Below are 132038 nucleotides of genomic sequence, written 5' to 3'. Positions count from 1 at the left end.
AAAGATCTCCTGCCTTTTTTTATGTCATTCAGTGTCTTTGCTGCACTCTTTTTCAAAGTCCTTTCTTCAAGGCACACCACTGTATTAACCCTTTCTTCCACTGAAAATCCTTTAATATCTGAATTACCTTTTCTCATCCTTAGCCTTTAGCAAAGTGAAAGTGGACTAACTTATCCACATTAATTTCTATCAACATACTTACCAAGGGTGAATAAACCCTATGGAAGTCCAAAAATAACATGAAATTATGCAAAGATACTACATTTTCTTCTTATCCATTGGGGCCAAACACACCTGCAGAGAGAAGGACTAACTGGGAGTCAGCTACAAGTTTCTGTCCTGTAGCTCAGCTCTCAGGTGAAGCATTAGCTTTTTATTTATAACTCTTCATACAGTGTTACCTATAGTTATATTTCAGGAGGACTATAGTCAATGAAACCTGAATGTATTCTCAATCAGGTTATGAATTCTTAGTGAGGTTTCAAAAAATTTGATAAATACAGCAGTATTTCTTCTATGTGACATTTTACAGATTATTTGCATTGTTCCTTATTTTCCAGCCCATGGTTAAAACTGTATGCTAACTGTAAAATACAAATTATTTTTCTAAAGGAGATTACTAAAGTTTTAAAGTAGCAATCAGATAGGTATCTGTGGCTCTGATGCTGGAAATGCTGAATATTTACCACAGAAAATATTTTGTTTTCTGTATCTATGTTTAAGAGCTTGTAACTTACTATACCATCACTGCAGAAATAAACCACTTGTTAGCAAAAGAAACAGCATGAAATATGTAAAGTTTCTCTTCGATTTTGTCTTCTTTTAAGTAAATGATTCATAACATCTTCATTTTCAATCCTTTACTCTTCATAACACATATTCTAATTGTGTTTCTCATCCATACTTCAGATCTACTAACCCTATGGAATGACTAATAATTCAGTATTCTGGTACCTACATTCTCTACTGCTGTGAAAGGTACACTGTTGCATTTTTGTTGTCAATTTCTAATAAATTAGAAGCTTTGATTTGTAAGTTATCAAAGAGAAAACCATACAGAGAACATCTAATGAACCAAATACTCACTTGCTCTCTGTGTTTAGGATGCATAGTAAGTGTCATTATAACGTGCTTTTCTAAATTTTAACACCAAAGTCAGATAGTCTTAATCCTTTGTCCAAGGAATGAGGGAGGAAGGCATTGTACCCTCCTCCTTGCATACGTGCCTGAAGACCAAGGATGCAGCAACTCTGATAGCATTACTTTGACAGTTCATTTCAAGATCTAAACAAAGGAGGTGTTCTATTGCCTTTTTAAAAGTAGACTCTAATTATAAATATTAGTGGAATGTTTTGAAGAGAGATAGCCTTCCCTCACCGCTTCACTCCCTCACCTGGATTTTTTCTCTGACATAGCTGGCAGATATGAAGAGGCTGAGGAGCAGATGAGGTAAAGCAGGAAACTGGAATTCTCTCTAAGTATTAGAGCAATTTGCTACAGCAGTACATTTGTAAGGGTCACCCTTTCATAACAAGTAGGAATGACACAAAAGATATGCAGCATGAAGCTGAGATTAGGCTATATATTCTGTACCTGTACCAGAGGCTCCTGAGTACAGCAGTGGGACAAGTTGTGCTCCATCTGTTTCCATAAGTAAACAACCTTGCAGGTGATACAGGTTTGAGCAACCAGAATGGAATAAATTGTGGCCAAGTGCCAGCTTTGTTAATGCAGTTTTTATTTCACAGAAATTTCTTGCTATACATTTAAATCAAAAGCATTCTGCTATGCAGCACATTTTTTACAGTCCATTTGTGTGGTGGAACTACAACATTGTTACAAATCAGCCTGAGAGAGTTGCACAGGAAATGGCAAATGGTAATGCTTTTTCAAAATGCAACCAAAGAATATCCTATATATGAATTTAGAAAACCTGTATAAAGTTGTCAAATTTCTGTCTTATAGCAGTTCATCCTACTATAATCTCTAAGAACCAAAAAATTCTGCCATACTCATAAAATGTTTCTTTTCCTATAATCTTGAAAAGAGAAACTCTCAGCTTTATGAGTGTCTGTGAGATATCTGAAACACTGGAAGAAAAGACACACTTAAATGCTAGCAGGATTAGACACAGTGGATGTAGTCTTCAATGACTTGTACAACTTGGACTTTCCATGTTTACTCTGTCAAAACAGAAAATCATCATCTTCATCACAGAATGATGGAATGGTTTATGTTTGAAAAGATTTTAAAGCTAGTGCTGCCCCCTGCCATGGCAGGGGTTGTGGCCCAGGCTCACTCCTCCAGACCCTTTTTTGCTGAGAACCCCAGAGGTGGATCCCCTCCATCACCCTGCTACCCACACTGCTGTGGATGCAGCACAGGACACTTCTTGCTTTCTGGGCTGAAGTGCAAATTGTTGAGTCATGTCAAACTTCTCAGCCACCAACACCTCCAGGTTGTTCTCCTCAGGGCTGCTCTCAATTCGTTCTCTGCCCTGCCTGTGTTTGTCTTTGGGACTGCCCCGACTCAGGTGCAGCACTTGGCCTTGTTCACCTTCATGAGGTTTGCATAAGCCCAACTCTCAAACCTGTCAAGGTCCTTCTGGAAGGCATCCCCCTACTCCAGCATGCTGGCTGCACCACACAGCTTGGTGTCATTGGCAAACTTGCTGAGAGTGCTGTGGTTCCCACTCTGTGGCACCAACAAGGAGGTTCAAATACCACTGGTCCCAACACCAATCCCTGAGAAATACTATGCAATCTTTAAATAAGAAATAGTTCTGTATGATTTTTCCCTACAGATTTCATGGATTTAGTCTATTAAAAACAAGAGGGAAGCAAAAACACTTATCAGTATATCTTGCTTAAAAGTTTCTCTTGGCTTCAGCCAATATATGCTGAATGAATGTAACAAGGTTTTACCAAAAATAATACACATCTTACATATACACCACTGCTTTATCAAAGTCATACTCTTTAGCTCTTGAATGTATGACTTGTCTTCTGGCTTCAAATTAATAATAATTAAGTCTCCCACTAGTTGTTTTTTTTTTAATAGTGGAAGGCTTTCCTTTATCTACTGATTAGTAAGAAAAAAGGAAGAGACTTTGATGTTCTCTCCTTGGAATTGTTGCAATATTTTCAGCTTAAGCCTCCTGACTTGATTCATAAGTGTTCAAGTAAAGAACTATTAAACTTTTCTCATAACTTAAAAACAGTTCTCTACTGCTTGGTCCTTCTGAGATTCTTCTCTTATCTTCAAGGTCAGGTAAAAACATCAAGGGTTTACAAATATGCTCTATCTGTGAGATAGGTCAAGATGACCTTGTGTTATCCCCCTTTAAAAAACCGTTCATGTATTTCTTCTTAATTTAGCCTCAGGCTGAGCAGAAAACAGGACAAAATGCCTCCAGCAGCTTTAAAACTGATGGATGTTACTTAATTTTCAAGCTGTTTCAAACATCTTTCATTTTTTTCTTGAATGAGTTTTAATAATTAATGGTTTTGCAGGATGCGATTGCTTCAGACTGATGTTCTCTGCCTTACAGATTTTTTTGTTTAGAATTTCATGCCTATTGGCAAGACCTGCTTTCTGCTTTACTTAAGCAATTGAGAAGGATCTCTTGTGCAGATTAATTCTCTGCTGCTGCATTGTCCTCATAATGCTAGCTGCTAAGGGAACATTTCCTTGTTGCAGCAGTACACACAGGGAAGTTAAGATTTTGGGGTATCTTCTATGTGTCTTGGACTGGCATCCCTAAACTGTGAACTGTGCACTTTGTTTCTCCTCGCTGCCTTTTTTTTTTTGTTTTCCTTTTTTTTTTTTTTTTTTTTTTTTTTTTTTTTTTTTTTTTTTTTTTGTTTTTTGTTTTTTTGTTTTTGTTACTTTATTCAAGTTCCTGTTGTAGGTAAAAATCCCCTAGTTCTGACATGGTGCGTTTTTAAGTGACTGCTTTTCAAGCACGAAGTTATTGTGTCCGTGCTGTCTAGAGACATATAGGCAATATGGTGATTATTTTCACTGACTGCTAGGTGAAATCAGCGGAAACTCCTGCACAGAGGGGTTTTACCTGCGAGCCTTTTGCTTCCCGAAATACTCCGGCGACCGCCTCATCCTTACTGCTCACATGCACCCCCATGTGGTCAGATTCCGTGTCGTTCCCTCCTGCTCCCGGTTTCCTAAAGTACGTACATCAGCGAGGACAGAATCGTCTGGCTAGTCATCGTGCCCTTCTCGGGGATCTCCACAGAGTCATAGGATATTCTGAGTTGGAAAGGATCCACAAGGATCATCGAGTCCAGCTCTTAAATGAATGGGCCGCGGCCGACCGAGCACACAACTTCAGCGTTACTGGCCCCACGCTCTAACAGACCGAGCCAATGCTTCCAGCCCTCCCCCGGCTTCCACATATCTTCCAGAGCAGCAGCTCCCTCCTCAAAGCCAACTGCAAAGACCCTGGGGGGGAAAAAAAAAAAGTTAAACAGCAACCATCGCTCACCACATGTGCTTCATTTTTTCAGGCTGGCAGTGAGACTCACAGGTTTTATAAACTTCATTGACTTGCACAGTATGACCTTATTAGAGAGAAGAATATGAAAAAGGAGGGCTTGCCTGTAAGCACTAAAGTCATACTTTAAACAGAAAACCCAGATAAGTAGACTTTAAAGAGACACTGATCTAAAAATTCCTTAGAAAAGACAGAAAATCCTCATCAAAGGTGAATTACTAACACACAGTCTTACTTGGCAAGGGAAGCTATTTCATGTAAAGGTAGTCTCGTGTACTTTATTTGAGAGCACAATGGTCACACCATACTGCGCCATACCACGCTGTGCCACGCTGTGCCACGCCACGCCACGCCACATATTCTGCATTCATGTCGTTAAGAGGAAAATGGCTTGAATGATAGTAAAAGCTCTAAAGAAGTTGATCATAGATTTCATTTTACAGTTCTTTACCCTTCTATCAGTTCTGAAGCTTTCATACATTGCTATTGAATTTCATGTCTCTCAATCATCATTCCTTTCAACCAACCTAGAGTTCATACTACAGAATGTTCAGAAAGATGTTTCCATTGCAGCAAGATCACAGAAATACTTTTTTAAGGATTCAAAAATTGTTTAGAATTTATAATGAAATACCTTGTAGTGGAAAATGTGTCTCCTAACTAGGTAATGAATTCTGATAGAATTCTGTCTTTTAGCTGTCCTCATCCTAACTCAGGATATTTGCTATTCCACATTTTTGTTTGCACAGTAATAATCAGAGGACACGTGCAATTAAGCCAGATGCTTCTGAGGAAAAAATAACTGAGCTTGACAGTCATCATCCCAGTGTGACATAGTATCTGAGTCAGCTGCATGGTTAAGTGAGGCACCATGGGCATTGCTGTAGGTTAGGGGTCTTTGGGAGAAACACACCCAACTGAACATCAGAGGAAATTCTCAAGGGTGGCAGGTGGCAAGGAAATGCTTCAAGAAGGACAGAGGACATCCTACACACGGAAATGCTTTACCCAAATAGTTTGATTTGTCCATTTGAGTAAAATCTTACATGGCTAGTTGTAAAGACCTCGCCAGCTTCAGATAAATCAGAACTGCAGACTGAAGAAATAACTTAAAATAATGTAGCAGTGGTAGTTGAAGTAGTGAAGTGGTGTTGAAGGCATATATATTCATAGTATACTTTCTGTTCTGCACAAAGACCCATCTTTGCCCAGCTTTACGTATCCAACTTCCATTATTTATTTCCTACTGTTATGGAACAAAATGTAATTGTCTTTATTGTTTTGGTTTTGCTATTTTGTTTAGATTTTGCTGTGTTTTATGGGTTTGTGGGTTTGGTTGCGGTTTTTTGTTTGTGGTTTGACTTTTTGTTGTTTTATTTCAGTTTTGTTCTTGGGTTTGGTTTTTGTTTGTTTTTTGTTTTTTGTTTTTTCCTAAATTTTAACAAAGTTGCAGAATTCATATGGGTTAACTTGAAGAAAAAGGACATAATCTCTCTGGCTGCATTTCCCATTCTAGTTCATAGCAGGCCACACAGTTTTATACCAGTACAGCTGAGCTACAAGTATCCTTGTGGGTTGGAAAACACAGGAAGAGACTAGGAATGCTTCAGCTGGCAGTGGAGGGTTTTGTTTATTTTTTTTTACAGTTTGCCTATCACCTTAAACATGAAAGAGTAGGGATTTTAAATGGAAAAATCATGGAGTAGAAATCTCGCACATGAGAACATCAACCCTATCTCTAAGTGCCCATCTTTTGTTTCATTTGCTTTGTATAGATCAGAAGATCCCAGATCATGATCTCCTGGATAATCTTCACAACTCCACAGGTGACTTTCTCTGAGCCCACAAATACACTTTCCATCATGGAAAGGTCCTCATAATGCCCTGAGTTGTGCCCAGGGACACCTGGTAGTTGTGCTTTGTGCTGCCTTCTCTAAGCCTCCTCATATATTTGCCTCTGCCCAATGTGATGTGCCACCCAGGGCTGCAAAATACGCATTCATCTGTGTGTGAAGCAGGTTACTCCCCTTTGTGTGAGCCATGTTGTGGTTGCACATGCAGAGCACTGGTGGTCACAGACAGTGAGGAGTGGCTGATAATGGTACAAACCTGGACTAATTTGGCTAGACTTTGATGTGATTCACCAGATCATGCATAACCAGATCAAAGTTAATCTCCTATCAGATAGCTTACAAAAGACTTGAGCTGGCAGTTTTTTACTTCTTCCTCTAATCTGAACACTGACATAAGTTAAGGATAATCAAATACTGGACTAGGAAAATTCCAGGAAAGCTTGGAGTATGGTTACAGGCAAAAGAGGGGAAAAAGAGTCTTAGAGAATATGCAGTGCTAATGCTGGTGCAAAATGTGACACCAATATAAGGCCATAAGCAAGGGAATAGAGATGAGTTATTTGAGTAATAAGTAAAGCTAGATTTCAAACATTCATTTTTATTAAATAAATGGAATTATGACTAAATAGGACTGTAGTTTTGGGAGTTTCTGTAAAGTTGGAACAGATGCAAATATTTGATATGGTAACTAGTGTCCCACCTGTGATTATATCACTGCTAAAAAGAAGTATTAACATGAATCCTGGTAAATTAAATGGAAAGTTACTGTAACTTTTTCATGAAAATGCCTTGTTTTTCCCATTTTGATAACAGATATAAAACTTTACAATATGCAGTACAAGTCATTAATATTTTCATCCTTGTGGGCTAAAAATGTCATCTTGCTGTGTTAAACAGTCTGTTTGTGAGGTAGTGATAGCAAATAATGCTGTCTGTAGAAATAGCTGCTCCCCAGAAGATGCATTGAAGGTAGATGCTTGGCTGATTAAAACATTGGTAGAAGAAATGTATTGCCATTTGCAAATTCCAGTTGTAAAAAACCATTCAATCTTCTATAATTCAGTTCAAAGTCCTGATACTGAACAAACAAGTGTTGTGCCAGGCACTTGATATCTTAATTTCCTGCCACTGAATGATCTCTGCCACAATTATTGTAGAGGGGCTAACATGAGTCGCTAAAAGCACTTGTACCATCCCTGGAGTGGCTCTTGTAGTGGTAGTGGAATTGAATAGACTTCCACTGTCTCCAGAGTACCTGGAAACCTGTACCATATATTCACTGTGGCTGGTATAATGTCTCTTAAATTAGTAGAAATGTTTCTAATTAAATGAGCTTATGTAAGTTTATACCATAAACAAAAAAGTCTCTCAGATGGAAAAAATAAATTAAGTAACTGAAGTTTTACTTCCTTCATGAAAATAGTACACTCCAGAGACAGTTCATTCAATGGCAAGATGAGAGGAAGATTCAGCCAAAACCTAGTATTCCCTAAAGACATATTCCTAACAGTGTGAGACAGGTAGTGAAGATTTGTCCCATGAGAGTTAATGGAACGGAGTCGGAGGGAGCACGTAAACATATACATTACACTCTACTCAAAAGACAGGGCAAAGACACCTGGAAGTGGAGGACACACATGACGGCGTTTTCAGAGCCGATTGCGGGCCTGAAAGCTCATCTCGCTGTCGCCAGGACAGTCAGGGCCCAGCTGACAGTGCTCACCAGCACCTTGCTCGCCACTCCCTCCGCACGGCCGCCTTTCCTGCTGCCCTGCGCAGCTGCAGCCCACTCGGCGGGCCGGGTTGGCGGGAGGCGCAGCCGGCGGAGGGAGGCGCGGGCGGAGCGCGGGCCCAGCGGGGCGGCCGGCGCTGCAGCGCGGCCTGGAGCGAGTCACGGGCCGATGGGCGAAATACCAACATTAGAGCAGTAGCTCCTGAAAGAGAGGGCGCTCCACGTTCTCCGGCGAGTAGCTGCGGGGTCGGGAGCCAGCTCCGGGTCAATGCTGCACCATCGGAGGGAAGGGCATTTGGGAGAGCACAGGGCTGTCCTCCGCCTGTTCCCCAGGACCGTGGGGTTTCTGCAGGGTAGAGAGCAGAGCACTAGACTTCTTTACAGCAGCCAGCAGTATGTCTGCATAATCACTATCACTTGAGGTGTTTGGTCTCCAGAGGACTCTGGTTTCCATTGCTGGATCTTGTTTTCCTTCCATCCCATGTTCAGCCTTTCCTTCCATGTCCTGGTGCATGCCAGCACTTCTGCTGTCCTTCGCTGTCAGATCTGAGCAGACTGACAGTAATGTGGGTTCAGCATTTCAGCAGTGACCAACTCAGACACCACAATGGGGATCAGACACAGACACTGCCCAGTGGAGCCTGAAGCTTTTGGGCACAACCCCTGGGACTGGTGGCACTGGGAGGGAATTAGGGCACACACATGGAGCTTTAGGGTGAGCACAGCCACTGAGCGCAGTCCAGTGTGTGGGCTGGACTGGGAGCAGCTACATTACAGCCCACTGCTGCTGCCCCCTGGCTAGAGCCACCCTTCGCTGTGCTACCATAATGCCCAACATGGGATAAGTCACCTCCTCCCCCTCTCCCTCCTTCAGCACCCCGAGCCCCTTGTGCCTGGTGAGAAAGGAACCTATCTCACTATTTTTCAAGATTCCAGAGACTGCAGTGCAGAGGTAAATTAGTTTTACAACAGAATTCAACTGCCTTACCTCATTAATATCTGCAAGTATCTGAAAGGAGGGTGCCAAGAGTATGGATCCAGGCTCTTCTCAGTGATACCAAGCAATAGGTCAAGAGGCAATGGGCAAAACTGATGAACAGGAATTCCCACTCAAATATAAGGAAGAACTTTTTTACTGTGGGATTGACTGCACACTGGAACAGGCTGCCCAAAGAGGTTGCGGAGACTCCCTCACTGGAGATATTCAAGAACCATCTGGACTTAATTCTGTGCAATGTACTTTAGGACAATGCTGCTTGAGCAGGGAGGTTGGACCAGATGACCCAATGTCGTCTCTTCCTAACTGACCCATTCTGTGATTCTGTGAACTGTGATGAAAGCAATACAGATGTGACCTTCTCAATGCAGGTCAAGCAATTTTAAACAAGCACAGGCTCTAAAAAGTTGTAAACTTTTGCGTTTCTAAGTTAATTAAGAAATAAATCCTAAGTCTTTCAACCTTCTCAGCTTCCTCAGAAGAGTGAATGATCCAGATTCTGGACAGTTTTTTTGGCTGCCATGAACAAACATTTTAAGAGGTTGGTCCTCTTTGCAGATGCAATGACTTTGCAGATGCTGTCACATGCAGTGGCAGCCCATGTGTCCACTTGAGCACTTAGAAAATGGAGACATGCATCATTTTACCAGTGAGCTTAAATCTTTACCAGCCAAATGGAAGGAAGGGGAAATGACTGGCTGCAGGGATGTACCGGGGTAGGAGAAAAGAGAGAGCACATGACCATGCATGTGTGTGAGTATACTTTGCATAAGAAGAAAATCTGCTTATCACTCAATATGGCTGTGCAGCCTCAGTGCAATACAGAGGTATGAGAATACATGTAAGAAACTCATAAAAGGAAAGAAAAATTTGAGATAATAATTTACCAGGTGTAACTAAAGTTCTGTTAAAGTGACTACATTACTTCTACTCCTAAGCCAGCTTAGTAAATTCAGCATAGCACTTCTAGCACTGATCTGCAGGGCGACATTTCTCTACCCACCTTTTCCATGGAATATGTGCACAATCAACTACATGTGAAAAATCTCACTTCAGATGTCCTACGTTTATCCAGAGGAGCAGAAATAAAGAAAACACCTGGAACCTAAGTGCATTCTTGAGACGGAATTAGTTTAATTATGGACATCTTCTATAAAAATCTCACATTTTATCATTATTTCTTACACTGCATCAGAAAAACAGGGACTAAAAATTTAAAACAGCATTGCAGTTATATATGAAAGGCCACTGTTGTGCTAGTATGGGTTTCGCCTCACAGTTTAGAATTAAGCTGTGAAAGCATCTTCTCAAGCTTTATTGCTAGTGCCATGTTTCCTTTAATCTTTAATCTTCCAGTCATGAAGGCCAGAGTTGGCTTTAATTTACCTAAAAAAGAAGAAACAGAATCATCAAAATATCAAAGAAAATGGAAAAAGCCTTTGCACAGGAAAACATAATTCCACGACAGTGAAACCTTAGCATCTATATTGCTACCAAGATGGTGGGGCTGCAGCAGAGTCTGTCTTAGCCTTGGCTGCATCTGCTCCTTCCTGCTGGGATCTGCTTAATTTCTTCTGCTCTTGGGCAGCACCTATGAGAAAGATTACTTTTCTATTTCAAATGCAAACCATTTTAAAAATGAATGTAGAACCATAGGCAGAAAACTTCATTTGAAAAGATTTAAGCTTCAAAGTAAGGAAAGTGATTATTTTACCATTAACACTGATAAAGGATGCTTTCTCCACCAGGAATGTGAATCACTAAATTAGCTAAACGTAATTCTGCAATAAATTTTGATTCCTGACAGATCAAAGGAAAAGCGAAAATAGAACCACAGCAAAATTCTAATTCTGTTTACAGTTCATTACAGGTGCTCACACAACAGTTTTCTAATGTAATCCATACACTACTCCTGACAACATTAAAAATAAAAAGTCAGTGTCTTTAATAGCCATTGCTTTCATCTCAAAAGACTTCTGTCTTGTCTATCTTGTGAAGAACATGCATATTTTCCTAAATTCTTCTGTAATGGCTTCTAAGGTGGAAATAAATTTACTGCTTGTATCAGTGGCTTACTTCACCCCAATGAACATGCACATTTAACATTACAGGAAAGCTTTTGCAATTTACAAAGCCAATCAAGTGGAACAGCCCCTTAAAATGCTGTTGAAAGTCCTTAGTATGCTTAGGTGTCTTCACTATCAAAAAATACTTAGGTTCTGTTCTGTGAATCCCTACAAAATAACCCGCACTGGGAGCCCAAGGAACTAACACCGTCCCTGGCACAACGGTCCTAGTGTGACTGCTCAAGGAGTACTTTCACCAGAAAGGAACACTTCCAAGTTTGCCTCCTCTGCCCTGGCCTTATCCCTATTCTGACACTCCTATAAAAGCAGTTCAGCATTCTTAGTTGCCCTTCAACTTGACATAAAACAATTCTGAAAAAGAAAAAGCAATGCTTTTCTTAAAAAAAAAAATAAAAATTCTACATTTCACCCAAAATTTATTTTAAATGTGCAAATTGTGCACATTTCATGTAAGAAGACATGGAGGCTTTATCTCATATTCTTTTGTATAAATGAGCAAGGCAAAGGAGATATACCTACAAAATATGCTGTTTGCAGTCTAATTTCTTTTTCCAGCAATACTTACCTGTGACCTCCTACCACCACAATTCAGATGATAAAAAAAGAATTCTTCAAAATAATACACTGACTTTACACCATGGAAGTCCTGCAAGAGGTATGATTTTTTCCCCAAGTTTTAACTACATAGTCACTTCCATAGATCTTACTCTTCAAATGAGAAAAGGGTTTTTGCTAAAAAAAGCTTGAGTGGAGTCCAAATTCAGAGGGGAAAAAATACAAACCCAGAGAGCATTCATTATTGTGAAATGAAATAATTATGCAAATTATGGACTTGTACACACAATGCTTTCCCTACCATATCCTTCTTGCTTCATAGCTGTAGTGTCAATTTCAACATCTAAGAAGAAGTCAGGCATCAGAGGGTGACCTGAGAGGGAGGAGAAATGTAGTAATAAATCCAAGTAAATCAGATGTGCACAGCAAGAATCCATTTCATCTGAAACTACAGTCAAGTAGTACTGTATCTCAGTTTAAATTTGAAGGGAAAACGTAGCATGAAGTAACATGTTTAGAATTTTGTTCATTTAAAATCTGACCTAGAAGGCTTCTAAGGCTGCAGTGAAGAACACTGGAGAAGAAAAACATAAAAATCTATCTCACTAGCTGTTAAATAGTAATATATACATCTACAATGCAGGTAGGTAATTTAATTTAATAGACATTTAATTATTAAACTCTCAGTGGATCCATATGGGCTTTCTACTAAGGCATGTTCTCAAAGCTGAGGCACAGCAACGTTTTTTTATAAACTAATTTAAGAACCCTGGGAAACAAAACTGTATTCTCCATATATTCTTCCCTCCTTCTTGTACTTACTTCTCACCTTTAAAAGATCTCTTTTACCTGGTGCAATTGCATAAACATCAAAATCCTTAACTCCTTCTTCTCTCAGCAGAACTTCATCAATAATGAAGTTCCCAGTGAAAGTTTTTGGTTTTGTCAAAATGCAATATGCAGCATCTGCCAGGATGTCTGTCTTCCTGCACTGTTTTTCTATTCCAGCTCCTCCCAGCATATCCATAGCAGCTGTATGTATGGCTAGAAAGTTTGGAGGGTAAGAAAACAAAGGTTTAACACTGATGACATGGAATTCTCATTTCTTTCACAGGTAAACAAACTTTATTTTCCTTTCGGGCAAAAGGAAACTCTAGAAGACAGAAGCTGAGAAATACTACCAACCAACAAACAATTCTTTACAAACAACAGTAAAAGTCCATTAAATTATCACAGGAATCAAAAATGCCAGAATATTTTCCAACATTCACATCCCTCTATGTATTTATCAGCCCACCAGTTTTCCACCAGTTATTCAGGACATGAAAAACTAACAGGACAACAGTTTTCCTCAAAGTGAATGTATGACACATCAGTAATAAAGAGGAATTAGGTTTGGTGATTATCACACTGAAAGTCATGATGCTTAATTTTAGTCTTTTGGTAGCATGAGCTATTAAAGTGTTTCTCCTAAGTTAACGAGAAACCAAATAACAAAACCTCACATTACTTGTCTGGTATTTCACAGAAAGGCTGTGTTAGACCTAAGAATAAAATCCACATCTCCTAGGCTTCTGATTTTTCTATTAAGCAATTATGTTATTTCTGTGCCATTCTACTAGTCTTCTTTATGTTTCTCTCATGGGATCTACTGAAACTGTGGCATGTTGCTGTCTAAGTATGTGATTTGCTCTTCCAGGCTGAGGTATCCATGCCATTTTTTTTTCATCCTATTCCATGGAAAGGCTGTCTGGTTGCAGCTTTTGACACTTGCCATCTTATGTTTTTCCCTCGTATGTTCTGCTTCATTAGTTTTTCCCATCTGCTATTTAAAACTCAACACTCTGTCCCCACGTTTTGAGGCAGATTCACAAATCCTTTCCTACATATCAGACCAGAACATCAGGGAAGCAGAAGGATAAACCTTGAAGGATATATTTTTGTCTTCCTTTTAGTGCTTCCATTCCACACAAAGTAACAGCAATTTTGGTACAGAAATTATCCCAACATTCCTTTAATAGCAGAAAAAATAGGCACCGGGCAGGACACATGTATCTGAGCTGGGTCATTCATTCACCTTTCAAATTACATACTGGGAAAAAGGACCAAAGTCTTAAGCACTGGACTGAGAGCTCCAGTCCAAGTGTTTCCTAGGAGAGTGCAGAAATGTGTACATGTCCCTGCTGACTTCACTACATTAGTTTTCTATGAAGAGAATTAGCTTCTAGGTTTCATTTACCATTAAGCAACCTTAGCTTTTCTTTTTTTTCAAATCAATTGAACTGCTACAAACACACGTCTAAATAAAAAGTGACAAATAGATACACTGTACATACATGTAGGTCTACCTAGGTCTCCTTCTCATCTTTAAGGAAGTCAATAAATTTGACTTTTTGTCATCTTCTGAAGTGATATATACCCAGCAAGATGTTTTCTTTAATAGCTACCAACAGTGCAGAGAATATTTTTGTCAAATACTATGATGAAATTTATCAAGTTCTCTTAACTTAAATATATTTATTCTGAGGATTCATTAAGCTGCTCACTTTCCCTGTCCCATAGGTCTGTCACTCCTGTTACTGTTAACTATTATTCTTCTGAGCACAGTCACCCTATCTGCATAGACTGAAGCAAAGAGGTTTCAAACAGTACTGCCTCGTAGTCTGGCTGCACATCATTACATTCATTTCATATAAAGCGACGCGGGTTTGCCTCTAGCACACATCAACAGACTTTCAGTTCTGTCCCAGGACACCTGTATTATTCCTCTGCTCTCTTTGTGATGGGATTGCCCCTTTCCCTTTTGAAAGATGTCCTCTTTCACTTTTAGATAAATGGAGAACTCTGGCATCTCAGTACCAACATACCATCATGTGTTTAAAGAATCAGATTAATGAACCGATCCTGGCATCCATACTAACACTGAGGGTAAACACATCTGTATGAGATGATAGTGGGCTCTTAAATTAGGAACTTTGCAACTGTATTTCAGATACCTTGGAAGTCTGTAACACTGCCTCTCTCTGGTTGTTCACAGTAAGAAGTTAACTTTCTCACTTTTGTAAGATAAACCTTTCAAAAGCACATTTTTTTGTACTGGAGAATTCACACATTATGATCTTTTATACTTTATGTCACATCAGTTTTCATGGCACCACTGAATGAGCAGGCATGATTTCTGCAAATGAAAAGCTCTGCTGTATACCTTTGATTTTATAAAAAGCTTAATTACTTTTTTATTTCTTTGCAGCATCTCATATAGATAAATCTTTCTTTTAAAAAGCATTTATTAGAATATATACTGTTTTCATCTGTAAATTGAATCTTCCTGCACTTCCAAACCTCATGTTCTGCAGGATCCTGTGAGGAACAAGTATCAGCTGCACTCTGTAACCAGTAGCAACTCCCAGAGTGTTCTCTTCTTACTTTAGCAGGTATGGGTATGTTACCAAGGACACAGTGGAAATGTAATGGTGAAGAGAAAGATACAACTGTATATGGTTTGGGTTTCCCACTTCCCCACATTAAGAATGTCAGATTTTATAGAAGCTTTATTAATAGCACCACAGACATTCTTTAATACCAGACCACATCTGAGATACTACTACTGATTCTTGGAGTGCTGCAGCATAAGACAAAACTATAAAGAAATAATGTATTCAACTGTGTGATGTAAGACTTAATATAAAGTAAGTGATGTAAGACTGCTTATAAAGTCAGCTGCCCCTCTGAAAAAATTTCCATTGTGGACGGGGTGGAGAAATTCTCACAGGTTCATTTCTCCCTTGCCATTATTTTTCAGGTCAAATTATTCAGGTGGACGTGGGAAACAGCCATGTTGCAAAATAAATACCTATTATAACCAGCTGGTCTCTGCAGAAAAAAATTCATTAGCTTTTAATAGGACCCATAAAGCCATTGACTCATTTCCACAATAGTAGTGCATGTTTTTTCCAGCACATCCAGAATAAGAAAGCTGTGGACGACCCACATAATGTGTCCATACAGCATATGAATGTGTACACTTACAAAAGATACAGGTAATCTTGTAACACCCTTCTCATGAAAAAATAAGTTAAATTGGTTGTCTGCAGTTTCATACCATGTCTCTCTATCTGAATGAGATAATCTGAATTAATTCCTTTATAATCCCTAACTTTCATAGGCAATATACATTGTTAAATCAGTCAATGACCAAAAACCACACAATGGTAGGTAGAAGGTCACCTTTGTTAATGAGAAACCAAGTTACTCCCACCTACTGGATGCTGAGGAGACATAAAACCCATTAAACAGTGTCATTTTAAAGACAAGACAGAAGGGATGGGTGGGATGTAGAGAGCTAAAGACCAAGAATCAGGTTTCATGGTTTTATTCCAAAAGACATAGATACTGGGAAATCTCCACTGAAAAATTTTTGAGGTTTTACTGGGGCACTCAAGAAGCAAGTATGTGGAAACAAGTGCACATTTCTTTTAGCTGCCTCAGAAATAAAAAAATACAACACACACTTGAAACCTGAAAGGTGAACTTTGACTCCACCACAAAGCAATCCATATTCTTAAGTTATGCATGTAGTTGCCTCCAGTACATCACAGATGAAGACTTTATTGTCTTCAAGATAGTACAGGCTTTGTGATAATATAATGATCATGAACAATATAATTATAGTTTTTAAAAGTCAATCCCAAATCTAAAATATTTCTGTGGGTAGAACTCACAGAGTGAGCAGAACTATGAGACATCCATTTACTGGAAGCATTTAACATGCAAGCGTCCAGACCAATGAAAAAGGACCAAGTCTGTCAGACACAACAACCCAACTATTCAACTGATGATCACCTACCACATTCAAGTGGATAAATTTGGCTGATTTTGTCTGAAATAGTTAAGTTTTCCTCACATTTCTCACCTTAGAGAAAGTAGATCAGAGAGTTCCAGTTCCCACTAAAGCTTAAAAAGGGCCTACAATTCCTAACAGCAAAACACTGAAAAGTGTCTGTGTACAAACACTTCTTAAACTGGAGCACCATCCTCAGAAGAGGATCTTAGCTCATATTTTTATCTCCTCTTCCTTCTTCCTTCCTTGCACTTGTTAAGGAAATAAACACTGTTGTAATGTTTTCAAACACAATGACAGGGCTTACACCACTAAGGGGCAGGATTACACTCTGTCTGGTATTGATTTAACACTCAGTATAATTTCTGCCCGTAAATATATTTGAGGAAAAGAGACTGGCCTCCTTGGCAAACAGCTAGCCAAACCTCAAACAGCAGTCCTTATCCTCATTGACCCACACAAAGCAACTTGAAGCTAATACAGCATGGGAACATTGAGCTATTTTTCTTCCAGAGAGCTCTTTAATTTCTTGTCATTTGCAATCAGATGTTTCTGTGAACAGCTCTTCACAGAAATGTACTGCGCCTAAACTTCCAGGAATAGGCCTTTTAAAAATTATTTCTGCATGTACAGAGGTATCTATCTTATCAGTAAGCTCCGCAATTTAACTAGCAAGGAATTCTAAATAGTACTACATACACAGATGTTCAATACCCACTCATTAAAGCATACAATTATTTTTGTGATTCTGTCCAAACCAAAACACTGGGTGCATCAGAAAAAGCACAGGCAAGCCAAACACTACACATACACTTCAACTGTGTGGTTTTAAACTAGATGAAGATGAGTTTAGATCAAAGTGACAACAGTCTAGTGGGAACTAGCAATGCAAACCAGAACTCATGCTGGATTAAGAAATAACATATAAAAGAACTTCTCAGTCACTTGAATCTATTCCAGAAGTCTGAAGTATATTCAGTGTCAAATAAAACAAGTTTTAGCAGACAAAATACAGAAAGTCAATATTTCAGTAATAAAATAAAAAAATTTACCTGTTTTAGGCCATAAAGCATTGACAGCAACTTCTCCTCTAAATTCTTCTGCCATTCCCAAGACACACATGGACATCCCATATTTAGAAATGGTATAAGCTAAGACAAGAAGTGAAAAAATAAAAAAGTTTAGACTCTAAGTAAAATCTAATTTTAATTATGAGTGGAAGACAAAACAGATAATTGGTTCACATGGAAAATTCAGGGTTTTCAGAAAAAACAGTACTTTCCTAGAGTCAAAATCTGTCCCTTCTACCTGCCATCTCCATCAGCTACAAACTGTAGTCTGTCATCTTTTCACTGAAAACAAAATGAAAACTACACATGTTCTGCCAAAAAGAAAGCTGAAGCCTAGCTGCATGGTGGATTTTGTCATACTTTTTATACAGGCTACACTGACAGAGTGATCAATTTTTGTTAAGATGCCTAAGGCATAGTAGCTGTTAAGGACCAAACTAGAATCCTATAAACAAAAAAAGTAGGGAACAGGAGCTCTATATCCTTGTCACCTATCTACTTTGAGAATGGAAACTTTCTTGAGAAAAGAACTGGAACTTGCTGGAATTTAACATGACAAGTTAAACTTCCGAAGTGGAAAGGTTTTGCTACAGTTTTAAAATGAGCAACACTAATTTCAAGATAACATGGAGTTCTTTTTCCACCTCAAAATAATTTGCATATTAAAAGAGAACACTAAGCTTTATCCATATTTAAAAAAACAGGAAGATGGATCAGTAAGAAAACAAATTTGGGGTTTCAGTCACTATTTGGAGCAGAAAATATGTAATCCTAACAATTCCCATAGAAAATCAGACTTACCCTGAAAACAAAAAGGATGGATGATGCCTTGAAACCTGCTCTACATTTTCCCACAAAACAATTTCTTGTAGGTCAGGTAAAAAATGCTTTGAGGAACCATTAGTGCCAGTCTGTATGCAGTGCTAAAGATACAAGATCTGGCATTCTGCACTGGCACTACTGCACACTTCACCAGGTACTTAAATGTTTCTCACAAAATAGCAACAAAGTCTCTGAAAGCTACTCACCACAATGATTTTTGAACCACATGGGGTTCAGATTCATCGGTGGACTAAGGTTCAGGATATGGGGGTTCTTACTCTTCCTCAAGTGGGGAAGACATGCTTTAGACCTGAAAGATAAGATTCAGACAAATGAGTTGCCTCTTATTTTACGGAACACCTATAATTACATTAAAAACAATAGTAGCAGACCAGTATTTTCACAACAGAGCAAGACAAAGCCTCTTCTCACATCAAGTATTTAAATGATGGAAAGAATAACAAAAAAAATATCTGTCGCAGATCACTTATCTCGGGCCTAATATTCATTCCTGCAAATTGGACCACATTCTCCAACCAGCGAATCAGTTTTGACTAAAGCTAATTTTCCAGATACTCAGAAGCCATAATCTCCTTGTAATAGTTCTGGTAGTGGCAACAAAACACTCTAAGGCAACAATCAAAATTAAAAATGTAGAGCATCATATAGTCATAAAATTTTCTCTTCTATTCCATACCTATTTCTTCTTTAAAACCATATTGAAATAATACTGCATAGCAGAATGCTATTAAAATATTCCAAAGAAAACTGAAACCCTATTCTCTTCTAAGAGAATTCTACTTTGAATTTACACATCTCTTTAAAATGGAACTTTTGCTTTACAGAAACTCTCTTTTGACTTCACTTCTAGCACTAGAGCACATGTTTATATTTTATCTCTGCTTGAGAATTTTTAATCAAGCTTCACAGGGTCAAACCATCACCACATTAGTGACCAACTGTTCAAATATTCCAATAGGACCCACACATACTCTCAACCACAAAGGGAACAACTTCAACACCTTCAACAGCAAAATCATCATAGTAGTAAAGTAAGTGATTTACCACCTCCTTAACTGTCCTGGGGTCTCAGCTCTTTTCAGTGGCAGGTTCACTAACAGATGCCCCAATTTCTTAATGCATAGGAACCAAGAAACTTAGCCACCACTATTGAAACTTGGTGGGATAAATCCCATGACTCAACTGCAGCCATTGATGGCTACAGCCTGATCAGAAGGGACAAGGGAGAAAGGAAAGATGGAGGGGCTGCCCTCTACACCAAGAAGTGCATTGAGTGTGATGAGCCACCTCTGAATAAGAGCCTGTGAACTGAAGAACAACAATGAGCAGGTAAAAGCCTGTGAGTAAGAAACAGACTGAGGCAACAAAGGGAATCTTGTGGTTGGTGTCACTACAGGTCCCTGACCAACAGTAGCCTATTGATGAGACCTTCTTGCTCCAGCTACAGGAAGGATCACACTCACAGGCTCTTGTCCTACTGGGAGACTTCAGACACCCCAGCATCTGAAGGAAAAGTGGCAAAGCAAACTGTAAGCAATCCAAGAGATTCCTGGAATGCATGGAGCATAACTCCTTAACCCAGGCAATAACCCTACCAGAAGGGATGTCATTCTGGACCTGATGGTCACAAACTTAATTGAGCTAATCAGGGACAACATGATGGGAGACAGCCTGGGCTGCAGAGATCACGCACTGGTGGAGTTCACTGTTTGGAGGGAAATGGCAAAGAGCAAAGTCAGGGCCCTGAGCTTCAGAAGAGCAAAATTCCACTTCTTCAATCAGTTAGTCAGTAGGAACCCTTGTAACACTGCCTTCAGAAACAAGGAAGCAGAACAGAACTGGCACATCTTTAAGGACACCTTCCATAGAGCACAAGAGCTAGTGATCCAATGGCACAAGAAATTGGCAAGGAAGACAGGAGACTGGAATGGAAGAGTACAAGAACTGCTGGTCAAACAAAAGGACAAGAAACAAATGCATAGCCAGTAGAGACAGAGGAAAAGTATCCTATGAAGAATATAGGGGCACAGCCTTGTTGTACACATTTGGGGTGAGGAAAGCCACAGTGAAGCTGGAACTGAACTTTACAAGGGATGCAAAGAATAACAAAAGGGGCTTCTACAGATTTGCCAGTCAGAAAATGAAAACAAAGACAGTGTACACACCTACACCCTGGGATAAGCAAGGCTGGAACACTGCTAGCAACCAATGACAAGAAGGCTGAGGGGCTCAGCAACTTTTTTTGCCTCAGTCTTCAATGGCAACTTCTCTTCCCACACCTGTAGTAGATGGACAGCAGGATGCGGATTGGGGGAGCAAAGCACTTCCCACTTTAAGTGAAGATGAGGATTCTGACCATGAGGAGCCTGAACATACACAAGTCCATGGGGCCTGATGACAAGCACCTCACAGTCCTGAGAGAATAAGTTGCCAAGCCACTCTCCATATTTGAAAAATTGTGGAGTCAGGCGAAGACCCAGTGTCTGGAAAAAGGGAAATGTACCAATGTTTAAAAAGGGTGGACACGAGAACCCCAGGAACGACCAACCTGTCAGCCTCCCCTCCATGCCTGGGAAGATCATGGAACAGATCCTCCTAGAATCAGAAGGTGATCTAGGACAGGGAGGTGATTTGGGACAGTCAGAGGGTCTTCACCAGGGGCAACTCCTCCCTGATCAACCAAAAGGCTTTCTACGACAGAAGGACTACAGAGAGGTCAAGGGTAGCACTACAGGTGTCATTTAGACTGTATAGCTTTAGAGAAGGTTCCTCATAACATCCTTCTATATAACTTGGGGAGAGAAGATTTGATGGACAGACTGTTCAGTGGATAAGAAACTGGTTGGACAGCAGCATCCAGAGGTTAGTGGCCAATGGCTCAGAGTCCTGATGGACATCAGTGACAAGAGGTGTCTCTCGCGGGTGAGACCAGTGTTAGTCCAGGTCTTCATCAATGACACAGATGAAGGGATCAAGTGCACTCTCAGCAAATTTGCAGATTATCCCAAACTGAGTGGTGCTATAGACACCACTGAAGGTCAGGATGCCATGCAGAGGAACCTGGACAAGTTTGGGAAGTGAGCACATGGGAATCTCATGATGTTTAACAAGACCAGGAACAAGGTGCTGCACCTGGGTCAGGACACTCCCAGTACCAGCACAGGCTGGGGGATGAATGGATGGAGAGCAGCCCTATGAGAAGGACTGGGGGGTGCTGCTGGGTAAGAGGCTGGACATGACCTGGCCATCAGCACTCACAGCCCAGAAAGCCAAACATGTCCCGGGCTGCATCCAAAGCAGCGTGGGCAGCAGGGGCGGGAGGGGATTCTGCTCCACCTGGAACCCTGCATCCAGCTCTGGGGTCCCAGCAAGGAAAGCCATTGGACTTTTAAGGGAACTCCAGAGGAGGCCACCAAATTGATCATAGGGATGGAATAGCTCTCCTGCAAGGACAGGCTCAGAATTATTCTGCCTGGAGAAGAGGAAGCTCTGGAGTCACCTTACTGCCACCTTCCAGTACCTAAAGAGGCTACAAGAAGGTGGGAGAGGGACTTTCCACAAGGACATGGAGTAAGAGAACAAGGGGGTGTGGCTTTAAATTGAAAGAGGGTGAGTTGAGATCAGGTATTAGGAAGAAATTCTTTAGTCTGAGGGTGGTAAGGTATTGGAATATGTTGCGTAAGAAACCGCAGATTCCCCACCCACTGAAGTGTTCAAGGCCAGGCTGGATGGGCTCTGAGCAAGCTGGTCTATGGGAGATATCTCTACTTATGGTGGGGACTTGGAAGCAGGCAATGTTTTAAGGTCTCTTCGAGCCCTTGGAAGTAGACAATGTTTTAAGCTTTCTTTCAGCCCAATCCATTCCACGATTTAACAATTCCAAGATCCTCTGTCAACAGGTATACTCTTTAAGCTGGGGAATCTTTCCTAGTACCACCTCTACACAGGCAAAAAACCCACACCTTTTTTTTTTGAGCTATTGAAATTTTCTGAACATTAAACTGAAAGAAGGTCTCTACAAATTACAATCAGATTTAATATACAAAGCAAGGAGAAAAAAGGGCAAAAATGCTTCACTAGGTTTTCTCAATTGAGAATTACAAAAACAATGACAAAGACCATTCCCTCGAGAGGCATTGATTTTTCTTATGCTTTTCTCCTTCCAGCACACAGAACCTGATTTTTAATCTTTTCAACGCAGAACAGGACCAAAAATACACTTTAAGAATTCCCCATTTATTTGGAATAGCTAGATGTAACATCAAAAAAATCACTGCTGCTATAGGGTGGGGAGGAGAAGATGGATCTTGCCACAGCAATACAGCTGAACCCATGAGCAATTTACGAAGTGCTGGCAACCAAACTAATCTGCACAAAGGAGAATGACAATCAGTCTGTTCTAGATGGGAGGACTGGACTAGATGACCTTTAAAGGTGCATTCTAACTCAAACTATTCTGTAATTCTGTGGTGATACTTTGAAACAAAACTTTCTGATCACACCAAGCAACATCTGAATTTAGAGAATCTCCATCATCTTATGGGCTTTTTTATAAACTCTGCGAAAATCAAAGTCTTTATTTTAAGGCAGTGATTTAAATGACATCCTGTAAATGTAACGATGATTCAACCTGCTAAATCCACCTCCTAACATGTGCAAAATAAGGAACCTAGGAATTGTGAAATCAAATCTTAATATGTTCATTTAAATAAATAATAGAATTGATAAGCTGAAAGTAGGTGGAGAACACTTTGGATCATGAAGATACAAGTTTAACATTTCAATTTTAAGTATGGTGAGTTATACAACATTTCTCAAGACGAGAAAGAAGCTTATGAGAAGAAAACTGAGAAGTAAGATATTGACTTGATATATGCAAAAATTTAGTCATTTTGCTTGAAATGAAAGAGCATCAGCATTAGTTCCAAGCTGGAACTTCATTTGAAACAAATGACTTTTTTCTTCCTACATGCATGGAGGGGCTTGTGAACATTTAATGACTTCAGTAATAAGGTTTCGGTTTACTCCAACCAGCAAATAATTCTTGGAAATATTAATTCAAATCAGTTGACCAATAACTGAGCAATTTCCTGTGAGCACATGCAGAATATCTGCATTCAAATTCTAGGGCAGCAAGACAGCCACAGAATTTCTCAGAAAAACTGCAATAACATCATACATTCTGTTACAATTGCTTTGCTTCCTTCTCTCAGCACTTACGTAAGATAGGTTCCTCGTACGTTGACATCCATCATAAGATTGACTTTCTTCGTTGCTGTTTCCAAAGTGCCCGTCAAAGAGATGGCGCTTGCATTATTCACCAAAATATCAATCCCTGGTTTTAAAGTAAGTCATTTCACATTAGCATTTAAAGAAAAAAAACATGAGTAAGGCAGGCAGTTATTTTTTTCTCTTTGTTTGAACAATCTGCCTGTTAATGCCTGCCTTCCCCATACCTTAACTTACCTCCAAAAGTCTTCACAGCTTTCTCCACGGCATTAATGATTTGCTGTTCTTCTCTCACATTAACAATGCATGGCAAAGCCTTTCCTCCAGCTGCTTCAACTGTACAATTAAAAAATTAAATATTTAAAAATTTGCTCTCAGATGAGACAACTAACATGAACCTTCTGAGAACCGCTCATGCAAATGGCACTGAAAATCACAATCTCAAACGGTGACCTTTTAACTCGTCATATGAGGAAGAGGGAAGCCAAAACAATATCTTAATACTGCAAATGTTTATTTCATACTTCTCAAGTAGCCTAGCATTTTTACATTTATATACACACATCCATCTTCATTACCCTAGCATTACAGCATTCCTGGGAAGCAAGAGAAGCACTAAGCATATTTTAGTAAAGGTGAACTCAAAATAAGAGTCTATGCATTTTTCCACTCAGGTATGGTAATTAAGCAAGGGTATACACCCAGACGAGAACCTTCATTTGTTACAACTTACTTTCTTCTGCAGCAGTGTAGATAGTTCCTGGAAGAGTAGGATGGGGCTCAGCTGTCTTGGCAGCTATCACAATGTTGGCACCATCCTTGGCAGCTTTCAAAGCAATGGCCTTGCCGATGCCCCGGCTCGCACCTGTGATGAAGAGAGTGCATCCTGCCAGTTTCCTAAAGGTGAAGGGGGAAGTGGACAGTAAAGAAGAGAAGAATAAAGCAGAAGATGTTAATCATTTGACTTTTATCAGACTCTAAGGGCAAATGTAATTAGCACAGTCTCCCAGCCAGAAAAATGCCTTCATCCTTTTACTCAGAAAACAGCCCGATGAACACAAAAGGGATGGCTACAGCTACAGGGAAGTACTACTGATTTAAGACCACATCCCAAGTTTGCAAACACTATAAAGAAGGTTACCCAGTTACATTTCTCCTTTTTTGTAAAAAGATCCAACACACTGTTTTACAACAGAGCTGCTATGTTCTGCAACAATGGAAAAGGAGTAATTTGTAAAAACAAAATGCCAGTTTCCAACAGGACAACACACCTACACAGATCTCTGAATTATATTAATCACAGTGCTCTAAACACAAAAAAATGATGTCTCAATGCAGCATAAAATACCAAGTCTGGAACCACAGCACCATACGCAAATACCATAAGCTTTATTTTCAGAAATGGCAATTTTTCTCTTAAATCTTCTATACTCAACAGCTTCCCAGTAACTGTGTGTAGTCCTTCCATAAACAGGTCCAATCAACTTAGAGAAACTAACAAGTTTTAAAGCTTAAGAAGGACATCTGGCTAACAGAGTACCACTGAATTTTTGGAAAGAGAAATATCAATTCCACAAACATATTCAATGATAAAGCCTTTCAAACAACAGGTTTGCACACGAATGAATGTGTGTTTCAGTGCTCCACATAAGGGTCATGTTTCTTTATGTAACACTGTAGCAAAACCCAGAGGTTCAGGATTTTAACTTCAGTTGAAGAATTCATATAAACTATGTACAACAGTGACTTCACTTTTTGCTTGCATCACAAAAGTCACATCACAAATGTTACAAAAGCTTACACTATGAGCTTCCATTAGTTTTCCTTTCAGACTGCGTCAAACTTAGTATAGTTTCTCCCCCTCTGGTTTCAGATGTATTTTTTCCCCCCTAATCTGAGCACATCCATCTCTTAAATGCTCTCTAGGAGGATGTTTGCTTTCAAAAGGCAGAAAACTGGAATGGGGCAGAAAGGGGGAGATGCCTCTTCCCCTGAAGAGGCAAGACAAGGCACCTACGGAATCTCAAAAAGTCAACCATGTCCAGAAGATGCCATTTCAAACAACTTCTATCTGCAAAATCTTAAAGAGTCTTAGAAAGGCACAGGAAGAAAAATATCTAAACAGAAGAGTGAACCACAAAAGACTACTGATGTGAATTCAGTCACACACACAGTGAGGAGAGTTCAACTGTGGAATACAGTCAAAGTGTAAAAGTCAGTGAAGTAACGCCAGATTCTAGTTTCTACCTTCAACCAACCGGTATGAAGTCAGCACAATTCACCTTAATCATGGAAGAGGTAAATGGGGTCCAGCAGGAGGCAGGTCTGGAGGAGAAAAGAGCAGAGAAAAGCTGATGGGGCTTTAAGCCTGCCTGGGGCTGGAGTGATCTACTCAGGAAGACAAGAAGGTGTATCAGGAGACTAGCAGGGCTATGCAGGGAACTTGTGACTTAGCTCCCAAGAATAGTGTCACACAGGGAGCGGGTGCAACGACAGGCCACAAAGAAGCAATCAGAAACATTACCAGGGCACACTGGGGTGGTGTCCGGAAAATCAAAGTTCACCTGCACCAGAAGCTTGCAAAGGGCATCAAAAGCTCAGAGACTTCTGTTACACTGGTAGGAAAAGCAGGCCCTTTGCTTAAGGGAATGGGTGAATGCAAGTCTTTCAACACTGTCATAATACTTTTGCTTCATATTTAAGACATGATGCTATGACCTGGATGTGTGTGCAACCTGACAGGTAAAAAACTAGTTGGTTGGTCAGGGTCAGAGGATGGTGGTTAGGTTAGTCATATTCGCAAGACTAAGTATTTATTTCTTAATTCACTTAGCAGCCCAGTAGTTTAAAGTTCATAAAGCATATCTGCCTAGCTAAAATTTCTTATGACCTGTATTATGAAGGTCACACCTGCATCACTTCCATTAGAGTTGAATTCTGCTATTAAGACAGAAAACATCAAATCCACATCTGTGCCCTACAATCTTGAAAAACAAGATTGGTTCCTTTCCCACCACAGATGACTGCCAATAAAGACTTTCAGGTCACATTAGAAACACTCCTTATGGCTTACACGGATGTTAGGAATTTAATAATCCTCTTTATATCACACAGGAACAAATAACTTATCTTCCCACCTGTTATCTGAAAAGTCAAAAGGCAGAAAACACCTCTAAATTAAGACCCTATACAGGAAAAAAATCTGGCTGCCAGGTAAGACAGTAGTAGAAGACTATAATACTATACAACAATAACAACACTGATAACAAAAATAGCAACAACAACAATAGTAGTAGTAATAAGTAATTATACTTTAATTAAAATGTTCCGTAAGAAATTCCTGATACACTGCCCAATTTACATTAAACTCCTCCAGTAACTGTTTCCCTTGCAAAAGGCACCGTTCAAGTCCCCGATACGACCCGAACTGCTCGTCCCAGGGCTGCGGTGCTGCCCGGGGCCCCTCGGCCGGCCTGCCCCGCAGGACGGCCGGGATACGCGTGTCCCCTGCTACACCTCCTCGCCCTTGACCGGCTGCGAGTCCCGCACGCCCCGCAGGGCGACAGCGCTCAGGGGTGTCCAGCGAGCCCCCGCCGGCCGCCGCCCGCCCCCCCGATGGCCCCCGGCGGCGGCGCAGCCCCTCCCGGCGCGGCGGGGACACCTTACCCGGTGTTGGGCAGCATGGCGGCGCAGGGCGGCCGGGCCGGGGCAGCGACGGGACCACTCCGCTGCGCAGCCGTTGCGGCCGCTCGGGGCGGGGCCCGGGCCGCTCTCCCCCGGGGCTGTGGGCACAGCGAGGGTGACGGGCTCGGGGATGCGAGTTAACCTGAGACCGAAGAAAGGCCTACGCGGCACGAAGGGTGGAACTGGAAGGCTTTCCCTATCCTTTCGTTCTCCACCGTGTGTGTGAAATTTTGCTTTGGTCTCCTGCCAGCTTCACTCAAATCACTGGAGCTTTGCCTCCATCTCATCTTCTGGAGTGCTGTGTCCAGGTCGGGGTTCCTCAGGACAAGAGAGGCAGGGAGCTTGCTGGAGTCAGTCAAGTGGAGGAGCACAAAGGTGATCTGGGGCCTGGAGCACTTCTCTTCTGAGGACAGGCTGCTGGAGCTGGGCCTGTGCAGTCCAGAGATGCCCGAGAGGGGATCTCCTTAATGCATATGAATATCTCTAAGTGGATGGCAAGTTTGTGGTGCCAGACTCTTTTCATTGGAGCCCAGAGACAGAATGAGGAGCAGTGGCCATAAACTAAACCACAAGAATTCCATTTAAACGTGACAAAGAGCTTTGTGTTGAGGGTGGCAGAACACTGGAACAGGCTGCCCATGGAGGCTGTGTCATCTGCTCTAGATCACCGTGCCTTGACAGCGTGGTTGGAATAGAAAATCTTCAAAGGTCCCTTGCAACACTAATGATTCTGTGACTCCCTGTTTATTAGAAAGCCTGCAGTAGGATCCTGTGTCTTTTTTCTCCCAGCCACACCTATCCTATCCTTCATCCTCTCCCCTAGTACCTCTCTTATTTTCACAATAACTTTGAGGTCAGCCCTTGCCTCCGTGCCATGCACATGTAACTTTTCCTCATCCTCCCTCTGCTGCCCAGTGAAGACTTTGACTTCCTCCTGTCCTTGCCATGCTGACTACCTGTTACTGTGGTTAGCAAATCTTCCACCAGGTTCCACCTTTGGCTTGTCTTTCCCCCTTCAACTGTCACAGAGATTCTGTGCAGCAACCCTGAGAGGGCTTCAGGATTCACCGAGATCTGATGGCAGAAGGGAAAATCAGCTGGTAGGTCTGAACGTGCTGAAAGACTTGAAACAGATGGTTTTACTGACTTCAACAGAAGTCAAAGTGAGCCGTGAGCAGATGAACTAGTCTGTGTATTAATATAATGATGGTTGTTGGTTCCTTTCACTGCAGTTCAGTGTTGCAGGGCTGCAGACTCCTGCGTGACTGAGCGGGCTAAAGGGGCCAAGGGCTGCTGCCCCGCTGGGCCCGCGCTCCGCCCGCGCCTCCCTCCGCCGGCTGCGCCTCCCGCCAACCCGGCCCGCCGAGTGGGCTGCAAGCCGCGCAGGGCAGCAGGAAAGGCGGCCGTGCGGAGGGAGTGGCGAGCAAGGTGCTGGTGAGCACTGTCAGCTGGGCCCTGACTGTCCTGGCGACTGTCCGGGCCTGAAAGCTCATCTCAGCGAGATGAGCTTTCAGGCCCGCAATCGGCTCTGAAAACGCCGTCATGTCTGCAGAAATGTTTTGGGGTTTTTTTTAGAAAAGGGTTGTTTTGCTTTTTCAGAATTGTTTTATGTCAAGTTGAAGGGCAACTAAGAATGCTGAACTGCTTTTATAGGAGTGTCAGAATAGGGATAAGGCCAGGGCAGAGGAGGCAAACTTGGAAGTGTTCCTTTCTGGTGAAAGTACTCCTTGAGCAGTCACACTAGGACCGTTGTGCCAGGGACGGTGTTAGTTCCTTGGGCTCCCAGTGCGGGTTATTTTGTAGGGATTCACAGAACAGATGTAAGTAATTTTGATACTGAAGACACCTAAGAGACTTTCAACAGCATTTTAAGGGGCTATTCCACTTGATTGGCTTTGTAAATTGCAAAAGCTTTCCTTTATTGCAAAAGCTTTCCTTTATTGGAAAAGCTTTTCTGTACTGTTAAATGTGCATGATCACTGTGGTAAAGTAAAATGGTGATCAAGTTGATGTGTTTAAACAGAATTCTCTGTATTTTAAGTAGAATTCTGTATATCTTTAAGCTCTGAGTCTTGAAGCAGAATTCGCTGTCCCTGACCCTGCCTTTGATCTCTGATCCAAATGGAAGTTGATGGTATCATTCTCTCCTTTAACCCCTCTTTTAAATGTAAAAAGATGCTATCAGGTGGGTTAAACAGATGTTGCTCAATGTTTATGGAAAGCTTTTGTATTTTATGACCTGCCTGGCAATTGTCAGAGAAGATGACATCTTCTTTGACACTCAATCTGAAGTTCTGTACGTCCTGAACTGAACTTTGCTTGAAACTGAGTAGAGGACATCTCCCCAAATGACCAGCAGGGACCACTAGAGATCCCCGAAGAGACAGTGACACATACTGCATAAGGTTGCACAAGTTCAACGATTATGCAGTAGGCAGGGGTAACTATGTATTAGATAGGCAGGTTTATGTAGATTTCAGTGTGTGAATTATCTCACATTTTAATGCTTGGTCGCCTTGATTTGTGGAAAATCTCTGCTTTGCATCTCGGGCAGAATAAACAGTGTCTCCTTCCTAAACACTTTGTCCGTGTTTAGAGAGTTCTGAAAGTTGGCAACAAAAGCAGTAAATTGATTTAAAGTTTAGAAGCCTTTGCAGAAGAATTAATTTATTGGAGGTGCTGCCCTCACATTCAAAGAGGAGAAGAAATTAAGCAGATCCCAGCAGGAAGGAGCAGATGCAGCCAAGGCTAAGACAGACTCTGCTGCAGCCCCACCATCGGGTCCTGTTGCAGAGACGTTCCGAGTTATTCAGGGGGCAGTGACTGAAGAGTACGTGAGAAGCACTCAGGGTGTCTTTCAGTTTGAGCTCTCTGGTAAGCCCATGGCTTGTGCGGCCTTGCCTGGCAAAAGGCTCTGGGTGTTTTCAGACACAAACACTTTGGAGGCTGGTCCCGAAGCAGACCAGCTCCTCTTCGTTGTGTGTGACGCTCCTGCCCCGTGCCCACTCGAGCAGGCCCCAGGAGCTGCTGTCCCTCGTGCCGCGCGCGGAGCCTCTGTCCCGGCGCCGCCGCCTCGCGCGGGGCTGCTGTGGCCACGGACAGGGCGCTCTCGGGGCCGTGGCAGAAGCGCCGGCTGCCACCAGCTCCGTGAGCAAAGCGCGGCCTCTGGGCTCTCCTGCCCGTGGCCCCAGCCCGTGGTGCTCGGGGCGTCACGGGGGACAAGAGGTGACTCCTTGCAGAGCCCCTGCCAGCGTGCGGCTGCCGCGGAACCGCTGCAAAGGCGCACGGCCGCGGCCGTCTGGCGGGGACGAGAGAGAGGGAGGGCACAGCAGTCCTTGCTGCCTTCTCACCTCGCTTCACTCTCTGTCCAGGCGATGGTGGAGGCACTTGGTATATTGACCTGAAGACCAAGGGTGGGAACGCTGGCTTCGGAAAGCCTCCTGTGACAGCTGATGTGGTTATGAGCATGTCGAGCGCCGACTTTGTGAAGATGTTCACAGGTGAGGGACAAAGGCCTTTGTCAAGGGACGCGGGTACCGGGAAAGCCAGAAGAGCTGTCCCAGAAAAGCCTCTGCTGACAGGGGAGTAGAGTGGCTTCTGGCTTTGTGATCTGGGATTGGAGGAGCTTTTGGCTTTTTGTGGCTCAGGGGAGAGTGCAGGCAAGAACTGCTTGGATTTTTCCGCACTCCTGCGTCCTGCGAACAGGAAGAGTGCAAAAGGTTACACTGCTTTAATAGCCTGGTACCGACATTTTAGCAGCCAGTGTATCTTCAGAAGGAATCCAGTCAATGTGTTGGACTTGTGCTCTGTGCAGGTCTGAGCAGCATCTCCTAAATGTGCACTGCTTGTACCAGGAGGACATGGTAGGAAAATAACCTGATTTGTTTCATCTCCCCTGAGAGATTGGAGCCATATGGTCTTTTCTTAGGTAAATCAATCATAATCTAATAATTTCATTAAGTAACAGGATACAACATCTGATGTAATTTTCTACTCTTACAGAGTGTTTTCTCATTCCAGAAAATGTATTTACTGATTAAGCAGTAGTGGACAGGAGGCAATGTCAGAACTTTCATAATGTTAAATTGCTACTCTTCATTCTAAGTGTGATTTCCACAAGCATCACTATTCAAAACAGCTCCAAACCTTTTCTAACACACTTCAAAATGGAGTCAGAAGAGAACAGATTAATAATGCAAAAAAAAAGTTATCCATTAAGTTAATCATTGTAATCAAGTCCTCAGAAATGTTTTTTACAGATGGACTGGAAAAGTAAATTATATTTCAATTAATCTGCCTCCTCCTTTATAGCAAAGTGCTTCAATATTGTCAAATATAGATGGACACAGATATATGGAAATTCTTTGTTAGATTCAGATAATGGAAATGTATGAGATTTAATCACAGATTCCAATTTAGCATTGTTCACGTGGATACAACTCTGAAGTATATTCCAAAACAGAATTTCTAAAGCACTCAAAAATCTTACTCTAGAGATATTACTCTTTCCTATGCACAATCTAGATAATTTTAATTTTCTGATGATTCTGTTTCTTCATTTTAGATAAGCTAAAGCTATTCATGGCTTTCATGCCAGAAAATTCTAGTATTAAAGGTGATATGATGAGTCTGGAAAAGATGCTGCTATAGTTAAATTTTGAACACTAGCAGAATACTGGTCTTTCTTATGTAACTACAATGCTATTTGAAAACACCAGTCCTCATTTTTTGCTGCTGCAGTATAAGATCAATAGATTTTGTAATTGCTACAGAAATCACAACTCAGGGTGATTATAATACCCAACAGCAAATATGGCTTTTTAAAATAACTTCCTGTAAAGCTTAAAAAAAATTATGTCCCAAAATTCTGGTGTTTCAAGAACAGCTTTTTTAATTTTCACTTTCTTTTTTTTTTCTGACTGCAATCTGTCCTGTGTCACTGTGAGATGCAAACCCAAGAGAACTTTATTTCTTATCATGTTTTCTCATCTTTAAATTACCTGATGTCTGAGGAAATACGAGTTCTTATCCCATGATTAGGGGATGCATAGCATGTTTCCAGTGTACTGTAAGAGGTGAAGTCAGCACTAACTTGTTTTTCTGTCCTGTACTGGTTTCACAAAGCTTGCATGAATTGACCATCCCTATCACATGTTATTTTAAAAGGCTGACAATCTTGAACTACTGAAAAAGTCCGCTGTGCACTGTTAGGACAAGACCTACAACGGATGCTATAGTAGAGGAATTGTTGCAGATATTTGCTTTCTGCAAAGGATTTTTACATGAGGTCAAAAGTGTGTTTGTTTTTATTCTATTGCTTACTTCACAGATTTTGAGGCACATAAAAATGAAGTGACTAAAAAACCTGACTGTTTTGCTGCTGTGAATAACTGGAGAGAAAGGTACGGGGGTTTTGGGTGGTGATGAATGAAGAGAACGGCTCCAAGATGTGCATAAGAGAGACGCGATCTGCAGGCCGCTGACATTCGTGAGCAGGACAGATGGCTCGTCGTACTGCGAAGGAAATGGCAGTCTTCCTTTCCGCCGGTTCAGCAGCTGCAGGTCCTGGCCGGAGCCTGGAGCCGGCGATGCCAGCAGAGGGAGCAGGCAGCAGGCCGCAGCGGCGCTGCCAAGCCTGCCCTGCTGCCCGGCCTGCGGCATGCTTGCTTAGGGGCTAGACTCGCCAAAGTGCTCCAAGACCCTTTTCTGCTTAAAGCACGGGGCAAATATGGGATAGGGTGAGATAAGCGGATTTGCAGCAATTAAAAATCTGTCTGTGCCTTGCAGCCTCTTACCTCCCTTCCCTCATTCCTGGTCTAAAGTCCCTGCTCCAGAGCAGGAATGAGGTAGGGTGTGTACTTCTACATGACAGAGCAACAGGACTTGTCATATTTATTTAAACCACTGAAATTATCAGTGAGAGTAATATTTTGGAGAGAGACTTAGTTTGGAAGAGTGTTAGCCTGAATGCTTAAAATTTGACAAAAATCAAATCCAATGAATCTTTATATAATGTCCATATAATGTCCATGTAATCCATATAGTCTATATAATGGTGTCTTGCTTAATCTTAGTTCTATGCATCATTCTGTCCTAGAATAACATGGTGCTTTGTGTAGCAAAGTTAAGCTCTAATTAACTAAATATAACTAGCTCAAGCAATAATACTTAGAGTCAGTATCTTTTACTAGGGTGGCCTGTACCTCTGCTTCCCACCATTTCTACTAGGGGCTGAAAATAAGACTTTGCCAGCTGTCTGAGGACAGAATAATCACACCTCTTGAGACAGGTTTACCTGTGCAGAATTTTATCAGTGGGGTCCACACTTCAGCTTGAAGTTACTGTAGGGGAAAAAGAATGGAAAGAAAAGGAAGTGCCTGACAAGTATCCAGCCAAGTAATGAAGCAATGTGGCACCCAGAAGAGTGTCCTTTCCAGAGTCAGCAAGCAGTGAAGATGAGGAAGGTGACTATAATTATTGTTGTCAGGCTTTCTCCTCTGTCAATTCTGCCCTTGGCATTAGGAGCTAGCCCAGCTACCTCTTGGTTGTTCCTGTATATGATGCTGTCAGTGCTGACAGGATTACATTTAAGCAGTCACAGTGGTTTGTGTCAGTCACTCCACTTTGTGCATATTTATGGTTGGTAATGCTTACGGGTCTTTTACATTATTATTATCTACCTTTCCATTTTCTAACTCTTGCATGTCCCCTTAATACAAACTAAAGTTAAAACAGATAGGAAACACAAGGGGAAGAAAGATGAGATTCTCAGACTATGAATAATTGCTGTCTATGAGAATCTACTGAGATTTGCAAGTGGAAGGCCAAGGCAACAGCATAGGAAGGAGAAGGGAGAAAGACTGATACAGCAGCTTGGGTCGAAGGCTGCAGGGCTGCAAGTGATAGCTGAGCCCTGAACGGGCACAGAAGGCACTTGGCATTGCAAAGGTGACACCACTTGTGCATGTCTGTGTGCAGCAGTTTACATGTCTGCCATTTGCTACTCAGTGCTAAAAGACAGCAATGAAATTGTGAACACAAGGTTGGACTGGGAAGCCTGCACATTAGAACTTAACAATCAAGGAGGCAGAAAAATGTGCACACTCTTTTGACATGGCACAGTTAAACTCACGCTTCATGGTTACCTCACAAGAAAGTGAAGCAAGAAAGGAAAAGCGGGTTCTATCAAATTTCTTAAATGTGAGAAGTAATTTTGAGCTTGTTTACTTGTTCTCACTTTCTCCCACTCATAGGAGCCACATGTCATGAGCAACAACTCTAAAAGCAGACCTTTTCATCAGTGGTTAAAGTTCTAGTAGAGTGGGGGGATAAGTACAATACTTCAATCATGATCTTTGTCACAACTTTGATTGTGAGTTTGTGCGAGATGTAGTATTGGGTGAACAAATAACACAAAATCAGTGTGATGGATTTTTTTCACCAAGAAACAAGTTTCACATTATTCATAGTATTTTCTCCAGAAGGATGTTGTCAGCTATTTCTTTATACATATATTTATACATACCTTACTATTTCTACTAAACAACTGAATGTGATAGATGGGAATTTTGAGATCCAGACTTTACTGTAAAAGCAGTGTCTAGGTCACATCTATTCACTGAAACAGGTGTGTCAAACTTTTAAATTTACCAGGCCAAAAAGGGAGGGAAGAAAATAATACCTTGTCTCAACCCAAGAAACCTTGGGAGGAAACAGTGGCTCAGTTGGTTATTTTTTTTTTCCAGAGGAATAAATGCTTCAGTGACAGTCAGATATCTTAAATAAATAATGCCCCATATTCACATTTACAAACTTCTCTGCTGTTATTCTCTTTGAAGAAAAGGAGAGCCTCCCAAAGACACAACATATGAGACTTTGTTGTCAGCCTGCTACAGGTGGGCAACTGCATGAAAGGCTGGAAATAACCCCAGGATTTCTGTGGTAAAACCACGTCTCAGCTCCCGCATTATTCGAGTTCTGTCATTGCAAAGATTTCCACACCTTCCATCTTATTGTGTTTGCACTGTGAGCTCCTTTAGGCACCCTGTAAAATAGGAGTTCTGCCTTCACAGCCCAGCGTTGAGGGGACCAGAAATGGATGCACTGCGGGTCTGCTGCAGCCTTTATATCCCATTTGCAGAGAGCCACCCCCTTTTGTGAGCCCAGGAACTCACAGCTAGCAGTGTGGGTGGGTGAAGAGCATGATCCAGTAATGTTTTAAATCCACTCTCTCTGTTTTAAAGGTAAATATTAGGTAATCCTTGAAGCCACAGGCTGGAGACCATGCATCATGGTTTCTTAGACAGAAAAAGCCCAATGTGCTTATCCTATATAAAGAAATTACACACTGTATGTTCAGACAAATGTCCCTGATATAACTAGCACACATTTGTAGTGCTAAGTCTCCTGCTTGCTTTCAAGTGGCTTTCTGGTTGAGCTGTTATTGCACACTTTTTCCATACTAATTATCCAGGCTTTTGTTTAAATTGCTCTTCTTTACCTGTGTATTTCATCCAAGAGCTGACATTCACCTGCTGTTGCCACAGATATGTCCTATTCCACCAAAACCCACAGGAATTTAATACAAAACAGAGTTATATGGTCACAACTCTGAATACACAGACTGGATTCTCAAGGGTGTTTCAAGCCTCTCATGAAACAGTACAGAATTTCCAAAGGCACCTTGTGGACTGATCTTCATATACTTTTTCTGTGTTAACATTAATTGTTAATTGCAGCCTAGTAACAACACTAACAAAGGAATGACCAGCAGAAAGTTAGTTCTGCTCTGATATGCTTGGGTGTAAATGTCAAGTATCCTTGTGAAGTCTGCACTGCTTTCTTCAGCATCATGCGCATGTGAAGGAAAGGTGGCTGCCTAACATGACAATCTGAGGTTCTCAGTGAAAAAAAACTAACAGGTTTTCTTCTGTCAGTTTGTTAGCTGCCCCAGACAGGGTATGAAAAATTTAGAAGTGACCTAAAAGCTGTGTGTTTTTACTGGGCATTACTATGTCTCTAAGCTGTTATCTGCTTTGCATTTAATCAATCACGCTCTAACTCACTTTGATTGTAGCCCTGACCTGAAGTAAGGCACTTTGTTGTGCTGGTCTTTTTTTTTTTTTTTTTAGAGTTGATGAATAACTGCAGTCATAACAAATCCAGTGATTGTGAGTTGTGTGGTCCTTAGTACTGGTACTTACTCCCCCACGTTCCTTCAGGATCTCCAAAGGAAAATGAGCATGCCCTCATATGTGCTATAGGCTGGGTGTTGAACCTCCAAAGAGAGTTTGAGAAGCGTAGGAATTTTCTGGTAATCAGTGATTGCTGGAAAAAGACAAAACCTTTACAGTGCACTGTGATAGTTGAATCCCTAGTCCTCAAGTTGTCTCACACAACCTTCTACTTCAGAAACAAGCTCAGGACACTCCTTGGTGTGTCACCCCTTTAAATTCAGCCTGGTGTTACCTACGTGACCAGAAAAATGCCTGCTCCTGCACCTTTGTAAGTCTGCCCTGCCCTGGTCAGGCAGAGTAGTATTTGCAACATGTATCCTAGCAATCCAGTAGAGGGATTGCCAGCAATCCAGGTGGCTGGAGCAGAAGACCACTCTCCTCAAGCTTTCCTGTTTGAATCAGATTCCTTGAGGGCTTGTGTCCTCTTAGTGTTCCAAAATGAAGAATGCCTTCCTCTCTTGTGGATCTTTGTAGAGCCCTTGTTTCTGACCTATGGAGCAGGGATGTCAGGTCAGTGTTAAAAGCAGGATTACAAGTGTTGAAATACTGCTGAGCAGGGTGCAACTACATGCTGTGGTGGATGACCAACAGAGCTGAAGGACCATGGTTTACTAAAAGTGAGTTTGTTCTGAAATCTTCTCCAAAAGTGATGAAATCATGGGCATCATGATTAGGGTATCATGTAGTGCCCCCACAAGTAATTTTTGGATGGCAGATAAGTGAAGGGCAAATTAACCAGCAGTGCTTTTCTTTGAAATATTGTGTGTATTTAATTACAAATGTTCCAGGAATGCAGATATGATACTTCACAGATTCTGCTTTAAAAACCTTTCCTTCCCTAAAGAGAAGCTGTGGCATTTGAGGAAGTAGTTGCCTGCTTGATCTTCCTCTTTAGGGACCACTCTTAGAAAATGGATCATGTTTTGATACTGCTTTGCCTTGCCTTAGTAAATGAATTTGCTTTTCAAACATTACAGTTCCAGTGTTTTGTACAGGAAACCTAAAAACCCCAAAAACAACAATCCCACAGACAAGCAACTTATTCACTTCCATATTTATTTGCAATTTCCAAGGAACTTCCCAATAGCAGCATACCAGTTTAGTGCCAGAAAGCTGGTGTCTGAAGAGGTGCTTGATGGCTTTCATTCTGACCCTGCCTACACCAGTGCAGCTCTGCTACATTGCTAGTGAAAACACAGGGCTACAAAGCCCTTTGCACAGTCATGAGAGAAGGATTCCTTATTACTAACCACCAGTGTCTCAGGTGTGTGTTGTAATACCCCAACTCCACTCGTCACACCAGTTGTCTGCAAGTCAGACCATTTGTCTTCCTGCAGTCATGGAGGAAACTGCCACCCCCTTCTGTCATTGACCTTGAGTCCTCACAGCTGGGTGTTTGTAAGCTGCACTGCCCCACAGACCCACCTGTTGCTCTGCCCTTCAAGAGCACCGATGTCCCACGAGGGAACCAGCCCGTTAACACTGACTTGCAGACACCTGTTTCTCACCAAGCCCTTTCACCCGGAGAAGTGTGTCAGTCAGGTGGGTCTAGCTTATGCATGCTTCTCTGAGAGGGGACTGCAGTATTCCAGACTGACACACAGTCTTTTGGGGTGAGAAGCTGGCTCTCCAGAGTTTTGGTGCTCGTTCCTTTGCAACAGATGTTGAGGTAGAGGAAGCCTCAGTGAAGAGCCAGCTGCCTGCCTGCATGTTGGAAGGCTGCCTGAAACAGGCTTCCCTCACAAGGTTACAGAGGAGGAAGAGGCACTGTGGTACACCACAAGGTTTGGCTAGGCACTGAGCTCTTCTAGGACTTTCTGGGACATTACAGATACTACTCTCTCCATGTTCCAGCTGACTGATGGAGTAATGTCTTGCTTGGGTCATGAGAAATGAAGTCTAGAAAGGAAGATGAATCTTTTAACTCATACTGCTTTTTCAAGGGGCTGCCTTTTTCAGGAAGATATTGGTTGAGCCAGGAATTTTTTCTGACTCAAAAGTGGTTCCAGCTTAATTTTTTGTACAGCAGGAGCTAGTTTGGTTGGGCACAGGTTCCTCTGAGAAACACAACTGTAAAAACTAATTCATGATCTGCATTCAGCTGGTTCCAGCCATGATGAGCAGCCCTTGGAGCAGACATGCTAATAGCAGTCTGTGGGGACCTGCTGCTGCAAAAAAAGCCTGTTGTGGCAATGGCCTGATCCTGCCCTTCTTCCTGTGACACAATCAGTTCTGATTTCAAACCTACAGCTGGTAAAACAGACCATTCTTGGCCTTTCTCATTTTTCATTCTCATCCCAGCTACTCCAGCGGTAAGTCCTTAGTGTATGGCCAGCTTTCTGTTAAAATCAGAAGTATTTTCTGATTGCATCTGTCTTCCTCCCAGGCCAGTTCTCCTCCTGTGAGGGCTGAGGGGTTTCACATGGAGTGGTGTTTCACCTCTGTGTTTCAGCTGGCAAAGCTTCTGGCACCAGCTCAGGCTCATGACTGGTGGTGGGGGCTGAGGGACAGTCTGTGTGGGTGCTGGCACACCCCGCTCAGCTGGAAGGAGAGAGCAAGTATGGCCAGGGCACATACTGCAGGGGTGTGACTCAGCTTGCTTACTGCCTGAGTCAAAAGAAGGGCAGAGCTGGGCAGCAGAAATAAACCACTCGGCACAGAATCCAGCACACGTCAGTCCGGAACAAAAGGGGAACCAGCCCAGACCATGTTGGTGCACATCTTATCTCATGGAGAACATCCCTGGGAAAACCCAAGATTTGCTCTGTTTCTGCTTGACTAATATGGTGCTGGAGGGATGCTGGGGAAGCTGAACAGCACAACAAAGCCATGTGGTCACTTGGTGCCTGCAAGTTTTCTGTAAGGTGCTATAATCTCTGCTCTAATGTCACTGTCACTTACCAGGAGCTTTGGGCCTCTCTTCAAGCACAGTCAGGTGTTCCCAAACAGGAGGATGGTGATTCCTCTCTCTCCTGTTTGGCAGCTTGTACACCCTATTTCACAGCCAGTGTTTCTCTGCAGAAGGATCAGTTCTTGTGGGATCTGGGATGCTTTTGCCCATTGTTTTTGGTCTGCTAGTGGCATGAGTGTTAGTGAGATGGCAGGCTGCCTGGGAGTACTGGAGGGGAGAGCATGTGCTTCCACTGAGCACCATGAGCCCTAGCTTTCCTGGCACTGACATCTGGAGTGAGACAATTCACCCTTGTCACACAGCCTCCTGTGGCTGATGAAGGGTCACAGCACATGGGTTAGTGAATTGTCAGAGGTCACAGAATAAAATCCATGCTAGTTCTGGGATGAGGATGTGATACACCTTCTTTCTCAGCCCACTGCATTAATGACAGAGCCCTGCTGCCTTACCTGGACATGTGGACCACCTATGAAGAGGGGCTCAGCACCTCCAGCAGGTGTCCACACCAACCAAGGCAGATGTCTGCCTGGTTTTGTTTTATTCCAAGTGATGAATAGGAGGAGAAATGGCCAGCAATAACCCCTCACCACAGCAGTCTCTTGGCTTTGCAGAGGCAGGACAGTCTCTCTGTCTGTCCACCCTGCAGCAGCCAATACAGTCCTGTTGGGTCAATAGCAGCAGCTTTCCTTCTCGGAGAAAACCTTTTTTGCTTGCTTGGGAACATCAGTGCACACAATTGCTGCCCTCACAGTGCAATCATTAACATAGGCAGTGAGCTAAAACAAACTCATCCAGAACTGCAATTCTGTGCTGAGGTGCTGGTGACACTGTTCTAGGCTTAGCTGAGCTCTTTGAGCATATGATGTGACCTGTGGCTGCTCCTAACAATGAAGAAGTGAAGAAGGAGAAGAAAGAGGTCGGGGGAGAAGGTGGGAGGCTTTGTCCTGTGGCCACTGAAGAGCATGAGAGAAGTGGAGAAGAACAGAGAAAAAGAATGCAAAGGAGTATCAAGACTGAAGACCAACAGTGAAGAGCAAGTCCCTTTTGTTTCCTGACTGCAGATGATGTGCTTGATTATAGGACTCCCAGAGATGAGGAGTGTTTGTTTGGAAGTCATTCCTCTTCAGGAATTCCTAATTGTTGTTTGTGAAAGTGTAACTATTTGGTCTTGAAAAGACAGCTGAGCAGCCTCATCGTAGAGGCAAACAGGGCACTGGTTTTAACCAATACAACCCATGCAGCCTCTGACCCACGAGGAGTGTTTGATGGTCTGTACGGTACTGTGGGAGTATATTCCTGAAAATCAGACCATTCCTGTCCCTGTAAGGATTTTTTGGGCACAGCAGAGTCCAGCAATGTTGTGGTCTTTTTCTTAATGTTGCCAGTGCTTTGACTACAGGTCCCTGCTTTAAAATCAAGATGTGAAAGCAGGGTGTCATGTATTTGAGCATGATGGATGGAGGCAGATTCTCCCTCCTCTCCCTGGAATAATTACTCCTTTTGTTATGGTTCTTCATCTTTAAGAGTCTACTACTGAAATCTCAATTATTTAAGTATTATAGATTTCTGCTGATTGCAGCACCATGACCATGACACCCTCCTGAAAATAACAATAGCAGAAGGGATGGCAGTCTTCCCATTAGGCAAGGCTAATGCTGCTACCAAACTCCCCTCCCCCTCACAGGCAAATCTGGAAAGAGCATTACTTTTGGCATGAATACACTTCCAGATTGCCTCCATTATACTCTTGTGTAAGCATTGTTGCCATCGTAGCTAGTAAGCATGTGTTAGCCCATTCAAGTTTTGCAAATGTTAGTATAAGGAAGATGAGGAAAGAAAACCTCTGGGCCATGATGTAGACAGCTCAGAAGGCTGATAGCCAGGCCTGTCTCCTTCTGGAGTGATGCAGGGTAAAAAAAAGCCCAACTGAGGAGATGAGCAAAGTTTGCTTTGGCATGTGCCTTGCTTACTGTGGGAGAACCAACACCCAGAGAAAATGCTGCAAGCACACAGTGAGCCTTCCTGTGATTAATTGCAAAAAAATCCCAATAAGAGCAATGTTGCTGAGAGGGTCTCTAGTTGCAAAAAAATTAAGAAAGTTTTCACAACACACAAATTGCACTTTTTATTGTCTTACACACAGGCACAGCATGTGTGCAGATGTGTGCATGTGTATGTATACAGTCCACATAAAATTAACAGGTCATGGCAGATACCTATTAAAAAAAAAAAAAAAGTAACAGTAAATTGCATGTTTCTGTATCTGCACAAAACAACAGAGTAGCAGCTGTTTGGACACACTCTCTTTGAGTAGGTGAGACCACTGCAAGTCAGGAGACCTCCACCAGAATAAGAATTACATTCTTTTATGTCATCTGAGAATGTGTTCCTTAGCGTGACAACCCCCTTTACATGCATGCATTTCTCCTTGTTTTCACTCCTGCCCACGGCAACGCAGGAAACGCAGCTCCTGTTGCCTGTTTCCCTGCAGAGGGACACGGCAACTCCCTCTCCACCCCCCTCAATTCCCCCGCGAGGGGCAGGTGTCCCTTGGGTGTCCCTCAAGGTCCTAGACTGTGCCCAACCTTGGGCTGCACCGCCGTATGCGGTGCATGTGCAGAGTGTGTGTGTGCCATGCACACAGCCTGTGGTGCTGTGTGTGTGTGTGTGTGTGTGTGTGCTCTGTGTGTGTGTGTGCCATGGCACACAGCCTGCGGTGCGCTGCCAGTCCGGGCCGGTGTGCGGGTGTGCCATTGCACACTTCCTGCGGTGCGGGGGACCGGGCGCCGGTTTCCGGTGGCTGACAGGAGCTGGAGCCCGCCGCTGCCTCCTCCGGCGCGGAGTGCCACACACCCACACACACCGCGGGGAGGAGGAGAAAGAGGGCGGAGGGAGCAGAGCAGCCCCCCCCGCCCCAGCGCCCGAGCGATATCGCCCTCATCCCCCCATGCAATACGGGCGATATAGCACGGCTCCCCGCCCCGCGCTCCCGCGGACAGACACCTGCAGGTACGTGACCCGCCCGGCCGCACCGTGCGTGTGGATGCGTGTGCGGGGCTGCGTGTGTGTGCATCCAGCGCTGGCCGCCGCGGGGGCGGGCGGTACTCCCGTGCCTGGCTCGCTCTCTCTTTGTGCGTGGCCAAGGGGTCTCTTGGAAGCTTCCCCGGGCACAGGCACGGGTCCCCCGGCCTTGTTGCGGAGCGCGGTGCAGTGGCAGGGCTCGGTGTGCCTCCCCGGGCTGCACGGGGCGTGCCGGTGAAGGACAGGGGGAGGCAGCGGTGCTTGAGGGGTCGTGGTTTGTCACAACATACCGAGTGGAGTGGAGCCCCTCGCCCCGCCTGGCATCCTCTTGCAGAAAGAAAAGCGACCCTTACAGCCCCCGCCCCCCTCCCACCCCCAGCTCCCGGCCGAAACAGAGGCGGATAGGCGCAGGGCGCTGTGGTTTGGGGCCCCAGGGGTCTGCAACGAGAACGGGGCCGGGGGCCAAGTGCCTGGCGGTCTGGTTTGGTTCCACGTGAGGTTCGAGCCCCCGGCACGTCCCGGTCCGAGGGGTCTCTCTGATCCCCAGCCCAAGCAGGCAGTGGGGTGAGCACTGGGAAAGGCAGCTCCACACTAACTTGGCTTGCTACCGAGACGAGGCAGGAGCAATAAGGCAAGCCAGAAAACAGAAGCAAGCTTGGAAGGGATGGTTACATGCAAAGGAAAAGAGTGAAAACGATGGAGAGATATACTGAGCTTTCTTCAATTCAATTCCAGCTGTCAGACAGAGAGCTGCTCTCCAGCCAGAGGAGTAACTATGATACATTAAAACTCACCTTCCATCTGCAGCATTAATGGTTATAAATATCTCCTGAACACAGCTGGCAGTTCAGTAGTACTAGATGTAGAGTACAGCTATTTCCATTCAAATGAGTGAAGATCTGTCGTCGGAACAAAACAATACACTCAGTAAAAATGACATTCTTGTATGTGGCTGGCTTTCAACATTTGAGTTGTTAATTGGTGAAGTTTGCTTTTGACTGCTTTCTTTGCCATTCCCCCACTTATCGTTTTCAGAAATACAACCTCTGCCAGTGGTGTTGTGATGCTAGAGCTGTGATAGATGCTAAAGCTTGGCTGTGAACTGGCACAAACAGTAATGTTTTTCATTTTTCTGTTGATTTGAAGAGAAATGGAACTAAGCACTTAGCGTGCTTGATAGCAGCAGTGAGAATTTGCATTAAACAAATGATGACAACCCTTTGCTGTGTTCTGGATGGCAACTTTTCAGCTCAGGAACTAGGCTTGTTTTCCTTAGCTTTTTTTTTCTTTAAACAGAATAACCCCAAAAGGTCTTTTCAGGTCGGGAATGACCCAGTTCCTGTTTCTCTTATGGCTTTTTCAGCTCTCCTCCATATAATTCAGAGCTCAGACCAACAGGGCTGTACTCACGTGGTTGTGCAATTCACCTAATAACCTCAGCCAGCACCACACTGGGGACGCACGCCTGCCCCACAGCACCATGTGCATAGTTTCAGACCTTTTCTGACTGACTGGCTTTACCAGAAGCCGGGAAAAATTGCCCTGGGGGTCAAATCTGTCAGTTGTCTCAGGCTGATTATTCAAATGTCATTTCAGGTTTGGCCAAACCTGTTTTTGCTCACTTCTAAAGCAGCACAAAAATTGGAAATCACATGGTTCTTTTAAACACCTACTGTCCTATGCTGAGCCTGGTGCTCTACCTGGCTAAATCATGCCCAGTGCCCATCCTTCCCTTTTGCCTGGGGCTTCAAGCAAAAAGCAATTTTTTAACGTTTTGGTCAAGTTTTTCAGCTCTTTGAAATCCTTCATAGGTAAGCTAACAAACAAACCAGGTAGTTTAAAAACCTTGCACCCAGAAAAGTAATGGATAAAAGAATTGGCAAAAAGATACCGTGTGGTTTAGTATTAACACAAAGTGTTGAGGGCATGATAGGTGGTCTTACATGCAGCGTAAAACTGTTGTGAGAGAGATACATCATGGAGTTACTATTTTTGCTGTTGTCACTAGCTCATCTCAAGAATGTAGCAGAGGTTTTCTTTGTATTCCACTAAAATAGTTAGATGTTCAGAGAGTAACTTAAAACTTGTGGGGAAACCATAACAGCTCAAGTACTTCTCTAGCCATTGTTAGCAAGCTGGGGTTTTTTGTAACCAAATATGTATTGATATTGCTCCTGTACTGATGCATCTATGCACTGGTAGTTGGTATTACACCAAGAAGTTTTCTATATTTTAACTTACTGAAAGTTTCAAAAGCACAGTATAATTCTGTTTCATTCATGCAGTGATAATGAATTTATAGTCACGAGTTCCTAGAGCAGCAGCAGTTTACTGTCTTAGCTGTTCACACCTGGCAGTCACCAGCTGCACCTGCCTTAAGAGGGCACTGAACCTCACCCTGGTGCCAGTTTGACTTGGCTGTCCATGTGTACACCCACTGCAGCTCCATGGAAACTTGGAGTTTCAGCAGTGACATCCTTTGGTATTTCCAGGCTCCCATCCTTATGCCTCTCTACCTGCCTTCCCTGTTAGTCTTAAAATGCAGACAGAAGAGGTCTGAATGTTTTAAGTGTAATCCCAACCTTGGCACTCATCTCCACAGTGCCACTGTTTTTCCACATCTGCGCTCTGGGAGTGATAACCAATCCACGCAGGGCTCACAGAGGTGGTGTGAAAATTAACTGCTGTTTGTAAGGCACTTTCGCAGAAATGTGTGTGGCAATTGCTCCTCTTGAGGATTGTTGCACATCTGGTAATTCAAGTGTAACTGGCTGAGCATTGGCTTTGCTTCCAAAGGTTATTGCTGCACACCTTTTTTTCAAAGTAAAACAGGGTGAGATTAAGGTTAGTGACTTAAAAGTAAAGCTAATTTTTATTGGCTTTTCTAGTCCCTTTTGTAAAAAATATTTTAAAATTAGTGTTAGTTTGTATCAAATATTTCCCTTACGGATTTGCATAAAAAGTTAAAGGAACTCAAAAGATAAATACCTTACTATAAATACTGAAGTGAACAAATGGAGCCCAGCTGCTTCATCCTCATTTACTTGACCTTGGTTCTGATTTGTTGATTTATGAACTTTATTTACTAGTGAGGTTGGTGAATTCTCTTGCAAGACAGAAATTACGGGGTGTCAGTCCTCTCTTGTTTCTGTGGTAACAAGTACCCCTCACAGATTCCCTAATGACACTCCTGGCTGGCCACTGATCATCTGTGTTTTTTCCTGAAGTAAATAAAAGGTCTTGGTCATATGACTGTCCAAACTTAAGCATTCAAAAAGGAAACAAAATAGTAAGTGCCTTCAGCATGGTGAGAATATATTGTAGTGTAGCTGCAGTCATACATACACAATTAGGATGTGTTTTCTTCTGAGAATCATATGATGAGAAGTACCTGTCTCAGATCCTGGGTTTAGTCTGATCTTTATAGAGCCTCTGCTTTGCCTGACTGTGTGCTAAGAAATTACTCTGTGTGATCGAGGGGCTATCCTCAATTACAGGTATTTTCGACATTTTCTGCACAGTAAGTTTTGATCATGGTCCTTGTATTGCTGAAGAGTTATTTCACATTTCATTCCCTTTTCTTAATTTTTGTTTAGCAACAGGCAGGATCTGAAACTTTTGTTCACTTGACTGATGTTAGCTCAGAGACATCATGAGTTTTGTTGGACTCGGGCATCTTAGGATTTTAGTCCTATGAAAAGTTTCAGGAACAAAATTTTTCCTCTAAGTGCAGAATCACAGGGTTAGCTTAATGGTATTCATTGAGTGAGTACTGTGACCTTCTGCAAGTTTTTTTTTCCTATTGTTCAAGGCAATTATTTTCTAAAAGCAGTCGTCATACCTTAAATATTTTACATGTCTGTTTAACAGACAGAACCCAAGACAACTGGAAGAGATAAAGGGAGGAAAAAGGGAGGAAAGAGATTCCTGTCCCATTTTCTCTCCAGCTTTGTTTATTTCTTCTTTTTTTTTTTTTTTTTTTTTTTTTTTTTTTTTTGTATGGTCTGCCCTATTGCTTTCCTCTGTGATCTTCAGTAAAGTGTCTTTGATCAGTGTGGACAATCAGGCATTTAAAAAAAAATCTTAGCACTTTTGAAAACAGGAATATAGCCATATAGCAGTGATGAAACATCCAAATGTACACGAGACTTTGCTTCTCATCCAGTCCAGTGGAAGCTTTCTTGCATCACCAGTGCTGTACTTTGAAAGCTTGATTGTTCAGTTCCTTGACCTAAGAACAGCTGCATCTCCAAGAAAGAAATAGGCAAGAAAGGTCTCCCAAGATACAATTATTTTCTACAGCAGTTTGTTTTCAAAATATATTTAAAGTTGACAGCAACTGGTTTTAGTAATTTCGAATTTCACTGTCTATCCTCATGGGCTTAAGGCTGGAGAAAAGCAAAACCACTGATGATCTAGTAGGTTAGAGATTTCAAATGAAATGAAGTGAAATTAAATGAAGCAACTAGAGCCACACGATGAGACACTCCATGAGATGAGTGGATGGTGTGCCTGAGCAGTCGGAAGATCCTTATTGCTGCAATTAACCAGATTAGAGTGATGTTAAAGTGACTACGGTCCTGTTCCGCCCTTGTGCTAGACCCAGAGTCTTTGTAATCCCTTTGTTACTCCCGATACTCCTCATTTACATGTAAATTGGCTGCCACCCCTCGCCCTGTTTAAGTGTGGAGTGGGGGCTGCCCGAAGCAACCAACGTGAAAAAGGACTGCGAGCTGCACTGTGAGGGACTCAGGACATCAGAGGCCCCCGTTGGCTGGATCCAGCACCACTGAGCTCTCTCACTCTCTCTTTCTGTCTTTTCCTTTTTCTTTCTCTTCCCCATCCTCTTTCTTCCTCTTTCTCATACACTGCAAAGTTTATGAATGCAGCCATTTGCTAACGGTGTCCCTTCATGCTAGTAACCATTTGTAAGTTCGCCCTCAAATAAAATTGTAACTTATTAAAGGACTACCGGTGTTGTTTTAATGCATCTCTAGCCAAAGGTATTTTCGAATCTGAGTCACTTTCCTACCCCTCTTGTCAGTTGGGCAGCCGTAAAGGATACCCAATGAGTGGGCAGGGAGAGCAGGGCAATAACCTCTTAGCTGTAAGCCAAGATAGGTTTGAGCAGTGCCAAGACAGCAGCTGCCCGGGAAAGGCCAGACCTTGACTGCTACCCTGCTTGAAGTCATTATCTCCTCCTTCCCTGTCTCCAATTAAAAAAACAGATTTTACAGTATGGCTGTCCTGAACCCAGACATTTATTTTGCAGGTGTAAATTTCCACATGGTCGAGGACTGTGGTTTACAAACTGTAAATGACACTTAATAGGTTCTTCAGTGGTGACCCAAAATAGCTGCTGTTACATTTTATTAATATGTATAGGTGTGTCATATATAAATATTAATAGTATACAAATATAAAATTATGCTTATTTTAAAATACAGATACATATGTAAGATCAATAATACATATAAGTAATATAATTATATTTTGAAATTATGTTCTGTATTCTGTAATATTAAATATAATGTAGTCTATTAGCATGGTATATACACTTAATCATTATGCATTTTTATTTTTATTGTTACTATTAAACATGTATGGGACAGAATGTACATGACATTCCATTGTCAGATGAGAGAGAAAAGAGAGGACTTGCACAGAAGGTGTCTGACTTATAGCATGAGTGAGCTGTGGTTCTGCTGGCATCTGCACTATCCAGTATTTTCCTGAATGATACAGTATAAGAAATAACAGAGTTCTCTCTGTATTGCATTTGTGCAGAGCATGAGGCCAGAAAGAGACACAAAGATATGGGAGCACAGAATCAAATTTCAAAATCATCTCAACAGATTGGAGATCTGGGCTGGAGATGACTGGATGTGAGGTGTAAAATGTAGGGCTCTGCTCTGTGCTAGGTGAGGAAAATGCTGATATTACAAGCAGGGTAGCAATTTGTTTTTTCTTTTTTTTGTAAACAAAAAATGCCGTGCAAAGGGAAGAAGGTAACTTTGCTCTATGGCCGATGTGGATGGGGCAGGGAACAATTTTCGTAGGAGGTGTAGGAGAGAAGGTCGGGGCTAGGCATCAAAACAAGCTCATTAGCCAGTGTGATATGGGAATAGGTGTGCAGAGGGATGTATGTCAGCGGCATAAAGAGGAAAACATTGTGGTGAAATGAAAACACTTCTCAATTGGCATATCTTCAGCTTTGTCTTTGTCACAGTGCTGATGTCTGATATGCTGGTGCAGAAAAGCACTGGAACAGTGAGAAGCTTCCTCTGTTTTGTTGAACCACACACTGGCATGGTATTTGCACTTTACCTGGGCCACAGCAGGTGCTTCTGTGCAGTTGTGCATAGCAAGTTTCTAGAATCAGAGAGCTAATCTTTTCCCAAAATTAGGAAAATATTAGCCTTTGGTATGCACTTGGTGTTGCAGTGTAACTTTTCTGTTTGTCTCCTCTCCTTAAACCTGAAGTCACAGACTGTAATTTCTATACTGCTGGTATCTTTGCAGTCTAAGTACAGAGGGGAGAGGGTGTATTTATGTTACAAATGTTCTCCCAAAGCTGTAGAGAAAACCCTCATCGCCCTGTGATAGTTTGCAAAATCTGCTGCAACACACCATAAGGAGCCAGCATATTTTAGCTGGTAACACTCCAAATGTCATAGCTTGGAATTTGCAAAATATTGCAGGATGGAAAAAAAAATTAATGAACTGTCTCAAAATGTAGAAGCTGGCACTTTTTTTCTTTCTTTCTTTTTTTTTTTTTTTTTTTTTTTTTTTTTAAATCTGTGAGATTTTGATCCTTGCTGTTGAGCTGGTTTTGTGCAGAAGATGCCCAACTACATGCAGTGGAATGTTTTCTGTTTTCCATCATGTGGATTGTCCCCTATGGCAGTCCACAGTCATACCAGGTCATGCCACTCTTCACTCTGAGGTTAAATATTTGCTCAGATTTTGTTGTAACTGAAAGCTTTTTATAGAGTCTCCCTTTTTTCATGTTTAATGAGGAAAGTGAGTATTTCCTGTTCAAAATTTAGATTTCATACTGTCTTTTTTTAGCTCTGTCAGGAGGAAGAATGATGTCTTTTCTTTTTAAACTTTCTGATCTGTAACTATAAAAACAAGAGTGTGCTTTTAAAAACTGAGCTCTTACAGTGCCAGCGTTAATTTTTTTAAACCCAGGAGGCAAACATTTATTGTGTAACCAGTAAATTGCAATTGAAACTGTTCTGTAAAGTGGTTGGCACGGTCTCTGCCAGATATGCATATCCTAGCAATTTTACCAGACTTGATGAGTGCTGATGACTTAATTTCAAACCATTCAAGTTTAACATTTCCATCTCTGACTTCCAAAAGGGCTGTTACTATACCTATTGTGGAAAAAAGCAAGTCAACAAGAAGTGTTGTGTTTTGTGTTTATAATGATTTATTATTAACTATTCACTGTCAGATGGATATTTTCCAAATCTTCTAGATTTCAAGTCGTATTTCAATGTAGGTTCTCTTTACAAGATTAAAATTAGTGCCTCCAAGCCAAGACATGCAAAAAACCCTCATGCAGATAATTTGTGTCCACAACATCTTTCAATTAAATTCCATTTTCTGCACACAGCTTCGCTTCATAGCAGTGTACAGCTAAGAACAAACTTTCTCTGAACTCAGTATTATAAATTAAACAGGCAATGTAGTATTCCACCCATTTTGTCTGACCTGGTGTTTGGCATCAGCCTAAAAATCAGGCACAGTGCCAAGTGTTTGCTGAACAGGCAGTGTGATTTGATTGAAATATTAGTGACAAAGATTTTTTGCCTGGGCAGACCTGGGTCAGATATTCTGCTTTCACAAATTTGTGTTGATTTGAGGAACAGAAGTTAATTATTGTAAGGGTGAGTGAAGAAGGCCAGAAAATTACAAATGCAATATGCATAAACACACAGAAGGTAGATTTTTTTTTCCCTTTGTCTCACCATAAATAGTCAAAAGGCTCATTCCTGTAATATATTAGAGATCATGGTACTATACAGCAAAATGCAGGTGAGTTAACCTCTCAGATACAGAAGCAGTGGTCAATTAATGTTTGTAAGTTTTACTAGATAATTAAGTTCTAAGCATTTTTTCCCTGTTGGTGGTTTGTTTCCCCCCTACCCCCCCACTTTGAATTATCTGTTCTTCAGTTAGCTTTATTCCTCTGGTTCAATAATCTATTCGGAAATAATGAGACTGATTTCAATATAGCAATGTATAGGAGCCTTTCTTAGCAAGGCATTCACATGTATGGAAGTAAAAAAGGTGGCCTGGTAGAGGAAGAAAAAATTGTAAATTTGGATTACCATTTGTTTTTGACCGCAAGAGAATACATTGTACTGAGCATTGCAAATAAGTCATGTTTTGCAACAGCTCCACGATATAGTGAAGCATTACTGAAATATAGCAGAAGGTAGTTTATATGGAGGTTGGATATTCACCGGCCTCTTATTTGCAAGTAGCAATCTGCACTTAAATTGAGCTCTCTTCAATATGCTGCAACTGCTTTAACATGCTGTGTTTGCTGTATGCATTTGAACAGTCTCATAAAGATGGCCAAAATTTGTTTTGGTCTAGCCAGGAGTAAAAGAAAAATAGCAGCTCAGATCCACATATCAAAGATATGCATGAATAACCACTGCATTTTGTGCTTGTGTGTGTTAACATTCACAAACATTGTGAATGTTAGCATTGTTTACATTGTGTTTGTGTGTGTTAACAGTGCTTTCCTGTTGGATAGTTAACTCTGTAAAGCTAAGTGACCTCTTTCCAGTCAAGCATTTCTAAAACTGTGTCACCTCTGCTGACCTCCTAAATACTGATTAAACAGTTTGGCTGTGTTTGATTAGCTTAGTTTACACACCATTTAACTGGTGCAGGAGTATTTACATGGGATAATACTGTAAAGATGGGGGAGGTAAAAACCTGGAACCACTTCAGCAGGCTTTATGAAACAAAGAGGTATAAATCCATCATGTATGTGTGCATTTTAAAGTCTCAGGACTGGTCCTGTGAGATCAATGATTTTTTTTTTTTTTTCCCTGTGGAGAGGAAGTGGAACACTGAAGGAGTTGCTCCTTCAGTGGAAGTCTTTGGTTTCCCTTATTGCAGCAGTTCTCCTTGTGGCTCTGCCCTGATGTTGGGGCCCTGTCTGCAGCTATGAGATCCACATGGGGCATGAGGAACATGCCTTTCAACAAGGTGAGAGCAAAGAAGATCACTCTCTGTTTTACTTCATTACTGTTGATGCACTACCACTGTCCCAGTACAATGAAAAAGCAGAAAGTCTGAGTGAGCACATGTAGACATCAGCTGGTCAGTCTCTTTCCTTGTCTATCCCTATCTGTGAATTTCACTACTTGTCTACATTGTGCTGTGTTGGAAGATAAGTTCTCTTGTTCCCTCCAGCACAGCTGGGGTAAATTTGTACTATTAGGTTATGTCTGTCCTTTTCATCAAATGCCCTTTATTCCACAACCAATGGCCATTGGGCAGTATCTTCATTAATGTGTTCCAAGGGAGTTGCCAGTCTTTTTTTTTCTCACTTGAGCTGGGGTTTGTTTGTGTGTTGTTTGTTTGTTTACTTTTTGGAGACTGTAGGTCTTCAGAAAAAATCAGGGTGACCAGTGTACCCATCACTCTTCAGAAGGGACTTCTCAGAAACACGGAGGAGCATCTGCATGTGGCTCTTGACACTCCTGTGGGGAGGAACTGGAGTCTTTGTTTAAATGAAACTCTGCCCTGGCCCCTGCAGGTGTCATTATCAAGGTTTGGAGATTGGCTTGGCAAGTCAGTAGGAAGGCTTTCAGGGCACACCTTTGATGGTACCACGCAAATCTTTTAATATAATTAGGGCAGCCTTTGGTAGCCTTAATAGAGGGTGGGGGGTAAGAGCTGGGAACATCCTGGCTGTGCAGAGGGACTAGGGATTTTGTGTGGAGGAGCCTAACATTATCCGGGGGTTTTGTGTATTGTCAGATTTATGCACTGCAGTTTGTAGGTGCAATGAGTTTCCTGTGGTCTTGCACTTTTCGTCCAGGACGGGTATCCCAGTTTCCACACCACAGTTTCTGGTACTGGTTGAGCAGAGGTCTGCAGTACTGGCTGCTGTAAAATCTTCCTCACAGCCAACCAGCAACTGGGAGGGTTGGACCCAGGCCCTTGTCATGATTTCACCCCAGCCAGCAGCCAACCTTCACATAGCCACTAGCTCACTCCCCCACCAGCGGGACTGGGGGGAAAATCAGAAGTATAGAAGCTGGAAAACTCTGGAGTTGAGATAAAGGTGGTTTAATAGGGAAAACAAAAGCCATGCACACAAGGAAAACAAAACAAGGAATTATTTCAGTGGTTCTCACAGGCAGGCAGGTGTTCAGCTATCTCCAGGAGAGCAGGGCCCCATCCTTTGTAACGCCTACTTGGGAAAGCAAATGCCATCACTCCAAATGGTCCTCCCTTTCTCCTTCTTCCCTCCACCTCTGTGTACTGAGTATGATGTCACATGGTCTGGAAATCCCTTTGGTCACTTTGGGTCACCTGTCCTGGCTGTGTCTCCTCCCAGCCTCTCATGCACCCCCAGCTTCCTCACCAGTGAGGAAGTACAAACAGCAGAAAAGGCCTTGGCTCTGTGTAAGCCGTGCTCAGCAATACATTTTGCCAGTGGGCAGGGTCAGTACAACAGACACATACACCAACTTCAAGGAAGAAGTGTAATTTACTGTAGTTCAACACAGCAGAGGATTACAAAAGGATAAGCTAAGCAATACACTTAATCATTACTACAAAAGATTGCCTATAGTGATTAAGAAAGATACATCACTGGTTACCCTAGTACTTTACCAACATCCAGATCCACACATCAGCGGGGGAGCCCTGGTCACAGTGAAAGACTGGAGAGCCACTCCTGGTAATTGGGAAGTCCTACACAGTGTGTCCACTTGTAAGTGAGGTTTCCATCTTTGCTGTGAGAAGGGCTGGCTTTTATCTTGTGGAATAAACAATCTTACTTACCTTCTAGGGTGGAAATGTAAGGTTTCCTCCTCTTGGGTTCTACCCAAAACCTGCCAGGGCTCAAGGAGGAACCAAGGAAGTTGACTTTGACCATATACCTCCAGATGAGGCCAGATGTCTGATTTCATGGCCTTGTCTGGCCTCTAAACACAAAAGATAAATTCATTCTTATCACACTACATATTCCGCTAATGAGGGGATACAAATATCATACTGCTAATGATCATGCATATTTTGCTAATGAGCGGATACAAATATCATATAACAGTTGGTTGCGAGGTTCATCTAGAGGTCAGCTTTGGCTCAGGACCTGTTGTTCAAGGACTCAGTACTTCACAATAACAAAACCATCTCTATGTTATCAACCCTGTGTTCAGCACAGATGCAGAAGACAGCCCCTTACCAGCCACTGTGACGAAAATTAACTCTACCTGGCCCAAATCCAGCACAGGCCCCATGACTTATGCCAGAGCCCTCTGACAGGAAGGTCCTGCTCATGCATCGGGAATGTCCACTGTTCCCGTTGCATAATGCTTTTGTGAGAATTAATTCTCTCCAAGGCATGAGGCATATTGTTGGAGTTTTATTGAATGTCAAGTAAATTAAGTTAAATAGGTCATTTTCATCTGCTTGATTCACCTTTTGTCTCTACTTAATGACCACTTTGAAAGACTCTTATAGCCATCAGTGGTCCAGCAGTTTTCTCTTGTGACTGTTGCTCACATGTGATCCTTTCTGGTTTTATTTGTGTTAAATGCTGCACTACTTTTAATTATACTTTACTTATTTTCTCAAAAACAATAGAAGTGTATCACTTTCACTGAATGTATAATTATACTATAAGGAACTGAGAATTCAGAAGGATGTCAAAGTAAAATTTCTGCTAATGTGACACGGTATTTGAGAAACAATGCCTTGGTTTTGTTGTATGGGATGTATTTTTTTCCTTGTTTCTGTCAGAGGACTGACAAAAGAAAGAGACATTACCATTTTTCACGTGGTTTGACCCATTAGATTATTTGGTAGAAAGTATTTGAGTAGGCTCCAAATTGAATTACTTTTAAATTTCCAAGATGCTTAAGATAGAAAATAGAAAAGGCAGCACTAGGTATACATGCTGCATATATAATAATATTACTGCCAAGGAAATTTAATTCAGTCTCCAGTGATGGGTTTGGGCAGATGTTTTGCATTCAGCTAGAGATAAGGTAATGCATGCAGTAAGTAGGAACAGAATGAAACTGATATTCTGCATTAGTTGTGTATTATTTATTGTATCTGATAGAAGTGTAGAGCAGACACCTAATACACAATCTGCCTGGTATCAGAAGAGCAGGGAGGTGCTGTCTGGACTTTCTGTATAGGAGTTGCCTGTGAAAAGCTTTTCTTTTGTAAACCACTCCTTTGCTTGTGTTTTTCTGGATAATTTGCTTTCTCTGCTAAGGCTATATTTCTGGCATTAAAAAGCATGGTTTGCATTTAGTACTTGGCTGCAGTGTGTAATGGTCCCAGTATTTTATGTCAAGACAGTGAAAGGCAGCAGTTATGATCAGTTGCTGTAAGAAACTAGTGTTTCTGTGCTCTGAGGGCAGGCAACTGCAGGAAAATAGGTTTCACAGACTGACAGAATCAGAATATGTCAGTTGGAAGGGACCCACAAGGATATTTAAGCCCAAATCCTAGCCCTGTGCAAGATGTCCCAAGAGTCATACCATATGCCTGAGAGCATTGTCCAAACGCTTCTTGAACTGTCAGGTTTGGTGCTGTGACTACTTCCCTGGGGAGCCTCTTCCAGTGCCCAACCTCCCTCTGGGTGAAGAACCTTTTTTCTAACATCAAACCTAAAGCTCCCCTGACTCAGCTTCCCGTTTTCCCTCGAGTCCTGTCACTTGTCACCACAGAGAAGAAATCAATACTTGCCCCTCTGCTTCCTCTCATGAGGAAATTTTTAGTGCAATGGGGCTCCCTTCAGTGTCCTTCAGGCTGGATCAGACCAAGTAACTTCCACCATTCCTCATATGGCTTTCCCTCCAAAATCTTCACCATCCTCATGGCCCTTCTTTGGATGCTGTATATTACCTTTGTGTCTTATTCTGTTGTGTCACCAGAACTGCCCCAGCACTGGAGGTGAGGCTGCCCCAGTGCAGAGCAGAGCAGGACAAATCCCCTCCCTTGCCTGGCTCTGATGCTGTGCCTCATGCCCCCCGGGCACGGGGCCCTCCTGGCTGCCAGGGCACTGCTGGCTCAAGTTTTGGTAGTTCATTGTCAGAATATACAGTGGAGTGAAAAAAGCCTCATGTTTTGAAAATCTACTTTGCTTGAGAACTCTGAAGAATAGGTGTGAGGAATATCCTCAGAAAAAGAATGAGAGAATGATGAAAGCAGCTCAAAAAATACAAAGACATTTCTAGTCCCTCAAGTTAGAGATAATCTGATGGAAGAAACTATCCAGTGCACCAGATAATCAGGTGATTACATGCCATGGTGTTGTTAAGATCCGAGGATTAGATGGAACTTTAAAACTGAGTTTTCCTCAGGACTGGTGCTTCCTGAAGGACCTTACTGTATTTTGGTATAAATCTCTCAAGAAAAAAACAAATTTTGAATCAGATTCTCTGGACAGGAGACTACAGTTTCTTCTGGAATGGTGCAGTTTGCAATAGTCTGTCTTGATTCTGTTCACTGTTCATGCAGCTACCCCTGTGGTGGAAATGAGACACAAAAACCCTTCCCCACAGACAGGGTTAAAACAATATTATCTTCCTAGTAAGAGGAGAGAGCAATATTCAACAGTGACTTTTTGAGGCTGGTGTCTTACTGATATCTTCAGGAGAAAGGGGCTATAGCTAAACAGCAAAAATTAAAAATGGGCAATGCAAAATTAAAAATGTGCAATACCTGGTGCTGCCTGATGCTCATCATGAAATTCAGCTTGATGTCTGTAGTACATGTAAACCTTATGCACTCTACTGCACTTGCAGCCTGCAAGCCACTGGGTTTGTCCATGCAAAACCTGCATTTTGCTGGCAGAAAGTTATTTTGCTCTTTCTTATGGAATGCATTTGCTTGTTATGCTAGAGGAGTACAGAGTAACTGGGTGGACAGTTCTAGCAAGACAGTATTTGTTCTGACAAAATCCTGTTTTATTCTGTTTTGTTTTGTGTTCATAAAGGTTGCTGATGTGCGTGCTGGGGATTGCGTGGGCTGTGAGTGGGAAGTCTGAGACTGCTGGAGAGAACAGTTTTTCAGGAACTGCTGCTGTAAATAAAACCCTTGGCCTGTCTGGTTGCCAACTTATGTTTCACAGTTAACAGAGTATGTTTTCTAGAAACTGCCATAAAGGGCAGTCTTGATTTTTCTGTCATTAGGGTGATTTGGAATGCTTTAAAAGGATTGTGAATTTAATTTTGCAGGCATCTATGTATGCCAGGTTCACCAAGACAGCTCCCAACTCTCCCTCTATGATGCATAGCAAGGAGAACACATGCTGCTCCAGCTCTTGCACCTGACCAAAATCCCCTCTGCTTTCAAAACTCTGCAAACTATCACACTAGCGATTTACATCTTGTTTGTTAACCTTAGTGCAAAGGAATTTAGTGTGCCATTACTGGGAAGGTACAAGGAAGATCAAGTGAGTGCCCTCGCTGTGTGTCACTCAGGATCTGGTATATGACAGTCAACTGGGAATGCTACTTAGCAGTGACATGCATGGCAGCAGCATGTGCAGGGGCTGAAGGAAGCTGATGAAATTGAACCATGCTGGAAACCTTCACAATACCTTCTACCAGTCCCTCTGGATGGATCTAGATGGCTCACACATTTCTGCATGCTTTTATGCCGAACGGTAAAACTACTACAAATGTTGGCTACAAATCATAGCAGTCAGATGCTATGAGGAAGAATTAAGAAAGTTACAGGCACATGTGACCTTTGCTGAAACTGGCAGTAAGTATTTGATTTAAACATCTGGGTTAAGAGTGTATTTCTTAATATAAATTTTTTAAGTTAGTCTTTAACTTTCTGTGGAAGCACTTGTTAAAGCAGAGGCAGGTGACAGCACTGCTCTGTTTCACTGAGAAGCTGAGTGCAGTGGTTTAGACATTGCCACTTGTTTTTTTTATGGACATTCATTTAAATATATATCTGTGTTTTGGGGATTTTGGTAGTCTTTTGCTTACATTCATTTCTTAAATCAGTCTTTTCCTAATGTTAACTGCTGGTGCCATAGACATTGCACGTTACTGGCTTCACAAATACTCCATAAGTAAAGGAAGTGAGCTGCTTGCTTGTAAAGCATGAAGCTAATAAATACAGCCCAATCATTGGGTGCTGCTCGGTGGTGGCTGTGGTTCAGATTTGCTCCATGTTTGAGTGATAAGCATTTGCAGCCACTCAGGTGAGTAGGTCAGTCTCACCAAGCACCATCTGCCTAGTGGCAAGGTATTTTCCTGTGCTCTCACCTGTTGCCATTGGCCTGAGAGATCTGCACTGGAGAGCAATGTCAGAGTGGGTTTCTTCTGCATGTGTTGTATCTTCACGTGGTTGGCTCAAGTATCACTTCTAGTTACTGGCACAGAACCAATCCTGCCTGCCACACAGTCGATTTGTCCCAGAGGCTGCTGTCCTTCCCCTTGCTCCGTACTGTCCATCTTGCCTAATCTGTAGGACTGGACTCTGAATGAGAACAACCAGAAGCTTTACATTAAAAAAACCAAACAAAAAAAAAAAAAACCAAAAAACCCAAAAAAACCAAAAACAAAAACAAAAAAACCCCAAAAAAACCAAAAACCAAAAAAACCCCCAAAACCACCCAACCACCCAAACCAACAAAAAAAAAAAAAACAAACAAAAAAAAAGGGTAGTTACCAAATACAGTGCTCTTAGCTATGAAATGTTTAACTTGCACAGCTGTGCTGCAGAGAGAGACATCTTTTGACTGCCTTTTCCCTATCATCTTCCAAAACTGTACAGCCAAGAGATTTTAATTTCATCCCTTTTTGTCTTTGGCAGATTTATCTCTGTATTTCACAGCTACTCTAAACACAGGCTTTTTTAAATGCTGTGAGAGGCTTTATTTTTATTTGCATCTCTTTTAGGAGTATTCCTAAGTCTGGTTGTTCCAGTCTGGCAGACAGCAAGTAGCCTAAAGTTCTCTTCACGTCCCTCAGCATTTTGCTTGCTTTAGCAACCACGGGAATAGACTCCTCTGTAGTGTGCTATGGTGCAGCTTGAAATGAAACCTGGTTTTAACAAAGGTGGACACACTTCCATCTCCAAGGGCCAAACGGGAGGACCAACTTCATGTTTTTAACTGGTCTAAAAGCAGTTTCATAAAAGACATTTAAAGGGGGAACATAGTAGTTCAGTTTGGTCTCATGCTGCTGCTGGGCTTTACAAAACTGTGGAGCTTGCCCTCTGCAAATGTAATTTTGGTTGCTCAGACTTCTCAGATGTCCTGTGTTTTGTAAAGCCTTTGAGTGCTTTGTTTCTGTGCCATTTTTTCTGTGGACCTGGGCAGTTACATGACTAAAAAGCAGAACAGTTACAGAAGTGCTAGCATTCATGCTTCATCAGAAGCAACATTTCAGTACTTGCATTTCTGCTCTAATGAAACAGTTAAATTTTAAAAGGCAGTTGTAGAAAAATCATCTTGTCCACAGTGTAAATGACCCAAGGAGCAACATGTTTGTCTATCCTACAAGACTTAACTGTGTTCACCTCTTGTGTGTGGCAGAATTTCTTTTTCTATTGCTGCAGAAAATCGTGGGTCAGAAATTATGCCCAACCTTCTGTCTAGACAGGACAGTGGCATGTTGAGCCTCCCAGGACAGTCAGTGAACTATGCCCTTCCATTTGGCACAGCAGCAAAGTCCCCTCATAGGGGGCTGCTTTGCGAAGGGCTGGTTCATAGCATTGTCTTTGGCTTTGTACACATCATGGGACTGTGGCTGGTGATGCCAGTTTGCTCTGACCCTTCAGTGCAATCTCATACAATGGCTATTGAAACCATAGACTGCACTGACGGCATCAGAAGGATTTGGAGGTTAAACATAACAGGGACATTCTTCAGTGGTAATACTCAGTCAGCACTTGCATTTTTCTTTTTAGTGCCAACATGTACCTTTTACTTGCAGTTGGGCAGGTGGAAGTGTGTGTGAACAAATAAGTGGAACTGCACTCAGATCTGGAGGATTCTGTTTTCTCCTGCCTTATATGTACCACAGTGACTGCTGAGATGCTTGCAGGTAAAGGTGAAATACTGTCAGTGCAAAACAAGGTGAAACTCAGCTCCAGACCCAGATATGGTGCAAGGGAAGGGGTAATTGTCCCTCTGACTTCTTTCTGAGGTTGCTCTAGTACTGACAGTTTGCAGAAGGGTTAGAGGATATCTTGCCTTGGCAAATCCAGAAGTGCTGCTATCCAGAGAGATGTGACAACATCATCACTGCTGAGTTTGGTGGCATTTTCACTGCTGCCCCACAGCTATATCTCAATGGTAACACTTCACAACTAGAAAGTGTTGTCATCTTACTGCAAAAGTTCCATACTGTTGTCTCCTTATCACAAAAGTGTCATACCTTCTTGGCATTTTCTCATGGGCAGCTCTTCAGAACACTAACTCTTTCTTCTTCACAAAGTAGCCAACTGACTCCAGGTCCTTCTCAACCAGCCAACCCACTCTTGTATAGCACTTCTCATTGGTCACAGCTGTGGCCTGTTAAAGTCAGAACTAATCTTTGGTAATTGGCCCAGCTGCAACTCCGTGGGGGTGAGATTACTTTCTGCACTATCTTTATTTTCTTATATTCTATCCTCCCACAATAAGGAACCAGCCCTCTTTTCAGACACCAGCCCTCTTTTCAGACACTATTGCGAAGCGTCAATACAAGAATTCACAGTACAGATTTTTCTGGTTGGGACTCAACATACTAGTAAGTAATCAGGAGTTTTGACTGAAGCAAGTCTTTCTGAGAGGAGATGAAACTATCTAAGTGCATTGCCAGTGAAACCCAATTGGAAAAATATCAGCAGAAATTTAAGAAAATTGGTCAGGGCAGTTCAGTACACTTACATCCTGTATGAATGTCAGTATGTTCTTTTTCACCTTTTTTTCCTTTTTATTTTGAGTTCTAATTTCTAAATAAGACCCTGTGTCATTCCTCACTATAATTCTAAAATAGCTCTTCTAGGTTCTGTTTTATTTCTTCAAACAAGAAATGTCCAGATGTCTGTGTAAGAGATCTGACTGGTTTTAAATGCAAATATACTCCATGACACAGTTGAATGAATGAGTATCAAATCTGTGCAAGTCCTTGTAGAAAATGTTTTCAAAGATTAGATTAATAATTAGTATGTTAGAAAGCTCTGTGTTTCCCACAGTGTGATCCTTAGTTATTCTTGGCATGTTTTTCAGTGTTTGGCATTAATTATAGGTTATTCATATCTAGAGAGAGTTAGAAGAAGTTAGATATTGATATCAACATCACTGGAATGCCTATACAGTATGACACTTCAGATTGTATTTGTGGGATAAAGGTGTGTTGGGTTTTTTTTTTTTTTTTGGTTTTTTTTTTTTTTGTTTGTTTGTTGTTGTTTTGTTTTGTTTTAATGAGGAAAGCCTGTATATTTTCTACTAATTCTAGCCAAAGGCTGGACTAAATGAAACCACAAGAAAGAATTAGTTAGAAACATGGTCAGGTTGGTATAGTAAAACACCTGCTGTTTTCTTTGAAACGTACTGTATTTTAAGAAATATTTTGGTTGATTATCTGTTATTTAATTGGGAAGGGGAGGGAAGGGGAAGATCACACATGGAAAAGTTTATATTTTTGATTTTTTTAAAAAATCATCTTTCTGGAGACTAAGAAGTTTGTTAGGATGCACTTCTTGAAAGTTAAAGGTTTGCTTTGCAGGTGTGAACTTTACAATAAATTCCTATCCTACTTGTAATTGGTTTTATTTAGCTGTTTATACTAGCATGCATTTTGTCTAGGGCCATTTTTCACTCTAATGAAATAAACCAGTATGAACAGAAATGGGTAATTTTGGAAAGAATTTCCTCATCTATTTTTGTGCAATAAGTCCAGTACTAATAAAGCATAACAGACTTTAATGAATCACAGAATCATAGAATGGTTTGAGTCGGAAGGGACTTAATGATCTAGTTCCAGCCCCCTCTGCTATGGACAGGAATGCCACTCACTAGATCAGGCTCCTCAGAGCCCCATCCCACCTGGCCTTGAACACTTCCAGGAATAGGGCATCCACAGGTTAATGAAGATTTGTGATGCAAATATGTAACAATACATCCAACCATATACGAACATTTTTTTCTTACACACCTGCTTCCACTTTACCAGTCCTGTGATTTATTCAGTCTTGTTTTCACTTACTTTGCCAAACATTCAGCAGTGTATGTAGCATGTTGTTTTGAACTTCAGTTATCCAAAGGCTACAGTTCGGGTTTTGAATCTCTAAGAGGATATAAATGATAGTTTGTGAGACTTGAGAGTCCTCTGTAATAGGTAGAGCCCTTCTTCCAAAGTCTTTTGCATGCCAGGGAGTTCTCTTTCTTTCTTAATCATGCACCTTCCCTAAATCTACATGTTGTGCGTGCCAAATCCTGCACTGATGTTAACAAAAACTGTGCATGCTTGAGAATATGCATTTAGTTCTTTTGGGCAGAGCTCCAGTACTTGCCTAGTTAGAACTTTGTTAGGTTTTCAGATCCTCAGGGCCAGATTTTATAGATGTTTAGTTTACATAGACCTCTGAACATGCCATTCAGTGCTTTTGATTACATAAATGCTTGTAAGAACTGAGGCCTTTGTTGACTGAGCCAACCAATGTCAAAGTGCTGTTCATGTACAGCTGTTGAAGCCCCCATAGCTCCAGCCCCACTGAACTCAGACCTGCAAGTTTTTGTGGTGGCATGCAGAGTGGCCTGGGTGGGCTCTTAAATCTCTGGATGTCCCATTCCTCATCTTCTTGAATAGTAGGTCAGGTTGCTTGTTCTGTAGGATTGCCACCAACCCCTCATCTGTATGTGGGTATGCATTGTGAGGCATTGATCTCTGCATACTTTCCGGGATCTCATCTCAGTAATCTTAAAATATAATCTGTTTTAAACCTTAGTTTAATTTTCACTTTCATCTCAGTTGATGAGTGATATTATGTTATCTAGGCACACAGGTAGATATGTTTCTAGGGATAAATGGAAACTTGGTACATAGTTGAGTGAAGCATTTCTACTCTTTTTGTCCTCTGTCAGTTACAGGATGCTACCCTGTATTTTTGTCTGGCTTACATTTGAATGCAAATCCTTGCTGGCTCTTTTCTGGCGCAGCTTTTATATCGCTGTTTTTTTCTATATAATGTCAAAGTCAGGTCTAGGAACTTTTATTAGGGACTCAGTTGCATATGATCTGTTATGCACAGTTGGATATGGAATAAGCTGCTATCTTTAAGTTTCTTGGTTTTTTTTTCAAAATTGTTGAGCAAGAGCAACTCTTTTCTCTGAGACTGGGGTATATTTTAAAAGATTTTTAAAAGCAGCTGCAGGACAGGACCTCAGAGTGATGCCAGTAGTTCAATTAAAACAACAGTTGTTGATACTTCAAAAAGCACACTGTAAAGACAGTTCAGAATGTTTTTCTTGCTGAGAAGTAAGTCCTTGGAGAATCATTTAACATCAAAAACCACCTCTGTGCTAAAAAAAAGGAAAAACCTAAACCTCTCAATTATAGTAAAGGAAGTGAAGTTTCATCCTTACACAGAAGTGCTGAATTTCTGCAATTTTTCTAATTTCTTTGGGAATCAACCACCATTTTTTACAGGTGGTTAATAGTGTCATTTCACTGGCACTTTTTATCCAAGTAATGCATGTTTTCAGTATTGCTATAGTAGCACCATTCTGATTTTCAACTGGTTTAGAAAAGCTCTGAAATGAAAAAAATCCTACAAATAAAAAATTACAAATAAAATCTGGCACAGTAAAGCCTTTAATCCACAGAAGCTGCTCACGTTTGCAAGTGAGGAATAGCATGGAATAGTTAAATTGTTTGGGTTGGAACTTAAGGCATTGGTTTCCCTCTAAGAAGATGGGGATGTTTCATCTTCATAATTTTTCTGCAAGTCAGTGTTAATATTTCTGTTTTCTTTTCAGTAAATCATGTGCAGACTTTCTCTTAATACAATTTCTAGGAAAACAAAGAGCCAAGGAAAACATCTTGCCTTCAGGCTGTGTGTGCTTGATTCTTCCAGCTGTAATTCTAAAGTTAGAGAGGGTACATATGCTTTGTGGTAAACTCAGGAAAGGCTATACCTTAAACATTTTCAAAACATGGGGTGTGATTTCTCCATTAAATAACGATTCTGAACTGCAAGCTGAGACATATAAGCTGAGTCTTAGATATAATCCAGTTTTAGTCTCAGGTTATCATGAAAAATGGTGTGAAGGCAGATGCAATTTTGGAAAAAAATTTAATAAACAACACAAAATAACCAATCCATGATAGATAAGCTCCCTGGTAATATCAGTAAAATACAGATTATTTTTTTTCAAGTGCTCAGGACCTTAAAATATTACGGTTGATATATACTTTTCAGAAATGCTTTCCCAGAAGATGAATTCTTTCTTTAAAAATGTCTTTGCTGAATATGTAGATAATAAAATATGAGAGATAGGCAAGATTTACCTGAAGCTACAGTAAAACTCCCTGCTATGTTTTACTAATCCTGATGCACAGGCATCTTCTCAAGTACTCCTTTGTGTTATAGTGCTGGTTGCATGGTGTAGAAATGTACATTGTTGTCACCATCACATTTATGCTGATGTTGCCTTTGACACTCATATTGACAAAGTTCGTGGAGGCATACTGAATATCAGATTTTCACCCTGGCACTGCTGCAGCAGAGCTGTTTAACTATTAAGGTGTTGACTGGATGCACTGTGATTTTTGTTTGCTTTCAGAGCAGGTTTTACCCCAGAGACTCTGCACTGAGTACTGGTGTACCTGAAAATCCCTGCTTGGTTATTGCAAGACCCACTTGTAGCAAAAGCAAAACCAGGGCCATTTTCTTTCCTCTGGAAAATTGTATTGCTGTTGTCACCTCAGCACCCTGCTCAACTTGCTCTGAGCGATGATGCCAGCTCTGTGTAAAACACAGGCTGGAGTCATTAATAAAAGTGGAGGCTAGAATTTCTAACACTTATAAGAGATACCGGGTTGAGAAAAATGGAGCAAGAGGTCTTTTTTTTTGATTTTTATGTTTTGGTAGACAAAATGTGAACTCAAAGCAAGAGAATCTGGACTACTAAAGGGATTAATTACTGGTGACTGAGGTAAAAAAATCTTATTAAGAACAATGATGAAAGAATTATATGAGTGTAGCAGCATCTTTTCATCAGTTTGGGCTTTTCAAAAAACAGAAATCAAAATTAGAGAATCACACAATCAGTTAGGTGGAAAAATATCTCTGATACCATCAAGTATAATAGTTGTGGCACTAAGTGCCACATCCAATCTTTTCTGAAACACCTCCAGGGATGGTGACTCCATCACATCCCAGGGCAGCCCATTCCAATGTTTAGTTTCCCTTTCTGTGAAGAAAATCTTAATGTCCAACCTCAGCCGGTTGAGGCTATGTCCTCTTATTTTTTTGCTAGTTGTCTGGAAGAACACACCAAACACACCTGGCTACACCCTCCCTTCAGAGTTGCAGAATTGTAGTGGTGTGGTCTCCCCTGAGCCTCTCTTTCTCCAAGTTAGACAGCCCCAGCTCCCTCAGCTGCTTCTCATCAGACCTGTACTCCAGACCCTTTCTCAGCTCCTTTGCCCTTCTTTGGGCACACTCCAGCACCTCAGTATCTTTCTTGTAGTGAGGGACCCAGAACTGAGCACAGCACTTGAGGCACAGCCTCACCAGTGCCCAGTACAGAGGGACTGCTCTGGTCCTGCTGGCCACACAATTGCTGATACTGGCCAGGGTGCCATTGTCCTTCTTGGCCACCTGGGCATATTCTGCCTTATATTCAGCCACTGTTGACCAACATCCTTGGATCCTTTTCCACTGGGCAGATTTCCAGACACTCTGCCCCCAGCCTGTAGCACTATATGGGTTGTTGTCGCCAAAGTGCGGGACTTGGCACTTGGTCTAGCTGAACCTCATACAATTGGCCTCAGCCCATCTTTCTAGCCTATCCAAAATTCATCCATCAAGGGAAGTGGCTGCAGAGACATTATTCATTAGGCAAGTCCAGCCTCACAGATAAGACATTTTGGACCTGGTTCAATGGCCACTTAGAGGAGTCTTCATTTAAGTGGACATTAAGCTCTTCTAAGCAAATTTGAGGGTGGATAGCTTGGTTGCACCACAAAAGCTCTTTCTTTCTGTGCAACAGTGGTCCTACCTGATTTCAAGGTGTAAGGAACTGTACAATAGTAAAAATGTTAGAAATGGAAACATGCATTTTGCATTTGCTGTTAAAAGATACTTTATGAAAAGGATGTGTTTTGTTTGAAGATGTGGAAAAATTCAGTGTCAGACCCATTACAACCTCAGTGGAAGATAGAGCCAAATTCACACAAATCACAGTTACACAGTTTTCCAAGTGCTTGGAAATCCAGGATGGAATTTGCACTGATCATCATTGTTGCTACATCACCTGCTAGTGGAGGTGAAGAAAGACATGAGTACAACTGAAAATGTTTGCTCTCGCCACTTTTCTCTGCTCACTAACCCAGGGGTACATAATCGTCACTGGACAGTACATCTAGTAGTGTGTAAGTCTGAAGAACTGCTAGTCCTAAAACTTGTTTTCATTTGTCAGTCTGAAGGAACATAGTTTTTTTTAAGTTAGGCCACAGAGTCTATGTTGTCTCTCAGGTCTTGGTTGCAGTCACAGTGAGAAGTATCTTTGTTCACAAAATGAGGTATGTGTCATTTGAGAGAAAGTTTCAGGGGTGCACTTGCTAAACACTGAATTGAGCAAGCAGGATTTGGTGCTTTCAAAATTCTAAAATCTTTTCTGGGTTCAGAAGTACACTGCTCAGTTGTAAGTAGCGCGGAGTGTTGATATTTTACAGGACTACATTACTGCTACAGAGCTTCTGTGAAGAGCATGGCAGAACATGTCCTTTATAGAATGTGTAAGGAAGACACAGGGTAAAAATGGTGAAGCATAGCACAGCCAAGTCCTTTGACTTCTCTGGAGCTGGAGGTACTCAGCAACTTAGCAGATACATTCAAGAACTGTAGAAAGGTCACTTCTCTTTCAGACATGGTCCTTGGAAGGAAGAAGCTTCCTCAGCAAGAAGAAGCAGTCCTGTGCATTTCTGTACCCTTCTCTGGTGATTCTACACTCTGCAAATGAGAACAACCAAATCAGGCCTATATTTCTGAGGAACAAAATTCATGACAGGAAGCACCAGCACAGGGGGTGGGTTGGTCAGGGATTCATGATAAAGCTTTAACATGTCTGAGGAATTATCAAAAGAATCACAATGAGCGGGGGGAAAAAAGAGTGAAAATAGGTCAGTCTCAGGAAGCTTAATTGAGACTTTGGCATGTAGGTAATAGGAGAGGTTCTTACGTATAAGACCTTGCTCAGATTGATCAGGTTTCCTGCACCATCTGTTCTGCTCCCTTTTCACCTGCTTCTCCTGGTGCTCTTTTGGTCTCTCTGTGACCCTTCAGCTGCACTGTGCAAGAGCAGGGCTTACATAGATCCATTTAGTAGGTGCTGGGGGAAAAGATTACAAAAATATAAGCAGTGGTGCCTGTAGCATTACACTCAGATTAAGGATTGAGCCCCCGTACTGTTCCTTAGTCAATTCTGCTGTCAATCATTTTACTTTGTGAATGAGGCAGGCCCTTGGGAGGTTCTTAATCCTGTGATAGTCTTCCACATGAAAAGGTGAGGAAACCCTCAAATGCTGTCCCAGCCAGCTGAAGGAGTTTCTCCAGCAAACAGGTTTTGCTGCTTTGCTCTGGCTTGCGGTGATGACAGCTGCAGCTGAAGGCGTGCCACACTTGGCAAGGAAAGCATACTGAACTCTTACTATCAGCTTAGAAGGAGCTGCAGCCTTGTGGAGTAAATGTGACAGACAACCACAACATTTTCTGAATGGAGTACAGCATTACTTGCCCAGAAACAAATTTATTATATTTTCTTCCTACTACCCTCTGAGCCCCTCTCTCAGGAAATCATTCTTGGTCCTGCTTGTCATTGATAGGAATTGTAATTGTGATTCATTGAGAGTAAAGCCTGCTTATTCAGCAGCAGAGCTCCTACTGATTTCAGAAATCCAAAATATAAGCACAAAATTTCTGAGACCCACAAAAGGGAAGGCACTTGCTACACATAAATGGCTGACTTTATGTAAAATTTGGGATCCTAGAATTGTGGAGGTGGAAAATTAGCATGAAGGTTTTGTTTGGTTCCTACCGTGTATCCCTATTTATTTCTAAATTATTTCTTACAGAACTAAAATTACAGACAAACAACATAAGCTTACATAAGTTGAAAATAGTGATTTTGTTGAGGTGAGAGGTTCTTTTACCTTGAAGACACCATCCAGAGAATGTGTTAAGCGAGAAATTAGCATAGTTGGAAAATTACTCACTAGCTTAAGAATACATGACATTGCCACACTATCTCACAGGCTTGCAGAACTTGTCAGGATTTGTGAGCCTTTCCTCTGTAATGTATGCCCTTCTTTTTCCTGAAGAGTCACTCAATTAAAACATGCCTTCCTAAACAAATGGAGCCATATACAGTTGGTATCAGAGGTGGAAGTCAACCCCTTCTCCGCATAGTGAACTGGGTAAAACTACTTGATTCATACCTTGCCTATAAGATGCCATTGTTTTCTATGTGCTTTCTTTCTCTCTTTCTGCTGCTTCTTGCTTCATAGCCTTTATTTCAAGCAGAAAGTAAATTAAAATATTTGAGTTGATATGGAAGTTTTGTACTCCAGAAACCAAAAATCAGAGAATATGCACTCACCTATTCCCATTCCCTCCAGTTTGCTGCTCTGTTTTGATTGTCTGTCCTGGTCCTTTGTCATCTTGATGACCTCCTTAGCAGTATCAGTGAAGAAATCAAAACACTGGGTCAAAAAGGCTGAGCTTTAACTCCACTGTCAGCAGGAGTCCTCTCACAGGAGACAGCAGAGAAGGTGATTACCAGTGGTGTGATTTTGGGTGCTCTGTTGCATGGCTGGGGTCCCCAGCATTTTCAGGTGCTATCTGGGAAAGGCTGCAGTTCCTGCTGAGTTTACTTCAGCAACTTACTTTGCAGAAGAGAAATATACAGGTGATCCTGGATTGATGGCTAGCAGGGCCTGTGGGGCTGCAGCAAGCCTTTGTGAGGGCTTCAGTACTACTCTGCCTTTGTGGATGAATTTACACTGGGATTTCTGTTATTGATCTCTATCATTTATCAAGGCTAAACATTTGGCTTAAGACATTCTAGTAATAAGAGAAGCCCCAATATTGTCCATTAGCTAAAATTTTGAATTAGATTGATACTTACACTATGGTGGCCAAACCTTAAATACACAGTGCTTTTAATATGGAAAGGTGGGTCTTTCAAAAAATGAAGCAATGCTTCCCCTCAGATGGTGATGGAGTAATAGCCTAGTAAGTTTGTACAGAGTGGACAGACTGAAAACAGAGAGGATTTAAAATATTCTGAGCTTCTTCTGCAAGTATGAGAAAGCAGTGCCCAACTGCTTCCTAGGTTTTTTTGTTTGTTTGTTTGTTTGGTTTTTTTTTTTTTGGTTTTTTTTTTTTAATGTAGAAGATGACCAAACATTGCTTCTCCTTAAAAACACTTAAAAGTCAGGTTTCAGCTGCTATGAGATTAGTTTGAAATCCATGCTATGGATTTCAAACTAATCTCATAGCAGCTGAAATGAGTACTAAATGTACTAAAATGAGTACATGCAGGTATTTTTACATCTGTCTTTTAATGTTTTAGGATTCCGGTTTTAGTTTTTATACAGCTGTCTGATTAGAACATTTTTTTTTTAATTAACAGAAATAAATTTTGCATTGCATTCTTATTTGAGAATCTTGAATTTTTAGAAAAATTTCCATAGTATCAGCCTTAGCATCATGTCTCAAGAGGACTGCTAATATAGTCCTGGCTGTATTGCTCCCTTGAAAAAAATCAGTATGAAAGTACTAATAATCAGTAATGGTAATAGAATTTCAAGCATAGATATGTGTGATGCAAGTTAGTGTTAATCAGCTTATCTAAGATTACCCTGGGAAGGCAATCCATTGCTAACTACCTGGGGTTCTGTGGGAGGACAGAATCCCAACATGATTTTTTTCCTTCTTTACAACAAAATGTACCATCACCCTCTCTGAGCTGTCGGTCCACCAAATCCATATTCCACTGTATAGGCACTGCTGGAGGACACCCATTCCACACCTCTGCATCATCCTATTTTTCTGTGTTCAGTTCCTACACTGCATCCTCACCTCTTTTGGCCTCCTTTCTGAGGGAGTCATATCACAGAATTAGTTTTTAGTCTGAGGAATCTTCCAAAGGGTCCTAACCAAAACTCCACTCTGTGACTTTCATGTGCAAGGAGCCAAAAGGGAAAATGTAGTTGAGGTAGCCAGATCTCTGCTCCACAATAATGTTCATTCTTTTCACGGGATAAAAGAAAGGGCTCCTGTAGGGCAGCTGCCAACAGCTATTTCTCCTGGGACTTGCCTGGTGCAAGGGCCTCTCATAACAAAGGGGCTCTTGCTACTGCTCTGTGCAAAATCAGGAAGAATTTTGTCTGCACTAAAGCAGCTAAGCCAAGTCCCATCTTAGAACTTGAAGGAGGGCTGCTCTTCAAATGTTGCTATATTTCATTGCCCTTTTGTCATCAAATGGATCTACTATGGCAAAACTCTGGTTCTGGATATAGAAAATATTGCCTTTCCTAAATCTAATAGTGTTCCCTTAATGCATTAACAGATCTCAAGGCATGGTTTTGTAATAATACCACTTTCTTGCACAGCACACATTCTGTCCACATTAGTCATTATAGTGGTACATTGTAAATGAGGTTGTAAAATCTAAAAAAAGCCTTAAAATTTGACTCTTCCTTGAGGGTCCAGATAGCTGCAGTGAATTTCCAGCATCCAGACATGCTTCACTCTGATTTAGATATTTGTAGGCTCTGAACTGCAGAAAAATGTTGTGGAAGATAAAGACTTCAGTAATGCAGTTAAAATACTGGTGTAGATCACATTGAAACTACATCATGTTACTGTATAATTTCAGAGTTATCATGTTATCAGGTTATTAAGCATGAGTCATCTTATCAGATCTTGCCAGTCTGAATGAAGAACTTACATAATCGCTAAAATGTGATTTAGAAAACAAGAGCAGATTGTCAGCCAGGATCCTGCTGTCTGACTGAGCAGACAGGGTACTCTCCAGAAAACCAGGGACATAATGATGCATTTTCTGTGCTTTCTACAGCATGAGTCCCTCCCTCCCATAGTACCATTTGCAACTTCTGTTGCAGCTGGCAAACTGAAGACACAGTGCTTCTGAGTAACTGCACAAGCAATCTTGACCATGGCAGTCAGACTGTGGCAGACCTTATCTCATTTCCCTAAGGGGAAAGCAGTCCTTCAGCCAAATTGAGCTTTCTGCCTTCCCAGGATATATTCCTGGTTATGTGGTGACCGAGCAGCTCCATGATACCACACAGGGTTTACACTGATGCAGCTTCTGACTGTTTCTGACTTTAGCTCTCCCTCCTTTCCTCTGTTCACTTTCCAGATTGTCTTCTTTGCCTTGCTATGAGTATGGTGTTCCTCCTCCTGTGTTTTGGTGTTTCTTGTGTGGCAGGGTACGTTGTAAGTACATATCTTTGATTATGACTCTTAGAAGAAACATGGATTCCTCAGTCTTTTAGAAGAAACATGGATTTCTTAGAAGAAACAGGGATTTTGACTCCCGATAAGAGTAATCTTTAAAAGCTTTAAAGCAAATAACAAAAATTAAGTTTTAGATATTTGAAAGGCGTATGCTTGAAAAAGGAGATCTTCTCCAGTTTCCAAAGGACTTGCAAATTTGGGATCTTCTGCATTTATTATACTTCACAGAATGCACTGGTCATGCAAGGAGCTCTGTGTAGCAGGTGATGCTCTGAGATCTCTGCTTGCAGAGTGGGCTAGAATTCAATTATTGTAGCAGTTGTTCTCTGTGCATGCACTCTGTCTTGAGCTACTGCAAAAGCAAGCTTGAATTTTACATGATTTTTCTTCCTAATTATGTGCTTCTTCATGTTCATCCATTCCCTCGATGCTTAATTTCAAAGATGTTGAAAAAATACCTAGAAATTTGTAACGTTTACAGAAAATTCCCATGCTGGCTCCATTCTTGACCCACCAAAGACTCACAGTGGGTGAGGTGGAAAAACCCAGGAGGAGCCTTGTGGGGAAAATCATAGGCAGTACTTGTCTATTTTATTTCCAGTCCAACCCTTTCCTTGTGAATAGGAGTGAGGGGACAGGGATATGCAAGCTGCAAAATCATTGAAACACAGCCTCCTCACCTCCCTTGGCACAGAGCAAACACAGATATCTGCAGCTAACTGGTGACAGGTGACTGAGAAGCAACTAGGTAGGCAGGTAGTAATTTGTGTTGATTTTTAGGGAAAGCATTCCCTAGGGGTAGTTTGCCGCTGTATGGTTGTCTTTTTGAGCCTTGACACAGTTAATTTTGTATCTAAAAATGCTTGTGTAGATGAGGACAAGAAATAAAATGAGGTATAACATTGCCATGAATGCTGCATTTGATCTGGGAGAAACGTAATGGGCTTTTCTGCCTATATGGAAACAAAAGTGGAATGAGAACAACAGGAACTCCAAGGCTTGCAGGTCATGTTCACAAAGCACAGCAGAGAGAGGTTTAGGGAGAGGCTCCAAACAGAACCACAGAAATGAGAAGAAGTTCGCAGATACTTTAGCTGTCTGAGGTCACTGGAGATGACTTCTCTGTCATTAGCTGTATACAAAGAAAGACGCGCAGACTTTGCTGTCATCTTGTATGGCAAATTTCTAAATAGTTGGGATGAAAATGGCAAAAGTTTTTTTTGACCTGAATCATGATTTAGATGCTGGAAAACAAGCAATATGAAAAAAGCAAAATATTACGTCTCAAAGTTAAAAGAAGGTTCTGACTTAAGTCTTGCAAGCCCTTTAAGAGCCTCTTAAGCCTTTGAGCAACTGAGGACTATCAGTATAGAAGAGTGAAAGGTAAGCTTGTTTTCTTACTCCTTATATTGAAAACTCAAGTTTTGAGCCTTCCTTTTGATACCTCTTAAATTCAGTTGAAAAGGAGATAGTTGATTCAGTTGAGAAATCTGCATAAATTATGTAAAACTTCATTGTTTCTTCAGATCCAGTTGGTGCTTGATTGCCACCCTGGTGTTCAAGATTAATTGTATGTGTTAAGATTTTGTTTAATTTTGATTTCCTAGGTATGAACATGCAATCACCATCTTTGGGGCTGCTTTTATATTTTGTCAGTGATTTAAGTTTCTAATCATTTTGCCACTGATACTGAACTGGCTTGTTTGAAAAGCAGTTTTCTCTTCATTTATATGTTGCAGGGATGTTCTGAGAATGAGGAATGAGGCCACTTAAAACCAGGCGTAGTTTTAAGGCATGTTTTGAAGGACATGAAATAAGAGTGAAATGGGTGGGTTTAGCTGAGCGTACAAATGTTTCATTTTCCCATGAAAAAAAAGTGGTCATGCTTTGGGAGTGCTGAAGAGTGGGGTTTTGCTCTGTCTCTCTGCAGGTGAGAAGTAAATATGAGCTTGGAAACACATGACCACCAGTGCCAGGACCCTGTGATCTGAACTGTCTTCAGCTGACTTCCCAGCGGCTAGGCGCTGTTGATCCTGTACCATGGAGGACTGCCTTCACACCTCCTCTGAAAATCTCTCCAAGCTGGTGAGCTGGGCCCACAGCCATGGGACCATCTGCAGCCTCATCCCCAACCTCAAGCACCTGCTTTCCGAGGGGGCCCATGGCAACCTGACAGCCATGTGGGGCTGTAGTGCTGGCCATGCCTACCACTGGCCCCTGGCCGCCACTTGTCGGGCTGGTTCCCAGGAGCGTGTCTGCTTCCAGGACAGCCGCAGCTTCAACTCAGACAGCCCCAGCATGCTGGGGGTGCCATCAGAGGCTCAGGCCAGCCCCCTGGAGCGCTACCCAGGCCGGCCAGGGAAGGCCAAGCTGGACTGCACCCGCACTCGTGACTCCTGTGACTTCTCTTACTGCAGTGAGCCGTCAGAGCTGGGTGAGCCTGTGGAGGAGTATGAGGATGAGGCCACCCTCTTTGACATGGTCTGTGAGTCCTCTGTCACTGATGAGGACAGTGACTTTGAGCCACACTCGCACCGTGCTCCCACTGGCCCCCGCAAGCGGCCAGCTGCCACGGCCCAGGCCCAGCCCGCTGACGAGGGCAGTGGTGACGTGCTCCTCAAGAAGATCAAGCAGGAGCTCCCTGAGGACTTCTATATAGTGGCCAATGCGGAGCTGACGGCCGGCACTGACGGGCCGGCCCTGGCTCTGACACAGATGTCCAAGCCCAAGCTGCAGCCCCCGGCTGGGCCCTCCTGCCTGGGACCCACCAGAACCGTGCCCCAGCCGATCTCAGGCCCTGACCTCGAGCCGCAGCGCCCCTGCGCCTCCCCGCCTGGCCCACCCCGCGTGGCCACACAGCGACCACCCCGGGGACCCCTTGCCTCCCCAGCACGGGGGGCAGGCAGTGGCCCTGTGGCTGCCCTGCAGGTGCCAGCCACCAGCTCCAATGCCATCACCACTGCTGGGAAACCCATCAGCATCCCCCTCTCAGCCCTGCAGCTGCCTGGTCAGGAGGAGCCACCGGCGGCTGCTGAGGAGACCCTCCTGTCCGTCCCACAGCTGGCCCCAGGTGGTGAGGTGGCCAGCTCGCCCTCGGTGGGCACCGAGCCTGAGGTCAGCTCCAGCCAGCAGCAGCCCCACGCAGCGCCCACCATCACCCCTGAGGCAGCAGCACAGCTGATGCCAGGTAGGACACTGGGCAGGAGTAGAGGGGTGGTGGCATTTTGGGGGTGGCCCCCAGGCCTGGCTTAGTGAGGGTACTGTGGGGGTGTATGTGCTACATTGCATTGGGTCCTGCTGGCATATAAGTCAGTAGATATGGAAGCCACATATGCCTGGGAGAGGATTCAGAAAACGTCAACTAAGCACCAGTACATGAGAAAGTGTACTGCAGCCATAGGCAAAATGGTTTTCAAGGTTCATTTTGGGTACAGTTGTGTCATGGGAGAGAGCATGCAGTGACCTTGCTGTGTGTGTGGGTCAGGGAGGACATGAACAGGGCAATGCACTCTTGATGAGTCAGAAATAAGTGGTCTCAGCCAATGCAGCCTAGAGTTGGAGAGCTTGGTGTTTCCTTCACCAGGAAAGAGGTTTTTGCTTCTATAAATTGTTACCTCTAAATCAGAGCAGTGTGCGGACACAAGAAGTATTCTTAACCTTAACCACAACCTTAACCATGAAACTGATAAAGCATTAATCCATTAAGAAATGGGTTTTTTTCCATTTTCCCAGTGGGTCCACAATTTTTCTCATCTCCTGCCAAAGCACATAGAACTGGCACAAACAGATCAACGTTATTGGATAAAGAGCATGTTAAAACAGCTGACTTCTGCTGAGTGCTTATCCCATGTGGAGAACAACTGTTAGCCACTGGTCTTCGGAAGGAGGTGGAAATCTGTTTCTTGAGTAGACTTGTCACCTTCCTCTGGACCTGAGCACAGACAGTTCTCACTCTTCCAGCTTCTTCTTTAGTGGTGCATCCCAGGAGGAGACGAGGCAAGAGCAGATTCTCCATCTGCTCCCTTGCTGGTTCAGCCTTGGACTGCCTGGTCATACAGTACAGACAAACAGTGAAAGGGCTAAAAACTGCCTATATGCAGCCCTTGTGGCAGGTACTGCAAGAGCTAAAACCCATGACTTTAGCTTGAACATCCTGAAATCTGATTGAAGACTAGTAAATCTATCAACTAGCAAGAGCCTGCAGATCTTCTTGCCAGGTTAAATACACAGTTTTATGAAGTAAAACCCTATTAAACATAAGAAATTTGGAAGAATGATAATTGTCTTAGTTACAGCAAAGCAAATTCTTCTTTGGGACCCATTTCTTGCATGACTGCATCTCTGAGATGTTATTTTGCAGTAGTCCCGTCATGTAAATGGAAATGTCCTGTCATGTAAATCCCTTACGGAAATTCCTTTGCAAAACTCCATCTGCTTTAGAACCAACTCTGCACTGCTAAATATGAAAAGGTAGGATGCCTGATGCCACTCAACCCAAATTGTGTGTTAAATTTACTTATTCTGCCTTCCTCAGTTTATAACATATCACTGCTATATGTAGATGTGGTTTCTACCTGCTTGCCTCTGCAACTTGCTCAGTCTCAAGTTTGCAGTTTGGGACCATGGAAGACAAACCTAAGCAGGATTTTTCCGTGTTAGGTGTGTGTTATCTGGGAGAGATATTTCAACAGATCCATTAAAAAATCCAAGCTCCTTTCAACTTTTTTTGCCAGGTCCTCAGAAGCCAAACGAGGTCAGCAATTGTTAGTGTTTAGGGTTAAACCTTACAAGAATAGATGCAGTGCAATGTTTTTGCATTTATATAGTTTCAAAAACAGGATTGATCCACGTCTAGTGTCTCACTTTGAGGGCAAAATGGGATAGCACCTGGATTACACCCACTGTCTAAATCAACCCTCAAAACCTCCAAGTGCTTTGCTTTTTGCATAGATAGTGATGAGTTCTCAGAGTACTGTCCAAATTCCAGTTTATTCAGTTATGTTCTCAGTGGTTAAATTATTTTTGCTGTTCCAAAAAAGCATTACACAATTCCTCTCCTCAGACTGGTACAGTGTTGGTGTCACCCTGCTGTTATTTTACTCAGAGGTAGTAGCATTTTAATGAAGATAAAGTGATTGACATATGACTAAAACTTGATACCTAAGTAAAGTCCCACATTTCCATAGAGCCTTCTCCTTTGGGAAAGATGTGCTGGCATCATTAAATGTTCAAGTTTCAAAACGATGGGCAATGATGGAAAATGAATTTATTACAGATGCACAGCAGATTCTTGCAGATAAAATGTAGATGTTTGATTAAAAACTAGATTATGGTGGTTGCTTATGTACAGTGATTTTGTTAGATTGTCTCCTAACAAAGAGTGATATATTGAAAGTGGTGCATGATATATAAAATTTGAGCAATATTGAATTACAAGAGGATGTTTATCTATCCTGTGTTAAAATTTTCTGTCCTAAACAGACAGATGTGAGTCTTTTAGATTCTGATGGTAAAAAAAAAAAAGCCAGGAACTAATTACGTCAAAAAGTCTACAGCTTTTATTAATTTATAGACTTAGTGTCTGCTTGACTAAACAAAGTTGAAAGAGAGCAGGGAATTTAAATTCTGCCTTGTCCTCTCCAATATCTGAAGCCTTGCTCCTGGTCCCGTTAGAACTGGTGGTGTAAGGTCTAAGGTCTACAGAACTAAGGCCTAATTTAAGTTATGATTAAAGGCTGCAATCCAAGCAGCAAGAAATACTGCTTGAGCTTCAGCTGAAGTGACATATCCTTGCATTTATACCAGACACAGCTGATAGTAATCCCATGGATCGTGAAAGTCTTAGTGACATTATCCATAATGGTTAGACACCGGTTTTTTTGTTTAGGTGTCCATATAAGCACTGTGGAATATACTGAATTGTTTTTTGTTAAATTTCAGCACTAATAAGTGGACATTCATCTGGGAGTTTTCAGATTTTATTTTGCCTTTCTAATAGCAAAACCTTCAGGAATGCATGTAGGTATCACTTATTCCTTTCTTTAATTCTGGAAAAACTGAGAGGACCTGTGTATGTTAGGAGAGGAATTTTTGCAGTAGTGGTGAACAGAGAATTTCTTCAATTCTTCTTCTCAAACCACCTCTTCTGTCTTATGTTTTTCCTAATACTTGGGCTGGTTTTAAAGTCCAAGAACCAGCAAGGACAAGGTAGATCACATCAGTGGAGATGGAAGATGAGTAAGAAACATGATGCTTTATGTTGTAATACATGCAGCCTAGAGCAATTAGTGGCATTTGGATGTCTGAAAAGAGGAATGAAAATGGGTTGATGTTGTTGCAGAAGGCTGTGGAGGGAGACTGTGGCTCAGAGAAGGAAAGAGCTTATTTTGAATGAACACAAGTTTGATTCTGAGAGATGTAGGATTTATTTTGTAAACAGGATTGCTGGAGAATTTGTGAAGAATACTGAATTTCCACTTGAAGACTGAGGCTGAAGATGTGTTTTATATTAACATACAGTGCAGCAAGACATTTCTGATTCAACACTAGTGCATCACTGTAAATACAGGAACAAAGAGTCCCATGATTAAAAAAAAGATATCCAACCCCTACATAAAAACTGTGCTGAATGCAGAGTAGTAAGCAGAGATGCAAAATAAAAAATCATCTAAATGTATTCACTGGGGTTGTTGCTTCTGTCAGAGATGTAGCAGATTACATTCTATGTGTACTGCCACAATGCCTTCATGTACATCCATCACTGAACTGCCTGACTGCTTGTTTTATGTGTACAGGCATTTTCAGAATTTGGAAGGGAAAGAGCGTCCTCAAGCGCCTCTCCTGTCGTAGTCAGAGTGCTGCTCACTGTCCTGGCATTGTGGTTATCAAAAGTACTGCTGTTTGAATGTGCGCTGTGATGGATGATGGTCTGTGCTGAGGGCAGTGCTTAGACTTCCTGGCTCTGATGTCTCTGCTCTGAGATTCTCTCAATTCTTTCATTTTCTGTAACTGGTGTGTCAGTCCAGATCAGTGCTGCTGAGTTGGCTTAGCCTGGTAACTTGGGCAAAGATGTAGTTCTGTTCCTGTGCTCCCATAATGGGAAGGTGTAAGCAGAACACCTTCACAATTTCACAATTGGGAACTAATGTGGGTTGACTCTTGTTCTGCTCTCAGTGTGGACATCCCTGTAGGTTACAGGTGTTCATGTCTCTGTCTGAATGTGACCATTATAAAATGGAGTGCATCTGGGGCTTGATGTAGAGCTCTTAGTAGAACATTTTAAGTATTTCTCTGTAATCAGAAGAAGTAGGACCTCTCCCTTTCCCCCCTTCCTTCTGTCTGCAATGTCTGCAATGGTGTGAGTTTAAATTAAATGGGAACCAAGATCCTCATATGGGATTTGTGGATTAAGAGCTGTTGGATGAGCATCAAAACATTACAAAATTTCGAGGTGAAAGGAGTCTCTTCACGCCTTATGAACTGACAGTTTTGACTAGATTTAACTCTAAGTTACTCTTTATAAATAAAAAAAGTGTCAGCCTCGCACATTCCAAAGAAGTGCAAACAAGAAAAAATAACGCCTTTTTTAGGGGTGTATATAAAGCGTACAGAAAGGCAGAATTAATCCTTGTTGCAATTATTTCCAGTGGAACCATGCCAAGTAGCACAAGAAAAATAATCGCATCAAAATAAATTTACAAAACTCTTATTTAAATAACGTTCTTCCAAGAACATTCAAATAACTGCTGATCTCTGTATTTGTTGTTTACATACCAAGATTGATGAGTTTTGGCTAAAGTGACTGCTTGAAGCTTATCTGCAGGGACATATGCTGCTGAATGTGGTCAAGTGAACACTTAAATATATGTAAGGGTGAGACAGTCTCTTCTCTTTGTGTTGTACTGAAGAGTTCAGAGTCCACTGGTGACTCTTTAGGTCCCATAATTGATATCTATTGCTGCTCTAGCAGATGGACTAAAAACAGTAAGCGCTGAGATACATAATTACAAAAAATATAACTTTTTTTTTTTTAAGTTGCTAGGGCCTTGCTTATTTAGAAGACTAAAATTACATCATTATAGTTTTAAATATCAGAAAAAGGAAGCTATTGACATGATTAATCACCTGATCTTGCAGCAGTGATTTGCAAGCCCGCTCCTGCCTTCAATTTTCTTCATCCAAATGCTGTTAAATTATAATCTAATGTTTTGGGGGCTGTATTCTAAAAGTCTAGCTAGACATCTTTATTCTAGAAGTCTAGGTAATGATTACTTACCTTTATAATATTACAAGGCAGTTCTGTTTAAAAGCAGGACAGTACCCTAAAGAAGACAAGTTTAGCCTTGGCAGAGTAGTTGTGTAATTGCTTTTATCATCTGGGTGCACAGCATGACAAACTTACTTATAAAGAAGAAGTGAACCCATAGTTCTAACAACTCTAATACAAGACTTGTTTATGCAGCTCTTCCTACAGCTGTTCTGTTTGCAGGAGAACACAGAAATGAAAACTCATCAATTATTACAATATCTTTAGATTTTCACTATGCTTAAGAAAGATATCAATTACCTTTCAGGATTTCACATGTATTTTCTTTAGTGAAAATTCTTTCCAGACAAGAAAGCTCATGTCAGCCTTCTTGTATAATCAGCAATGGACTTTGTCACATAGAGGTTGTCATAAATACTAAGTCTTTATCAGAAAGCTCTGCATGCAAAAGATTAGGATGCTGCTTTCCTTGATGTCAGGGCTTGTTTCCTGTTTTCAGCATGGAGCTCCTCTGAGTGGAACTACCTGCAGCACAAAGAGACATCTCCTGGCAGCAGTCTTACTAGAGATGTAGATTCAGATATATACACTTCTTGCACGAAACCATTCACGAGTATTCATACTGAAAGTAGATTGGTATGTGAGGTGTTTGGGGATGGGCTTTCAGTTGAATTCCTGCAACAAAAGGTGCATAGGCTTGTTGATCCTGTGTAATGGAGGAAGGTGAAAGAATTATTGTTTCCAGGCAATCTGTGAAAGTTATTTGCCTGCAGCTAGGAAGGAAAGAAAAGGACTATTGCAGATGGGCCCTAGCAATTTTTAAGGATTAATTTTGTAAAGCATGCCAAATTTAACTGATAAACAGTTGAGAATATTCACTGGAGTTCTGCATTGAGGAATTGCATCACTGAGAATTATTGACTCTTCATTTAAATATATATTTTTCATTCTAATTACTATAGCACAAATAGTATTAAGGAAGATGGTGTGTGATACCCAAAGGCTAAGTCCCATTTCAATGAATGGCTGTGGTCTGGAGCATCACAGTTCATTTCAGACCTAGGAATATACCCTGTCCCCCATTACTCTAACATGAAACTCAGAAAAGCAAAAAATAGAATGCACAATGAAAAGTAGAAAGGAATCATTTTTGCAAACCAACATAATTGAGATACTATGTTCTCCCTTTCTCTAGGGTGTCTTAAATAGGCAACTGTTCTGTGTGAAGTGCTCTGTTTTATGATACTGTTATATAAAAGAATAAAATAATACCTCTGCTGGTCTCAGCTGTCTTGAAAACATACAGGGGAAAAAAAAAAACCAAAACAATTGGACACATCTGTACTGAACTTTAATTTTAGGAAATAGATTATTTAACATGGTGCTTTTGATAAGAGATCAGTTCCTTTGTGTGATCTTTGCAATTGTTTCATTTTAGAGCTATTTTCAGCTTATGATTTGTGAATCCTTAAGACAAGAGAAACAAGGGTCAGATTTGGATCTGCAGAGGAGATGCAACACTGGAGCCAAGAGAGATGCTGATCCTGGAAAGGCTTCAGACAGTCACTTTACTTTTGTACTTCACATGGGATGCTGGCAGAAAAAGGGAACACAGGTCTTTATGGTTTAGATCAGGACACTTTCTGAGTGATTTTCTGCTTTGTGTGAGGCTGACTAAACAGGGTCTAGAAAGTGATCATTCCCCTGTTTTGGTAGTGGTGAGACCACACCTCAAATCCTGTAGTCAGTTTTGGGCTCTGCAGTCCAAGAAAGATGTTGAGATGCTGGAACATGTCCAGATAAGGGCAACAAATCTGGGAAAGGATCTGGAACACAAGTCTGATGAGGAGCAGCTAAAGGAACTGGTGTTGTTTAGCTTGGGCAGCCAGGTAGGTGGTGGTCTCTTCTTCCAGGCAAGTGACAGCATGAGAGGAAATGGCCTCAGGCTGCACAAGGGGAGGTTATGGTTGAAATTAGGGAAAATTTTATCATCTAAGGGGCTATAAAGCATTGGAACAGGCTACCCAGGGAAGTGGTACAGTCATCATCCCTTTGAAACAGTGCAGATATGGTGCTTGAGGACATGGTTTAGTACTGAACATGGTGATTGTACTGGAGGGGGGGGATATCTTAAAGGTCTTTTCCAAGACCTTTCCATAGACTCTTTAATGATTTTATGATTCAATGACTCTATACCTACAGAAGGACTACTTCACATTTGTATTCAAGATCTAAGGTGTTAATAGCAGTAGACCTTGAGGAAAGCTGTTTTCACTGTCTCAGTGATGGGAATATGCATAAGATATTCTGTGAAGCCAGCATGCAGTGACCACTCATTTATGCCATTTTCTTCCTACCTAAATCATATCACTCTTAGTGAGTCTTCTGTCATGTCATCTCATCTCTTTTTTGGTGCTTGCAGTGAACCTAGAATCTGCTTGAACATGCAACAGATCTGAGTGTATTTTCTGTCTCTCTAAGCAAGAGAAAAATTTGGAATACAGAAATCCTTGTTTGAATATTTCCAGAAAAGAAAACAGAAGCAAGATGATATTTTAGGTATTTTATCGTGGCTGGCACAGCACAGAGCAGTGCTTACTAAAACATTCAGATCCTGTAAACAGTGAAACATGATGAAATCTATCTTTCTTTGGTAAAGTATGCTTAAATGAAGCATATACTCATTCCAGGAAGTGTTGAAACAGGCTATTAAATCAAAGCCTCAAGAGAGAGAAAGTGGAACGGCTGCTTTCCCTGGTGACTTGTTCTTGCTGGGGCACTCCACAGAATGGTCACAGGAAAGCTGCTTTCAGCACTGGTTGTTTTGAACAGCTTAAATGTGGCTGGTGGTCTCTGTGAGGCAGTGTGGCAAAGCTGTGTTTTCATTTTCCAAATAAGTCTACTTTTGTCTGGAGCCCAGCAATGCTGTCCTTTAAAAATGAAAAGATGCTGCTGATCACACAAATGTTGTGCTAGACACAGCAATTCCCAGGTCATGGTTCCCAATGAATCATGCCCATTGTGGCAGTGGGGGCAGGCCTTCCTGTATACATGCCTTTTTAAAAGTGCTGTTGAGGACCCTGCTGAGTCTGATTAAAACTTTGTGTTATTAAAATTTTGCTTAATTATACTTGATCATTAAGTGCATTGGCTGCATCTTACTTCTAATATACCCATTAATCCCTTTAACTCTGAACGGTAAATGCACATACACACAGAGAAAGTCTGCATGTGTTCCTGTTGATTAAACTGAGGGTGACTATCACAATGGCACTGTGCTCTGTTGTAGCTTTTCATTAACTTCATAGGTCTTCATGATAAAAACATCACTTGAAATCATACAATGATAGATTAGTAATATTTAATCAATTGCTTTCTGCTTTGCACTTGGGAAGGAAAAAATGAAAGAAAAAAGCTGATCTTCTGTTTTGTTCAGAGAATGAAAAAATGTATTCTGAGCTATTCTACCCCAGGCCACATCACCTCAGTTCAACAGCTGAATTATTAGTGCTATATTATTTCAATCAGGAGACCTGTACCCAAAGATCAAGCCTGTGAAAAATAAGGATGTTCATCTCTGAACCTTGAACAGCTTGTTTTGATTTTATGTTTACACTCATTTCTCTTTTCACTGGTTATGTGCCAATCTCTGCTTTCTGACTGGTCAAGCATAGCAGTATAAATGAGCCAGAGAAGCATTGGTGGTTTTGTATGGGAGCAATTTCATTCTGTCCACAACTTGGAGCACTCTCCTGGTTGTTACAGGCTCTGTCCTTCAGTTGACGTGCCAGATTATGGAGTTTCTTTCTGTCCTTTGCTCTTGGCAGATGGAGTGTTGCCATTTGTTTGGGACTTAATTTCTCTTATGACTATAAATACAAGGAAACAAAATAACAGACAGGAACACTATTCCTAGCATTACAAAACAGTATTCATGCGTATATGCTGACAGACATTTTGGTTTTTTGCTAACAGATTTGCATTTTATTTTTCCTCTCTCTATATATAAAGAATTGTCTTTATGCCTCTGTTTCTCTCCCCTCCAGAAAACTTACAACTTGACAATAAGTTGTCCCATTACCATTCATTTACAGAACTGTTAAATACATCAGACTGTTTATTGTATATATTAAAATAGCCAGTATAACACATCCATAATTATATCCATTAAACTATGCCCCGTGTCACATCTTATATTAATTGGTTCATATCAGTTTTGGCATGAACTCATTCAGTAGGAGGGGAACTGATTGTTCATATCCTATATAGAAGAACAAATTATTTTTATGGAAATAACAATCCTGACAGGTAAATTTTGACAGTGTAAATACAGAAGAGAAATAATAACAATATTCTGAGCAGCAGAGAGGTATGTGATTTGTGTATGCTCTCCTGAGTGTGTACATAGCTAGAAAACATCTGAAACTCCTCATTTTACTTAAGAAGACTTTACTCAAGTAGAGCTGCAAAATGCGACTAAATATTTACTCAGTCAAACTATGATAAATGAGGTTTAAACACGTATTCAAGGACAGAAGGAAATTAATTGTGCCATGAACAACAGTCCGGCTATTGATTAATGTGCTTCTCTTGCAGGTTTGTCTCCTCACTGTGCAAAATTTCTGGCTGCTCCTGCACCTCCTGGGAGATTTTGTCTCAGCAAATGCCTGGGCATGCCATGGCTAGTCTGGAATAAAGTGGTCTTTGGTCAGCCAGGGTGTGTGAGCAGCTGCCTGTCACAGTATCTACTGCTTGATGGCTGTCGTCCTTCCGAAAGCTGGGATGTATTCATGCCTCTGCCCTCTCCCCAGCTTTGAGTCTTCCCCGGTCTTGTAGGACCTTTGCATTTTAAACTTCCATCCTTTTAATGTGATGAGAGTTGTGTTTGTAAAGGTTAAAATAAAGCCCAGTTGTCATTTTTGCTAGAGTGTGAGGAGGAGAGAATTCAGCGCAGAACAGAAAAGCAGGCTAAAAATCTACCTTATAAGCTGTTTCACTTGAAGTGTTAGACTTCATTCTCTCTGGAGAGCTGCGTGAAGAGCTACTCCTCAAATTCTGCTTTCTGAGCCAGTGAAGACAAAAGAAATATGTGTAGACAAAGTGTGCACAGATATTCCCAATTTTGTAAATTTTGTAAATTGTGAGCTCTTCATAGAATTTATGCCCGTTGTAGATTGCTTTACTCCTACTGGACAAGATAGAGTGAAAGGTAAAAACAAATTGGTCTGACTGGGCAGAATCACCAGCAGAGAATTTCAGAAATGGTACATCAAGATCTCTAACAAGGCAGTTGGAGTACTTTACTAAATTAAAGATGGTAAGAGAAAAAATATTGAAATGCAGTTCTTTGAGGTACATGTGCTGCAATCTGTATTACCTGAAGTAAATGCCATAACCTGCCAACACATTTTCTCTTCCTCTGGCTGAACTAGTAGATAGTTCAGACAGAATAGAAAGGAGTACTTTTTTATTCACTACCAATGGCACTTTAATAAAATAGAGGAAAAATGTCTGCAGTCTTTAATAAGCAATATATCAACCAAGTACTGTCAGCCTGTGTAGAGTTTCACAGTATGATTTATTATGTTAATTACAGTCATGTGGGCCTCATGCTCTTAAGTCTGAAACTGCTCACATTCTCAGCTTGATTTAAGAATATGCTTTGGCCAAGACTTAAAGTGCAGCTTATTATGATTAATGTAATAAAATATTTATTGCATTCTCCTTTTCTTTGTTTCTCTGCTTGCTGCCCCAGTTAGACTGACTCATTTTGAAACACTGATATAAATTAGATTTCAGATGATGAATATTCTCATCTGGTTTTAATCTCTCTCTTTGGTGTTATGTTTTTTTCATATCCTTTGTTCTTACTCTCTCTTCTCGCCCTCTCATCTTTATTTCTCTCCCATATTTCCCAGTTCTGCTTCTTAGCTGCTGTCTAGAGTGAACCAAAAGCAGGCAAACTTTATAGCCCTGGCTCATTCCTTCCAGACGTCTTGCATTGCTTTCTCCGCTATGCTTATGGAAGGTTTTTCTTAAATGTGATGACATTAAAACTGGTGTTACACTGTAGCTGAGAACATGCTAAGCCTCTGGTGAAATGATGTGGCATGTTCTGCATGTTTTACATTAAAATTCTTTTTAGAGAAGGCTGAAGTGAAAGGGCCCTGTTTCTCATTCTTCTTCCACAAGGCTCTCAGATGCAGAGAGGCACAAAATTCCAGTGTGCCAAATATTCCAAAGTGCTATATAAATTTATACCTGTGATTTTGTGCAAACCAGCCCAGTAGTTAAATTTCTGGCTAAAAAATCATTGCTTCTAAGATCTGCTTACACATCTACAAATCTGGATTTTTCTGTAGGAGCATGACAGAAAGATGGAAAACTTTACAAAAATGTTGATTCTTGGTTTTGTTATGCCAGAAATGGATCTTTTGCCATGAGAATGGTATAATTTTCAAACTATAAACTTGATTCAATAAAGGAAGTGTGTCTCAGATCTTTCTGGTTTTACTCTCCTCATTTTTGTTTTTTTCTTTGTGTTTTCTTTCCTCTTTTCAGCTTTTGAATCAAGTCACTGTATACATATAAATATGATTCAGTTCCACCTTCTATACAGATAATGACCTAGTCCAGTTAATTTCTACATATGCAGATACTTAAGTATAGGGACAACAATCCAGAACGCAGTTAAAATATGCTTTGTGGAATTGGAAACTTACTTGGGAGAAAAACTGACACTCTGCTGAGTATATGTATGCAACACTTTCCAGAGTCATGCTGAGCCAGGCCCTCTTTGAAGAGGAGTGCATCCCTTCTGCTGTGCATCATCCAGCTTCCAGTTCTCAGGGCAGTGTAGAGCATTAGCATTACCATCATTCCTTTACTTGCTTCTGCCACAAAGCATTAAGTGACCAACATACTTTGAAGGGGCAAAGAATGTTGCTAAGAAGTCCTGGGTTATACAGGGGACAAAAACAAACAAACAAACAAAAAAAACCCAAAAAAAACCCAAAAAAACCCAAAAAAACAAAAAAACCCACAACTGTTTTCCAGAGTTAAATATTTAATCTGAAGAAAACAATTGTCAAAAAGTGTCTCTTTTCTTTATCTTTAAACTGAAACCAGTACCTGGAGTTTTCTAATGGTGTTAGCCATTAACTATGTGGAAATTATTAGACTATTATATGGCTGAATACAAAGATGCATGCTCAACATACAGCTGACAGTAGCTTCACATTATAGGTAAAGTTTTCCCACTTACCAACTCCAGCAGCATTCCAATTTCACCAAACTACCTGGTTTGTTAAACCAGAGCTCTGAAAGAGCAGAAATTACATCTTAGACAGAATCTTATCTGAATATTTTTGAAGAAAGTTTAGTCAGTTATTTTGAAAGGAATGGAGTTTCACATTTTTAAAAAAGTTTTCTAATGGTTTTGGGTTTGTCGTATTGAAGATTCTAAGTGTGGCTTTTATATCTTCCACCTCTATGAAGAGCTGAGTGCCTAAATGTCAATATAAACGTCCAGATACTTTATTTTTATATTCCTCCTGTAAAGACAGTAGGTATGGAAAAAAGAGTGGGATGAGACATGGCAGGTAGACCTGGAGATGGTTGCAGGGTAAGTTACAGTCCTGATGAGTGGCTTGGAATGGGCCAAATAAAATAGCAGATTCCACTCCAGCTGCCAGCTGAGTATATTTTGCCTGTACATCACCTAAGTGCCAGATATATGGGTTTCTCAAAATATTTTCTGTTTCTGCTGTTCTCTATGTTGTGTCCAAGCTGTAGCATCCTGCTGCGCAGTGTTGCATTGCTGGGCAAGCCTGGGAAAGCTGGAGTTGATATACGTCTTCCTGTCAAATGAAGGTTGAATCTGGGTAAATATCCCACTGTACAGAAGAAATACATCCCATTTTGCATTGCAGCAGTTCATGCCAGTGCATCTCAGAACAGCTTCAGAAGGAGATAGGGAACTCTGTGCTCATACCACAGAAATACCACTGAAATTTTTCAGTGGAAAAAGGGAAATGCAAGGTAAAACTGGAATGCAGCACATCTCTTTTCCACTACCATGATGAAATCAAAACCAGACAACTAATGAAGTGAACCAACAGGAACAATTTTTATTTAGAAAATGCATTTTTAGAACCTTTTTGCTGGAATGACTCAGATGTCACATGCATCAGGTGGAGAAGGAAGATAGCTTTGTAAAAATTGGAGTTCCCTGGGTGCTGCTGTTTTGCACTTTTCATTAGCAATTGCTCTATCCACTGCAAAAACCCCAGACTGGTGAGACGGTCAGTCATAGGAGAACATAACTTCTTAGTCCCTTGTCATAGCTACAGGTTTTCTGACATTTAAGAATTGTGCAGAAGTCCCATTAATATTGATATGTATTTTGTTGTTGGCTTTGCCAGCAGTCAAACTATGTCTCAAATCTTTTGAAGCTGTTGTGAGAAAGTAGTGAAAGAGCACAAACTGGAAATCAGCTCTAGTGTCTGAGTAAGCATTCATTATCAGGCCATTCTATAACTTGCAAAAAATGTACAGGTGACTAAAGTTTATTTTTGTGACTTTACTTCATGGAGATACTAATGAATAAATATTCCCATACTAATTTGTTTGCAGTCTATGTCCTTTTTCCTTTGATATAATCTAAAGCTTTATAATTTTAGAATCATAAAATATTTTGCAGATAATTTCATTGGAGCAGGTTAACTGAATAGAAGTATAATATTTTTTTTTGCCAAAAACATAGTGGATATAAATTAATATAAATTAATTTCCCAATACTACAGATTTTACATGCTAATGAAAGCCTTTTCTGAAAATGTTAAAATAGAGCTTAACATTTTAAATGTTAAAGTAGAGTTTAACTTAATATAGTGGGAACAGGAAACTTTAACTGTTAAACAGAATTTTTAACTGTTAAAAGTTGTTTGATGGTAGGGCAGAAATTCAAGAAGAAATTCAAGAAGCAATTTCTTCTACTTAATCTCAGGATGTTTCTGCAAATGTTTAGAGGCACTTCTCTTGTGGACACGTTCTGCTCTTACCCTCACCCTCATTTTTGGCAGCAAGACATGAGAATGGTATTCACTGGTTTATTCTTGTGATATGGTGAAAACCATCTGTCAGCTGAGTTTGGCATGAAGAACAAGTATTAATATTCCAGGATGCCGTGGTATGACAGTTGCATTCAGCTGGTTCTGACAGGGTAGCAGTAGCACGGCTTCCAGGGGGGCACATTTGTCAGAGGCTCATGCAGCTGTTCCCCATTGTGACTTGACCATAACTCCCTCATACAACAGCATGACTGTAGATTTGAGAGTGTTGTTTGCCTGGAGATACCTTCTTAAAACAAGATGGGACAGGGGAAAAAGGTAGGAGCAGTCTGTGGTTTACTTGAATGGTTTTAATGGGCTACATATTGCCACGGCCCTAAGGCTGGATATCACTACTTTTCAGTAACTGCAAAACAGGGGCAAGAGCCAACGTACAAGTGCTGGGGAGTGGAGAGAGGGCACTTTGCTCTGGAATAGAGATATGTGGTGCTTTGTGTGTGGTTAACTATGCTTTTTCACTTGAATCAAAGCATATTGGTGGAAGCAGGCCTGCTGCAGAGACACTTTCCTAGGCAGGACAAAAATTTGACAGAGAAGACTTCAGCTGGTGATGTGATTACCACCAAGAAAACCCACCTTACTTTTAATGTACATCTGTGAGATCTCACTGCTTACCATATGCAGAGTTTAAGATTTTTTGCAATAATAACTCAGGTTTGTGACTCCCACTGATGTGCAAATGCTCTCTGAACATTAACAATCTGTATCTGTCTGTCATGAAAGCAAGTGCCTTTCCTCCTGCCATATGTAATTACAGAGGTTACGTCCTTTTCAGGGAGTCCAAGTGTGTGTATGTGTGTGAGCTGAAATTAAAACAAGTCTGAGTTTGATAACTGTGCTGATAATATTAGGTCTTGGCTGTGTTAAAATCAGATTATGAAAAGATCAGAAGACAGCTGTTCCTCTGTGGGAGAGATCATCTGATCATTGTGGGCTAGTCTGGAACATCCACTTCCACTAGGTTGTCTGTTTAATCTCTGCCTGGTCACTTTATCTCTTTCACTTCATTTGAACTAGAACATCTTAAGTACTCATCACCTTTTCAAACTCATAGTGGGGAGTTTACCCTGGACCCCCCAGTAAGGTGGGTTTTACTGTCTTTTTCTGCCACACTCTGGTTTTCTTGGAAATGAAATTGTGGTGTGGGATATGATAAGAAACACAAGACCTACAGCCAGCTCCTTTGTGCAGTGATGTAGCTGAGGGGGCAGGACCTCAGGAGATGTATCTCCAATTCATTTTTTTATGCTTCTGCTTGTAATCTGTAAAACAGGAGTAACAGCACTACTAGTTCCAAAGACTGCATTATGACAAAGAAAAGACACTAAGGGTAGCTTGGCTTCATAGATCTATGATGACAATAATTTTTGGTTGATGGTTCTGACCAACCAGCTGAGAGAAACTAGACTGTAACACAAGAGTATTTGTATTCCTCAAGCCTAACAACAGAGACATACAGAAGGCCATAAGAAAGGTGAAAGCATATGTAACACCTTCCCATTCTTCTTTGCAGCATGGGGATGTTCTGATATAGAGGTGTTTTCTAGGAGCACTTGGTGGCTTTTTTTTCTGTGCTTTTACCCAGTTTTGGAACCCATGGATATTGAAGAGTTGATGATACACTTGAGTAGTGGAGGTTCAAGAGCAAATAGGCTTATTTTGCAGTAGTCAAGGAACTAATGTAGGTCCCCACCAGTGTTTCCAGTACTTTCTGCCAGCTCCACAGAACATTAAAAAGAGCTTTGGTCTCATTCAGCTAGATCAGCAAGGTGAGACAAAGCAAATATCTGGGAACTGTTACATGGGAAACTCGCCACATTTGTGACATGCTACATGATACATCACCAATATTTGAGTGGTCTTGTATGAAGAGAATAATCCATTACTACTACTTCAGCCTGGATTCACAGTCAAAGTAGAGGTGGCTCTCCTGATGTGGCTGCAGGAAAACCTGACCCATTCTTTTTTAGCGTTTCCCACCTGCCTTGTGAAGTAGCACACAACAAACCAGTGCAGGAGTGTTTTGGGGTACTGTTTTCATTATGTAAGTTGGAGAATCTTTAATTCAGCATGGGTTTTATAACTGTTAGCTGCAGACAGGGCAATTTCCTTTGCAGATTAAGGAAAGATGTTGTAACATAAATGACTGAATGGGTATCACTGCTGTGCTGTGACAGGCTATCCTCTAAGAAGAAGTGATTGATGACATTTATAAAACTGAGCCATTATATGTGCTGTTTATATTGAAATAGAACTTAGGATGTGGGCTGTCAGTCAAAGCAATGATTACTTACACAGTTCTATAACAAGTGGTGGTGGGTGCAGTGAACAAAATACCAGAGTAAATGTTTGCTTTGGAGCTTTGAAGAGGGCTGTCTCTTTTTTTCCAGCCTGCATCTAGCCACACTAAAAGCTAGATGGATCTAAAAGGATCTATTATGTACATTGCCTAGAGCATGAGGCTTCACTGCAGGCTTCAAGGAGCTCTTTGATACTGACATCAGTATTAAAATGAGTCTCTGAATCAGGCAGGTGACCTTTCTTGCTCCCCTGAAGCGCAGTTCAGGCAAACCTCAGTCCTTTGTGGCAGCATTTTTTCCTGCCTGCAGAAGCCCCCAAGGCCTCAGTTGCAGATGCCGACTTCTCTGTGCTTTGCAGAGGATTTGAGAAATCCCCTCGAAGGGTGAGTGGTGTGGATGCAGGATGCCTTTCTCTGAAGACACAGGACCTGATCATGAGAGTATAAGCTCAGTCCTGCTTCTGTCCTGCTGGGAAGTCCTGGGGCAAGTCATTCCCTGTGGCTCGGTCTGCAGATGTGGTATGGAAGTGATTGGATGGACTTTCTTGAGAGGCACTCTGTAGATTGGTGGAAGGAGGAGCTGCCCAGCTCTGCACCAGTGTTTCCACATCAGATGGAACACTGCAGGTGGGGTAGGGAAGGAGAGACTGCCTTCCTTTCCCTGCTGCCCTCGCCCCTGCTAATAGGCTTGCAGGGAAGAGAGAAGCAAGTGTCTGAAAACTGGTGCAAAGCCATGGGTGTGCTACACAGCCTGACATAAGCTTGACCTGATTGGCAGAGAGGCAATGGGAACTTCACCTGGTCTCATATCACTTCGTGTGTGTATCTCGGGTGGGAGACACCTGAGAGGGTTGCTATGGCACTGCTAAAGGATGGCAGGTTTTGCAATGAGTCCAAATAGAAAAGGGCTTGGGGCTTTTTTTCCCCTCTTCTGCTTGTTAAGTGGAAGAGATACAAAAGTGGACCACATACAATTCCAGAAAATATTTAAATAATTGAGTTTTTCCTTCTTTGCATTTGTTTTTAATTTTCTAAAACCATTAAGATTTATCACATTCAGAATGACAGTTCCACCTGTATGCTTTAAGCTGCATTCTTGTTCAAACAGATAGTTTGCACATACCAAGAAAACAGTCTTTAAAAACACACATAGCTTATAAAGCTTTTCCTTTTTATGCTTCTCTTATGATCAGCCAGAAAATCAGCTGTCAGTAACAGCTATCATAGTGGTAGCATTTGAATATTGGCTTTTGATATGTCATTGATTGTAAGGATCTATGAGGATAGCCTGTTAAATATAAAATTTTTTCTAGAATTTGGTTTTTCTGCAAAATGAAAAGGCAATTGTACTTGTTCTGTCAAGGCAGAGTTTGATGACATAGAGAGGCAGTGTAATCATGGGTTTTTTCCATGTTTTCTGATGTGAACATATTGACTATATTTTCTTTATTCTTGTACATTTGTAAATTGTACATTGCTCTGTAGTAATTTATCTGTCATTTCTCTTGGATGTGCTGCCTTATTTTGTACAGTACATTCTGACTGTATTTATTTCACTCTTTAAATATGTGTCTGATTAAAGACAAATATTACTGTCATAAATATGATGCTTGAGTGCTTGAGCTCTTTTTTTTCCTAGGGAAACAAAAAAATAACCAATACGACCTCTGATTTCACAAATGAAACAATTCAGTGTGGGCTTATTCCTGAGTCTGGACCTTGCACACAACACTGGAATCCAAGAAAATCCTTCCACCTTGCCTTTGTTGTAGAAAGCCTATTGCCTTTAATCTCAATGCATCAAACTATGCCCCAGTGTCATGAGGAGCTCACTTAGTTTTGTATCATATAGTATGTCATTTGTTAAACTGAAGTTGGCTTTTCAGTGATGTGACAGGTATGTAAAAAAGTGTACCAGTGCTCTTTCTGAACTTGAGTTTCAGTTCTTTCCTTTTTGAGGAAATTTGTTTTAGGAAAAAGTGCTTCGCATAAACTCACTGCTTCTACTTTCTTTTTTCTGTCCCCATTCTTCCTCTTCCAGACCAGGATGAGAGAGCAGCAGAGCTTAGCAGGGAGCAGAATGAGAAGACCATTCGCAGCACGCAGACGGCTCTCCGCAATTTCCGAGAATTCCTCATTTCCAAGTACCCCTCTGAGACCCGTGAGATCTATGTCATCCCCTGCAAGGAGCTTGATGCCTATCTTGCATCCTTCTTTGTAGACGCCAGACAAAAGGATGGGTCTGAATATGAGCCAAACAGTCTGGCCAACTATCAGTGTGGACTGGAGCGGTATCTCAAAGAGCACAGGTATGGATACAGTATTACAAGGGATAAGGAGTTCAAGAGGTCCCAGGAAGCACTAAAGCAAAAGCAGATAGAGCTGAGGTGTAAAGGCAAAGGAAACAAGCCACACAAATCCATGAAACTCACCTTTGCTGATGAGCTTATCCTGCGCAAAAGAGGCTTATTGAGCAGGTACAATCCTGAAGGGCTTCTGAACCTAGTGTGGCTGAACAACACTAAGGCATTTGGACACTGCACGGGTTTCCATGGATCCACCCTCAAGTGGGGAGACATCCGTTTGCGGGTGACAGAGACTGGGTTGGAGTACCTGGAGTGGATGGGGCCAGACAACGGGGATGTGAGTACCAAGAGCAAGAGAGGTGGGACAGACTCGCGGGTGTACGCCACCCAGCACTCCCCGCAGACATGCCCCGTGCAGGACTACAAGGAGTACGCCCAGCGGCGCCCTCCGGCCATGCGCTACGAGGATGCGCCTTTTTACCTGTCCATCAAACCCGTTGTCAACTTGGCTGCACTTCACTGGTACAATTGCCAAGCCCTGGGGAAAAACAAGCTTGCCAAGATGGTGAAGACAATGTGTGAGAAAGGGAACATCCCTGGCCGCAAGACCAACTTCAGCGTCTACCAGAGCTGCAGCACCCTCTCAGAAGCTCAGAGCAACCAGCTGGTGCTGATCTGCAATAACTTGAGCCAGCAGGCTGCCCAGTCCATGGCAAGCCACTCCAATACTGGCAACTTCATAGTGTCAGCATCCTATGACTCGTCATCTGACACGGCTTGAAAGAATACTGAACACTTTTTTCTTTTCCTTTTTGTTTCAAGCATTCAGTTTGTGCTCAATAATACACATCAGCTGTGATTGTACACTATTTTCCCTCTCAGCCCTCTCTCCAGTGTTAATTCACTTTATAAGAATATATAAACGTATAATATATTTTTCTTTCTACAAATAAGTCAACAGAAATAGTTTAGTATTACTAACAGTATTTATAGTGTTAATGCAAAAATGAAAGGTACTTATGGGTTATAATACAAATGCAGATTTTAAAAGGATAGAAATGGTTCTCAGGCAACACAAGATAGACTGAAAATACCATTTTTAACATGCACACATTAATGAGTATAAATCCCCAGGGAGGCTTACGTAGCAATTCTGTTCTAAAGCATTTTTTCAACTTAGTATTGTAAAATGACCTCCCACAGTGGAGGAGACAAACTTAACATTGGCTGCTGCTTCTTACCTGCTAGCTTATTCTTGATCAGCAAGACCAAGAAATAAGAAATACATCAATGTAAGTTCACAAAACCATTTACAGCATGTTTTGTCTGGTTTTATTATGTTTCCTGAGGCTCATTTACACTACAAAAATCCTGAAGTCAGCTAAATGCCATGTTTAACTTTTGGGTATGTTGATTTTCTGGGATCAAAATGTTGCTGGTGTTTATGTTAAAAAGTATTGTTTTCAAAAATATGCAAAAGTATAATGGCAAAACCATTGTCGCACATAATTTTACCTCTTTAAGTATAGGTTGTTGGTATTTTATCAGTGTGCGTATGTGATGTAAAATCTATTGACATAGAGCACTCTTTCAGTATTCTGGGAAAATGAGCAGTACAGAAAAATCTGCAATCTTACCCCAGCTGTACGGAAAAATGGCATCAACTATGTCTTAAGCCATTGTTTGAAATCCACAAAACAATAGGTAGTGTAATGATATTTCTACAGAAATTTTTAAAGAAATTCTGCAGAGAGGTAAAAAGCTGGATAGTTTTAAGTGCTAGAATACAGATTTAACTTATCTACACATCATCTGTTTCCATTGCAGATGATGGAAAATGTGCACATGAATCTGAAGGCCTTGAAAAAGCAAGCTCTACTGGTCTACTTTGTAATGTAGTTGTTCTACTACAAGTATGGGGAAAACACTAACAAATTCACTATTTCAGTGAACAGTTATAATTCTTGACACTTAAAATTAGGAACAGTACCTTTCAAGTAAATAAGCTTAGTTTAAGTTCCACAAGGATGTGCTAGGGCTGTGGTGAGGCTTTAGAAAAGTCTGCTGGGGTAATCGAGTGCCTGCTGAAATCAGTGAAAGGGACAACCTTGGCTGACTTCCTCTGGGTATTGGACCAAATGGCCTTTGGAGAGGCTTTCTTGTTTTGCAGGTTTTAATTGTTATGTTTCTTTGTGCTTGTTTGTCTGTATTTCTTCACATTCCTGAATATCCTTCAAATTCCTTAGATCTGCAACTGTGCAATGACTTTAATCATCACTAATTCCAAAGAAGAGGTGAAAGAAAGGTAGCAAATAGAAACAGAAATAACCCACCTAGCACCTAGAACCTTTTTTTTTTCTGTGTTCCTAGAATGAAATGTTCCTGTGTGAGAGGGAGATGGCAGAGTGTCTGCACCTCATTTAAGCCTTACTTAAGGTATGTTTTGGGGATGAAATAGGTAGCGGATGTGGCACTGAAAAGTCTAAGGGCAGAGATTTCCACTATAATAAAAATCTGTCCTCCCAGGAAGCTTTATGCAGGTAACACAACCTGGCTGTGATCTCTTTTTTTTTTTTCAGATGTAGTTAGGCTGGTAAAAAGTCTGGTTTCCTATGTCTGACGCTCCATAGTGGTGTAGCCACCAGTTCTACAGTCTTCCATTTATGATCTGCTGTCTCTCAGGGTAGGTAGTGGATTGGTGGGCACATGCAGTTGTTCATATTATAGAGCCCTCCTTTTATAACTTGGCTTTGGGACTTGAGGCCAAATTATGACTCTGCTGAAGTGATTACAAGCTGTGTCTGTGACTTTCAGTGCCATGGCATATCTGACTTGTCAGTGAAGGAGACAAGCACAGAGAGATTTCAGGTGAAGCCAGAAAGACAGCTGCCCAGTTTCCAGATGAGGCTAGACATCTGATTGCTGTTTGTACTGCCTTGCCTTTTCCCAGCAGTGCTTTTAGTGTGATGTAGTGAAAAAGCAAGACCAGTGTTGCTCTGGGATTTCTTTACTGTTGTCCGCTGAGGACTCGCGCAGCACTGCTTAGTATGTGCTGGAGTGTGAGCATTCCGTGCCAAGGATCTCTCTCAAACTGCCAGGTGAGAGCTCAGCCATGGAGCTGGCCTCTAGGGAAGTCTGGTTTCTCTTTCTCCCCATTGGTACTCATCTCAGCACTTTCCAGTGACAGCTATTGCAGTATCTGACATAGCTCCCTAGATTTCCTTTCCTGTTCTGCAGTGAGGGGATGGGTATCAGCTGACCTTTGTGGGGCAGTGATCTCTGTTTCCCACCTCTCCTCCGCTGCCCAGCCCACCCTTTGCTCTGAGGAGGCTGGTCACTGGCTGTACATGTGCTGTGCTGCAAGCAGCACTTTGAAGTGTTTCTTCACATCAGTGCTGTAATTCAGCCTCAACACAGATCTCAGAAGACTGGCACTCCTTGGTTTTGAGCTGAGAGGTCAAAAGAAGCATTTCCCATGACTTTTTGACTCTACATGCTGCCTAAATTGTTTATTACCACAGTATTAGCATGGTTTGTGCTGATGTTCAGCAGCAGTGAGGCAGCATCTCTGGTACCCTTGACTTAGTGGGGCACATGAGCAACCTTTGCTTGTCTGGTTAGGGAATAAGTATTGAAATGTGTGTGCTTATTGTGATAGCCTCAATATTATCACGAGAGAGGCCAGGGCCCAGCTGGAATTAAATCTGGCCAAGGACATCAAGGACAACAAGAACAATGTCTGTAAATACATCAATAACAGAAGGAAAAGGAAGGATTATATGGGCCTGTTACTAAATGAAGGAGGGACCCTGGAAACAGAGGATGTAGAAAAGGCAGAATTACTGAACACTGCCTTGCAATGGTCTTTACTGGCAACACCAGCCCACAGGGATCTCTGACCCAGGAGACCAGGGTAAAGGAATGTTGAAAGGGAGACTTTCCCTTGGTCAAGGAGGGAAAAGTGTTGGAGAACACTTAGACTTCCAAAAGTCCATGGACCTGATGGGATGCATCTACAAGTGCTTAGAGGCTTGTGGACACCATAGCTGAGGCTGCTCATGATCACCTTTGAAAGATCATGGAGAGTGCCTGTGGATCAAAGAAAGCAAATGTTACCCCAGTGGTCAAAAGGAAAAAAATGGAGCCCAGGAAATTACTGGCCGCTTAGCCACACCCCAATCCCTGGAAAGGTGAGGAAGTGCCTCATTCTGCAGGGCACTTCTGTCCATAGGAGAAGGCGATCAGGATAGTCAGCATGGATGCACTAAAAGTAAATCGTGCTTGACCAACCTGATTTGCCTTTTAAAATTAAACAACTACGTGGATGGATGAGAGGAGAGCAGCAATCTTGTCTACGTCAACTTCAGTGAGGCTTTCAACACTGTCTGGCAAACTCAGGAAGAGTAGACACTGAATGGGAGGACAGGGAGGTGGATTGAGAACTGGCTGAACAGCAGATCCCAGAGTCCTAATCAGTGGCACATGCTCTAGTTAGAGGCCTGTCACTCGTGGTGTCCCCCAAGATCCAATAGTGGGCCCAGTCTTGTTTAATTTATCCATCAATGACTTGGGTGAAGGGACAGAGATCTCAGCAATTTCCTGACAGCGCAAAGCTGGGAGGAGTGGCCGATAGCCCAGAGGGCCGAGCAGCCCTTCAGAAGGATCCCAGCAGCCTGGAGAGATGGGCACAGAGGAACCTTCTGAAATTCAGCAAAGGCAAGTGCAGGGTCCTGCAGCTGGGGAGGAACAACTCCAGGCACCTCCTGGGAAGCAGCTCTACAGAGAAGGAGCTGGGGTTCTCTGGACACCAAGCTCTCCATAAGCCAGCAGTGGCCAAGAAGGCCAATGACATCCTTGGGTACATTATGAAGAGCATTGTCAGCAGGCTGGGGCAGATGATCCTGCCCCTCTACTCAGCCCTGGTGCAGCCTCACCTGGAAGGCTGTGTCCAGTTCTGGGCTCCTCAGTACAAAAGAGACAGACATGGAGCTTTGGAGCAGGTCCAGCAGAGGGCAACAAAGATGATTAAGGGAATGGAGCATCTCTCTAATCACACACAGGGACACATTGTCCAGGAAGACTCATCCTCACTGGAGATATGCAAGAATTATATGGAAACAATCCTGTGCTGCGTGCTTTAGGATGACCCTTCTTGAACATGGAGCTTGAAGCAGATGACACACTGTTGTTCCTTCCAACCTTACCCATACTCTGATTCTGTGATTATAGGAATAGTTTTGTTCTGCTTTGTGATATCTGTAGTAGCTCCAGCAGTGATGATGGCAGACTGACTTGGTAAGTTCTGGTGGGGCAGCCCCACTCAGACTATTTGTTGAAGAAGTTAAACACATATGGACAGAATATGATACCCAAGTAATATAGTACAAAAATAAACTTAATTGTTTTGAAGGGCATTTAATACAACCTATTATTCAGTCTTTATTTGTGGACAGTTAAAGGAATTGAGTGACCACAGTTTGTCTAATTACCATTTGTATTAAGGCTGTGAAAGGTTATGAACTGTCTGTGAGGGAGACTTTGTGTTTAAGCTGCTCTCGTGGTTTTGTCTAATACTGGTAGGAGAGTACATATCCTCATCTCTTTACGTTTGGTGAAAAGGACAACCAGTTTGGTGAAAGAGGACAACCAGTTATTTGCAGTTTTGACTGAGGGTATCACACCTGCTTTGGCAGCAGGGTGCAAGCTCACAATGATAGTGTGCACCTTCCCTGGTGCTAAGATACAGCAGTGTGGCCATGGGCTAGTGCTGCCAAGCCTTACCATCCTATCCCTCTGCCTACATGAAGAACTGTGGTCTCTAGCCTTGTGTCTTGTTACTGAGCACCTTTTACCATGAACTCAAGGGCAGCTGGCAAAACACTGTCCTGCTCCTGTCCAGCACAGGCTGTGTGATGGTGATTGGGTGCAGTGGCTACAGTGAGGCACTGCAGGTGGGTGGCTGCACTCCAGACTACATCATGCTCTGATGTAAAAGCTGAGCTTTGCCCTATAGTGAGGCTGTGATTTCCTTAAGATGAGGATAGCTGCCATTTTTTTTTTTTTCCTGCCATTCACATTTCTTTGACTTGATGTTGAACCTTGTCAATAAATGGTTTCAATGCAGCTCCCCAGCAGAAAACACAGCAAAAAAAAAGTGGGAAGTCAGATAATTTTCTGCCAACGTACTGAGCTGAATCTGCTAAAAAATTGAGGTGCAGACCCTGTTGGAGAGACAGAGAATGATGTTTGTCTACCAGCATCACAGAGTCATTACCCTGGCTCAGCTACTGCATCCCACTGGAAACCCATCAAAAGGATAATGCAGATTCAGACCCTTCTGGATCATTTGTAGATGTATTAGATGCCTTCAGAATTATCTACTGGCGTTTGGGAGATTTGCTCAGTGCTATCAAGAGCAAAATTTGGCCTTGAACTTCAGATAAGAGGCTGAGTGCCAAAGCACAGGCCTACACAGTGTAAAGGGGTCTGCACTAATGTTAGTGCTGACTTTCCTACGTGGCCTTCTCAGGACACCACAATAAGAGTCAAACATGGGGATTATATGTAGATGTCACTGGACTGATCTGGATGCAGCTGTACACAATACATGCATTTGGATCTGTTCACATGATTGCACATGTAGACGGGCAGAGCTGTGGACACTTTGGACAGTGTAAGCTCTGTTTTTTTAGTCATCCATGCATGTATTTATGAAGTTGTGGTTTTGCACAATGTTACGACTTCATGCAGTTAGTTGAAACTGAAGTCTGTGATGTCTGGGTGTCACAAACTGCCTGTTTTATTTTCAAAATATATATTTATGCAACAAAATGTGTTTTTAAGTGCAGGAGAATGAAACACTGTCATAGGCTACATTGTAAACTAAATTCCAAGGGATATCTAAAATAACAGCACATACCTTGTTCAGTTGCATAATGCAATAATTCTGTGATAGCACCGTCGGGGCTACTGACATAGATGATAATTCTAACAATGGAATCTGTGTCCCTGTTGCACTTCTCCTTTATGAACAGTATCAACACTTTCAAGCTCTTTTTAGAAGTTGCTATGGACTGATACTGTCTCTACAACATTGTTACCCTCTTAGAAAGCTGTGTAAAGAATGACACTCAAGCAATGTTGTACTGTTGTGTGTTTGTTTCTTAGATGTTTGTGACCAAATCTTGTTGTGCTGTTTGCACAAGTGATGTGGGGTGGTAAGATGGGGATCAGAAAGAGCAGGTGCTGTGTCACTCTAGAGACCAGGCTGCCATCAGGACTGAGACAGCCATAAAGGACACTGAGATTCCTGTTGCACTAGGTTTCTTCCTGTTCAGCTCATATTTTACCCTTTCTTGTTATCATATCTGTGTACATCCCATAAGTGAATTGACTGACCTGACTGGCACATGTAGTGCATGAGCTGATCTTTCCATCTGACAATTAGCTGGAAATAATTATGATTGACTGATCTTCCCCAACCCTAACAGCTCCACTCCTCTCACCATTCCTGATCCCCAAATATTCCTCCTTCCTGGTGTCTGCACCATGGGGCAGGGGGACCGCTTTGTGCAGGGCTGCTCTTGGCTGGGAGCCCTGCCCATCAAGTGACCTTGTGCTTTGGGGATAATGCGCTCAGGGCGGACCACCTCGCATGGGATATGTGGGGTTATGGGATACTGTGTGTGAGCACTCTGGAGGCTCGCATCTCACATGCTGGAAACACTCTCCTTCCCTCTTCTGTTTTTGTGAGAGGCTTTCAAGTCATGAAATGAGATTAAATTTATGCCTGCGTGGAGGACCAGGCCCACGTCTGTGTGCTGTGTAGCCCCTCCACTGACATTATGGACTGGGAAATACAACTGAGATGACTGGTCCTCAACAGTATGCAATTTTTGGGCTCCCTCTGTCTTGGAGAGGAGTTCAGCTCATGGTATGAACAGGGCATAGAGACCCATCCAGCTCCCTGAACTTCCAGAGGCAGTGTGAACGTATGTTAAAAAAAGAGAACCTACAGGATGCAGAATTGTCATTTTATTTACCTGAAATGAACCAGTTCATCCCTCTGGGTTAGTGCAGAGAAGGACTTCTCACTATGAAACATGGCAGGAAATGGGTCCGCACTTTTTAATGAGGGTTCTTTGCTAAACGCCACCATGGAGAGATGGCTTCTTTGCTGTCCTTGTTCTTAAGGGGCAGCATGTATTTTCTCTTATTTCTCCTCTTTCCTATGTGTGCTGAATCTACAGTCAGTGCTGAGGGACAGTGGAGAGAGGAGACCATCCATTGTAAAGTATGGCTATATTCCTAGCCAGAAACTCGGTACTATGCTTTCTGGTGATGGTTCCCATGCTGTGAGCCATGTCTTGGTGGTTGTGGGCCGTAATAGCTGGTGTCTTCCAGCTCTCTGCTCTGTGCAGAGCCAACATCAAGGTTGCAGCACGATTCTCCAAAAACAGAGAGCCCAAGGGCAGCTTTTCAAGGACACCCCTATCAGCTGGGCATCTGCAAGCCAAGAAGAGACAAGGTTTTAAGCACAATTAAATGATGATACTTTCCAAAGGACAGCATATGAAAAACAGATGAGGCTCTGCTTGATCTCTTCAAGGGTTTTGGAAAGCTAAGGGCTCCCAGGGACATCAATGCTTCACTTCTTTCACAGGAGCACAACTACAGCCGGTGAAGGAGTGGCCCTTCTGAGAACACATCCGCATTCTCTGAGCTCCCAGTGAGTTGCATGGTTGCACTGCTTCCAGCTGCACTCCTGCAAACCAGGTTCCAGCCTGTTCTTCCACACTGCACTGTGGCTGTCGCCCAGCACAGCCCTGTTGCCATTGTTCTCCAGCACCTTGACTCTTCCTGGAAGCAGCAGAGAGGCATTTACAGTGGCAAAATACTTCAAAGCTGTGAAGCCCCACAGCCCAGAGACTGAGTTTGTTGAAAACTTTGATACTGTCCTCTCAAGTGGAACATATTTGAAGCAGTGATGATATATAAAGCTTTAATTCCTGAACTTATGTGGGAAAATATGAATTTGCCACAGAATTTTCTTGTTATATGAACTGACGGATCTCTGTCTCAAGAAATTAATTTATTTCCTCTGTTTTGTCTCTCAGTTGGTTAATGGTAGTTGGCAATGCATCCAAAACTCCATTTATTTTATTATACAAATGCCACTAAATTAGTTGTCTGTGCATTAAAAAATGGACTTAACTGTTTCAAAGATACTAGGATGCTTTTGCCAAATCTTTTATTCTTGTGCTCAGCATTCATTAGACATCATTTATCACTATCTGAAAAAACAGTACCATTTCACATTTCAATCTGATCTTTGTAATTAAAAGAGGTTTCTTTCACTTAAGGTACTGGTAAGGTAGATGCTATCTTTGAAATTCAGTGGGATAGTTTCAGTTGGAATGAAAAGAGGTGTTAAGCTCTTCTAAACAAAGCTGTAGGAATCCATTAGTGAGTTCTTTTTGATTATTACTGTTTGATACAGTCTGTAAATGTCAAGAAAATAACATAACAGTCAAGTGAAGGAAAAAACATCAAGAAAATGAAAAATGTTTAGGAAAAAATAGAAGACTAAATGCTTTAAAATAATTAATTTAACAGATACTAGCTTTGCCACTTCAGCTGCTTTTCTTTTTCTTTTAAAAGTTTTTCTTTTTCTTTTTTTTTTTTTCTGAACAAATAAAACTTTGACATTCCTCATACCTAGAATTTTATTTGCTTTCTGAAAGTTGTAATCTTGCTGAGACTGCCTTGTTACCATTATAGCATGTTCTCAGCTGGCCTAAATCATGTGTAGCTTTATGGTCTGTTCCACATTGCTCCTGCTGGGATTCCTCTTTCTTTTCTACTATCACGCATTTAATAAACTTCCTATATGTAAATTTCCAGCCTGAAAACAAACCGATGCAGAAGACATTGCCTGACTATCTTCAGTGGTGGATACAGAAGTCAGGGATCAAGACTAAATGGCTTCAAATTTATTTTGATAACTTTTGTTTATGGAGACAAATATCCTAGTGTCTCTAAGGCTAAAGGCTCACTGAACAATGATTGCAGTGTCAGTCATTTTGTGGAGACCTTTGTTTTCTGCCTGGTACCTGTGATTCAGATCTTGTAAGTTTTGTCTTCTTCAGGAGCTTTCTCTGTGAGCAGCTTGAAAGACTGGGTTCCTCTGCACAAGGCTGGGAGCATGGATGTGAAATGCAGGTGCAGAAGTATCCAAGGCTTTCAGAGATGTGCAGACAAAATATGAAATGAAATGTCTTAATGAAATCTGAAAGCTGTCTGGGGAGGAAATGGTGAGAATCTGATTTTGCACCTATTTGTGGCAGTACCTGCAAGCTGGGTGATGCTGCTGCCAGAGAGAATTTGGTGCCACTTCTGCAGAGTGCTGTGAGAAGTGTGTGCCCATGCCTCTGCTTCCACCGAGCTCGGGCTGTTCCTGCACTTGCCCCCTGGCACATGACTAGCCCCACTGGAAATGAGTCTGAGGTGTGCAGGAGGTGACATCACTTGGCCATAGATGAGTTGTTGTGCTTGTTTTTGTCCATGTGGCCCATCCATCTCAGGATTCATCTCGAGACCTGTCTGGGCAGAAAAGCTACTCAATACTGGAAGAAAAAGAAGTGGCAGAATATCCAAGTGCAACGAAGAGAAGTGGAAAGGCAGTGGAAAAGCCTGGCAAACACAATGGAAGTTTTTGTCCTTTTTTCTAAAGAAGGCAAGCGTAATCCTTATCCCTTAATATCCTACTTTGATTTACACCAGAATTAGAAAATCTTTTCCATTTGTTTCAATTATCTGCAGGCATTAACTCTGCCTTTGAAAAGCATTTTTGCTATGACAACCCTTGGTCTCATGGTGAACAGTGCTAGGAGAAACAGCTAACACAAGGATTTTGTCTTTGCCTGCATGCAATGTTTAATCTTTTTAATCTTTTAATGTGAATGTATTTTTTGCTATTTTGTAAATTGACAAGATTAGCACAGTTTCTTCCAAAACAGCAGTTGACAAACATATTTTGCTTAAGTATAACTAAATTTCCACCTAACTGTGATTTCTCCATAGTGACCAATTCATTCTTAGAGTTAAACCTCTAAAAGGTTAACACTCACTCACTGACTTTAACAACTTTTTTTTAAGAACAGTTTGTAAAACTGGTTGTAGGTTTTAAAAAAATATTTTGTTTATTAAAAATATTACACTGTCTTGCATAATAATAATTATAATAATAATAATAACAATAATTCTATACATTGTGTGATTCAGTGATGTTGCTCTTGAAATTTTGCATGTGTTCTAGATGTTCTGACATTTGTATGTTTACGTGGTACTTGTAAAAATCCTAACCATTGCTGCTATTATCACCACCATTTTAGGTAAGTGAAAATTGTACTATGAAGCTGTGCCAGTTAGCAGGATTTTTGTGTGTCATACTAAAACTGCATTCTGCTTATAATTTCTTGGTTTATGCCAGTATTTAGTGCCTTCTGTAGAAGGAATCAATATGTTGTGGTGGATGGGATGTGCCAAATTTCTAATATCTTGTCTGCACAGATTATCACTTACCAGCTTGAAGCTTAAAAAAAGAAGTAAAAGGAAAAAAATATTTAACTCTCCATCTTTCTTTCAAACATCTTCTCATTGATTTTAATTTGGAAAACCTTTAATAGAGCTGAAAGGAAGCCATCTTCCCCTGTCACGCCTCCTGCAGCAGCACTCCACCAGCTGTGACGGGTATGAGGGAATGTATAGCACCAAAATGTTCCCATTGGTAATGGATCTAATGAACAGTCAGGCCTACTCAAGTAATTTTGGAGCATGGTAAAACACCATTTAATTAAAGCAGTCCTCTGATTACCATAAGAAACTGTTAGCTCTCATAGCAGTTGTGAGCTGGCTCTTGTAAACAAGTGTCAGCCTGGTCAAGTGGTGGATTCCAGTCTCTGCTCTGCCTCTACAGAAGCCACACATTGCTGCCAAATGAGACTTGGATGAAAGTCAAGCCCAAGATTTTTGATCTCTTTCTTTCCAACTGCGCCCATGGCAGACAAGCCCTGTTTATCAAAATTCTGACATTGCATTTCTCTTCTACCTTCTGCCTAAAATCTGGCAATATTGCAAATGCACACAAGCATATGCATTTGTTTTGATCTGTGTGAGATTCTGACAGGCTGAAATTGTATCATACTGTACTCATACAACAAACAGGCAAGAGGGAAATGTGAGATACCTCTGGTGGATTTCCCAGCCACCAGACATAGTTCACTGTACCTAGGCTGGTCTTTAAGATAATACTTTCTATGGAAAAAAGAAGAGACTGGCCACCAGTTTTCCATCTCTGTTGAGACATATAAGCTGTCTTGAAAAGACTTTTCAAATCAAAATAACAAGTTAGGAGAAAAACTGCAGGATTGGGGAAAATAAGAGTACTGTCTTGGTTTGGAAATACAGGTGCCTGCTAAGGAAGGCAGGAGGCTCCCCTGAAATGGAGAATGTGAGCACCCCACCCCCCCTCCAAGTTGCTATCAATTTCAAATTAAGGGACTCTCAGGCAACAAATATGGAAGCAGGAATAACAGTTCTTTACTAGAGAAGAAAATAAAAAGATAAAATAACCAATGCAGTAAACTAAAACAACACTGACAGAGTCAGAACACAACCTGACACCCTGTTGGTCACGGTGTTGGTAGCAGTCCAATTGGAAATGTGGCTGCAGTCCTCCTGGAGTGTCAGGTGTGGTTCTGCTGGAGCAGGGATCCTGTAGAAAAGGGTGTAGTCTTCCTCTGAAGATCAGTGGAAGAAGAAGCAGCAGCTGTTCCCCTGGGAAATCCAGTGGAGAAAGCCATGCTGGTGTCCAGAATCTCAAGACTGTATCTGGGTAGGAATGCTTGGCTCCTCCCTCTGGGCTGAGCATCTCACAATGGGATGCTGTAGTTCTTATCAGTCATGCAGTGACATTCAATAGCAGATGTCCCCCTGGAGGGAGGAGTGGGTGTGGAAGAGATAAGGACAATTGCTCACTTAACAGAAGAAACTGCCATACAGATGGCATATAGAATACATCTTGCCATGCAGTGTGGGACAAGTACATTGGGTTTATCCTTAGAAGTATTGGTCTGAAGTCATCTCTGTCTGCAAGCAGAAAAAATGACAGGCCTTGTGATGTAAAATACTTTCAAAAGTTAACGTTTATGCCAGATTTTTCAATGTAGTTGTTCCTTTTAGTGATACCCAGGACATTTACAAAAGGCAATATTAAAGGAAGCATACAGAATACACTGAAAATCATCCTGTGTATTAGGGTTGCAAGCTGGTCTTCCAAAACCTGATGAATTGAAAACCCCAGCTGAAGATTAAAACCTTCCACAAGTGACAGAATATTGCAAAGCTTTTTGCAGCACCTCAGTTTCCATCAGTTGCAGGGAATAGGGCTCTCTTCAGAAATGTTAGATCCTGTAATTGTCCTTTAAAAACTGGAAGCTTCTTCAGACTTGCTTTACCAGATGAGGGGCCAGCTGGGACCAGTTACTGTGCAGTTGTCCACTGTTTTGGTTGTCTAGTAGCCATTTACACATGAAAATGTGCTTCCACTAGTATGAGTGAAGAGTTTTCACTCCACAGAGCTCCTGCCTGTGTGGCCCTAATACTAAACATTCAAGGCATGGTCTTACATCGTACATTTCTTCTATTTATGAGTAGGTCAGAGTCTCAGTGGTCTCACCATTGCACTAGTTGTCTTACCAACTTGTCTTTCTAAACTTCTATGTGTTGGCCTAATTCACAAAAAAACCAGTCAGATTGTAACACAGCAGCTGTTTTTTTCCCATCTCCTTATTTTCCATTATGAAGCTAGGTATATCTGCATTATCCCCAGCTTAGATTTGAGTCAGAAAAGCCATCAACATCCTTTATTCCTAGTTTGCACACTGGAAATGCAGTAAGGGTTCTATAGGTGCAGACCTGATCTAGCCTGCTGCCTGTGGCATGTCAGTCTCTAGTTGCATTTGTTTGCTTTTCACCACAATTCATCAGTTTCAAGATGCAAATGAGATTATATTAATGGTGTGCTGGTTTAGATACCACCTTCCAATCACAGTGATTCCTTCAGTGTACATACTGTCAGTCCTGTAATTACATTTTGTCTGATGTGCATTATATTGCAGGACCAGCTTTCCTTTTTCCTTTTAAATGTAGCTTAGCCTATGCTGCTGAAAGGATCCAGGAAAGAATTATCTATCTAAACCCCAATGGAATTTGGGACCTAGCTCTTGTTAGACCCCCTTGCAAGCCCCAGCTGTAATCAGCTATTTAAGGCAGAGATTTTAGTGTGAGGAGTGCTATGTATCATCAACTCGAAATGCAGTTGCCTGTACACAGGGCACCTTCTTACACAGATCTCTTGCTCCTGCATTTGTGAGATTAACTGAACAGAAATTTACTAGGGAGAAGTAATATTTTGATCTATTTAAATGCATTAAGCTCTGCAAATCTAGAAATCTGGGGGGAAGGGAAGATTACTGAATCATTTTCTGAAAATGTGAGCAACATTGTCAACTAGTCCAACTTTTCAATTAACTGTTTGGCCCCATTGTCCTCAAATTACCCTATTTTTGTACTTGCACAGTATCAGGAGAAAAACAAGCAAAAAGGCTTTGTGGCTGTAAATGAAGAAGGATTTAATAACCTACTTTGAACCTCAGATCAAATGGTGTTTCTGGGGCTGGTAATTTTTTTTACTCATCAGCTCATCACTTGGATAAGTTTTGACCCATGTGAATGTCATATTGCCATGCCTGCAGCATATTTTTAAGAAGCAAACTTCATACATTCCTTTGCTGGTGAAGACCGATATGGTCACCAACGTTGTCTATCATTTGTGTCAGTTAAAAAGTGTTTTGTTTTGTTGTGATGTATTTTTCTTCTTCAAGACACTCCACTATTTTTTAATGGGGATAGACTAAACAAATGTGTGTTGTACTGTTGTCTGCCACAATGTCTTCTTGAAAAATGTTCTTTAAGTATTTGAGTACAGAAGTGCCCTCAATAAGAAGAAAATAAAAAAAAAAAAAAAAAAAAAAAAAAGAGGGTTTTTTTAAGGTGGTATTTATGAGGTTTCTCTCTTGCTTAGTTGTCAGATAATTAGACTTTTGAAAAGAATGGATTCTGCTTGTGCTAATTGGAGTATGACATTCACTGTTACTGGTCTGTAAATTCCAGAAATATTCAGATCTTTATTGCACTTCACCTCCATTTTTATTCTCTTATGATAATCTTTAAGAAGTCTGGTTCTGCTGCATTAGAGATTGGCTTCAGTGTCTGTACAATGTTTGCTACTATTGTAGTGTGACTTTGTATTTTTGATTTTTAAAATTTGTATTGGTACAGCCTTAACTTACAGAAATAAAGACCATTTAAAATAAATCCAAATAGTCATTGATGTCTGTGGTAAGTGCATGCTTTATTCACAGTATTTTGTCTGTAATTAGGTGTAGCAACCAAGTCCTATGTATTTAATAAATTGTTTTCTGCAAAGTCGGCTCTTTTCTTTAATCAAATGAAATTAATTTGTGTGACATTTCAAAGCATGTTGTATAAAAAAAGCACAACCTGTATCTCATGTTTTTCCACATATGAGTATCTGCATAGCTGGGGAGTTCCCATGCACCTGTGCTGCATTTTGATTAGCAGAGTACAAATCAGCTGACCAAGAAATAGATGCTGTGATACCCTCCTAACTTCTGGGGTTGTGTTTCAGGAAAACATTTAAACAATTGCTTAAGTAAGTCCTTCCCTGCTCAGGAATGTATTTAAAAGCAAGCTTGACTTGAACCATGTGTTCATTTAATCTCAATATAGTAGGACTGAAAGCCTACAATCTTAGAGCCATTTTGGAGAGCCTTTTGGAAGTCATTTTCCTGAGCTTCAATTCCAAGGCACAATTTGGCCTGAAATAATTTATTTTGCAAGAAAAATTTCACCAGTAAGGTCTGCTTACCGCATTGTTTTGTTTTAAAGTTCATCTAGAATAAAGTATGAATCCAAGAATATGCATCTTTTAAGACAGGCTTGTCAGAGGTGAAGTTTTTCTGTTCAAGATGTTTTAAAATGAAAAGACCAGAAAACTAAAGCTAATAAAGTCCCTATATTATGAAAGTGAAAGATCCCAATTGGAGAAGATAGGAGTGTCTAGAGTTCTGCCAAAGGAACGTGAGAAAAAGGAAAAAGCCAAATCCCTCCGAAAAGTGGTATCTAGGGAACAGCAGTGTGTTCTGTTTTTAGGACATCAATGCAGGATAGTGCAGGTTAGTAAGAGATAAATGACATCATGGGTGAGGTGTAGAGGAACTTGCTTTTCACCAGGTATTCTGGGAATGCATTTCCACCACCTGAAAAATTCTGCTGAAAAAAATTCCCTTCTTGATGCTTGGTGCTAGCAGCTGGACTGTGCCCACAAAACATGCAAAAAGTATCCTGTCGAAGATCCTGCTGCTTTTCCAGTGACAAGTGGAAGGAAGACCTTTGGATGAAGAGACAGGGAAGTGAGGTATGGACAGGTGATGGCCAGGTGCTACCAGGTGCTTTCACTGTTTGTTACACATGCACAGTAAATCTGTCTTCACAGAGGTAGAAGTTAATGAGCTTCTGTTGGTCTAAAAGTGAGTGTGCCGTGGGTGGTTAATGGTTAAGGTGTTTAATGCAGATTCAGGTAAGCAAAATTCTGGTAACTCCGCTTCTTTCACTTTCTCCTTTGTACACTGATTAACTTAGATTGCCACTTGAAGAACTGCCATGCTCCCTCAGCCAGTGGAATGGCTGGATAACCAGCAGTGGTGTGCACGTGCTGGGTGCAGTCTTGCACTATGAGGCCTTCAATATAGCAGGAGGAATTTGGCTCAGGCAATCCAGAGTGCATCACCAGGGTGGTCTCACAAAAGTGATAGAATCTTCTGGGCTCAGTTGTGGCTAAATATATCTGAACAATGTGTTCACAACATTGCTGAAGGGTATTGTGACTGCAATTAATGCAGAAGTTTCTGAGGGACACTATGACATGTTGCCTCCAGATAAACTTTGAAGGTGGCAAAGTGGGATCTGTAATTCTCTGGTAGCTTGCTTTGGTGCAGTGTGCACCAAACTGAAATGGAAAAAGGCAGCTATTCCTGAGAGGTTCCATAGTATTTCTTTATGATGTAGCCTAATGGCTTACTGTGTTACAGCCTTCACTACTGGTATCTTTCAAGAAGACTAATTAGAAGGAAAAAAAAAAAAAAAGGTGGCTAAGTAAGATGGCAGTGTATAAGAAAATGTGGCTATTCGTGTATGGACACTTTGTTCCAAGGTCCAAAGTCCTACAGGAAGAGAATGTACACGCAAGACTGGCAGCACATGAGATGCTTATTGCTACTTCTCTAACAAACTTGAAGGAAATGACACCTGGAGGAGCTTTAAGGCAAAATCCTGCATGTAGCATGATGTGAGTGGAGTTTCTCACGGACAGGTATTTTGACCAGTTTAACATTTTTTCAGTGTCAGCGGGATTGAGAGAACCCTCAGCAAGTTTGCTGACAACATTGAGCTGTGTGGTGCAGTTGACACTCTGGAGGGAAGGGACAACTGAGAGGTGGGCTGATGCATGAATTTAAACAAGGCCAAGTGCAAGGTGCTGCACCTGGACTGGGGCAATCCCAAGGACAAACATATGCTAAGAAGAGAATGGATTTTGCAGCCCTGTGAGAAGGACTCGGGGGTGCTGGTGGGTGAGAGGCTGGACATGACCTGGCCATGAGCACTCACAGCCCAGAAAGCCAAAAGTGTCCTGGGCCAAAGCAGCGTGGGCAGCAGAGGTGGGAGAGGATTCTACCCCTCTGCTCTGCTCTGCTCTGGTGAGACCCCACCTGGAACACTACATCCAGCTCTGGGGCCCCCAGCATAAGAAAGATGTGGACCTGATGGAGCAAGTCCAGAGAAGAGCCATGACAATGATTAGAGGGCTGGAGCACCTTTCTACAAGAACAGGCTGAGAAGGTTCAGAGAGGAGAAGGCTCTGGGGAGATGTCATGGGTATCTTCCTGTATCTAAAGGGGTTCTAATAGAGAGGTGGAGAGGAACTTTTTCCAGGGGCATGGGGTGATAGGATAAAGGGGAATGCCTTTAAACCAAAACAGGGTGGGTTTAGTTAGATATTAGGAAGAAATCCTTTGCTGTGAGGGTAGTGAGACACTGGCACAAGTTGCACATAGAAGCTGTGGATGTCCCATCTCTGGAAGTGTTCAAGGACAGGTTGGATGGGGCTTTCTGGTCTAGTGGAAGGTGCTTCTGTTCATGGCAGACAGCTGGAACTAGATGATCTCCAAGGTCTCTTCCAACCCAAACATTTCTATGACTCTGATTATTTACCTCAAAACTCCTAATGTACTGGCAATAACTTTTAGTCACACTCGTCGCCATATCTCCTAGTTTTGCTTGTGGGGGCTGAGAAGGGGTGGAGCCTGTGGCCATGCAGGCATAGCTGAGCTGCTATTCTGTACCATCCCCATCATCGCTGGGCTGTGGCTTTGGCGGGAGAAAAAGTGAACACACTGCAGAAGGAGCACTGTTTTGTTCCGTTTCTTCCTCAGGGCAGTTTCTGGCACCACCACAGCAGACTTTGTTCCTCTCCTGCCACTGCCTGTCCCTTCCTGTTCCTCAGGAAGAATGCAACTCCAAGCAGCTAGCACAGCTGGGCCCAGCAGAGCACCAAGGCGACAGTGTGGGAAGAGCCATGGGAATGAAAGCGAGCCTGAGCCTGAGCCTGAGCCCAGCTGAGCCAAGCCCAGCAGAGAAGGCCTGAGACAAGCTGACGCTACTACGCACAGCTGAGTCCAGTAGTCAAAATCATGCAAAACAACACAGACTATTCCAGCTCTTGGGAGGTTTGTCCATCTTTTTTTTTCACTCTCTTGTGCTCAGGGACTGAGAATGCCACCTGGGGAGAGCATCTGCCTTCTTGTCTTTGTCTCAGCAGCCAAGCACACTGAGTTGAGGTGGCAAACACCTCTTGTGTGTAAAGCACCTTCTCTCTGGCACACGTTCGTTATTACTATTGTGCTGTTTTTCTGGGTTTCTTATTTCATTGCTGTTTGTTTTCAGTAAATTGTTTTCTCAACCCATTGTTATTGCAACCTTTGTCCCTCTCTCACTGGAACAGGAGTGGAGGGAACAGGAACACCTTATCTGGAGTTCAATTCCAAGCTATTTTTAAACCACCATACCATGCAAAATAGCAAATGAAACAGGACTGGAGAAAAAACATGCTTTAAATGGGTACCTAGGGAAAAGCATTGAGCACTGAGGAGACAGGATGCCACTAGCCATGGAATCATTAACTCTGTCATATAAGATGATGCCATTCATCTGTTTTTGGAAGGAGATTTCTGTGTGTCTGGACCTTGGTGAAGGACACTCAGAAGTGTCCCTGAAGGCTCAGGGTAGCCAGAAGTTCTCGTGTGCAAAGGGTCACATGAAGAAAGGATTGAATACAAAAACATTGCCCATGCTACAGAAACAGAGAGCTAAGTTGTATCCTCCTCTGCAATGCCATCTGCTGTGGGGGTCATCTCTCCACAGCATCTGTGTTGTTCAGTCTCATGCGTCCGGAGCTCCTTCTGGAGACAGGTCTGTTTACACAGTTGTAAAAAGTGCTTATGAAACTATTCAGCAGACCAGAAATTGGTCAGACCACATTGGTTCTGCATCAAGCCCCTGATGCTTGCAGGCCAGCAGGAAGTGTGTCCTGGCTCACCCAATGAGAGCTGGGTGGCCTCTAAACAGCATCTAAATTCCTTGTTCTTTCTGGACCACAGTGGGATCTGACAGGAGCCTGTGGTGTGTGTCAGTGTCACACACCAGACTCCTGGCTAGCACAAAAATTAGTAAGAGGCCGGTTGAACATGAGCAGAATCTGTGGATTTTAGGAACTTCCAGATACTGCAGCTATCTTTATCTTCTTTATCTACACTAGCTGTGGGGGAATAGTATTTTTCCCTCCACAGAGGGAGAACAAATACAGACGCTGGTTTTTCTGATGTAGTGCCACTGAGAAGGTGACTGCTGATTTGCATTATGAACAGCAATGGGCTCTGCAAGAAGAACTGCCTGTGCTCTAGAAGAAGCATGCAGAAAGGGAAAGCGACATCAGAGCTGAGATCTAATTTTGATGGCACCTTATTTGCTCATCTGGCAACTCTCCTTCCCTCACCAAACACAGGCACAGTGCAACTCCTGGCATCAGCATGGAGCAGAGCATTAGGTGTCCAGACATTTACCATGTGTATTTCAACTTAAATGGTCTGGCACGGAGCACTCACCAGCCATCAGATATTAGCACAGTTCTCTGCATAGACGTAGGGTGTGTGCATGTTTTGGCAAGAAAATGTAACTGTTTTCTTCCTGTATCATCTCAGTGACAGACGTTTGGCAAGAGGGCTTGTGCCTGCACAGATGGCAGTATTGTGTGATTTTGCAGGGTTTCTGCTATGAGTATGGCATCAGCTGAACCAAAAACAGAAATAAATTTTCCTAAGGACCCTGCCTTACTGAAGGTAAGGAAGCTCAGGTGTTGTGTGTTCACATGGCTGGCCTGCATCCCTTAAAGTGTGGTTAGAAAATAAACCCTCCCGGAAGAGAGAGACAAAAGCACTTTAGGGATGAGGAAGCAGGACTCAGATTTAGGCGCAAGGTCTCCTCCTTTATCAGTTTCTCATATATCTACAGTGGCACTGAGTTTGCACAGGCAGCCTGTCAGTTACACACGTGAAAATTCAGTCTTGTGGGACTTGATCTAGAATAATTTAGTGCTGATGTGTTTATAACACAGGGAACCAGTGATTGCATGGCTCTTCTGGCTACAGGGACACATGTTCCTCCTGCTTAATGCTTTTCCAAATTCTGTCTGATAGGTCCCCGTAAGTACTCCTATGTACACTCAGTAAGGGTGTAGTTTTGTTAGTATGTTCAAATGCTTGGAGCATCATCTGGCTCCTGACAGACAATGCTGGGCAAAGAGCTTTGTGGTTTGGTATGCAGCCACTGAAGTCAGAGATGGAGGCAGGATGGGAATACCCTTATCTTTAAACAGAGCCCATGAGCTGGTGTTGTATTCAACCAAGATCCCAGTCTTTTCAGGACTCTTCCACACTGTCCGAGAATGAAAGTGATAAACTGTTTTCTTTGGGACCAGAAAAAGCAATTTATGCCAATAAAAAACCCAAAACCAACCAACCAACCAAACAGAAAGCCCCCAAAACCCATTAAGCAAGGATGCTGTATTTCATGGAGGAGTTGAAAGCAGGATAATTCTTATTCCAGCCTTCTGGTGATAGAACACCCTTACAGATGGTAGCTGATACATGCTTGCCATCAAAAACTGTATTTTTATTTCAGTCGTATTTTGTTAGGCTAAGACTCCTTTTCTGCAAGCATTAGAGCTGCACGCTGATTGCAGCAGCCATTGCTTTCTGAGCTCACTACACATCCAAGCCCTACACCAATTCATGCATTTTTTGTTGTTTATGAGGACAAGGTTGTTATGAATGGAGAGGGGAGTTTTAAACCAGTTTCTGTCTTTTCCAGCCCTTTGGCTTTAGACAGTACATTTACTGAGGTGGCCAGCACCCCAAAGCCCCCTCTCATTGCAAGTTCTTAATAATGGTTGATTAAGTCTATTAAAAAATGAACCATTTATTTGATAGATGCAAATTTAAATGACACAAGACTTTAACAGATGACTTACTACACGGGACAAGCAAAGAAACAGTGCTAGCAGATAGACATACAGCATGAGAGTGAGGCCCCTGTGTTACAGCTAGAGAAGAAATAGTATAGATTAGGATTCAATGCATCTTACCATCCAGTTTCTGCTGGGGCATACACAGGACCCTTCCTCTCAGCTTCTGGAAACGTATCCACGGAGATGCATCCAAACATCATGAGGGAAGCCCTGCATGTTTCCAGGAAGTGTGTAGGAGGCTTCTGTTTCCGTGGAAATTTGCGCAGCTTATATATTGTAAAGCAGTGTATTTTGGTCAATGACATTTAATTTTTATCTCTCTCTACATCTGCTCTCCAGACCAAGATGTTTATTCTCAGCTGGGGGTCTCAGTGCTCTTGGCCAGAGGTGACTCCCTGCCCGGCATCTGGCCTGACCTGGGTTATCTCATCCCTGTGCACCAGATGAGGCGTTGACACAAAGGTGTGTAGTGGGAAGCAAGGGAAAAACTGATACAGACTTTAATGTGCATGGCTGTGCATGTGCTGTGGAGCATTCCTGAATGACCACCCATGTACCCTGCTCTCACTGTTTCCTTCGGGAGTGAGGGGCACTAATTAGAAGCTGTTACTGAAGGCTATCAAGTGTCAGAGCTCAGCTCAAACCAGACACAGCACTTTTGAAAATCTGGAATATGGAAAAAGTGGGAACTAGGACTTAATTTCCTAGCACATGATAAACCTTGCCTTGGGAAGCCAGAAGCAATCTAAGTCTTTGTGTCCTGTTGCAGTTCAATAAATTGCCTCAGTGATACTGTGATTCAAGAAACAACTTTTCAGGCCAAGGCCTCTCAGAAGTTAATTAAGTAGCATTAATTGCAGTGTGAGAATATCAGTGAAGCTGGAACTGTTACATCTTTCCGGACAACAGGTGTTGAATATTTAGGATCTTGATTTTAGCAAGTTGTTTCCCAAAATGATCTGGGTGCTCTCAGAAGTAGTCCTTGGATGGACTACTGTGTGCCAGTAACTCACAACTCATAAGATGGCAAGCAGTTTGTGGGGAAATGTGGGACTGAATGTTACTGATCCATGGACTGGGCAGAGAAACATCCTGGGAAGTACAAAACTCTATGGAGAGTGGGTAGGGGGCAAGCAGTGCCTGAGCAGTGGCTGCGAGAGGGGTGTAGCAAGACCCAAGGGCACAAGAGGGGGCAAATCTTTGTTGGAGAGACTGCTGGTGAGAGCAGCTCATCATTTCTGTGAGCACCCTGGCCTCTCTTAGCAGACCTGTCCACCTAATAACTCACCAAGCTCATAGCTCATCAAGTGGCTGCCAGGCTGCCACACACAGAGGAGGAACGTTTGCCATGACCAAAGGTTTTAAACACAGCTTAGTTTAGGAAAGATGCTTGCAGCCTACCTTTCAGATGGAAGGAAGTCCTGGTTTTGTCCACTGGCTAGTTCCAGTGTGCAGAAGAGGCGGGTCCCTTCAGTTCATGAGATTTCTATCCCTTGACAGACTTGCACAGCAATGTACATTTATCACATGTGCCCCCATGTGTAGCTTTTTTCCAGCAATCTTTCTTGGAGTCTTCAGGACGAGAGCCTGGGATGTCAGGGATGTGCACACCACAGACTGAGGACTCTTGTTACAGAAAAGTCCAGAACTCAGAGGATTAGACAATGGGCCTGCACTGGTAGCCTGGTAGGGCTCATCTGTTTCTATTTCCAGCTTGATTTTCTTGCAGTGGGTCCTTCAGCTGGGTTTATACAGTTCCCTTACCTTTGATATATTATATAAACAGCAAAATCTGCAACAATATAAACTTCTTTTTAAAATCACATCTTCCCAGTGTGCAGCATTATACCTCTGGGGCTGCAGTAACAGTCAGCAGTGCCAAAAAGATCAAAGCTTAGAAGGAGAAATCCAGCATCTCCCTCCCACTGACCTTGAATGTACCACCTTTCCCCTTTTCCTGCCACACTGAGACAGTCGCTGTGGGGATCACAGTCCATGGATATTCAGAGCAACTTTTCACTGCTGAATTCATTGGGCTGCAAAATCCCATTATTTTCAGCCCTAAAAAAAGTAGACTTTGAAGTACAGTGGATATAATAAAATTATAGCAGTATCGTAAAATGCATTACCCTTTCAAAAAGGATATTAAGTGACTGAATATCTATGAAAAAATTCTCCATCAATCCTCTGCTTTTAGTTCCTGCCTATAGGGCTGAAGCTCTCCATTTATGAAATGCACACTGCTTGTCTTCATTCAACTCAGGGTATTCATCCCAATGCACCTGCTTTTGGTCCACTGAAGCAACAGGATCTTGTTTTGTTGTGCCTAATAGGGAGAAGAAAGTGTGTATGGGTGGGAAATGCTACTTGACTAGCATTGCCTGTTTGGCTTGCACAGACACCTCTGGTGGAGAGATGTGCTAGCAGCACAGTGTCAGCCAATAAAGGAATAGAGTTTTTTGCTGGTGCCAGTGCCAATTAAAAAAGGAAAAATCTTTGCCTTTGCCATCTTCCTACGGTTTCTACAGCAAGACAAAAGATGGTGTGTTGCTCCCTCTATTACTGGCTCTGTGTGGCAATACATTTTTAGCTTTACAGCAACACCAGGGTAACTCATGTTGGTGCCTCTGAGTTTTCAGCACATAAACTCATCAGAAAGCATCAGGGAAAATGATCTTTCTTAAATTCTTCATATTTTGTGAAAAACACGTAAATTCCTACTACTCAGCAATGGTGGCTGAGTGTCACAAGGACAAGCTATTTTTATTCCCTTTCTTTATTTGTTTTCTATCATATTCAACTAAGCTCAACAATTTAATTCTGATGATGACTTCAAGTACTTGTGTATCGGTGCCGTGAGCCCCAACACCACCAAGGCTATCCCTGTGCTCTCAGTGTGTGGAGATACTGGTGCATGACCAAAGGACCCAGAGATTACATGGACATCACTAAGGCCAGGAAACTTTGCAGAATACTGTTTTTTTCAGTGCTGGGAGCCAGTCCTTCTGGTGAAATGAAGTTATAAAGTTTAAAAGAAAAGGATTTTCAGCCTTCTTTATGTCCTTGTGGTCTCAAGGATTTTCCAAGTTTCTCTCAATAAAACTGTAACCTTTTCTAATTTATACCCTGTTTCCTTCATGGTTAAGCCCATAGCTTTGAAACCCAGGGTGATGCTAAAGGTTTCCTTGTACATAATGCTTGTGCACAACCTTAGTCTCATGCTCTATGTAACAAAATTTCCTGATGTTACCCTAAGGTATGGTTTCTGCTTCTAGAGCTATCCAGTGTAACCTCAGGCATTTGAGAACTTTTCGAAAAACAAGCTCCCAGAAACATCAAAGACATCACCCCCAAAAAAAGGACTTTGGCTAAGATCCAAAGTGTAAAAACCCTGCTCACTTTTTTTTTTTTTTACTAAATTTCTCTGTTAGGTTTATCCAAGATATTGGCAGGCAAAAGCAGCCAGACTGGCAGTCTGATTGCAATACTGACATCTCATCGCTAAAAGAAGTTGCTACTGCTTTTTATTTTTCTCCTCTCACTCCTCCTTCACCTTCTTCTCCTTCTTCACCTGAAAAGTATCCATTTCCATGAGTACCACATTGCTGTGAAAGTACAGAGCATTTCACCCAAGTGGTAGGTCACACACATTTGCACAGTCACACTTCAGTGTGACTGGAACCTTCATTCACTTCAAAAAAAGCCAGGAATCTGGCTCCTTTCTTCTGAATCTGGATTTCTACTTTTGCTGGTGCAAAAGTGGCACCAGCAAGTGAAATGCACATGTTTGAACACCCCTTACACCACAGCGTTTCATTGCAGCCTCTTCCAAAAATTCTAAGGTTGCCAAGAAACAAATTTCTCGGGAAGCTTGGAAGCTGCTGCAGTGTTCTTCACAAAGACCACAGAGAAGCCCTAAATGTGTTTTTCCCACCTGTGGGGCACTTCATTTCTGAAAATGCTCTGAAATACCTTTCCTCTTCTTCTTATTTCAGATCCCAGCAGTGAAGGTGAGTGAGCCCATGGAGGACTTCTGCATCACCATGAAGAAAACAAATGGGTCTGACTTTGTAGCCACACCATTCTGCACTACACATCGTGGCTTGGGTCAGATCCTCAGGAATGCCGGTGGCAACTTCCTCCACCACCAGCAGCACCTTCAGCTCTTCCACAAGAAAGCTGAAGAATAAGCCTAAAGTCTTGAGCAAGGCTGGTATGTCTGGTGACTGCTCTCACAGTGTCTACTTCTTTGTTGATGAGGAAGAGGTGTGGAGGATAGGATGCCTGGGAGGTGACAGCCCCACAGCCCTGCTCTCCAAGGGGGAAATACTGCAGCCAGTACCTGAACATGCAAACCTTGCAGGAGAAGGCAGGCATGGAGTCTGAAGACATTGAATTGCTCAGAGACTCTCAGAACAGGTTATTTTTTGCCAGAATGGTAGCAGGGCAGAACACAGACTGTTATGGCCAGATTTCCCATGAGCACAAGCTCTGCCTGTAGCACCTTCTCTACAAGTACATGTGCACACAAGGGCCTGACACCAAGGGAGCCCAAGTCACCCCTCTGCCTGGTGGTATGGCAGCAGGTCAGAGGCATGAGGAATGTCTGGTGCAAGGAGCCAAGAGTGGGGATCTGCTGTCTCAGAGCTGTCATCTTCAAGCTGGTGAAGAAACCTGGAGCACTGTGAAAATTTTACTTTGGTCTCCTTCACTAAAGGCTTCCAGGAAGTTTTTCCATCTTGGCATCTAAGATAGAGCAACTCTGCCCTCTGTCTGCTTTCAGCATCCAACATCCCAAGGAGTCTCTATGGTGATGTGAACAAGTTTAGCTGCTTTCAAACAAGAGAAAAAAATGGAATGACAGGACAGGGCAGAGGAAGGCAAACCATGCTGTGGTCCCATTTTGGGGATGAATACTGCTTTTTTTCTGAAGAGCTGGGGAGCAGTGGTCTCCTTCATCACTACCAGGTCTTCCAAAGAAAGAGCTGGTGGAGAGCTTTTTCCTCACTGGAGGCTGGAAACACTTATTTGATGGATTTTCCTCCCTAGCAAGCATAGCTAGGAGAAAGGACACTGAGTTTTGGGGACCAAGAACCCCTGAAGCTTAAGTACCTATGCTTTCAGAGACACTGTACAAAAATTACTTTCTTGTGAATCATATCTTTTAATGGTTCACACCTTTGTGTGCTTGTTTGGCATATTGTAAATACAGTTATTTTTCATTCTCTGATCATTTACACTAGACCTGTAGGCACTGCAATAAACTACTACTGGTTTACCAATTAATAAACAAACATATGGAATTAATTAACAAATTAATAGCAGACAAAAAAATAGCATCCCCAAAGGAAAGCATTTTTGGTCAGTCATGTATAAATGGTGAGCACTTAATAAAAAACCCAGCAGTTTGGGTTTTGAGAAAGGTTTTGAGATCTGACATATATCAGAAGTCAAATTCTTGGTCTGACACCCAATTTTTCAAAAATTGGTGATTGGGTATAAAAATAATTGCCTTGAATTTCTACAGCTATGGCTTGGTCCACCTTCTCTTGAGAGGAAAACTTCATTTCAGCTGGAGTTGTGACAAGCCTTTAAGTCACAAAGAAAGACACCCTAGAAGACTTAGCACCGAGCTGGGGAGCAATATTTGATGATGCAATCAGCTTCTGTTCTAATGGAAAGGTATGACTGGGTTTTTATCTACCCTACTGCAGTGCTGTGAGAGGATTGGTGAGGTTTACCATGCCTACTATACAGAAACTGATTGTTCTAGTTCTGTGTAACACCTCTCCCCTGCCACGTCAGAATAAAGCAGAACACTATGGCAAAATTGTTGATCATCATCTGACTACTAATGAGAGGAAAATATTTCAACAGATATGGAACTTGCAACTGGAATCTGTAACTCAGCTGGAATCAGTAAGATCATTACTCCTTCATCTGAGTTTAGAATTTTTTTCAATTCCAAGTCCAGTCCCTAAATGCAAAATAATTAAGGACACAATTCCCACCCATTATGTGAATTATGAGATGCAGGAAAGCTAACACTTGCTGGTAAATAATGCATTATATGTCAGACCAATAAGAACCCTAGCTGTGATTCAGTGTTTTGATTTGTTCTTCATGAAAATGGTCTTGGTTTTGAAAAGCTGTCATATTTATAGGGATCTGCAAAGTGTATTTTGTTACTTGCTCTAAATATTACTTATGGGGATATTTCTGAAATCAATTTGATTGTCAAAGAGAAGCCTGTAATTTTCACTATAGTGTATGCATTAGGAAATCCCATAGGTAGATCTCCTGCCACTTGAAACCAATATTGTAGGAAATAGCTGACAGAAAAGAAAAACATAGATAAGAGTCAGGGAGGAGGAAGGAGACCCAGCACTGGCTTTCATTGCTGTATCAAAAACAAGGAAGAAATCTTCAGTGACGTACCTACATGAACCTATAATGGCATATTTATAGGGAATGCACAATGCATATTGAACACACAGCACAGAACTGGGAGGCAGTGAATTGCTGTCTGATGGAGATTTATGTCCTCTGAGTGAGGGAAAAGTCCTGTATACATTCTATCTGGGTGTGAACCACTGAGAGATGAAGCCTTGAACAGTCTGGCATTATGCTTGTCCTGACCATGCATAAAAATATTCACTAGCACAGAATAGTTATTTTCCTGACACATCTTTCTCACCTCCTTCTTTGGAACTGATCCTCTTTACACAAACACTGAATTCACTGGTTTGGACAAAACCAGCCTTATTACCTTGAGGGTCAGGCTCTCATCTGGCCCATGTGAAACCGTGGGTCAGCTTGGGTTCCAATTGTTTTTTCACACTTCATCCCAAGGGAAGGAGCTCCAGTCAGATTGAGAGCACTGCCTTTGCAAGCATAAATCCAGGCACTTTCCTGTGCTATGGAGGTCAGGACACATTCCAGGCCTGGACAGAGCAGCACAGACTGCTCCTCGGTGGTAAACTCTTACCTCTGGGGTTTCTGGTTACCTTCTCAGATGGTCTGAGAAGCACCAGCACAGGGTAATACTATTTTGAAGTCCCAAGGCATCCCTTGGAAAGTGAGAACTAAAGCCTCACTGGGGTCTAATTATCATCTTGTATTTAAGGTGACATCTGCACTTCCCAGCACTGAGATGGACTGTGAGGCTGTCTCACAGGAGCAGAGAATAAGAACTCTCCAGAGCTAAAAGGACTGAGGTGCTCCCACATGCACAGCTCAAGCCCATGTTCCAAGACAGCACTGGCAACTCATCTTGCAGCCCCATGGCCCACAAAAGAAACCTTTTTCCAGTCATCACTCATCTGCTCTACCCTCTTTTTCTGACCCTTACAGCCCGGTGGCAAAAGTAAGTTTCCGGGAGTACTGTGCCAATTAATTGCCTTCCACTGGGTCAGAGCTTGAGGATGTGGCAAACTGGCACATGTGAGATGCAGGCGATCTCTGTGGGTTAAAGCAGAGGAGCCTTACACCCCCTCGCCTTAACCTGTGCCCTTAGAGCTCTGGACTGAGATGGCTCAATGTGCACTCCATCAGGTACTGTTGTTGCTTACCTAGTCTTCGCCAAAATCAGATAGCATCCCTCACTCATGTCATCAGGCTTCTGCTCAGGCTGGAATCAGCCAGCATTTCATTTGACTCAGCTTGTTACACTCTTCACAATCTTCATTGTCACTCTTCAACAATAATAGATAGAGCTGTTTAAGTGCTGCAAAAAAACCCCAACTTCCTCATCAATGAATCCAAGTACTTCAGGGTGATGCTGCGCTATCCAATAATGTTCAGCTTTCTCAGCAGAACACACTCTGAGGGTTCCCAAAAGTAACTTTCTGGTCCTAGTCTTGCTTGCATCTGTCAAAAAATGCAATTGCATGTTGTTTAGTACTGAAATAGAGCTTCATTAAAGCACACTTGTTGTGGCATAACCAAGTAGCTCAGGTATGGGATATTTCAATGATGGAACACTAATGGGAGGGAAGGAAGAAGTGGACCTGGAGAAGCAACACAGTGTAACTGAGAGAAATGAATGTGTCTAGCAGTGGAAAAAAATGGTAACTGACAGGGGTAACCACAGAAAATCTTACTAAATTGCTGACAAGACTTACAAAGGACCAAAAGGGTATAATAAACAGGCCAGCTAGAATCACAGACTGCATTAGTGTGGAAATACTAAAAAGTAACAAACACAGAAACAAGAATCACCATGGTTCCTGTCTGCTTAAGAGCTCTGCTGCTGTACTGAGTTGTCTTCAGCCATGCTGAGGGAAGCAATTAGGTTTTAGACTTTCCACTCTTGGTTGAATATCACCAGCTAACCTTAACATATATCCACATCACCAGAAAACTGGTGAGTGCTGCTGGACGCACAATTTCTTCTTATGTACTGCAGGGATCAAGACATCATACTGACATCTCTGAAACCCTGCCTCTGAGTTTATGAATGGAATAAAGTACAAAGGAGCATGGGGGAGCATTTCCATGACTATAAATGGAAATTATTTATTTTTTGTAGTTGCTCTATCAATGCTTAGCTGAACAGAAGATCAGTAGCAAAGGCTGAATAAGCAGTTATTTGTGCCTATTAATGACTTCCTGTGCTTAGGAGCCTGTCTTATGTCAGGACACTGCTGTGTCAGATGATGAGCAAACCTATCAAAAAAAGTGGTCTATCCAAACAGACAGGTTAAGCAGGCTTGTTTGCTGACAGAGCAAACTGACCAGTTCAAGGTATTAAATTGAAAGTGATTAGGCCTGAATCTGACAAAACCAATCTGTGAGTGAGAGGAAGACTGGGACATATACACAGGCCCAGCTCAGAGGGAAAAGTCAGCCTCTGCAAACCTCAAAGTCCAGGGAAGCAGGCTGTGCTTAGAATGGAGTAGTTTCAAACCCACCCTTCATTTAGATGGGACATAAACGCCCCCTTGCAGAGACTACCAAGGGTGCTGGCAAGGCAGCCAGTCCTACACATGCCAATGCACAGTGTTTTCCTTGCTCTGGACAAACAAGCCCTCTGCTGGGCAGAGTTTGAGAACACAAGACTCTTGGTGTGTCTCTTCCTGGAAGGTTGTAAGCATTCAGTCCTTCTGACCCATCCCAGTTGTCAGCCAGCCGTGCAGTCTTGCTGGCAGAGAAATACCAAGACAGCAGCTGTGGCTTGGGCCGACATCTGGCCATTCCCACTTCCACAAGTGGCCACTGACTGACAGATGGATAAAATCTACAGTCATCCAGGCAGATGCTCTAACATATCTCTACTTAGGACATGCAGTGATGGCTAAACCCCCAGCACAATGGGCAACTTTATCTGATCACTGTTGCAAAGAACAAAGCACAAGAAAGAAAGCTCTTTCCAAACACACAGGATGTAACATTGCTCTCTTTTGGTTTCCACCTCTCCTACTCAAAATTTTAAACATAAAAGGCCCAAACTCTGTTGTCTTCGCCATCTGACAGAGAAAACCAAACCAAAGCTAAAGCACTAGCTATTAATGAAAGCAAAGACAAACCAAAAAGCAAAGAGCCCTGTGTCTTCTAGTAGGGGGTGATGAAGAGCTGATGGTGTGGGATGCAGAGCAGTACTCTCCACATGACGCCTCACACTAGCTGACTAACCAGGAGCTAATCCTGACAAGTCCATCGGCTTTCTGTGCAGCTGCAGGCATTGGAACCCCTTAGCATTTTTCTTCATCTGCAAAAATGAAGGTAACAGTAATCTAGTTTGCCTCATGTGAGGATTCAAGTAACACACTGAAAAAGACTGTGAAGATGTAAAGGCGCCTGTAAATCTAAACATATTTTTTACAATGAACTTACTACTGAAGTTTATGCACCACCACCCAGTTGTATAACATGCTAATATGTGTAATGTACATGCATAGTGAAGGTAACGCATGTAAGCTTGTGATTTGTACTTTCCAGGTATATTCTGAACAACTTTCAGACCCTATCTACAAAATCTTCATGAAAAAAGAAGCATCTACTGACACCAAAGTATCCACATTAGAGGCCTTAAAGAAAGCAGATTGAGAACAAGGTCACCACCTTGCATAATTCAATACCTGAATGAACCTGGCAGAGCGCAATAGCTGAGGAAAATAATTTCCTCACCAGTAGTTTAACGTAATTTTTCATAAAGTCTCACCGAAACAATCAAGCCTTCTCTATTTAATCCATTAAGCTTTCTCTCTAAAAAACGTGTATTCAAGGAAGGAATGTAAAGATCATTTTCCCAGACACATTTATAATTTGGTTCCTTCTATGAGGAGGAAGAACTAGGAAACAGGATGGTATTGTCTTTGTAAAATACCTGGGTCACGCTCTGTGCTTCCAATAAATGCAGAAACTCACTGAGCAAGCTATTAACCTAACAGCATGTGAAAACTACTTCACTGATTAGTTGTCAAAGTTACCATTCACCACAGAAAGCTCTGTATTTTAGCCCTCCAAAAGTGTTTCAGAACATACTGATTACCAGGCTTTCCGGACACAAGGGTGTTACTGGCAGGTGCTATAGAATTTTCCCTGTGTGTTAGCAAAATGTAAATCAGGCACACAGAGCTCTGGCCAGGTGGACTTTTCCAGCTGAGTGTCAGACAATCTCTCCCTCATTCTCCACCTCCTCCTTCAGAGGTGTCTGTGCACAGAGCCATCCAGCAGAACAGCTGTCTTCTGTTAACTTTTCCCTAAAGATTCACGTACCTGTAACATGGGAATGAGCTTTGATTTCAGCAGAAGGACTGACTGACTGTCCTTCAAGGCTTGCTATTTGAGCTGATCTGCCAGAAGGAGTTGTCACTGCCATGAATTTGACCATCAGGAATCATCCAGTTGCTTTCTCAGCCATTCTCCTGATTTTGAATGAATTAGCTACCGTAATGCTTAAGAGGATGCACTGAGATAGTCACTGCCTGCTCATGTCTGTGATCGCATAACCACACTGTTTCAGGCTCATTCCCTCCTTCAGCCCTTGTGCTCTCCCCCTACAACACTGCAGATTCTGTAAGAGAAGCTATAAAAGATGTGCACTCTTAAGATGCCATTGTCTGCATTTCCCTCCATCAGTTCAAGCTCATGTTCCCTGTAAACTGGTGGACAATTGACACTTTCCTCTTCTCCGAAGAGGCTGGGAAAAGCCTAGCCTCTTCATGCATTTCTTCAAGGCTTGGGTTGGAGCACTAACTTCTCTGCTATGTAGCAAGACGGTAAGTGACCTCTAGCCTTTAAATCACAAAAGTGATTTAATAAAAGCCTAGAGACATCCAAAGTGTGTACCTCAGACAAGGATCCTTGCCATGGACAGTGCTACCCAGCTGTGTCCACAGGACTAGAAAATTACTGGCTCGCTTGAACACTGTTGAAAGCACATGAAGGCAAAACCAGCATTTATCATTTTAACTAATTGAGCACATCAAAGCAATTAGGAAGATCTAGGCAAGATGCACAAGGGGCTGTAATTTCTTTCCACTATTTTGTTTCACTGAGTATTTTGTGTTATGATGTAAAGTCCAATACAACATCAGTTATAATTGATCAGTTTCATACCAGCACTTCTAGGAGTTCAGCAGAGTGAAAATACTAAGGAAAAAGGAGAGTAAAACCACTATGGTAGGAAATCACACATGGTTTTACAGGCCAAGCTTCTTGAGTTAAACCAGAGCATTTTGCAGCGGCTACTGTGGTGGGGAAATGGTGGGTGACTTTGGAAAACAAAGATGTCAAAACTTGTCTAGTGGAAGAAAAAGATGACAGAGCTAAGAAACAAGCTGTGGTTCAATTCTTTTAGTGCTTCAGAAAATCTTTGATCCCTTTACCTCATCTCTTCTTGCGAGATTACAACTCTGCCATCACTTAGAAAATCTGATCTCATGGTGCTTTAGCCCAGTCTATGAGCTGCTTCCACCCCACCATTCAGCTCTGACACAGACACTACACCAACCTGTGGTGAGTGGAAAGGCCAATTTCTATTGTAGCAAATTAAATAAAATTACGTGAGTCACGTGTGTTGAGGCACACAGGTCAGCACTATATTACAAGCCTTCAGTTTTCATGTGATCAACTTAGTGGTTACTGCTAGAAGCAACACATCCCAGATACTTCCTGGTTCACATTTATTCTAACTGGTAATAATTTGAATTTGAACATGTGGTTCCAAGAGAAGGGGTTTTGCTGAAGTTACTGCATAGGGATAGATTAATGTATCCAATACTGCTAATACAAGGAAAAAAAGAGTGGCAAGAAAAACTGATCCATCTGACAGTAATTGCTTGAATCTGTCATTTTAAGACAGGCGCTTCCATATATGTAATTTGTGTATTTGACAGTTAATCCTATCTACATATATCACCAAGACCCTCACAATTGCAAAGAATAATTTGAAACATTATAAGTTTAAAATATCACAAGAGCTGCATTCATTCCCCCACCCGCCATTCCTCATTCTTGAGCTCAGGCCCTGAATTTCCAAAAGCAGGTCTTTCAATACCCAAGGTGAAAATAACCCAGCCAACAAGTGTTAACTCCTTCAGTGGAGCAACCATAACTTGCCAAGGGAGAAAGATGATTGCTGTTGCACTGCCTGGATCATTTGCAGTCTGTATGATGATACTGAAAGATTCTATAGTTCAAATATGTGGCACAGAGCTCCTTTAATGTTCATTCAACTCAAATATAAAATCCATGCTTTCTGCTGCATCTGCTTTAACATCTTTGTCTCTGTATGTTTCCAAGTTGGACAGATTCATAGCTGTCTCTTTTACACTGAGATTTGCACATCTTTTTCTTCAAAGCATCTAATAAGATGTGCAGCTCACACTGCAGAATAACGAATAGACAGGACAATTTCATATGGTAATTTCATAATTGGTAATTAAAAAGTTACACAGAGCCAACCACAGAAAATAGAAGTGACTTCTTTCTCCAGTGCCCACAAAAACCATCATCATTCCCCTGACTCATCACATCAGAACCCAGAAAAAAAAAAGCATATGGTATGAATAGTTGTTAAAATTGCACATCTTTAAGCTCTACCAGGCTGGGTCTAGAAGATTCTCCTTCCTGAAAATGTTTCAGTATGCTCTGGTTTCTGCAAAGGTCTATTTTCAGCTGAGGTATATGAAAGCAGTGGCATTTTCCTTATACCTGCACCCATCTCTTGGTAGTTGTTCTGTATTCATGATTACTGCAAATATTAACAGTAAAATATGAATAGATAGTTCAGTAGTGCTTATTTGGTTCAGGCAATCTCCTGCATATATAAACAGAATACCCTAGATGTCCTTAAGGAAATGCCAATTACAACCCTGGAAACTTAGGGACAGCTGAGTTTCTGCAAAGGACAGAGCTGTTTCAAATGGGCACCAGTTTAACAGATGCTTTCTGATTTATCATTCTCATGTAAGTTTTCCTGTTCTTTTCTGTTTTCTAAAACTTGCCTCCATAGGCAATGCAATCAGTGTCGTAGCATAACTGCATAAGCAAAGCTGTGGAGATATAAGAAAGTCTAAGTAAGGACTGTTTTTCACTCTAAGATACTTTATCCTGGTAGCACAATCACAGTTCCAAAATAATTTACCTTAAGATCAATAGATTTTCTTCCAGCAGGAAGCTGGGATTGTTTACCACAGATAAAAACACCAAGGAAAAAAGTGAACAAAAATAAAACACACTGAGTCTTGAAAAATGCATAACTAGAAAAATTTGACCTTTTAAATGGAATTGTCTTTGCAGACAACACTTTCCATCTGAGATGTCCAGAGAAGTTTTGATATTTTGTCCATAAAAAGACTGTTAGAAACATTTACTTTTTTCCCCACTTTAATTAATTTTCACATTTCACAAAGCAAGGTAAGAGGCAGGCACACTGTAACTAAGGACTTAAGACCAGATGATGCTATAATGGTAAAAACAGTACAGTAGAAATGTTTCTGCATAGGAGAGGGTGGGACAGGAAGACTGGCTGATGCATTTGACAAATTCGTGTCTGTTTTGATGGACAGAAATAATTTTCATTATTCATTACAAAAATCATACCTGTACATAATAAAAAGAAACGCAAATGCTGTCAGATTGTGCATCTTTTGGTAACTCTGGTTTGGACATTTATTTAAAGGAAGCACTGAAACAGGGAATAGCAAACCCTGTGCACTTCAAACTCCAAGAAAAGTCTTGCATTTGACTTTGACCCAACAGAGGAACAGAAATACAGGATAAAAAATTTTCAACACTATTTCCCCATCACTAGAGCTCACACTCCTGAATGGCATCTGCAAGAACCCAGAAAAAAAGTAGGTCTTAAGATACATAAAGAAATTAAAAGGTCAAACAGCTCTTGCTATGGACAAAAATCGATCTTGAATTTCTGAGGCAAACAACATTCCTCATTCTGCCTCAAGTCGAGGTAAGACAGGAAGAATAAGATTTCCAAATGCAGAGTCTTGAGTTATGAAGTATCCTGAGGAGTGTGCATGTGCGTGCTGGAAAGAGAAAAGCATTTGTTAAAGCATCTCTCCCTGCAGCACTGACATGATTTAAGACTTCATGGCTTCTGCAGCATTACTTATTTATTTCTCCCGGTTTGCTCCTTAATTCTGATAGTCAAATTCAAACCCAGCATTTTAGATCAGCTACATCAGAATAGCGCCTATCAAAGCAATTAATTTGGACATTATCTTCTGCTCTTTTCAGCCAACCCCATGGAGGTGGTGCAAATCAACTGATTGCTTTTCTTTGCCTAGACCCCATGTTGCCTAGACCCCATGTTGCCACTTCCACTCCCTTCCATAACCAACTTGCAATTCTTGGTTTATGACAGCTGCTACACAGAGTGCCACCAGACACCATCCCAAACATGGGACACCAGGATTCTGCTCATGTGATGTGATACTCATTGCTCACCTGAGGGAGGCAGCTGTTGTATGGCTCTGGAACACCTTTGTGAAATCCTACATACCCCTTCCCGGTTCAAAGGCTGGACTCCAGCAAGTTAGATGTTCACATTCCCTCCCTCCACCAGTAGGGAAGAGCCCTCCTGGATCTCAAATTCAGCCTGAGCTTTTAAGTGTGCCCTTGGAGTGATCAAGGGTAACTGGCAGAGTGAACTGCACCAGCAATAGCATGGCCAGCAGGCCAAGGGGAGCCATCTGAGCTCAGTCTGAGACACAAACTGGGGGGAGTTCAACAGAGACACAACGACATGGCTGTGGGGCTGGCTGGAGCTCTCCACGCCAAAGGACATGTTTCATCATAACAAATGAGACTTTACTTTGACAAATACAGAAATGAGAGATACCTGATCTCTAAAAGGGGCTTTTCAATATCTCTAGGAGCAGGGCTGCTCTCTGAAGGGATGCACACCTAAACAGAGCCAAACTGAACTCTTTATCAGCTCACCTGCAGTGCAGCCTTCTGCTGTGCTGCAATGTGCTGTTGCTCAGCATGATCACGGAAATCCTTATTCAGAGGTGATCTTGCAAGTGCAATGCTGCAAGAAAGAACAAGATGGTATGACACAGACCACAGCCAAAACATGTTTTCTTGCCATTCTAGCCGTGGATACGATGACTTCCTGAGCTCTCATTTCACTCACAGCTTGACAATTGTCAGTTACTGTTTGGAATTACTATCTGTAAATATAAGAGAAAAAAAAAAGAGTAGATGGAGTGACCACAGCTGTACAATTTGAGCCATCATAAACAATTCCTGCCAAACTAAACCTGAAGCCGATTGTGGATTTCGCCCATGGGTAGAGTCCCACTGAAGTCAATGAAACCACTGGGGTGCAGTGTTCAACAATGCAAGGAACTTCTACAGCAGCTTTGTGCTTTCACCACTACTCAGTCACTGAGTGACTGTTCTAAACAACTGTGACAAACAGGAGCACTAACAAGAGCTCTGCAGACTTCAGTACAACAACAGGTCTTCGGTGGGGGGAAGCAGCTCACTACCTATGATAAAGGAGCTTCCTACTGATGTTAACTGAAATAATGATTCTTTGGGAACAGCCTGGAGTACCTAAAACTGATTTAGCGTATCTCACTGCAGCATAAGGCTTCAAATTAAAATTTACTGATGTTTTTTTCTTGTCTTTTATACCTTAGGACTTGTCTGCCTTATTAAACCAAAAAGAAGACAAAAAGCACCACCAACTCTATATATAAAGATACACGGAAATCAGGTGATGGTTGCCATTAGAACTGAATCACCAGACAATTCTCAACTACCTCTGAAACTGTCACTGGAGACTGCTGCTGAAAATCCTGCTCTTACCAATAACAGAAAAAGAAGTACAAATGACAAGGATTCCAAGCAAATTCATCAACTGAATTTTACCAGCAGTTTCAATGTCAACTGCTGATTTGGTAAATCAGTTTCTGAGAAGCAACCATGCTCATGAAAAGATGCACAGCCAAATCTATGCCCAAATGCATAAGAAAAGCTAAACAATTCAGAAAAAAATTTTGCTTATGGCAAGTATTATGATAAGTTTCACTGCTGGAAAAGAGTACTACTCAGTTTATTTAAAACACAGTATTTTCAGTGATTTTGGGGGTATTTAATTTGCAATTTGTCATCTGTACTCTCTAACTTTTCAATATGATTTCTGTACATAAGCTTAAGGCTCCACCATAAGCTGACATTTTTCAAAAGAGGTCTCCTGTTCTTGGATACAGGATTTTCACGTGCCAAGTCCAGAAATCAATTAATCCATTCACCCTTATGCTG

General features: G+C 41.9%; 4 protein-coding genes across 6 annotated transcripts in view; 2 read left to right on the top strand and 2 right to left on the bottom strand.

Annotated features, from left to right (window-relative positions):
• Positions 1-10582: 10582 nt before the first annotated feature.
• Positions 10583-27471, bottom strand: HSDL2 (hydroxysteroid dehydrogenase like 2). The gene is made up of 9 exons (XM_041402296.1): positions 27383-27471; positions 24450-24613; positions 23954-24052; positions 23708-23822; positions 18673-18776; positions 17627-17725; positions 12584-12778; positions 12036-12107; positions 10583-10683 (listed from the first exon to the last, which is right to left on the bottom strand). The coding sequence occupies exons 1-9, from the start codon at positions 27397-27399 to the stop codon at positions 10583-10585; spliced, it is 966 nt and encodes a 321-aa protein (XP_041258230.1). The 5' UTR covers positions 27400-27471.
• A 2050-nt stretch (positions 27472-29521) lies between these two features.
• Positions 29522-33186, top strand: LOC121334811 (hydroxysteroid dehydrogenase-like protein 2). The gene is made up of 4 exons (XM_041402294.1): positions 29522-29585; positions 30077-30274; positions 30772-30900; positions 32730-33186. The coding sequence occupies exons 1-4, from the start codon at positions 29522-29524 to the stop codon at positions 32822-32824; spliced, it is 486 nt and encodes a 161-aa protein (XP_041258228.1). The 3' UTR covers positions 32825-33186.
• Positions 33187-42360: 9174 nt separating this feature from the next.
• Positions 42361-94823, top strand: KIAA1958 (KIAA1958 ortholog). Of its 2 annotated transcripts, none has more exons than XM_041402292.1 (3): positions 42361-42556; positions 73443-74699; positions 93250-94823. In XM_041402292.1, the coding sequence occupies exons 2-3, from the start codon at positions 73553-73555 to the stop codon at positions 94293-94295; spliced, it is 2193 nt and encodes a 730-aa protein (XP_041258226.1). In that variant the 5' UTR covers positions 42361-42556; positions 73443-73552; the 3' UTR covers positions 94296-94823. The 2 variants fall into 2 exon arrangements, with proteins under 2 accessions (XP_041258226.1, XP_041258227.1); XM_041402293.1 differs by lacking the exon at positions 42361-42556 and adding an exon at positions 71408-71484.
• Positions 94824-129392: 34569 nt separating this feature from the next.
• The window catches only part of LOC121334808 (INTS3 and NABP interacting protein), an 11455-nt gene continuing 8809 nt past the window's right edge, over positions 129393-132038 (bottom strand). For both annotated transcript variants that reach the window (XM_041402289.1, XM_041402290.1), the window contains exons 5-6: positions 130707-130797; positions 129393-129790 (exon numbers count right to left, since the gene is read on the bottom strand). In XM_041402289.1, coding sequence (XP_041258223.1) covers positions 129695-129790; positions 130707-130797 — 187 coding nt within the window. In that variant the 3' untranslated portion in view covers positions 129393-129694. The remainder of the gene's footprint in view (positions 129791-130706; positions 130798-132038) is intronic.

The sequence above is a fragment of the Onychostruthus taczanowskii genome, unplaced genomic scaffold, assembly GCF_017590055.1.
Source record: "Onychostruthus taczanowskii isolate IOZ18803 unplaced genomic scaffold, ASM1759005v1 scaffold196, whole genome shotgun sequence".
NCBI lineage: Eukaryota > Metazoa > Chordata > Aves > Passeriformes > Passeridae > Onychostruthus > Onychostruthus taczanowskii.
Note: the sequence above shows the minus strand (reverse complement) of the source record. Positions and strands in the feature narration are given on the sequence as shown.

What these genes read in the sequence shown, in the direction of transcription:
- LOC121334811 (XM_041402294.1), top strand. Translation starts at nt 29,522, where the DNA reads ATGGAAGTTGATGGTATCATTCTCTCCTTTAACCCCTCTTTTAAATGT. An exon ending in CTTTCAGTTTGAGCTCTCTG is followed by an intron (nt 30,275 to 30,771) that starts GTAAGCCCATGG and finishes CTCTCTGTCCAG; the next exon opens with GCGATGGTGGAGGCACTTGG. An exon ending in CTTTGTGAAGATGTTCACAG is followed by an intron (nt 30,901 to 32,729) that starts GTGAGGGACAAA and finishes CTTACTTCACAG; the next exon opens with ATTTTGAGGCACATAAAAAT.
- KIAA1958 (XM_041402292.1), top strand. Translation starts at nt 73,553, where the DNA reads ATGGAGGACTGCCTTCACACCTCCTCTGAAAATCTCTCCAAGCTGGTG. An exon ending in AGCAGCACAGCTGATGCCAG is followed by an intron (nt 74,700 to 93,249) that starts GTAGGACACTGG and finishes TTCCTCTTCCAG; the next exon opens with ACCAGGATGAGAGAGCAGCA.
- HSDL2 (XM_041402296.1), bottom strand. An exon ending in AGCTGTGAAGACTTTTGGAG is followed by an intron (nt 23,823 to 23,953) that starts GTAAGTTAAGGT and finishes CTTTAAAACCAG; the next exon opens with GGATTGATATTTTGGTGAAT. An exon ending in TGTTTATGCAATTGCACCAG is followed by an intron (nt 12,108 to 12,583) that starts GTAAAAGAGATC and finishes CCTCCCTCTCAG; the next exon opens with GTCACCCTCTGATGCCTGAC.